This window comes from Sturnira hondurensis, unplaced genomic scaffold (assembly GCF_014824575.4).
Source record: "Sturnira hondurensis isolate 20B ecotype Veracruz unplaced genomic scaffold, ASM1482457v3 Scaffold0016433, whole genome shotgun sequence".
NCBI lineage: Eukaryota > Metazoa > Chordata > Mammalia > Chiroptera > Phyllostomidae > Sturnira > Sturnira hondurensis.
Genome location: NW_028089064.1, coordinates 1,952,736 through 2,096,914, shown reverse-complemented (window position 1 = coordinate 2,096,914; position 144,179 = coordinate 1,952,736). Strand labels below are relative to the sequence as shown.

Genomic DNA, 144,179 nt, shown 5'->3' with positions numbered 1-144,179 from the left:
AGTGATATGTCAGTAATAACTTAGTGTATAATGGTGTATAATAACTGGCATTTCCGGAAGTAAAAGCCAGATGTATAACATTTACCAATTTCCATGATATAAATAATCCCACAGCAACTGATTTCAAGGTACCAATATGATGTCACATAACATGCAGTTGGGAAGAAATGTACAAAATCAGCTCTCTCACTAGGTGGCCCAAGGCCGTGCAACTCTGCTGCAGAGCACAATTGTTTATACACATATTACAATAAGTATTTGTGTAGTTTCCACTTCCAAACTAGTGGGTTTTTAAAAATATTTTTTTATTTATTTTTAGAGAGAGGGGAAGGGAAGGAGAAAGAGTGGGGGGGGCATCAATGTGTGGTTGCCCCTCATGTATCCCCTACTGGGGACCGCAACCCAGGCATGTGCCCTGACTGGGAATCAAACTGGTGACCCTTTGCTTCACAGGCCCACGCGCAATCCACTGAGCTACACCAGCCAGGGTGAAACTAGTGTTTTTTTTAAACTTGAATTATAATTCAATATATTTTAAGGGCTAGTATTATGTAATAGCTTTAAAATGTCAATCAATAGGAGCCAGCAATTGCAGATAATAAGACTCCTGTATCCTGAATAGCAAAGATTAATATTTCTATGAGTATAATAAGCAAAAATAATGAAATGAAATTATGTAAGAACCCCATGGATGGGGTTATTCCTTAAAAGTCACCTCCAATTATTTTCCTTAAGACAATTTAAAATGGTCTAGATTAAAATTATATTTCTTAGAAGACAATTTAATATTCAACTCAGTTACCAGAGAGAAAATTTTAATTATGTTTACTAAAATCTTGGAAAGATCATAATTCATGAAATTTTGGTTTTGACTTTTGCGAAATATATTTATTTCAACTTTATTTTTAAGTTCAATTTTTCATATTTTTCTGTTAGAAGATCAAAAAAGCATGAGATAGAGCAGCAAAGTAGAAAATATTACTTTGTAGCCCAATCACACTCACTTCTTTCAATCAGTATGATAAAATATAATTGTTAAAGTATCTGTAAAAGACATGCTGATATGCCAAAATAATGTGATTCATAAATTTTGTGATAGGATCATAATCTCCCAGGCTTAGAAAGGATCTTTCATTTATTTCACCTATTTATTTCATTTTTAAAAAGATTTTATTTATTTGTCTTCAAAGAGGAAGGGAAGGAGAGAGGGAGAGAAATATCAATGCATGGTTTCCTCTCATGGGACCCCTGCCGGGAACTGGCCTGCAACCCAGGCATGTGCCCTGACTGGGAATCGAACTGCGATCCTCTTGTTCCCAGGGCCACACTCAATCCACTGAGCTATACCAGCCAGAGCTTATTTCATATTTTAAAAAATTTAACAAAAATATCTTTAATTTAAAACATATCATTTGACGACAACTTTTATTCTTTGCATAGTTCTGAACATCACAGCTCTCACTACACAAATGCAAAAACATAAACACACATACCACATAAAAATTTATATTTGCTTTTCTTATGTCTAGGACAGTACACACAGAATGCATTAAAATAGGTGTCCATATGTTGCCTTTGCTTTGTTCTTTAGTTTATCCAATGGGGCAACATAGAACAATGTTGTTCTTAATTTGAATCCTTCAAATACTGAAAACAGCTAAATGCTCGTATTTTCCCCTTACCTATCTAAACCCACTTTCTTCAGCTTTTAGTCACAAAAGATAGTTTTGTATTCTTTAATATCTTGATTACTGTCCTCTGAATGTTTTCAATGTTTGATATTATTTTTAATGATTTGTTTCCAGAACCGAAAATAATTCCCCAGAAGTTCTCTTGCCACAGGAGATTAGAAAAAGACTTAAACCTTATATATTATAGACAATTTCTAGCAATTGTGCTTAAGGCAACTAATGGTCTTCAATGTATATTTTAAGCTCTTATCACACAAGTACACACACAGATACACACAGCACATAAAAAGTTTATATTTGTATTTTTTATTTCTAGGTCAGTATGAACATCATACCCTTTTTCTTGTGGCGATTGTGACTTTTTAAAATAAAAATGCCCATAGAACATAACCAATGATAGTGAAGCTAGGTGCAACAAAATATTTTTAAAAAAACCCAAAACAAGAGTAGAATGTTTTTCCCCTAGATCCCTCTGTTTTTTTCAATAATGCTATCTCAAAAAGAGATCTTTCAGAAATGCTTCCCAAAGAAGGCCAGGAATATTTTAAACTACTGCAACTATACTCAGCATTTCCATTACGTAAGAAAGTAAACAAATTGATGGTTTCACTTCCTCTCTTTAAACTGGCAATTTTATCACTGACTGCTTACTTCCATACAGGAAGCTCTTTTTAAATGGCTGTCTGTAATTTGGAAGAGATTATAAAACAGTCCTACACAAAATACTGGTCATTGGTGTAACAGAATATAAATATACTTCAAAAGATCAGAATCACGTCTTCGTCCTCTTCTTTTTTCCCTTTTCCCCCTTTGGCTCTGCTGATGTGTGATCAAAGGACAAGGTCACTCTTTCCCACATTTCTCCCTTGAGATTATTAACTCTACTATTACACGCCTGCTCTACTCTGTGTTCTATTCATCTTTCTCTATTCTGTATTCTATTTGGTCATTAATATCAATCTTTTACCTATCTAACTTTGACACTATTGAAGTCATACAGGATACTGTAATAATTCCCTTGGGTGTGGGCATGGGTGTACATAAGAAAAAACAATTTAAGACTAACCTCTTAGTAAGGTTATATGGGAGATAATTCAAGTCAAAGAGCATGTATAAAGGACCCATGAACAAAAACGATGGCAGGGAGAGGACTGAGTGTGGGAGGTGGGGGATGGGTAGGGCAGGAGAGAGTAATGGGGCAAAAATGCTGACAACTCTAATTGAATAACAATAAACAATTAAAAAATAGTATACACTGAAGATATTAGAAAACATGAAAAAAAGAATCTTTGAAAATAATGTTTGGAAACTTCCTATATTCTTTTTTGTATGTGAGGTTTTCTGTTTAATATGTGAACAATATCAAGTGTGAGTTTTCCATTAGCTAAATCAATAATATGTATGCAAAATCAAAGTTATAAGATTTACAAATTATTGCTAAAAGAGTTTAAATTTGAAATAGAACTTTCAGTCATTTTGATTGCATTATTAATTTAGGATTTCCTGATTGAAAAAGTGACCGTTTGTCATTGACTATTACTTGTGCCTTAGAGAAAAAGTTCATTGAAAAAAACTTTGTCTTCCACATGTTCTGAAAATGTGTGCCTGCTCCTTCTGTCTGTACTCAGCCAGTATCTAATTCAAATACGTCTGTGTAAGTTATACTGTACATTAAATCATACAAGAGGTGATAGCAGCGTTATTTTGTTTACTACTGACACTCCATGTAAAGATGAGAGTGAAAATGTAGAGATTAGAATATATTTGGAATTGAGGAACAATAAAATAATTTAAATTTAAAAAGAATATATTTTGATAAGTATTTGGGACACAATTAAGTTATATTAGGTTTTAAAGTTCTTATTAGGAGTTTTTTCTTTATATTCTACTACTTACTGTGTGTAACCAGTTCTCTGCACGGACCCTGGATAGATATCCTTTGAAAACTATGAATTTCAAGAGGAAGATTAAAGACTTGAATTTTAAAAACACTCAGAGAAATGGTGTGCTGATAATTATTCTTGAATCCCATGCCTGTATTTCTCCTGCTGGTTTATTGTAGTTTTTATTCGTTGCCTGTCCATGCATTCTCTCTTCTATCTTCTCTACTGCCCTCTTCTCTGCTATCCTGACATATTGATTACAAGAGTAAGTTTTAGTCCCTTTCTTTTCCAAATCCCTAAGCTGACATTTCTCATTGTGATCCACGTTAAGCTACCTATTACCTATATCTTCTGCCACAAGACCCATCTCTCCCTTTTGTACATACACCAACAATCCGCTCTGATTTAAGATGAACCAAAAGGGAGTATTTGAGAATGACTACAGAAAGGAGCAGGAAAATTACCCTGCTTATCCTGCTTTGGGTTGCAATACATGGTCATAATACTTGCCATGCTAATGTTTTGACTTTTTTCCATGTCTCAACTTTTGTACAAAATGTCATGATTGATTAAAAGCAATACGGAAGAAATGAGACCGTTAGGAAAAATCATACATGAAAGTATTCTTACTACAGCCTTGAATTATTTCACAGGTAAATATTCAAGAAGTCATTAAAAGACTATCTAGAATGTAACTGAATGTTTTACCATATACAGGTTTGGGACAGAAAGTAGGTTTATAGTTATGAGTATGTGAAACACAGAGTTAATTCTTATATTATAATTTATTAATTATTTTATTATTCTCCGCATGAACAATTTTAAACCTATGTTGGCCCTACCCTCCACTGATGTTCTGGGATGTGATTCACTTTTTAAAATAGATCTGAGACTAAAACAGCCTTTGGCTAAATAAGAAAATAAATTAAGTATAAAAAATTGAATTTATAAACTGCAAAAAAGTCAGTGTTCTCCCTTCTTTATTTGCAGGGGAACACTGGTAAAAATACGTACTAGAGATTTACCCTCTGCCTTAATTTATTTCCAACATGATCTTTTAGCCTCAGTTGTGTAATGTGTTAATTTTTACTAAGGTAATTCAATTGTTAGAATGTGCAATCTGGAGGTTTATTTGTTTTTCTTTCAACAGACTAAACAACCCTATATAGGCAATAGAATTACCTTTACCATCTCTTCACTAGTTTTCAAACTTAGAAAAATGTTTTAAGCCATGATAGTAAAATGTGGTAAAGAAATCAATACAAAGAAGTCAAATTAGTTCTAAAATGTGCCAAAAATATCATATTTTTTGAACCAGCACAACTGAAGCAGACTACAATAACCTGTTGGGGTTAGAAAAGTTCATGCCAAAAATGAATGATTTCCCTAGAGCCAATCAAAATGATGGAAACATTGGTGCAAAACCACAGCTGAGCAGGTTTAGTCCTCTCTTCACTAGCTACAGATGGCATGTAATTTAGGAATGCCCATTTGGTGAAATTTACCAGTTCCTCTAGAGATCACACATATGGGTTTGCATTTAAAAAGCAATTGTACCACCAATAGCTTTTTAAACAACAGATGTAAGTATTGACAGTAAAAGGATGTCCAAAAAGCAAATATGTCCACATAAGAGAAAAGAGAGCATGTGTTATACTTTACAATATTTCAAGTGGCCTTTTAACTTTAAAAAAGGACAGAAAGTAATTATGAAATCAATGCATATAATGTTTGCCAACCCATAAATTAGATATGAGATTCTGTCTTCACACAATGTTACTTTCTGGTATTTTACTCTTTTTTCCCCCTTTATACGTTGCAAACACACTCTTCAATCCCCTAAGAATACAGAAATGCCTTAAGAGGAGTTTGAGATCAGTGAGTGAATCTGAGCTCTCTGCTTTCCATAGCACTTTTTGTTTTGTTTTGTTTTGTTTGTATTTTACAGGAAATGCACAATGGTTTTATGGAAACTCCATCATCATTTAAAAATTGAATGCACTTGCCTAAGCATACACAAAGGGGGTTATCTGTGTTTGCAGATGTGTGCACTAGTTAGTAAAGGATGTTAGTTATAAGTTGTGAGGCTTCCAATTGCCTGTCCTTTATTGCTTCCTTTAAAGAAGAAAATTAATTGTGTGGAATTGCCTTGCTAGTAAAGTGATTCCAGATTGAAATAGCAACATTGACCTAATCTAGCAGTAAACAGGCAATCACATTCTCAGTGAATACTCAGAAATATTTGATTTCAGGAGTGTGCTGGACCAAAGTTTCCCTGGAGAAACATACACATAATTTCTATTCTTGTATTCAAAGAGAGTAATTTTGTGGACTTCTTCTGTACAGTGCAGATTCTCTTTGTTTTTACTGAAGGATAAGCCTTTGTACCTCACAGTACAATCACATATGGAAGGAAGCTCTACCACCAAGGTTAGATTTGGACATCAGGCTCTTGACACTGATTGTTTCTTGATTGAATAAAATGTTACCTTTTCTCATTTTTTGATGCAGTAATGCACTGGAATACTAATAGCTATGCAAATGGTGACATTCACGGGAAGATTCCATTTTTCTGCCTTCTTACAACTAGCATCAGGTGAAAAATTGTGGGTGATTGGATTGCTTTTGTTGAAGATGCAAAGATGGGTGAGATGCTATCCCAGGAAGTGAAAGAGAAAGAAATTGCTTGTGTAAAGGGATGAACAGCAATAGAGAGAAAAAAAAAGGATGAAGAGATTCAGATTAGTACTCAACTATTTATGATACTATTAAATGAGGGTAGTAAGGATGCAGAATGTGGAATAACCATAAAGTAAATATTCAAATAAGAGAACTGTTGTTTTCATGCATCTTCTTCCATATTCAGCTTTATTTTGTACTGGATATTTACAAAGAAACTGCAACATTGCTCAAGCTGTATTAAATTTGTGTATTAAATTAATTCAAGCATTTTCTTATTTCACAGAGCAGACTACTTTAGCAGTATAAATGCTTGTATATATTACATACATAACCATAAATGCAATTGATTATTGTATTTTACAGTGTGCTAACTGCTACTGTGCAGTTAGATAAAGGGCTCTGATTTTAGAAGTTTACAATATGGGAAAACAAAGAAACTAAATAAGGATTTTGCTTTAGATGTAAAATTATCAATTGTTTTCACTAGGTATGGAATAATTTATGAGTAATATCTTACATACAAGAATGCACATTAAAGCCTGTTTTGGAAGAAGAAAACATCTACAGAGAGGCAGACAAATTGATTGTTCCAGGATACAAAAAAAATGCCAAAGGTGAAACACAGAGATTAATTGCATGAATAGTTGAGGAGGAAACTTGGTGGTGAGAGTAGCTGTAATACAGTTGTTCTATTGTGCTCAATACACTGCAAGGGGTTTGGTGGAGCATTTGAAGATCTGATTTTTCCTATACTTTGATTGTTCTGGGCTCTCTCCATTGCTCAGAGGCAGGCTGTCAAAAAATGCCCTAAAGTGAATATATCCACTTTTGTACTTTAACTTCAAAACTGGCATTTCAGGAACAGGCCGAACAAATATTTGCTACCAATCCCCTTTCTCTACCCTCCTCCCCCTACCACACACACACACACATTAGAAACACGGAGACTGCTTGGACATCATTTCAAACAGAGGGAATTGAAGGGGAAAGTAAAATAACATAGGTAGGTGCTGGTGTGTATCCATGAGAGATCATGTACCCACCTACCATGGGGAATGGGTGACCGTGCCTCAGGAGAGCAGAGTATAAGGGAAGAATGGTACAGGGTAGCCTAGAGGAATCTGTCTGCTCCTTGATGGGGCACAAAGAGAGTCCTCTCTTTTTTGTGTCTGAATATGGCCTTATTTTCTCATATCCTTTCAGCTGAGATAAGGAAATCATGAGGTATTCAGACATCCCCCTCCTCACATAAACACCTCAAAACCTAGCTAACTTTCTACAGGGAAGTTAGGAAGGTGCCATTAATCAAATTTAACCCCAAACAGCTAGGGAAATTCTCAGCCAATTGAATTTATGATATTAAGTATTTCATTACCACCTAAAATGGCTCATTAAAAGTTTTACTTAAGCCTTGACTGGTATAGCTCAGTGGATTGAGTGCGGGCCTGAGAACAAAAGGATCATGGTTTGATTCCCAGCCAGGGCACACAGAGGCAACCATACATTGATATTTCTCTCCCTCTCTCCTTCTCTTCTCCTCTAAATATAAATAAATAAACTATTTTTAAAAAGTCTTACTTAAGTTGGAGGAAGGAAACAAAGTTAGGTTTTTGTATATCTAAGTGCATGAATTGAGAATTTATAATCCCTATATAAATTAATCGACAAATAGTATTTTAGAAAATAGCCATGATTTCTGATTGAGATTTATTTGTAGAGATAAAATTGGTGTACATAAGGCAATTAGTGAACAAAATCTCAGTACACTATACTATGGTACACTATAATACAGTGTGAGATGTAGACCATTAGTACTGTGAACATTTGGAAAAGGTCACAGATGGAAGAGGTCACAGATGGCTTCTTGGAAGTTCTGGGAGAAAATGGCTATATCCTGATTTCGTTTTTAAAAATGTGTATTTGAAGATGGAAAGGGGACAGAAAAAGGATAGCAGAGGGAGTAAACAGTAATCAGCCCGAGGAAGTGTAGCATGCCTTCTATTGAACACTGTTTCATCAACACTCAGCCTGACATACAATAGACAATAAAGTTGAATTATTGACTGATATTAAAATATGGCCATTATACATTCAAGGTGCAATGGAGTAGCTCAAGGTTCCCCAACATCTTCACTACTAACATCTTGGACCAGATAATATTTGCATGTGGGAAGCTTCTTATGCATTATGGCAAACTTAGCATTATTTCTAGCCTCCATCCTCTAAATGCAAGTAGCAATTAAGTATCTCTTTGAAGTCAGGATAATGCAGAATGACATTGCCAAATGCCCCTTGGGAGGCCAAACTGCCACCTCATTGAGAACTATTAAACTGGCCTGAATACAATATAGACAGCAAATGAGGAAGTAAAGTATGATAGGTAGAGTAGCTGAATATATTTTATAGATACAGGTTTACATGTTTTACTTGATGAGTCATGTCTGTATTTTTCTAAATGTGGCTCCATTTATTGAATTCATAGTCTCTCAGGGCATTTCATTAAGTTCTTTATGCTACACAATTAATTAAACTTTGAGATAGGTATTACTATCTTTGTTTTGAAAACAGTGAGGTGCCAAAGTGGCACAGTTAAGATTTGAACCCAATCTCGTCTGAATAAAAAGCCACTTTCAACATTAGGCTATACTGTTCTTCTGTAGTACTATAGTTTATGGTATAATAAGATTCTTAAGTAATATTTTTACACAGATACTTCCTGGCTGGTGTGACTCAATGTATTGAACACCAGTTTGTGAACCAAAGGGTCACTGGTTTGATTTCTCGCCAAGACACACGTCTGGGTTGTGGGCCAGGTCCCCAGTAGAGGGTGTACGAAAGACAACCACACACTGATCTTTCTCTCCCTCACTTTTTTTCCTCCTATCCTCTAAAATTAAATAAATAAATATTTAAAATAATATATATACACACATATGTATGCCTATCTATGGAGAAATAGGTGATATATAGATGGATATATAGGCACATACATGCATCTGTAGATAAACATAGTTCTTCCATGTCTTATGACATAGAATACACTGATTACTTTGCAGATGAGTTTATCTGTAATGAGAGATGTATTTCAATTATTACGTGAGCCATATTAATCTTGCTTTATTCAATTTGAGTAGAGTGTTGACTAACACTTCAATTAGTTCCAGTTGGCTTGATTTCACACCCCATAAAAGTTAATGCTTGCTATGTCTACTCAGGCAAAATGGAGATGAAGTGATTATTGGAGTACCATAAGTAGCAAACACACATTCTGTTATTGAAAAAAGGTAGCCTGATAATCCTGAACTATTTAGATTGGCTTTCTACCTTCAGTTCATAATATTAAAAGACAGGAAAATGTTAATTGACCCTTTGACCCTTACTTCGTATTATATTTATTTCAGCAAAAGAAAGGAGGATAAAATTAAAGACTACTTTTGCCCCTACTTTACAACTAATCTTCAAGTAGCACAAGTCTAAAACTCCATTTAAAATGCAAAATAAAAAAGTTGTGAGAACTAAAAATGTTTGGAAATCTTTCAAATTGTATAACACTGTTCTACTCCCGCTGCTGCATTGAGCAAGATGGCTGCCAACTCCTTCAGTTGCTAGGAAGAAAATGCACTCAAGGTCCTCAGGCCTCCAAGGTCAGACAGTTTTAGTCTTTTGTTGCAGAGTAACCATAATACCTTTGTGTGTGTGTGTGTATGTGTATACATGACATGACACAGTTATTTTTCACATTAGAAAGTAACAAAACAGTACTGGGCATTGCAGCTACTCAACTTGAGTTCAGAGGGCTCAGTTATGCCCTTCTTAAATTCCTTTATTTAATTCCCTAGCTTTGTCCATTCAAGCAGGGAATCTGATCAGGATCTGTTTCAAACTCCCCAAATTGTCACCTTATTTATCATTCCTGATAATATTTGTCTATTAATCTAAACTGGCTATGATCATGGTAATATTTTATCACCTCTTCTTCCATAGTGGTAGTGATACGGAGGGTTAAGTGTATGACCTTCAATTCAATGGTGATTTTACCCTCATTATATCTTTCAGCACGCTATGGAAGCTCTGACCTTCAGCTTTACACATCGATATAAATAAAGTAACAGTAATAAAAAACTACACAGGAATATTGTGAAGAATAAATAGCTGAATAATGACAAAATACTTAAAACAGTGCCTGGTATATAGTAAGCCTTTAATATTTTATATTATAATATTAGAGAAATAGAAAATGTGATTGTCCAACCACTATGCTTTGTACGTGAAACTAGTACAAAATAATATTGAATGTGAATGGTAATTTAAAAAAATTTAATTTAAAACTTTAAAAATTAAAATAACTCAGAGTAAATCTAGGGCAGAGATATGTTAACTAAAGGGCTATGAGGGAAAACATTTTATAATATAAAATTACTAAGCTTCAAGCTATACAATATTGCCTTTTCTCTCTATTTCAACAAATGTGTGTAAACAAAATCATTTTATAAACTTTAAATGTTATTGAGACTCAAAAATGCCAATTATTTTTAATACCCTTTAAAGTGTTAACACCTAACATTCACTTTTTGAATAAACACTTTAGTGGCAGAAAAATACCTACCTTAAATTCTCCCAAATGCTTCAAATGATGTATTTTTAGGTAAAGGGAATACTATATGTATTTTGAAACAAACAATTGAGCAAAATAGAACCAGAGACATGGAAATAAAAAAACAAACTGACAGTGACCCAAGGGGAGGGAGGAGGGAGATAACAAGGAAGGAAGGGGAAGGGTCAAGTCAAGGACCCATGGGCAAGGACAACAGGGTTGGGGAGAAGATTGAGTGTGAGAAGTGGAGGTGGGTAGGTCAGGGGAGAGGAATGAGCAGAAAATGAGAACCATTGTAGTTGAACAACAATAACACAAATTAAAAAAATAAACTGTTTTTATTAACCAAGTTTCTTTTTTGTTCAACTCGTGGTTTTTTAAGATCCATTACAAAGCAGAAATTACAGTCTTTTTTATTTTTGTAGAAAGTTTACCATGGTCACTGACTTTTATTAAAAAGGGGGAAACTTTCTAATTTATGAAATAAATACAAGAGGAGATTTTGACCCAGCAATTCCACTGCTAGGATTGTATTCTAAGAACCCTAAAACACCAATCCAAAAGAACATATGCACCCCAATGTTCATAGCAGCACAATGTACAATAGCCAAGAGTTGGAAGCAAACTAGGCGCCCATCAGTAAATGAATGGATCAAAAACTATGGTACATATACACAATGGAATTCTATGCAACAGAAAGAAAGAAGGAGCTTCTACCTTTTGCAACAGCATGGATGGAACTGGAAAGCATTATGCTGAGTGAAATAAGCCAGGTGTTGAAGGACAAATACCATATGATCTCACCTTTAACAGGTAGCTAAACAACAAAACAAACAACAAAGCAAAATATAACCAAAGATACTGAAATAGAGAACAGATGGACAGTGACCAGAGGGAAGAGGGGAGGGAATTTCAGGGGATATAGGGAAGGGATTTAGAGGAACATATATAAAGGATACATGGACAACAACTGAGAAGGGTGGAAATGGGAGGAAAGGGGAGAGAGTGGGGGGTGGGATGGGATGGGAGTAATAGAATACTGTACTTAAAAATAATTAAATAAATATTAAAAAACAAAAATAAAAAGAGGAGATTTCATAGTGCATAAGAATTCAGGGACTGAGTAATTCCAATTCAATGCTTGATTATTGTTCAACCACCTTTTCTTCTGTTCCACAGCCTTTATAGTCTACTCTTTCATTCTACTTTAAATTTTAAAAAACTTGAAACAAAGAAAAAAATTTAAATAATAGTGAATTAAACACACAGGTTCTTAGATTCAGTACTTAATATGTTATCAATTTTTTTATTGTTGTTCAAGTACTGTTATCTCCATTTTCCCCCTACCACTCCACGTCGCCCCACCCACCTCCACCTCCCACCCTCAATCCTACCCTCCTTTGGCTTTGTCCATGTGTCCTTTATACATGTTACTGAAAACCTTTCCCCTCCCCTCCCATTATCCTCTCCCTCCTCTACTCTGGTTATTGTCAATTTGTTCTTAATTTCAATGTCTCTGGCTATATTTTGCTTTCTTGTTTGTTTTGTTGATTAGATTCCACTTAATTATGTTTCTTTAAACTTTTAAATATATAAACTCTAGATATCTTAACATTTAACCCTCAATACACATTATATTCAAAACATAATCAAATTTAATTTAATTACACTCTTTCTGACCTCCTTGTGACAGAACAGTTTCACTAATTTTTTGAAGACATATATTGAATTTTATTATTATTATTTAATTGTATTTTCCAGGACCATTTACTCCCCTTATACCCTGTTCAACATCCACCAGCCCTAAAAACCCTAAATCACCACATTCTTCTCCATGAGTCCTTTTTTTTTGTTCAATATCTCCTTCCCCTAATCCCCACCTGCCCCAGCTGCCAACTTTCTCTCCATCTACGAGTCTGTCTCTGTTTTGCTTGTTAGTTCATTAGGTTCCACATATGAGTGAAATCATATGGTATTTGTCCTACTCTGACTGGTTTATGTCACTTAGCATAACATACTTCAGGTTCATCTATGCTGTCAGAAAAGATAAAATTTTCCTATTTTTTATGGCTGAATAGTATTCCATGGTGTTAATATACCATAATGAATTCAGTAAACTAGGAAGATACAAAGCTAAATCAGTTGCATTTTTGTATGCTAATAATGAACTATTAGAAAGAGAAACTATTAAAATAACCCCACCCAAAATTGCTTCAAAAAGAATAAAATACCTAGGAAAAAATTTATCCAAAGATGTAAAAAAATTGTACTTGGAAAATTATAAGACACTGAGGAAATAATATGAAGAAGATACAAATAAATGGAAGCACATATCACACTCATGGATAGGAAGAATTAACATCATTAATATGCCCATACTACCAAAAGCAATCTATAGATTCAAAGAAAATCCTATCAAGGTAGCAATGACAGATTTCTCAGAACTAGAACAAATATTTCAAAAATTTATATGGGAATACAAAAGGTCCTGACTAACACCAACAATCTTCAGAAAAATCAAAATTAGAAGAATCATACTGCTTAAATTCAGACTGTACTATAAGACCATAGTAATCAAAGCAACATATATGGCATAAGAACAGACACATAGATCAATAGAACAAAATAGAAAGTTCAAAGATAAACCCACACCTTTACAGTCAATTAATATTTGACAGAGGAAGCAAACACATACAGTGTTTATTCAATAAATGTTTATTCAATATGTGATGTTGGGAAAATTGGACAGATAGGTGAAGTAAAATGAAACTAGACTAACTTCTCACACCACACAAGAATAAACTCAAAATTGATTAAAGACTGATAATTGATTAAATGCCAGACCCAAAGTCATAAAAATCCTGGAAGAATATATAGGCAGTAAAATTTCAGACACTGCTTATAGCAGTATTTTTTCTGATGTATCTCTTCAGGAAAGGGGAAAATAAACAAATAAAACTGCATCAAACTAAGAAGTGTGTGCACAGCAAAGGAAACCATCAAGAAAATAAAAAGACAACCCACTGAATGTGAGAACACATTCTCCAATACATCTGATAAGAGGTTAATATCCAAAATTTATAAAGAATTTATAAACTCAATACCAAAAAGACAAACAACACAGTTAAAAATGGGCAAAAGACCTGAATAGACACTCCTCAAAAGAAGACATAAAGATGACCAATAGACATATGAAAAGATGATCACCCCAAATAATCAGAGAAATGTAAATTAAAACCACAATGAGATATCACCTCATACCAGTCAGAATGGCCATCATCAACAATTCAACAAACAAGTACTGATGGGGATATGGAGAAAGGGGAACCCTTTTGCATTGCTGTAGGGAATGCAGATTTGTGCTGCCACTGTGAGAAGCACCATGGAGTGACCTCAAAAGTTTAAAAATGGAACCATCTTATGAACCAGTGATTTGATTTCTGGAAATGTTCTGAAGAAATTCAAAAGAATATAAGCACCCCTATAATTCATCGTAGTGTTATTTACAATAGTCAAGATTTGAAAGCAGCCCAAGTGTCTGTCAGTAGATGAGTGGTTAAGGAATATCATATAGTAGCCCCTATGTTGGGCTTCTCTGACTGTTTATTTGTGACTTTGTTGAATCTTCATTTTAGCTCTGGACTTTTTGATAAAGTTAATATTAGTCTTTATATCTTGATTTAAATGAATTTTTGGCAAGACTATCTTACACATACTTCTGGGTTCTTCTTATAGTATGTATTTGGGGGTCCATGATTAGTTGATGCTAAGTGTGATCACTCAGTTAAAGTTGTCACCATAAGATCTCTATTGAGAAGACTTCTTTTTTCTTTGCAAGTAACAAGTAACCTATGGGATGATATTTTTCATTGTATAAATATTATTTAAATATCTGTTTGAATAAATTATTTCACTGCATATTTTAAAAATATTTTCCACTTTTACCACTTCTTCTGTATTTGCTGATATTCTTTTATAAGTACATAAGTCTATATTTCCCTGATACTCTGTAGTAAATTTAATTTACTCATTGAAAAAAAAAGAATCGAATAAACATATAATTCTTTTAGTTTAAATACTAATTTTCAAAATTGATGAAAGGCTACAACTCCCATTGTCATTATTTTTATTTTTCCATTACATTTATGCTATATTTTATGCATATATATTATACATTATATTTCAAGTATTATAGTTTGTGTTATATTTATATTACATTAATATTTTATTTTTATATTTTGGTAACATTTTTAGCTTTCTCTGCATTAGAATTTTAAAGTATATTTTATTAATTATGTTATTGTAGTTGTCCAAATTTTTTTCTCCCCATTATCCCCTGCACCCTGTAGCCCCCCACCCTGCAGCATCCTCTCCCCCTTTAGTTCATGTCCAGGGGTTGCACATCTAAGGTCTTTGGCGTCTCCATTTCTTATACTCTTCTTAACATCTTCCTGTCTATTTTGTACCTACCAGTTATGTTTCTTATTCCCTGTGCCTTTTCCCCAAAATTTCCCCATTCCCTTTCCCACTAATAACCCTCCACAGGATCCCCATTTCTGTAATCCTATTCCTATTCTAGTTGTTTGTTAGTTTTAGTTTTTCCTTTTTAGGTTCAGTTGTTGTTGGCTGTGAGTTTGTTATTTTACTGTTCATAGTTTTTTATCTTCTTCTATTTCTTAGATAACTCACTTTAACATTTCATCTAATAAGGGCTCGGTAATGATGAACTCCTTTAACTTTACCTTATTTGGGAAGAATTTTATCTGCCCTTTCATTCTAAATGATAGCTTTGCTGGATAGGGTAATCTTGGATATAAGTTGTTTCCTTTCATCACTTCAAATATACTTCTCCAGGCCTTTCCTACCTGTAAGTTTTCTTTTGAGAAATCAGCTGACAGTTTTATGGGAACTCCTTTGTAGGTAACTGTCTCCTTTGCTCTTACAGTTTTTAAGATTCTCTCTTTATCTTTAATCTTGGGTAATGTAATTATGATGTGCCTTGGTGTGTGCTTCCTTGGGTCCAACTTCTTTGGGATTCTCTGAGTTTCCTAGAATTCCTGGAACTCTATTTCCTTTGCCAGATTAAGAAAGTTCTCCTTCATTATTTATTCAAGTAAGTTTTCAATTTTTTTCTCTTCCTCTTTTCCTTCTGGCACCCATATGATTAGGATGTTGAAATATTTACTGAAGCCTCTCATTTTTTTTACCTCTTTTTTTCTTTATTCTGTCCCATTTCAATGTTTAGTTCTTCCTTTTGTTCAAAATCATTGATTTGAGTACCATTTTCTTTCCCTTCACTGTTTATTCCCTGCTTATTTTCCTTATTTCACTTTTTATAGCCTTCATTTATTTCATTTTGAGACTGAACTAAATCATTTCTGTGAGCATTCTGATTACCAGTGTTTTGAACTCTACATCTGATAGGTTGTCTATCTTTTTGTCGCTTAATTCTTTTTCTGGAGTTTTGATCTGTTCTTTCATTTAGGTCATTCTTTTTTGTCTTGGTGGACTTGTTATATTATAAAGGATGGGGCCTTAGATATTCACCAGAGTGGAGCAACCCTCTTCCTCCTGTTGTGGTGCTGTCTTTGGGGGAGGGGCCAGAGAGGAAACAATGCCACTTGTTCAGCTCTTGCCCCACTTTCTGTTACTTCCCTTGCCTTCCACAAGCAGACTGTTCTCTTTCAGGTGCTGATTATCAGGTGGGTGCATTTGTATACTTTCTAGGACCCTGTGGTCCTCTCCAAAGGCCTGTGAGGTTGGGAGTTTCTCCCACCTTCACAACCCCTACAGATTTTACAGCCAAATGTTTTCGAGTCCTTAGTTTCCCCACACTGAAACTTTGCCTTCCATGGTGTGTCATATCCGAGTTGTTCCTTCTGGCATATCCACGTGAGAATGTGGGAGCACCCAATTCATCATCCCGCACCTCATCCCAGCAGTCCACTGTCTTGCTAAGCATCCTCTGTGTCTGGCTGCCCATCCCTACCCCTCCTACTAGTCTGGATGATTGTTTCTTTATCTCCTTGGTTGTTGGAGTTCCATGTAGTATGATTTTCCAGCACTTCTTAATGAGAAGTTGTTTTTTGTTTTTAAATTAGTTGTTATCCTTCTTTTGGCTGTACCAGGAAGCAAAGTGTTTCTACCTATGCTTCCATTAGCCAAAACTGTATCAGAATTTAGGATAACATCTATTCTGTAGTCTTACAGTTCTCCAGAAAATAAAATTTGTGACTTTTGCCTATCTAATATGTATCCTATCATCATGTCTCCAGTTTCTATGACCAAAGATGCCCATGATATGCCCCTTACCAAAATTTACTTGTTGCTTTGCTTTACTCTTGTATCTTGAGTTTATATAGAGCTAGTAAAGTAGAACACTGTATGCAAAAGTTGTTATCTTTTTCTACATCTTCAACTATTTCCTCCATACTGATGACTTTGTGAAACAGAAATCCCCTGAATCCCTATAATTTCTATATCATCTTCATAATCAGCTTCTTTTCCCACATTATTTAGTCGTTAAAGTTGTCACCATAACCTTTCTAGTTACTGCATATTTCTTAGGTTGTTTTAAAGGTTTAAGTTTACACAACAGATGTTTATAGAGGATCCATTTTGTTCAAGAGTCACTTTTCTAAGTACTTGGGATATAAGAGTGGAGAGAAGAAAGAGAAGAGAAGAAAATCCCTTGCCCTTTAAACAAGAAAATATTCTAGTAATGAGATTTGTCAATAAGCATAAGCATTTTGTTAAAATGGTACTGGGGATAGGCCTCAGTGACAAGGTGAGGATAAAGCCAAGACTTTAAATAACTGAAGGACTTAGGTTGATATTTAGAAGAAAAAATATAATGTGCCTGAAAGCATGGTAAGAGGATAGCAAAGTAGCATTTAAGACAACAAAAGTGAAAAGCAAATACATCTAGTAAGTTCTTACAGGGTCTTTGGCTTTTTTTTCTGAGTAACACTTGGAGTTATTTGCAAGTTATGATTTCAAAGGATTACTTGGGGTTGATTTGAGAATAACCACTTAAAGGGGAAACCTAGGAGCAGAAAGACATGTTAGGAAATTACAAAGTAACTTGGGCTAGTTACAAGGGTGTCCTGGTTAGTAGCAGTTTACCGGAAACCATGTGGAATGGAAGGTTCATGCATACTTTGAAAAGAATGGCAACAGGTTGCCTGACATATTGAATGAGTTTGAAATAAAAAAGGAAAATTCAAGGAGGCCTCTATTTAGAGCCTGAGCAACTGAAAGGACAGAGCTGGGCATGAAGTTGGAATCAATGAAGATGCAGGAAGTTGTAAATGGATCCTTTTGTTTGGTTTTGTTTCATTGTAGTCACAGAGAGCAAAGTTTGAATTTTGGATATGTTGAGTTTAAGATATCAATTGCATATTGCAAGTGGATATATCAAGAAATGAGCTGAATATGTGGAATTAAAGTTCAGGGAGAGAAATCTGGGCTATACATGTAAATTTAGGAATCATCGTGGATTTATTAAACCCATAATACCAGAAAAGACCACTAAAAATGCATATAAGTAGAGAATAGAAATGATCCAAAGACTGAATTCTTGGATTTTCCAAAATTAAGAATTTATGAAGAAAAGCAGAAATCAGCAATTAATGCTAAAGGATCAAATATAGTGAGAAAGAAAACCAAGAAAGTCCCAGAATACAAGTGAAGAAATACATGATGAGAAAGGAGTAATCAACTATCGGAAAGCTGCTCATGAGCATAATTGACCATTATCTTCAACAACCTGAAAGTCAGCCTTGGGATCAACAAAAGAAGCAGCGTCATGGGAATGACAGAAGGGAGAAGAAGCCTAATGTGAATGGTCTTTAGTCAACCAGAGATTTGAAAACAGATTATGGAACAGTTGTTCAAGAAATTTCCTTGCAAATGGGAAAAATAGAGCAATAGTTGGTGGGGAGAATGAAATCAAGCAAAATGTATTTGAGTATGCATGGGTGTATGTTTATATGTTTATAAATAACGACATAATTGTTTGCTAATTGCAATGCTCAACGAACAGCCAACCATTGGTGATTCAAAATAATGACAAAAATTGCCCGAAGTCCTCAGAAGATGGAAATTGGTGCAAAAATGAAAGAATTGTCTTCCATGGGAAAACAAAGGGATTATCTATGGTGACCTTGGAGTAGGCGGAATAGGTGGGTGCATGTTCTATTTTCTCTTTTGATTGTTCCAATTTTCTCATAAAATAGGAAGCAAGATTGTTAGATTTGCAAAAGTGCTTTGATATCTATAGAAATCCATTAGTCATTATAATTTCTTATAAGGATAATGACCTCACCAATTTATTTGTTATTTGAACATGTCACACATATGTTCCAGATAGGCATTTTCAAGAGCCTTTCATGATCATCTTTGGTATGAAGTACAAACTCAGAGCACTCAAGGTCATCCAGTATAACACTATTTGAATATCACATTCTAGTTCATGCTTCCACATTCCATAATCTGTTCACTGGGTATTCTTCCAATAACCAATTACTCTATTAAATATCAATCATATATAACTTTGCTCTTAGTGTCTCTTATTCTATAACTTTCTCATTTTTACTCATTTAATCTAGTGAATGTCTAGTTTGAATGGTATATCTTTCAAAACATGAAAGTGTTTCCCATCCCTTTGGGAAGAATTCTCTCAGGCAAAAGTAGCATATTAGTGAGAAGGCACATGTTTCAAAACTGGGCCTTGGATAGAATCCTATGTGAATGTCTAGGCTTCAGTTTTCTTATCCATTAAAAAAGAAATAGTGATAATAATATTTACCAAAGTACTTTTAAAATTAAATGGATTAAAATGTGTTCATTGGAACAATGTCTCTCTTTACCTTTCTTAGTACTTTTATGGTAACTTATTATACAGGGTGAGGCAAAAGTAGGCTTACTTTGCTCACATGAAAACTAATATAATAATAAATAAATAATATGATATTAAACTCCTTTGTCCACTCACAGTTGTAAACCTACTTTTGCCTCACCTTGTATTTTTAAGATTTTCTTTTACTAGTTGTATTTTTATTTTACACAGTATCTAGCATATTTCTTTACAACTCAATAATTGTTTTGCATTTTGTAGTAACTTGAATAGTAAAAGGGTGTCCCAACAATCAACACTACCCTTATAAAGAAGTTAATATGAGCCAGACACTGTGTTATATGCACATTGTATCCTGAACATTATCACTTTTAGTTTCACAGTAGCCTAATGAATTAGGCATGATAATACAAATGAAAAGTAACTCAGATAATTTAATAAATTGACTAAATTTACCCAGTTTGTGAGAGTTTGAAGTAGATTTCCACATATATCTTTCTAATTTCAAAGCCTTAATAAATTATCTCTAATTATATATTTTATATTTGAATTAGAGAAACTTTTGGGTGAGAAAAATAAGTGAGTATTTTGAGACATATTACATAACCAATTTCAAATACATTCATTATACTTGTTTGCTTCTAGCCCAAATGATTGGTGTAGTGAAATTAAAATACAAAAATAATGCAACCTCAATATTCGAAAGCTAATTCTATACAAGAAAAACAAAATTTTCAATGTGTAGGGCAAAGAAAGAACAAGGCAACATCTAAAACTTTAAATCATACATGAGATACAAAGGCACCAAGCCAATAATAGCAAAAATTATAATTTTTATAGCATATAAATATTTGTTAGAAACCCTCATTTGGTGCACTAGTTTGGTATAAATACTTTTTTCCCTAAAATGTTTCCTTAAGAACGACCAGATCTGTTTTTGAAACACTGCCACCCACATCCATACATATTGCCATTCCTGCCAATGTTTTCAGTTAGTTTTTGCTTTGTGCTGTTTTGCTTTTGGTCACCATGTAGACATTAAACAGATAATATATTTGACATACACCTATATATTACAAGCTACATATGACACATAAGACAAAACTCCAGAACAAGGATTTTAAATCAAAGAGTAACTGAGGAATGCTTGCCATATTCAGGACATTTGAATTTATTGCTAGTTACCACGTTTCTAAGCAAGATGAAGTAAGAGCCCACAAAATCCAGATAATTAATATAATTACCACACTTGGAAAGCATGCCAAACTATCACTTCTTTGGAAAGAAACCACTTATTTCATTGGAAAAATATTTGTCTTCTTGGAATAACTCTTTCACTCTAGTTTTAGCACATTGCTTTGGCAGTTTATTAAAACTTCAACTGGAATCATACAGATTAGCCTAAATATCTTATTTTGCTTTAACACTAGATTTTTGTTAAAACAGAACAGTTTATTATATTCATCCATCATCATTTGTGAGGCTGCTCTAAGCCAAAAAATAGTAAACACTTATGGAATATATGGTAATTAAGAGTAACAGAAAATTGCATTTTAAGGGCTCATCAAGGTGAGAATGAGACATTTCAATGGCATTCCTTCCTTTCTTGATAGAAACCTTGCCAAAATAGAGAAATGTAAAGATTTGTTAAGCATTGCCTCATCTCATTGACCTTTCTTCATTTGGAAGATTATCACTTCACCTAAACTCATTTTTCTCATTTTCTGAAGATTCCCTGGACAGCACTCATTTGCTTTTTTCAACTGAATTGTGGATAAAAGCATAAACTCTATGTTCATGAAGTCAAATATAATTGCTAAAAGTGGATCATGTGTTTCATTATGTTTCAATGGCACATTCCATTGCATCTCACAATTTAATGTTTATATTGTGCAGAAAGCAGTATGAGTAATAGGATGAAAAGAACAAAAATAATTTGAACTAAAATAATCTTAGAATAATAAAATTAGCAAAAAGTCCTCTTAAAACAGTTTCTTTTTTAAGACCCATATGAACGGTGACTGACAAAAAAGGGAATTTATGATTATAAATTATGTATTTATTTATACATGGTTAAATGTCACATGGTTGAAAGTACTTTCCATTTGATGCAATACACCAATTGAGACGTTTTTTTTTCCCCACTGCTCAAAACAAATTTTGAACTTGTCAATTTTGGTGCATTTGAGTGCTTCTGCCATTTTTTGTTTCACCTCTTCCACATTGGAAAGACGTTTCCCTTTGCAGACATTTTTTATCCAGGGAAACAAACAAACAAACAAAGTCACTTAGGGTAAGACCAGGTAAATATGGATGGTGGGGTGAGCAGGAATGTTGTTTTTGGTCAAAAACTGCTGAACACTCAGCCTGGGGTGAGCAGGTGCACTCATAAATCACCAATCAAGAAATGAGCAAATGTACTGAAAGAGTCTTCAGAAAAATTCACTGAAGCCAAACACAGCCTCTCACAACAACACCAGCTAGTACACTGATATAGAAGGGTTCCTAGAACACTCATCTAGAGAGGAAACCTTGAACTACCAAGAGTCCCACCCTCCAGAAAGTAACTCCAGTTTTACATGGTAATTCCATGTTCTCTGATACAGTTGTCCCCCATATCTGTGGTTTCACTTGCTGTGGTTTCAGTTACTCACATTAAACTGCAGTCTAAACATATTAAATAAACAACTTAGGTTTTAAATTTTGAGCCATTCTGACTGGCAGGATGATAATCTCATGCCAACCCCATTCAGTTCCACCCAGCACATGAATCATTTCTTTGTCTGGAATACCCATGCTATATATGCTACCAACCCATTAGTCACTTATTGGCTTAGCTCCTTTGGTTTTCAGATCCAGTGTTTGTGTTCAATTAACCTTTATTTTATTTAATAATATCTCATTCGCCTCACTTCCTTTTATCATGGAGGCATTTTATCATCTCACATCATCACAAGAAGGGTGAATTCAGTGTAATACAATACTTTGGAGAGTGAGAGCACATTTATATAACTGTTACTACACTACATCGTTATACATATTAGTTATTTCATTTTTAGTTGTTTATCTTATAATGTGCCTAATTTATAAATTATACTGTATTATAGGTACATATGCTTAGAAAAAACCATAGCATATATAGGGTTCAGAACTTTCTGCAGTTTTAGGCATCTACTGAGGGCCTTATCTCCACAGGTAAGAGCAGACTACTAAATATCTTTGAGTATCAGAATATTTTCTAATAGAACTTTTGAAATGTAGGTTTTCATTTTTAAAATCATAGCAAATATAGTTATTCAATTCAGTTGTATATAATGCTATACTTACTGCAGTGGGCTAGAGAGAAAATAATAGAGGCAGAATTAATATGTAAATAAAGTTTTCCTTCAAACAACATCAGGGTACGTGCTCCAGTGACTGTTTACAATAAGTCAGAAAGTGATGAGGCAAAGAGATTCGTGATATAAGATGCACAGTAGTTTAGCAATGCCAAACTTAAAACCACCTGCAGTCAGTCTCTAAACAGAGCATTGTACCATATTCATATTCACATTTCAGGTAGTCATTTATTTTCAATAAAACGTAATAATTCATCATCTTAAATGAACTATGATTAAATTGTTTTTATTGGATTTGTACCCTGTTGGTATATAAACTGCAATTTTTTAAAGAACTATCAGTGTATATAATTCACATCTTCTATTTATTCTCATACACAATTAACTAACATAATGAAACAAGGATTTTTTAAAAGCAGGAGTCTTTTAAATATATTTTCCTTTAAGGAAGTAGAGATGCTAAAGGAAACATAGAAAAATGTTTCATAACACCCTACTTGCCAAGAAACCGTACAATGGGCTGATCATTTTTTATAGCAAGTGACTACTTTAGTACAGAGTTTTCTATTAATATAATTTTTCTAAACAAGTCACAATCTTTCAGGTATCCAGGTTTATATGTACTGTTTCCATTTCCTAGAATTCTATTTTTTTCTACCAATTTTTCCATCCCTATAATTCACTACACAAAATTCTATATAACCTTTAAAGTGGGTAGGTATTTACTTCCTATGACAACTCTTTTGATGAAGATGATTGGAAGAATCAACTTATACATGCCTTATCTTATATACAAAAGTTAATTCTGGTTGCATTTCTCAACACGGCCTGTAACTGCCCTAAACAAAAATTACCATTAAACAAATTGACCCTAAACACTAATATTATTAGGGCACACTATTTACATTTATTAATGATCTCCAGAGAAACATAACCAATAGGAGATAGATAGATAGATAGGTGAAATTAAAACAAAATTAAACATCATAGTCCTTTATACATAACTCAAAATAAAAATATTACAAAAATAACCTACTTGTAGGGTGATAAATAATTATTTTCTTCTCCTCATGTTCAATTTGATCCTTTAAAGAATATCATGTGTGAAAATTACTTCAAAACATGTTTCTTTATTTTTATACCACTGTTTTGCTAGTGTTTCTAATGTGTAAATTCTACTTTACCAGAAGATGCAGCATTGAATGTACCATCTATACCCCAAACTGATATCCAAAATGTGGATTCATTAAGTTCTCAAGGACTTAATTTTAAGTTGTGAACTGCATGTGAGATTTAGCGCTTATTTCCTGATCTCTCTGAAATGAAACTAATGAGAATTGAACAGATATTCATGAAAGAGCCAAAGTAGAGGAACTGAACTGGGATAAAGAAAAACAGCAAAAGAATCTAAGCTTTAGTAAAAGACAGCATATGGATGGGCTTTGCAGTTAACGATTCATGTTGTCCAAGTATTCAGTAGAGTCTAGTGGTGAGTATTTGAAAGTGCAGTAACACTGAGGGTCTGTTTGTGTCAGAGGTAAGGTGGGAGTTGTGGTATTACTTTGTGACACAACCCTCACCCTCCCTCCTCTCAATAATCAAAAACGCCTAAATATTTTTTGGTTGGCAGAGATAAGAGAATATTTGGGAGAGTACCGGTTTTCTTGAAGGCTTTTTTTTTTTTTTAATTCTTGGGACTGGACTTAAAGGCACGTATACTTGGAGGCGTATTTTTATGGGTAATTTGGTCTTAAAAGAGTTAAAGAGAACTACTTATGGAGTAGAAGTATTCCTAAAATATATGTGTTCTTAAATCTAAATTATGTTTTAATATTCAGAAAGTTCTTTTTTTATATTTGATATACTTTAAAAATACTATTGAAATGATATCATTATATTACATTTTATGTTTGGGTTAAAGAATATTTAATTTAACTAACTTTTCAAGTTTATTTGCCCCAGTGTGGACTATTACTATGATTTCTTCTGTGGGGTCTTAAAAGTTCAAGTGTACTAAGAAATACAATAAATGTTATGGGAATTTTGTTCTTTCTAGATAAGATTATAAAGATATTTTACTTTTCTTTGAAAAACATAATGGAACAGATATTAGGTTTTAAGATTTGTGAAAAATCAGAAATCAAGTTGCTTTTTTTAGATTAGATGCTAATTTGAAAAAATAATGCTTACCTATGTAAATTTAACAACCCTATGCCATTATTTTATATAGGCATTTAAAGCTGTATTAATGAGTTTTGAGAGAAGAGGAAACTAAACGTTTGCATTTTTCCCCGAATTCCGCCCCTTAGCATTTTTTCTACCTATTTAAAACTACTTTTATTGACCTCCAGAAATACTTACTAAGCTTTTGCTTTATAGCTGTTTTTTTTTTAAGAATTTAAAATAAATAACCATTCTCTTTTTCTTTTATTAAATTGCCTCTTGCTTAATTATGCTCCTTTCTTCCTTTCACTTCTAAGCAAGCTTTTCAGGTTCTCCCATTTACCACCTCATTTGTTTACCATGCCCCTGAAATCTCCAGGTGCTGGGTTTCATTGGCCGCAGATGCTACAAAATAATTAAGTCACATACAACGAAATGCTTAATGTGATATTTTAAGTAGAACATATTTATAAGTGATTTTTAACATAATCAGAAAGAAGGCCAGTTCATTATTTTAAACCTACTGTAGTTGCACTGGTGATACATAGTTTTCTAAAATTCCATTAAAACAATATATTCTTTTCTGCCTGTTGATTTCACTTAAAAACAGCGATAGCTTTAACAACTACCTGAATTACATAATAAGACAATTACATCTTGTGGTAATGGCCGATGTATTTGATATTGGAAGAAAGTTGCCCACAGTGAAAAAAATGATTAGTTTTATATTAGGGCAAAAACGATACTTATTGCTTACAATGTGATAAGGACTGTCAAGTAAATTTATGGTATGCAAGATGTAGAAGCTTTCAAGTACTGCTTTGGTGTTGGGCAGCACAGGCAGCCTATAGTGTGCTCCCTGTTCGTGTAAGAAAGAAACAAAATGGAATAGAGGGTGAGCTGCCTAGGAAGCAGTCCACACGGCAATTGATTAATTAGAAATATTTCATGTTCTGTATGCATCTTTTATCTAGAATGTTCTTTGGAGAGTTCTATATTTCTCGTTCAATTTTTATGTTTACTTTCAAGTTTCTCTGGTCCCACATTTCAAAGAGAGTCTATTGAAGGGGAAATTAGAGGCTGTGATTCAGAATTCAGTGAGTCTAGTCCCTGCAGAAACTTGGCAGAGGAAAGAATCAGTCCTTGGGATGCCAAATTTAGTGGCCCTGGGCCAGACACTAATTTTGAATGCATGGCACACATCACTTTGTTTCTCGATTAAGCCATGTCTGCGAATCCCATGCAAGCTCGGAAACAGATTTTATGCAATGCATGTATTAGCTTTCAGTGCATCATGGATTTAATTTTGGCTTTAAACATGTGACAGAAATTACTTCTTTACATTATAAATTCCACTTCTAAAAAATGAATAAGAAATGCTAATTTGTGTGTTTCTGTTCATGATTCCTTATTTGAATTTTGATATAATTTCTGGTCGTTTCTGATTAAGGCATGTTCAAGAAGAAAAGTAATTTTACATAAATATAAAAATATAACAGAAATAGTACAGGATTATTTTCTCCCTTTACTTCTTGCTCCTCTAGTATATATTAGGTAGAAATGTATTCATGAAATTAGATTTGTTTATTAATCTAATTCAGAAGTCTTGGAAAAGACCACTAAAAAGTATGGAGTAAAATAAAACTAAAGGCGATGTATAAAACTGGATTAAAAAGTTTTAATTATCAATATATTCACGTTACTTGAATCATCCTGTTGTTTTATCACCTGGGAATCTTATGAGAATGTTTTTCACTTTGGAAAGCCGAACCTTTCAGTGTATTTGAGTCTGCAGAAACATGACCCGTTCCATTATTGTTATTGTAGTCATTTGTGTGTGTGTGTGTGTGTGTGTGTGTGTGCGTGTGCATATGTATATACACGTGTATGTATAAAGATATATAAAATATAATTTTTTAAAATGGGAGTTGGTACCATGAAGGTGTAGAGAGGATTAATGTGCTATCTGAATGTACTGAACTTGAACTGTGCCAACTTGCTTTGTTTCCAGCTCAGATTAAAAAGACCAGGGTGATTCACATAGTGCTGGCTGGTTGAATGATAATAAACACACTATTCTTCTAAATCTATTTTCTGCAAACTATATACAACAATTGTCTATTCATACTAATATTTTTTTAAAAACTCAACCAATGTATGCAAAACTCTGATCTTTTATTCAGAGAAAAAGTCTACTAGTTAAATGCTTTTGTGCTGAAGTTTTTTATCCACTGCATTTTATTTCCTCTCTGTATTCCTTTTTAGTGTTTTATGCAACTCTGTGTATTTATTCACCTTTGGATACTTAAAAGGGAAAGGAGAGAAAAAGGCAAAAACCAAATTAGAATCTCTTCAGATTGTTGGCTCTTGTTCTAGCCAATCTTCTTCTGAGTTAAAAATAACACTGCTTTTTTTGCAATTAAAAAGGAAAAAAGAGTTCTGTGTAAATTATATCATTATTTTACAACATGCTTGCATTTGGCCTAAAGGAAACACAAATTGAAACAGAAGAAAGTTTTGAAGCACAGTATGAAAAAAATCTTGTTTTCATCCAACACTAGTATGACTTTGAGTGAATCTGGTCTATATTGTGGGTATTGTGGTCGTATATAATGAAGATAAAATTGGGAGACCTGACATCTCTTGATTTATCTATTATACCAGTGTAATGCTAGCCACCTCCTGTTTTTATTATACCAATTTAATGCCAGCCATTTCCTGTTTTCATTAGACCATTGTCATGCTAGCCTCCTACTGTTCTCATTAGTGCAGGACTGTGTAATGGCAGCCACCTCATGTTTTCATTATTACAGAGCTGTGTGATGCCAGCTGCCACTTGTTTAACTTTATTGAGAAGCATTTGACCATGGACTACTTACTTCTACAAGCTAGTAGCAAAACAAGGCAAAAGGCATCCAGAGTTCCGGTGAAATAGTGGTTAAGTGTTTAAGTGACTTAGTAGCTATTAAACCTGCAAGGAATATAGTTGCTGGGTGATATCCGGAAAACTACAATAAACTGAATAAACTCTCGAACTGTTTTGTTATCATTGTTATTTTATTGTGTTTTGTTTTAGAATAATTTGTCTGACAAATGCCTTCAGTAGGATTTTGAAATTATCTATTGTGGTTTGTGTGGATAGATTCATATTACTGAGAAGAGTCCATTTCCAATAATGGATAACATGCATTGAGAGTTCACTGTGTCCAAAATACTTCTAAGCTTTTTATTTGTTATCTCATGTGTTCATTACAATTACCTTAGAAGTTAGTTACTCTTATTTACACATTACAGATGGAGAAACTGAAGTACACAGGAGCTGCATAATGCAGGGCTGGCAAATGTCCTTTGTAAAGGGCCAGATAGTAAATATTTTCTGCTCTGTGGGCCATACAATTTTGTCCTAACTACTCAACTCTCCTATTGTACTGGAAAACAGCCATCAACAGCATGTAAATGAATTAGCGTGGCTGGCTTCCAGTAAATCTTTACTTCCAAAAATAGGCTGGGGGTTGGATTTGGCTTGCAGGCTGTAGCTGGCCCACTCCTGACATAGTCACAGAGCTAGAGAGTAGCAGGTGGGGGTCGTTGCTGTAACTGAACTACTGTGCACCTGCACAGCCTCTGACTTTAACCACCATTCACAACTTCCTCTGTGTAACTCTGAAACTGGAAATATATCCAATTTCTTTTATTTGGAAACCTTTATTGTACCGAGATTAAAGCTTTCAAACAAACAAACAAAAAAACAACTTTGCTTAATTATGTGTTTTTGAAACTTTTTTGTTTTATTAGTTACATTTTTAGTTTGTCCATGATGCTTTCATTTATGAAGCATCAAAATATTTAGAATAACATAAACATGAATTTTATTATGGAAAATAAAAAACAAAAGAAGTCTTTTCTATGAAAAAATAAACTTTCAAATATATTGTAACCTCTATTTTTATGCAAAGTTGTTATCAAGTAAAAATTTTAAAACATCCAGCACTTTGTCACCCTCAGATTGCTGCATTATTAACTTTATCAAATAGGGTAATTAACAGATGTGTGTAAGTTTGTTGAAATGATTAAAATCTGTTGAGAATTGTAACCTGTCAGTGATCCCTAGCAAGTAAAGCCCTACCCATCTGTTAGGGACTCTCCAAATAACTGTAATAAGTCACCTTTAAAATGGCAGCTGCCACCCTAGGGTTTGAACCTTGAAGCAGGAAAAAAATGCATTATATGTAATGATGCATGTGCTTCAACAAAAAAGGGAAAATATATCCCCAAATTTCATGCTTTCAATCACAGAAGCAGTTTGGAAAGCAACACTTTGTTTTATTAGGTTGTGATCTACAGTTTGCACTCCTATCTGAGGCCAATAAAAGTCAGGCACTCAGGAGTAATGCTGAGTTTGGGAAGGCCTTCTACTTCTGCATGTAACTTCTCACTTGTCTTTAAGTCTTCATCCTTTCTCAGGATGAATGTACCTTCACAATGAACTCAGTATGGCTCAGCATCACCTGTGAAAATTACTTTCATTGAACACAACACTAAAGACTTAGAAAGAGGCAGAAGATTGAAACAGAAAACAAGTGCTAGTTGCGAGAGAATGAAGCATCAGAGATTTTCATACCCTCTCCAGGCCACACTGGGTTCCATGTGGCAAAGTGGTGATGGGTAGATGAAAAGTTTCTTATATTAATCCTCTCCTTTAACTGTTTCTATTTTCTTAGTTTTGGTGTTTTGTCTAAAGTAGGGCAGGTGGAGTCATAACATTTGCTGTAAAATAAAATGCAAATTCAACTATGCAAATAGACCATTAGAAAGTAAATTAGCTTGAACAGTAGTGGTATTTCAGAAATTATACTACTTTTTAATATAGAGAAATTCAGCATAAACAAAATGCAGTAAGTCTCTGTATGTGCTGGGGGGTGACTGAGTCTCCACTGCAAGGAGAGCCCCCCAAGGCTCTGTCTGCGGTTTTCTCTCTTGAAGGCTTCTCAAAGTGCCCCTGATCTGTTGCTACCACCAACGTCTATTCCAGTGTATAACAACAGCATTTCAGTTCATACTTAACCAAGGTATACCAAATAAAATCTCAAATGTGAATTGGCTATGGTAATTATTTATATTAATTAACTTGTCAATGTTCAGACTTTCAACTTTGCCACTGGAGTTCCTGTCACCCTTTTAACACATTACCATTATTATTTTTAACCCAGAGTCATTTCAAGTTCAAATTCATAAAATGTGCATTGGAACCACCCACTGTGCATTACAGATGGGTAAAACAGAATATGTGTCAAGAGAAATAAAACTTTCAAGAAACTGTTTGCACTCACCTTCCCCTCACCTCATTTAGAAAGTCAATGTGACATTTTTATTTTGGTATTCCACATATTACTTTGAAAGAATTAAAATCAGTGCGTATACTAGGAAGGAGCCTGAGAGATCAATAGAGACATTCATTCTATAGCATCCAGTCATATTTATAGTCACCTAGCTTCAGCTCAAATGTTGACATTTTTTGATCTGCCACCTCTGCACAATCCTCAGCTTTTCCAGTTGTGGCCCCTGTAGACCTCCAGTGTCGTGGAAGAGACAAATTCCACATACATATTAAGGACAGGTGATTTGAGGTGGGAGGATAAGTGAACTAGTCTCTTGAGATAGTCCCAGAGGCAGACTTTTTCCTTCTCTTTGCTGCGAGGGAATTCTGTTTCACCTGCCCTCCTTGGGGAATCAGCTTTTAAACAGCTTTGGTAGAAGTGTAGTAAACAGCCATTCCAAACAACACCTTTCTCTTTCATTCCATAGGGATTCTTTCAATATGTGTGCTATTGGAACTGATGTGAGTCTGAGATAATGCTCTCAGCAACAGGAAGACACTGGCTCTGTCAATTTCCGAGCAGACCTTATCCACAATAAGTTGGAGGTATGTCCTCAGGCTAAGTAATTTAGGAGTATTTTCTGGACTCCTCCCAACACTCTGGAAGAAAACATGTCAATTCATTCAACATTCATTTCCCATTATCTCTAGCCCAGTGTCATTCACTCCTCTTTTTTTTAAATTCATTGTTTCTAAGCAGATTTCTCAACCTCAGCATTGCTGACATTTTTAACAGGATAAATCTTCGGGTGGGGACGGTAGGGGACTGTGTATTGCAAGATGTTTGGTAGCTTCCAAATGCCAGTAGCAACATAACGACCCCACCTCTGGGGTCCTTACGGCAGCAGAAATTGTCTTTAGCCACTGCTAAATATCCCTGGGGGTCAAAATTGCCCCCAGCTGGGAACCACTAATCAAAGCTCATTAGTTCCTATTTCAGTGCCTAAATAATCGATTATTATAAGATCCTCTACTGATACACATAGAACACCAGAGAAGCATTGAGATAGGACACATGTATCATCAGGCTGGGGATTTCTAGGACAGTGAACATAGATGAAGGACTCACACAGCAGATACCAGGCGATGTTTGGAGAATCTGGGGATGTTTAAAATTAAAACAAAACAAAACAAATAAAAACACCTTTTCCAAGCATGAAAATCATCCATACTCTTGATCTTCACTTTTTTCTTCTGTCTCTCTTTGCCTCCCAAAGCTTCAAACACGATTACAGATTTCAAAGGAAGAATTATTTTGGGGAAGTTGAAAACATACACATAAATACTCTGCTGAGGGCTTGAAGCTGAGAACTGTGAGATTCAGCAGAGTTGGCATTGCCTCTAGGTACTTGGACCCAAACCAAGAACAAGGTGCTATTAGGCAGCATCTTATAAAGAATGGCTCACCAGGCAGCAGCAAGCTGTCTTAGTGTTATTTTCCTAAATTCACTTTCAGCTTGGCAAGCATCTAACAGAGCTCCCCCAGCTAGTGAGCCTAATTCAGGTGTCTTCGAGTGTTTTCTGCCTAGGAATAGGCATTTGTGTGACATCTCAGCTCAGCATTCGGTACCATTCCCACCTGGCCCAATCCCACCATTTCAACACTTCCTAACTTCCTCACCAGAAAATCTTCTGACTTATTTAACTTTTGTTGCACACACTGCTTCTCTCTTCTTCTCAGATGCATTTCCTGCACAACTCCACTGCCAAAATCCTGTCCCACCTTAAATGCCCAATTCAAATGCTGCCTTCTCTAAGAAGCTGTTGCTGATTCCCTCCACCACCTCTCATTTCCTCAGCTGAAGCAACTTGCTCTCTTTCTCTCCCCCCTCTCTCTCTGCCCCCTCCCCTAGCTACCTCTTCCCCACTGTAACTTGCACTTCTCTCACAATATCAACTACAAACTGTATTTGTGTGAATATCTTCATTTCCCAGAATACCTTAAATTCTACAGAGACTGTGTTTTGTTAATATTTGTGTGCACCATGAAAAGACACAATCCAAGCACCATAAATTAGTGTTGAATTGAATTGGGATGCACATTCTCAGGAAGGAAACCTGCCAAAGGAGCTACATGTAACCCATTCATTTATTTTCTTTCCTCCTTTGGATTATGAACAAAGAGTAAATTTTAGTAGTTATCCAAAATGAAAGAAATTATAAAATATGCATAATAGTTGAGATTTAGAGGTGGTTGGGGAAGAATTGCAGATTGAGAAATCATAAGCACATAATCTCAGAAGTAAGGGTCTTTTTTATCTTCAATCAAAGCCAAATATTTCACATGATAAAATATTAAAATGAGTATTTCTCAACAGATAGGAATTAATAATAAAGATGATTTACTTTCAACCTTTCCATGAAACAGCAAAACACTCTTGCATAAAGACGTTAGCTAAGATCTGGCATCCTTACCTATTTACAACTATGTGAGCATCTGTTATATTTTATTATGCATTTTGTCCATTTTAACCCTGTATGTAGGTTACAGCTAAAAGAGATTGTTAGTTTTTCTATAGGTTAATTAGAGCAGTTTGGACATTTTTCACTTGCTGTAATTATTGAGTGAGATGTCACTATGTCTGTAATTGATCTATAAACATGAAGACATTTGAAATTATATATAAACATGAATACAAGGCAGAAAAAATTAGATAAGAAAATACTATGCAATAGCTGATACTCAAAAAGCATTATGGAATGAAAATAAATAAGAGACTAGTCACATTCAAGAGACTAGATAAATATTATAAGATGTTTAATACTTTAAAAGAATGTAGACCAATATCTGATTTTAAAAATGAAAAGTAAAATTAAAAGTTCAAAAACCTTATCTTTGGCCAAACTATTATATTGAAGACATAGTCTTTCAGCTGCGAAAGAGAAAATAATATTGCAATATGATTTAATTTGCTAAAAATATAGTATTAAGATATTCCACAAATCAGTAGAACAAATGACTACAATATCTCACCTACTTGAATTTAGATTTCCAAAATATAAAATAGCTAATTATTGTGAAAAGAACATTAAAATTTATTTCTGGATCTCTTGAGAATAAAATTGGCTTTCTGTCAATTGTAAAAATAGATATTAAACAATGTGTTAATAAGTTCAATTAAGGCAGAATCAGAACAACCTCATTAAGCAGCCTGGAAATGACTTTAATGGCCATTGCAATCTTGCATTTTTATGCACTCATTGAGGAAGTGGATGACACAATATTTTACCTAGTGTGGCTGAGGCACAGGTAATACATTTTTTTAAATGTGTTTTTTATTTCTGAGTCATATTACTACTGCTTAAATTCCTTAAGTTTGTGATACTGGCTTTTGAAGTTATATGACTCTCATGCCTCTATGTGTGAATATTAATTCAGATGCATGGATGTAATAGTTCAAAGTCTCAAAAAATTTTGCTCAATATTGCCAGAATTTATGTAATTATTTTCTAAGAAGCCCATTGGTAATCCTATTACTTTAGTATATGCAAAACTTAGTGATATAAAGGAATTCAATAAATTCTATATGATTTCTTTTAGGTAATATATCAAGTTTATGTGAAAATAATGTTTCATAACATTCTTTTAGAATCATTTGGAGAATATTATGCCAGTGTTGTAAAACACTTATAGATGGCAATTTAAGAAGTTGAGGGCGATCTTTAAAAAAGCACGATTCTTATTTTTTTAATTTGTTTTAGAAACTGCAATCCCTATTCTCTGCTTTTCAAATTAGTTAATACTATTACAGACTATTAACAGAGACCATCTAAATTCTGTGATATGATTGTCAATTTAAAGATTTTATTTATTTATTTTTAGAGAGAGGGAAAGGGACTGAAAAAGAGAGATATATTAATAAGTTGCCTCTCACACAACCCACACGTGGGACCTGGCCCACAACCAAGGCATGTGCCCTGGCTGGGGACTGAACTAGCATACCTTCAGTTGGTTTGCAGGCTGACACTCAATCTTCTGAGACACACCAGCCACGGCTGATAGGACTATCAATTTAAAGGGGAAGGAATATAACTGGCATAAGAGAACTTTTCAGAAGATAAATTTAAGATACTAGGGAAGCAAGTTATTAGATAGGAAAAGATTGAAGAATTCACAAAATCTGAAATAGAAACTGGACTTTTAGTTCAAGTGTGGTCTTAAGGTTTCCTCACTTATCATCCTTGGATAAGTGCATTTGCCTGTTTGAGCTTCCAAATCTTCAACTCCTTCCTGTCTTATACATTTGTGAATACGTTCTGTAAATTAGAAAGATGTCTACGAACATAATGTATCAGTATTAATTTATGTTTGTGTAACTGGTCTTTTAGTTGGCTTGCCTGATGATGAAAATTCTTGTGGAATTAAGGACAATTTTTATGTAAGTCAAGCTAAACAACAATAGTTTCAACAACATATTAGAACCTGTATAAAATTTATAAAAAGAGGGTTCTAAGTTTAGTTCTGTTTGTTTTTTAACAATCTTGAGAAATATTATGAAATAATTTGACTGAGTAATATAACTTTAGGACACTAGACTTTTAAATAAAAATCATAATCAACATTTAGTTTATTAAAATGCTACAGGTAATTGAATGCACATAAAAAGAAATGGAACAAATAAGTTATTTTTCTCAAAGTATTTCATTTGTAAGACAAAAATAGAATAGCTATCTTGATCTAAAAGATGATGTAAACCAGTGTAATGCAAAGTTTATAAAAGTCCTCCTTAATTCGTGTTTATATAAGATACTCATTACCAGTTAAAAAGAGTTTGCAAAAATCGGAGTAATTTTGACCATTTTTCTAAACTACTAAAATGGCAGAATAGTAAAAGAACTGCTTTCTCTTTTAAGAATATTGAGAATTGACTCCCTAATGTACAATGGGTTGTCCAGTATTAGTGTCTAAAATGAGCAGAAAGTGGTACAGCTCCTTTGTGAACCATGCACATCCATCTCTGAAAGCACATGAGTTTAGGGAAGGTTGGTTAACTTGCTGATTTGTTTGTGGGTACCATACTGATGAACTTTAAAACTGGGTTCTCTTCATCTTTTACAAAGAATTGTCTATGATTGAATAATTGTACTTGTGATCATACCTACTTAAGAAAAAAACATAATGGAAGGGGTTTTAATAGTCAGTGACATGGAGTAAGCCTGTTAAACATGTTCCATTCATGACCGCCTCCTGATTTGTGGCCTGGTCAGGCAGGGTTCTTTACCTGAGCAACTCAGGCTCCCACAACCCTGGTCAGAGTGTGAATCAATGAATAGCTTGCACTTGCCTCACACTTGAAAGTAGTGAATGACATGGTAGGCATGTGGATTTGGCTCTTTTTAAGAATAACATTATTCACATTCTGAAAAAAGTAATAATGTTATGGCAACATGAGGTCAATTCCTATTTTAGTGTGTATCACCTAGGCACAAATACTAAGTTCTCTGAGGGTAAAATGTAATTTGGGTAGTTTTTTGTACTTCAGGGTCCTTGTGAAGCATGTGACACTTAAGTGCAGCCCAAAACAAATACACGAGGAGAAGACTGAGCAGATAAGCTATTTAGTCTATCCCAGCAACTCAAAAACATTTTACCCGATATGATTTATGCTTTCTGAAATACAGTAAAATTAAAGGGAATAACCTAAAAGAGCAAAATATTACATTGGTGCATAACTTACAAGATGCCACTATTGAGAGTGAGGTTTGTGGAGTAACAGGAAAATGCAAACAATGAAATCCAACTGATAAACAGTAACATTCATTAAAACTTCCCTATTTATCTCTTTCACCAGTGTGTTTTTCTCCTGGCATAGCAGTCCAGGGCAAGGCTTACTATTTTAACTCGCCATGATAAACGTGCATTTATTTTAAAATGCCACTTGTAAACATGTACTTGTATAAGTCATGTAAGATTATGAAAAGGCGTACAAAAACGACTTTTCTGAAGTCCTTTAGTATCTTTTTTTACCAAATTATCCTCTGTTGTAAATATTAAATGCCACAAATACCTTTAGGCTATGACTCTCCGGTAATTATTCGACTAGCCAACTTATCTGGACTCTCTGAGTGATTGTTGACCCATTTCTGTGAGAACCTAGTGACATTATATTTACATAAAACTTTTAAAAATCTTATTTAACTGACAAACACATAAATAGCAAAAACCATCATGACGCTACAGTTACTTTCCAAAACAATTATGACCGGAGTCTCTGTGGTAACACATTATGGGTAACACATTACTTGTGTGTTAATGAATTCAAGGGAATGCAATGCCACAATTAGTAATAGCTTTTTATTTGGAGTCCTCATTTTCCAGATAGGTCACATTAAACATAGCCATTAAACAATAGCATTGTGATAAATCCATACAATGTATGCTGCTTTTGTTGTTGTCCTTGTTCACCAATCACTTGGTGCAGCTAAGAACCTTATGGTGTGATGGAGCTGATGTATGGTAATAGCCAACCTGCAAAAACTGGGGCTGGGAAAGTCAGACATTAATCAGGTCTCATTCAGTTATGTTTCGAAACAATACATCGTGATAGCCAAACTCTCACTGAAATTAATGCTCTGATAAATGCTGTCTGTTGTCAAAATAATGTAATTAGATAATAATGAGTGGCATATATTATGCCAGACCTCAGTTTACCTGTTGACCTCAGCAACTTTTACTCCATTAGGCAACAGATTTTAACCTGGTTCTAATAAAGCATACTGCTCTATTACTACACGGCATTGTTTTTATGGTGTCCTTTTTCCAATTGAGCAATGCCTAGATCTGTTAAAGGAAGCCATGTTTTATAAGATCTCAGCTAACTTAGAAAAACAAAACAAGTCAATTTCCCAACCAGGAATTCAGTTAATTTATTAGAGTGATGAGCCAATCTTTGTATATTGCTTGCAATAAGGATAAGTATGTCAGGTTCAGAAATAATATGAAAGCATTGTTTGAAATTCATGAAATGTCTCTTCAATGTTTACTTTGGTATAGGTATAACTAACACTGATTCTTACTGCTTTTCACTATGATGCAAAGATCTTTCATCATTAACATGTAATGAAAAGATAGTTTTGTTACTGATTTATTTTTAGTTCATCAGTAAACATTTTTTAGAACTTTGACTTTCTTTACAAAAATTTCTACAAATTTTTATTCTGTGCTTGACTTCAGTTATTTAAAGACCTAAAAGAAAAAGTATCAAATTATTCATTTTGAATGTGTGGCAGCTTTTTTGAGGAGTTTGTAAATGAAGGTTGTGAAGTAAGACAATTTTTTCACATTCTGAATTATGCTTAAACCCTTTAGGAAAGGGTTTAAGAAACCCTTTAAGAAACATCTCTTTTGATCATTTATCACCCCTTAAGAGCAAGTTGCTTCCAAAAAGGGTGATTTTGGCATGTCATAAATTTCCATGGAAGCCAAGCAGCAGAGGTCTGTGATAAAGGCAGTTGCCAGCCAAATGAATAAAAACGAGGTTACCTCAACTCAACTATAAAAGCTTAGAGTCCTGACTGCTGAATTACCACCAACTTGTAAATAAATAATCACTACTAAATACAGATAATGTGTTAAACAGCTAACACTAGTAAATCACTGGTGACAGAGAGCCTAAAGGTAAATCCCTCACACATTGGCACAACCAATTCTTAAAATCTTATAATGTTTTAAAATCTTCAGACACATATACTAAATTGAACAACTGGTTACTCAAAGTTAAGAATGTTTTAAAAATAAACCCTACTCTCTTTGTTGATTTCACTTATTTACTGCCTTAGATTGTACTAAGTGGCTATATATCCAGTAAGAGAGAGGCAACACTTGGTAAAACTATACAGAAATTGGTCCCCCATCAAATTTCTGCTATCAAGCTAAATCAACCTATAGTCTCCTGGCAAAAAATAATGTCATATAACAGAGACAACACATTTCAGATACATAAATTGTCCAAAATATAGAGAGTCAATTATGTTTCACTGTACAAGACCCCTTCTTTTCTAATTTAAACATTTAAGAATAATTAAAAAAAAACAAGAGTAGAGCTTTGGAAAGGCTGTTACTAGGAACCAAATACAGTTCTTGAGAGAATAAGGCTGATGGGAGTTGTCCACTCTTCCTTTCAAAGCAGTTTTTCAAACGAGGTACAATCTAAAGTCTTGACAGCATTCGATGGAAATATTTTCAGTTGAATTTGTTGAGGTTTAAAATTGCAAAACTTAATTCAGTTCAATGCTTGTATTTGCTCTTGTTTTTGTTTTTAATATAAGGATTTTATGACATTTATGCTGTTTCTACACTGGCTGGGTGGCCAGAAAAGAAGGCACAGAATTCTCCACCAGTTTGCAAATAATGCATTTTCTGCTCCAGTGCACAAACAGCCTTTATTTAACTCAGCACCACATTTTCTAAGGTATGGGCTGGAAGCTGTTTATCACGAAGCTGTAAAATGCCAAAAATTTTTAACACTGAAGGAATATGTCAATCAAGGCATTTTCCCATCTGCTACTACTTCTGCAAGTGCTAATTCTATTTTTCCCAATTCCTGAAATTTTAGGTTTCCTAGCCTCATATGGAAGTAAGGTTGAAACTTGCTATATGACACAAGAAAAACGTGCAACAAAATGAAGGAATAGAAGGTGTATTGTTCTCAAAGGTCACCAATAAAAAGATGTAGCTTGGACTACTGCGAGGCCTTTTGGGGACTTTCAGTAGAAGCATTTGCTGACTGCTAGAAATCCACCACAGACAGATAGCAATAAGAGGAGCATTGAGAAAAATGAAAAACATCCTGTGAAGACCTAGACTTCTTGAAAAACACTACACAATGCAAGTAACTAGGGCTGGTAGCACACATGCATTAAAGCATTTTCATGGTTTTGAAATAAGTGGGAACACACATCTTAAACCACATAAGATACTTTTGAGAACCAATCAACAGCATGATATCTACATAGGCAGAAACTTTATGTTATTGAGAAAACATGAGAAGTTTCAGGTATTGGTACAAATGTAATTCTTGAGATTTAGCATGACTTTAATAAAAGCTTCTACAAGGACTTGCACATAACCATGACTGACGGATGTATTTTTTGACCTTTCAGATAGCTCCATCGGCTCACTCAAACACATTTTGAACAGATTATGTACTGTAGTACTTGGTAGACTATACATTAAACAAGAGACTTTGCTCTGAGGCACTGCTTCCCACACTCCATGTGGAAAAGGAAGCAGGAAAAAACAAAACTCATAGAGTTCGACAGCTACCGAGGCAACACTTGCCATTTACAATATAAGCCCAAATATTTTTGCAACACAACTATATATTAATTTAATAAAATACACAATATAGCTCTTAAACACTCAACAATTTGGCTCATATGCACTGAATCTGCAATAAATCAATAAAAATATGTCATTTGATGTAAACACATTGAATCTTCTTACATTTGCACATTTAAATGGTCATGTGATTTGTGTATGTCTAAGACATTTTCACTTTCCTGAGCTATTTTAGTGTCCACAAATGAGTAAAGCATATTAATTATATTAATTTTCTCTGAATGTTATTACTGAATGGTAATTATTTTTCAGAATCTTTCCAGGTCAAATTAAAAACATATCCACCATTATTTATATGTTTGTTGGACACTAAAATGCTGAAGAGGCATTTTTAAATCTTTAAATTTTCTCCTTTAATGAAGTGAATTAGCCTATGTGTGCGCAGGACAAAATGGACTATATTTTTTTACACTTAACTTTTTTACGACATGAAGTGTCTTACAAATGACCAAGTATTTTTTTTTAATTTTCAACTAATGTTATGGAATGCTCTTTGTGTTTATATGTGTGGCAGGTAACTTTATACAGAAATGTTTACCACAAATATGTGTTAATGTTTGGTGTAGCTTGGACTACTGCAAGGTCTTTTCAGGATTTTCAGTAGAAACCTGTGATAACTGCTAGAAATCCACCACAGATCACAATTTATGACCCTGCTTTGATTGGGGTTTATAGGTAAACAGTTAAGTCAGCATAAATCACAGAGGACAGTCTCAGAGTGATCAGAAATACATCAATTCTCACACTGTATACCTTCCTAACAGATTGTCAAAAGGTAACTTGCCTCCTCATCCTCCTTTTTCTTCTCTCTTTTTTTCTTCTCTGCTTCTCTTTCCTCTTTGAGAATCATTAATTCTGTCCTAATGTAAGTTTGGTCAAAACAAAACCATTGTTATCTCTGAAAAAGAAATAGCAGTGAAAAGAACATACTTGTGGGCACTTCAGATGTTCACTCAAAGCCTTAAAGCAGCATTGGTCTCTCTTCATCCCCATAAACCAGGTTGTCACCAGGAGGGACCATTTTTAAATCAAAGAAGAGACAAGAAAATGCCAATGCTCCCCACCCTCACTTTCTCACAGCCACAGGGTCATTTCCCCGGCAGTCCTGCAAAAGCTTGTCAATTTCTCTCACGACTTCCTCTGCATCCACTGACTCTCTGCCCAGATCCCGGCTGGGGTGGTCAAGCTGCTCAAGAACAGCACCCATCTCGCTGGAATCCCGGCTGGCTCTGGAATGCACATCTGCGAAGACCCTTGCCATTTGATCGGAAGCCATGAAGGGGGGGTCTCTTGGTTGCTTACTGGGCGACACATACTGACTGTCAGTGGGCAAGTACTGGCTGCTTGCTTCGGCCAGGGCTCCTGGTTTTGCTTCGCAACCATCCAGAGAGCCTTTTGTTGAGGCGCAAGGCTCCATGCATGCCTTGGTTGGACTGCTAGATGCTGAGGGGACCTCTTGGAGGAGAGGGCTCAGGGCACGTTTGGCTTTTAAATAAGGTTTAACATTGGCAATGAGAATAGTGTGCTCTCGCTTGTCTTTTCCAAATGTACAAAAAGTCTTTTTCCCAGTGGGATTCACAGTTTCATAAGTCTCAGTCTCAACATTAGCTTCAACTGTGGGTACAAAGAGATTTGTGCGGTAATCTGCATTTTCAGCCTGATTGGCTGCAGGGAACTGTGGCATCCAACACCTGTCAGAATGACCAAGCACTCGGCATTCCTCTGTGCAATTAACACACTCTTCTGGTTCTGCAAAACAAAGGAGAAAAGAGCAAATCCAATCATTAGGGTTGCTTTTACATTTCTACCAAGGCTGTGCTCAGCTCTCAGTGGACTTGCTTGACCTCTGGTCTCTTAATTAAAAAAGGAAAAGAAAACAATAATTAAAACATTTCAGGATGGTTGCGTAAACCTGCTGGTTGAGACAATGGTTTTATTTAAGTCTATTCTCTAGATATTAACGAATTCCCATAGCCTGAGAAGAAGTCAAAAGTGGCCATTGGAGAATCATTCTCAGTGGAATAGAAGATCACTGTAAACTAATTTTCTGGGGATATTCAGTTAGTCTTTGTTCTGTATAACCCTTTTTGGAAAGAGTACACTTCAAAAAGGATTAGCAAGATTAACTTTTAAGTCAAATAACAGGACAAAAACTGGACTGCAAACTTCTATAACAAGTCCTAAGCTCCCCTTAAAAATATTCTATCCCTATTTTCCTCATAATTGTTATTTCTGTGACAGTCATAAATAAAAGGTTTCCTTTAAAAGTCTGTTTTTCCTACTGAAAGTAGCAAATAGAATTTTCTATCAGAATGTGTTATGAAAAAGCTTGTCAAAAAGTGCACATTCCTGTTTTATTAGATATGGGTATGTGTCATGTCATCAGTTTTCTTTAGCATTTTGTTTGTGGTATAAGTAGGTGGAAATGGATTTAGTTAACATATATAGTTCAGAATGAATGACAAATCATGATCTCTATTTTAAATGATAATGCTTTTTGTGAGAATTTTTGCTTCTCTTTTTTGCCAATAGGCATTTAGTGACTCTAAATAAAGTATTCTTTAATGATCCCTATTTCAAAGATGCTGAACAAGAAAATATGAAAGAAAAAATCCTCATTATGACAACAGCTGCATATTCCCATGACCCCAATATTTTAAAATATAACTTTGAACTACATCTTTCTAGTTATCCTTTACATTTACAAATAGTTGTTCCTTTAATGTTTAATGTTCCTTTTTAAGTCAGGAACTTTTTTTTTCCAGGAGAGAATATTTACAATTTACCTGTGTGTGATGGGAATAGAGTTCCCTACACATTTAGGAACTCTTGGGATTGACATTTAATTGATGCAGGGAGACTGCAAATTTACAGTGTCATGTGTAAGGAAAAAAGTTCCTGTGAAATATATTTAAAATATGAAGCAGCAAATTTAGTAGCTTTGATAAATTTATACACTTACAAAGTCATAAATAAAATGTGTTCATATTTAAAACATATAAACAATTCCCCCTCCAACAAAGAAAAAATAAATCTGATTTATCTCATGAGATTTTAGGATAAAATAATTTCCTTTGGACTAATACATTTTAGAAAGTTATCAAAATGGTGTCTTAACAGAGCAAAAATATTATGGTATTTCATTTGCATGTATCACTCACACTTGTGAAAATTTAGAAAGTATTTAGGTAACTTGCTTATATTTCAGTTTTTTAGTGCTTTTAAAAGTATTCTGACCTGTGAGTAAATAGACTATATTAAAGTTTATTATGTAATATAGGCAAGAATGCTGAAATGTGTCCGACAGAACTTTCACCCCCAAATTCAAATGTTATCTAACTTGAAAATTTTTAAACAAATGGACACAAACAGAAGCACAAAAATTGAGGCACAGAAGATTTTCTAGGAAGCCTTCCTGTATAAACTTGGAGTAAATTTTTGAAAATCCATAAAAGTTTAATATCTGGTATCTATTTTATTTACCTATTCTGAATAGGAATCATAAAAATTACCCCTATATCTGTGTTAGTAGGTGTTAGAAAAATATATATCATTTCATTCATCCAATTTCATCCTTCAAAATTTGTCCTACATCAGAACACTTGAATATCTATTTCACTTGGTGATACTTGTGAATCTTTTAGAGCTGAAATTTTTTTAAAAAAATCATTTACAAATCATATACTGTTTTTGAAACACACTGACATAGTTTTATATTCTAATCCTGACTGGCCTTCAATTTCAGCCATTTGGATAGCTTAGCACTGAATACATTCAATATGAATTTAAGAAGAAAGTAAAAGTGATAGAATAATGCAGATACATGAAAGTTCAAATCGACCTTGAATTTGAAACCATCAATATAAAATGATTGTTTGCACTTTACTGCTGAAAATCTGCAGCTTTTTACTTGATTCCTTTATGTTACATCCTAGGGAGCAAATTCTGAGTATTGATTATGATACATTATAAGCTGTTCACCTTGCGATTAGACTGTAATTTTGATGGCGGCAGTTCACAGACAGTGAAGAAAATCGAATGGACACTTAGGTACATGCAGGTGAAACTATGAGCATAAACTGAACAATAACTGCCAAGCACCGAATGAGAATTTATGGGAATGAAGTTATTTCTGAAGTAGCATACGTAAATGACTAAGTAGGTAGGTATATAAAGGAAACAAAGGTAGTATTTAATGAATGACAAGTTAGACATAAAAAATGGAAGAAAAGGAGGGAAGTAGGAAAGGTAAGTGAAGGGAAAGAGGGAAGAGTAAGCAGGAGTGGTTTAATAAAGGGAGTTGTATTAAGAGGATTTCTGTCATGTGTATCTTTTATTATATATTTTCAAATCCCCTCAATAACCTGTGTGTATAATAAAATATAATAGTGTGGAATGTTTTCTGAAGCCCTAGAGCTATAAAGCCCTAGATAAACTTCTTCTGCACCTTAGAGAAAACAGATCCCAGAATAGATATGTTGAATTAAAAACTATACTGTTTTTTAAAAAGCAAATTATAGAGACTATCAAATTATGGAGAATCTGATAAATTAATGTATCAGAAAACAAATATCTCTATCAGAAAACAAATTCAGAGACCATGGACAGGAAAGTCAAAGTAAAAAATAGTTGATCCAAGATTTATTTTTGTCTTCTAGACCAATCTGGGATTATAAGAAAATTATTTATCTTTATTTTTACCCTTTCCTTAATATAACATGATAACACGTCAACAAAATGCACCCTCTGCCAGAAAGATGGCATAGTCCAAATAGTATGCAGATGAGAAACACTGAGAGATAAGCATGTTTAGATTGCAAAGCAAATATCATTCTGAAGTCCAACAGCTGGAAATTTGGACAGTTTTGCCCACAGAAAATGTTTACAGTGTTCAAATTTAAAAATGTATGATTCTGTGAAGGCTCATGCAACAATCAGATAAATTTAATACTTGTTTAGTGTTAAAAATCATTTTCTATACACCTATAGACCCACCCGACTACCACACCAGCTCCCACAAAGAGGGATCTAAAAACAGTCATCCTAATTGGTTCAATGTTGCATCTTAATTTATGATATTTTTTCAAGTAATATAAAATCACTCAAATGACTACAGTACTGCAGTTCAGTTGTATGATACACACACACACACACACACAGAGATTTTTATTTGTGTGTGTTTGATAAAATTGAGCTTTTTCCAGGATATAGTCTAGACAAAATTTAAAAACTCAAATACATAGCCAGTGCATTCCTGAAAATTTGCTCTCAGTAACTGCCATAAGTGAAGTACAGATGAATCAATAAAAAACACAGGGAAATTCTATATTCATAATATGAAAGAAAACATAAACATATATAAAATATGTAAAACTATATACATGTAGCTTTTTATTTAAAATATATGATTGGATCAATAACTATCTGTGATTTTAGAATTTTATACAATGCAAATTAATTTAGAGGTAAAGATATCTGAAAACTATTTATTCACATTGGATAACATATCTTAAAAGTTTCCCTTTTCTTTGAACATAGACGAAACAGTTTAATAAATTAATCTTAGAGATAGTAAGTAAGCAATTGCTCTGTGTCAAATATATATTCAAAAGAACTGTCATTGTGTATGTAATAAAAATATTTAACCCTGGCTGGTGTAGCTCAGTGGATTGATCGCGGGCCTGCGAACCAAAGGATCGCAGTTCGATTCCCAGTCAGGGCACATGCCTGGGTTGCAGGCCAGTTCCTGGCAGGAGACACATGATACATCGTGTGTCCCCGGCAGAGGCAACCATACATTGATATTTCCCTCCCTCTCTCCTTCCCTTCCCCTCTAAAGGTAAATAAATAAAATCTTAAAAAAAATATTTAAGCAACATATCAAATTATCCTCTCTTAAATTATTAGATTTTAGCAATCATCCATAAAGGTTACCATAGTTAACGTTTACAGTGTGATTTTAATATGGTAATGCAGCTGCATTGTTAGGAATGCATAGCCATTTCAGCAATGGTGATAGGTACTGTGGAGAGCAGTATGTGAAGCATGTGCAGTACAGCAATGACCCAGAGAAATAATACAGACCCTCAGCAAGCACAAGACAGTGTGGCAGGCAACATGTGCTTATCTGAAGGGTAACAGCACCCTCTCCGAGCATGCGCAGTGGAATGACATATACCACACGTGCTTAACGAAGTTGTGCAAAATAACATGTGCCTGTCAGAACAGACAGAGATGCATGCCTATCAAAGCTGCTGCATATAGCATGTGCCTAGTGAGACTGAAGGACACAGCATATGCTTATCTAAATTAAGAAAAATATATTTATGAGACATGGTGCAAAATCAACATGACTTTGCAACAAAAGAAGCATAAAAGCAAGAGACATCAGACCATGGACGATGGGGCCAGAGAGTGAGTCTGAGATATCTTGGTGTTCTGCCTGGGGAGCACCTCCATCCCTTTGATTGTGCCTTGCAAGACACTGCCATCCAGCCCTGTCACCTCCCAGACCTGGACTGGATCTGGACTCTTGTGACTCAGGTTCGTTATGCCCCAATTATCTTGTGTGATGTTGTTACTGATTGTTTCTGAGTGAGTATTATTGTTATTAGGTTAGCATTATTAGGTTAGGATAGATTTGGAGTGAATCTGCATTAATAAAAACTGAAAGAATCTGCATTAACAAAACCTGAGAGAATAGTTGTCACCTCTGTTGGTTCCCTGTTATTTCTTGCTGCCAGCAGCATCACCTGTAGGGCTGAGGGTCTTACAGGCAGGCAGCCAGCAATTTCAGTTCCTAAAGTCCTAGTCAGAAGACCTTAGCAGGGATTATTCCCTAAGAACCCCGAAACACGAATTCAAAAGAGCCTATGCACCCCACCATTCAGAGCAGCACAATTTACAATAGCCAAGAGATGGAAACAACCTAAATGCCCAGGAGTAAATGAGTGGATCAAAAAACTATGGTACATTTACACAGTGGAATACTAAGCAGCAGAAAGAAAGAAGGAGCTCCTACCCTTTGCAATAGCATAGATGGAACTGGAGAGCATTATGCTAAGTGGAATAAGCCAGGCAGTGAAAGACAAATACCATGTTAAGTGGAACCTAATCAACAAAGCAAAAAAGCAAACAACATATAACCAGATACACTGAAATAAGGAACAAACTGATAGTAACCACAAGGGAGAGGGATAATGGGGGAAAATAAAGGAAGGTCCATCAAGGAACATGTATAAAGGACACATGGACAAAGCCAAAGGGGGTAGATTGGAGGGTGGGAGGCAGGGATGAATGGGGTGGTGGGCTGTGGTGGAGTGAAAATGGAGACAACTATACTTAAACAACAGAAGAAGAAGAATGAGGAGGAGGAGGAGAGGAAAACAAAAGAAGACCTGAGCAGTAATCAAAGGCTGGCTTATAGAAAAGATTATATCGTGAAATACACGCTTGTGACAGGTGCCAAAAATCACTATCCACAAGATTAAAATGGGAAGCCAAAACAATTTAAACCAACAGGGCTTAACAAAGATTAAGGCAGTCTACACTGAATATAGTTATTTGGAGGAAAAGTCAGGGGGACAATTCTTGCGTGTTATGACTCATGTCGAGAAACCAGCCTGTCACATTTCTTAAGAGGAAATCTACCTTTTTTTCTAATGTCTCATTCTCTGGTCAGAATTTATCACAAATCAGAAGTTAAACTTATTCTCCCAGTCTAGGACATATTAAGCCACTCCAACTAAAGAGAGCTACATGGCAATTAATTTGTTATCACTTAGAGAAATATTAGAAAACATAAAAGGATTTCCTCCCCTCAGTTTCAAACTTGCTTGTCACCTCAGATTGTACTTGAAAATATGCATAATTTCTGGCCTTAGAGTTTCAGGTATGCATTTGATTTAATTTCTTTATAATTAGGAAATAACTGTGTCTTAGAAATGTGAAAACCAAAATCCTTAAGTCAGGGTATCAGTGAGCAAGTTCTAAAATTTTGTAGGCATGGGAGAAGAACATTTGAGAGTTTTCTCTTCTTACGTCGTAACAAAATGAGTTTTATGTCTGCTTTGTAAGTAGCTTTAAACAGGAATGGTGCTCTTCTACTAGTGTTGTGGTTGCTACTGTTTTTAACAGCATTTTAAAATTAGAGTTGTTTCCAAGTCGGCAACTCTATAAATGGTAGTTCATTTTTTATTTGTTCTTATTTTTCTTTTTTATTTCTAATTTACCCTTTTTTCACTAACATAAGCTTTCATAACACCTAATTAGCTGTCTAGAAAAGCAGGGAGCAGAAAAACATCCCTATTTATGGCTGGCACAAGTGTTCTGAAGCTTAACTCTACACTAGTCTGCAAACTAGGTACTCATCACCGATTGCCTGCAAACAATGACAAGCCAAGGCGTTAGCCCGGCAGCTCCTTTATACAACTTTTCTACTAAAAGGCTCTAATGACATAACAAGAGTTTGCTTTCACTATCCTTTTCTTCTTTGGCACCCACATATCTACACAATCTCTCACATGTACACGTACTTCCCTATGAGCACAACAAAGTATGATTTATTCAAATATATTCTAACATATCAGAGAAAATATCAGTGCTAAAATATAAATTCTATCAGGACACAGTCTAACGAAACTCTAACAAATGTTTCAGTAAATTGACAGAATTTGCAACATACTATAAAATTACACTTTTCTAACTTAAACAGTATTTTTGTGATGTTGACTATTATTAACATACTGCTGTTTACCATCCTTTAAATTCTGAAACTTGTTGTAATAGGGTGAGTCTTTTCATACAGATTATACCTTAACAGTTATATTCATTCAAATAATTTCCATGTCCCATTTACTAGCATATTAGTTAAAAATAAACCTGATTTCACCCCATCTGACTCTAAGAGGGGTAAAAGTTTTATTTTTAATATTATTTCTAGAGACAGTACTGAAAAGTTGTCTCAAAACTTTTTTCCAGGCCAGAATAAAAAGGAGTATTTTAATATTACAGTTTTATCACACATTTTTTCTGCTAGTGTTCACGTGACTGTCAACCTTAATTTTAGCACCATTTTTGATAAGCTTGGTGTATTCCTTATGCAGGGAAGAAAAGGGTGGGTAAGGAAAAAAAGTTGCATTTGAGAACCAATCACTTTTTTTAGCTAAGTGGTGTCCCATCTATATATAACATCATATTTTCTGTGAGTCTTACTCATGCACAGGATCTATGTTGTTTTTTACTAATCAAGAAACTGATACACAAATACACAGATGGGGGTGAGTTTTTGATTCTTTTATTTCTTAATGTGAGGGGGATCATGTATTTTGTTACCATATGCTCATTTTATGAAGATGCCACATTCACGTATTGGCACTGGGATACTGATGAAATGCTAGATATTAAGAATCCAGAAATTAAATTATTTCTTAATAATTGGTCACAAGGAATCAGAATTTAGAAACATACCAAACATAATAAATATATGATGAAGAAACATGTTTTCTGGTGGATGTACTGCAAATGCAGCTCTCAGATTTCACCTCAGTTGTGAAATGTCATTCTATCTGCTTTTAGTAAGTGGAGAGCACATTCTGAAGAAGAAGTTACAATGCTATCAACAGTCAAACCATGTAACTTTGAAGTGCCAGTCCTCTCGCGTGCACCGGCATCACACAATGCTTCTAAATGTATTGCTGTGCTGCATTCAGACACCAGAGACCACGGGCCTGCATCATATTCAAGTGAATCCAATTGCAGCTGGGTATTTGAGGGCTTGGCACATTTGCATTTAACTAGTCAGCACAGAAGCACAACACCTTCAGAGATAATTTTCAGTGTCCAGAACTCGTTAGAGCATAACAACCTGTCTACCTGAGTGAACTTTTTGGCATATACAGGTATTGACACCATATATAGGTAATGCTCTGAGATAAAGAAAACTTAAATGAAAATGTGTGTTAAGGAGTGAAAGCAAAATGCTAAGAGAGAATATGATGTGACAGCCCCAGAAATATTTAAAAAATGAGAATCTAAACCATAGACTGGGAATCTGTGGCACAAATATAATTATGTCCTATGGCACACTGCTCTGAGATTAACATTGAAAATTTAGCTGCCTGTCTCCCCCAGTCCCACATTGTAGTTGCTACCATTACTTGGGGCAGCAACAGGTGCTCAGAAGTGAAGGCCTAGATAAATGGGGCCATCTCTTCCTTTACAGTTACCCCAAGGAGAACTGGCTCTCAAGCTCAATACTGTCCTAATAAAACAAATTTTTGTTTTGTTTCATTTTTGAGAAAAGGACTGTGAAAGGACCTCTCAAGGAAAGAACGGTCTAGCTCAAATCTTCCACCAGAGTAAAGACAGCTCAGATTCAGTGGGAGTATTAGATGTGCATAGTTCAGCAGTTAGTTTAAAGAAGTTATATTCAGTCATTCATCAGGTAGTTTTCCAGGAAAGTCACCTTGAGCAAAATACAGTAGAATAGGTGCTGTGTCAAGTTTTATTCAAATGCCTCTTTTGTACATGTTCATGTTCAGTGTTTTCTTAGAATCAGCAACTCAACAAAGGTACTACGAGGATTTTTCTAACTGGAATAACTTGATTACATGTTACACAAATGTGATTTTTTTAAAACTCAGAGATGTCCTTCTAAATGTGCAGGGTAAAAAAAATTCATATTAAATTTTATTTATATAAAATAATTTTTAAAACTGGTCAGCTGTTGTTGGGACATTCTGATATTGGCGGGCTCATGGGCAAACTCAGGGGGCTGAGAGTGCATGGCAGAGGCAGCAGGGCCCTAGGGGCAGAAGCTGGGTAAAGGGGGGCACCCAGCATAGGAGGTGAAGCAGAGGAGGAGGAAGAGCAGGAAGAGCCAGCTGGGCACTGGATGAGGGGTGACACAGAGAGGTAGTGGGCAGTGAGGGGTGACTGTGGGACCCCTGCAGCTAGGGCTGTGTTATTCATGGTAAACGAACCTGTGTCCATTCACCTTCACATCCTCCAATCACTGAGGTTATGACTGTTCACCAAAGAGTTTACACTTAGATTGGAAACTAGAAAAAAAGTTTGCATCCAGCAGAGGGGGGATAACTAATGATACAATTATATCTCAACACAGATAAACCACAGAGAAAAGTATAGCCTGCAGTGTTATGAAAGGCTTTGTATAAGAGGTGGTGCTTGATTTGCATTTCAAAGATGGTCCCATTTCAACAGATAGTGGAGAACAGGAAGAGAGAGGGTGATCCAGGTGAATGGATGAGAAAAAGAAACCATTATCACGCAGGAGTGTGCATTTCACAAGGAACTAAAAAACCAGCATTGCACATCATATGTGCAATGACAAAAAAGAAAATGATAACATAGGGTATATTGGCCAGGATTTACAAGAGAATGCAATACCCCTAAATAAAGGACTGCATTTAATGTATCACACAATGGAGAACTAATGCAGGTATTTAAGCAGTTTATTGCATGTCTCAGAAAAATTTTGAAACACTTAGGTGCTTGATTGGAAAGGTAAGGGACAACATTTACGAACACGAACATATAAAATTGGGATGAGCCACAGGGCAAGTAGTATTTAAGTCAGTGCTACTACAAAGAGATATCTATATAGTTTTAGCTCTGAACAAGGATATCTCCAACAGAGCAAAATACACCCAGGCGTGATTCACTGGCTTAGTCGTTCTAATGCCACTCATCTGCTTGCATCTCTTCAGACTTCTCCTAAACTACGCAGTGTTTTCATGTATGTTTATTCGGCTGGTATTTTACAGCAACAGTATAAATCTTGCATTTTATATCTGCATTTGAAAAATGTATCTTCTTCCTATGTCTATTTTATCTTTCTTCTTCCTCTAATTTGCAATATTATTAATCAATCATAAGACTGCATATAGCCCTGGCTGGTGTAGCTCAGTGGATTGAGTGCGGGCCTGTGAACCGAACAACCACAGTTCGATTCCCAGTCAGGGCACATGCCTGGGTTGCAGGCCAGTTCCCAGCAGGGGATGCATGAGAGGCAACCACACATTGATATTTCTCTCCCTCTCTCCTTCCCTTCATCTCTAAAAATGAATAAATAAAATCTTAAAAAAGAATACCTTAAAAAAAAGAATGCATATAGTTACATATCTGAAAGATCAAAGAATTCCTCCAAAAAGCCAGAAGAGGAAAAATCTTAAAGAAAAAAAACCATCATCCTTTCAAAGTTGATTTTGGATATCAAGATGAATAAATAATTAAAGAAAATTCTTGAAAATCTTCAAAATAACATTTCTATTTTTGATGAAGATAATGCCACAATTTTCCCACTGAGTTATATTATAACACTGCTCCCTACCTCATTATTTTTTAGTCTATCTACCTCTCACTGAGATATTTATACCCTGTAAGGATCATGAAACTGATACAGCAGTGTGTCATTTCATGCTGCATTCCTTTAGGACACAGAATACACTTAATGTTCATTCTCCTGAACATGAACAAAATGCTGCAATTGATACAAAGAAACATTAAACTTAAAACGTATCAAATACTATTGGCAATCTATAATAGAATAGGCTACTCCTTACAAATCACTAATTTCAAAACCACTCATGAGGTTGTAATGTCCATTAAGATATGTACATGTATGAATACAAATATTTTACTATGAGATATACAGTATTTAAAGTACCATCAGATCTGTCTTTTAAATATCATGTTCATAAAAAAATCCAAAGTTCTTTACCTATTATTGAGGGTACTGTTTTAAATAAAATACATTCTGCCTAACACATATCCACCTGAACCATGGAGGTCAGAAGATTTCTCCCAGGGAATTTTTTAAACCAGAGACAATGACACTCTCATTAAAACTGAAGCATATATTTAAATAATCACCTCTTCATAATTTTAAATTATGAAAAACCATGAGTATCTTGAAAAACCACACCTCACCATCTACAGGTTTATTTCTTCTTTTGATTATTCCTTTTGTCCTGTTTTGATTCTACTGCATTTCTGGGTAAAATGTGTCTGTCTGCTTCTCTCACTTTAGTTAGCTGCCTCTGTATCTTAGACTTTATTTGGCACCTGTTATCAACATATGAATTAATTAATAAATCTTGGAACTTTAGAGTAGTGAAAGGGTTAACGTGCCTTCCAAAAGAGCCTGATTTATATGCAGTGAGAAACCTATGCTCTGGCGTGCAATAGTTAGTAAAAGCTGTTTGGTTTACAAGAACAAATTTAAAATTCTAGCAACTTCACACTGTGAATTTCAGACATAAGACTATTTAAATATGCTACTCTTTATCTTTAGAGAGGATGTTTTCCTTATGCTTTTATTGCCAGTGTACGCTAACCCCGTCTCTAATAACAACACCGTTTTTTGATGACATGGATGAATACATATAAAATTCAAGTCATCCTCCTAGCAAACTGATAATCCTGTAAGGAAAGGCAATGAAAACATGCTTATTAAGCCAAACTCTGTGTAAGACGCAAACAAGATAGTCTTATTAGTGTTTTTCTCTCATGCCTGCTATCTGATTTTTGGGGGGATGTATATCTATTTAGCAGTTTAAATACTCTTGTTTACCTTGTTTCTAACACTCTTTTTGTTTTCAATTGTTAGAGACAAGTAGACAGAATCAGGTACCATTCTTTATATTCTCGGAAGCAGAGTTAATCCAGATGCAACTAATCCTCTCCGGGTTATGTTTAGTACTCAACACTTGCCAATAAGATTTGGGAGTCTCAGAGAGTAGATTTTAAAATGATTTTTAACATTTTTATATTTTAATGACATTCTAATGTTCAAAACATACACATTAAATTGATAGAACTGTGCCCTAGAAAAACATCTAAAGTTTAAATTAAGTTACCTACATAGATGGTCATGGCTCCAAAAGGGCAGATGGGTTTGTTGCTCAGATTAGCATTAAGTGTGTATATTTACAGAAAAACATATTGATGTATATATATATATATATATATATATATATATAAAGAAAAAGATAATACAAAAGACATTTTCTTTTAAGAGTTAAATGATTCTGAAATATATATGGAACTACACCACTCCATAAGTAATTCCTACAAAAATTACTTACACTACAATAAAAAATAAACCAAAGCTAAGTGTCTTCAATGTGTATGCATACACAGACACACACACACACACACACACACACACACACACACGCATACATTTTGCCCCAAAATGGCTCTTGTAAAATGAAGTTTTTCTGATAGAACTATTAAAATTGATACTGTTCCAAAGATAACTTTAGAATAAAATACAGGCAGTTCAAACCTGAATGATTTGGCCCCGGTTTTACTAAAACAACGCCTACCACCAAGCTGTTAATACCACCCTTACTATTACTATTACTATTATTATTACAGATAGTTTTAAAACATATAAAAAGTAGGAAAGGAAAGATAATGGGCATTTTAAATAAAGCCTGTTCTGGAAATTACTTCTCTAAAACCATTATGCTATTGCCTTTGGTGTGCCATAAGTTTATTGAAGGCTGATATATCTTATCCTATATGATTGGGTCATCCCAAGAATGAAAATTTAAGCAAAATCAATACACTCAATATCCATGTTCTAGAATAAATACACAGAAGTGTTTCTTGTAATGGGTTTTACTGGCAATGCAAACCATTTTTCTAGTAACTGCTGTAATAATTTGTAATCATTAAAATGCACTGAAGCAATGAGGAAATTGGGAGAAGAGGTCAGGAAGAAGGAGACTGGCCCCCTGGATCACCCCGCCATGAACTCAAACCGAGGGTCAAAAAGCTATGGGCCAAGGCCATCACTCAGTCAGCGCAAACACAGAAATGTGTTTTTAAAGGGTATGAAAGCCTATCCATACATGATGTAGCATGAAGATAAAAAGGTGTCTATAGTGGTGCTTTAAATACTTTCTTACCTTCGAGAGTACTTCCTGTGATTTAATTGATGATCAACCACTCCCAGAACAATGAGCAAACAGTAAAAGTGAAGTGAGTAATAATAATAGAGAGATAATTATAAACATATAAAAATGTATTTCATCTTCAGATGTATAATCGAAATCTAATCTGGAGTAAATTCATTGTGATATCACAGGCAGAATTCACTGAGAGTTTTTTTTTGACTCAGGCATGGCATATTTGAGTAGTTCCATTTAAAAATCTGTATGCTCAGTCTCATCAGGAAGTGGTACTTCATGCTACCAAATTTATTTTTGAGTAGCTGCTTAACAATTTCCATGGTCATTACTAAAAATATGAAATCTGAACTATTCAGTTTGAAGTTTGAAGGCCTCTGTAACGGATCCAAATGAATTTTCAGGCCATTTTATCTTATAAGAAAAAAAACCTAAATTCTAACAAGTGAAATTCATCAATTTCTTTTACAACAAATCTCTTTGTAACCTTTAGGAAATGGCAGCAACTTTCTGATTGAACCCTGACATCCCTGTAGAATGTCACAGGACTCAAGTCAGTTGGACAATGTGTCACCTGTTACTGGAAACACAGTTGGGGTCAAAAAATCTGACCAAAGGAGAAAACAATTTAAGTTTGAGAAAGTGTCACTTTAACCTTAAATTCTGTGAATTATTTTAATTTTTCGGGTCCAGATGAGTGTATGCCTTGATCTAAAATTTTCTAGTATTAAAATCCAAGGTATACCTAGAAATAGAAGTTAAGTATTTGATTTGGCAAATTTCTAAGGAATATTTAATATTTTTCATTGAATGTATAAGTACATATGATCACAAAAGTATGTTAACTACCAAATTACCATTGTAAATATAGTCATTTTTATTAGCATTATTGCAAAATGAATACCATTTTTAATTTATAACTATTTAGAAATTGGAAACTTCCTATCTATTTGGTAGTTTTATTATTATAAACATTAAATTACCTGAATATAATGTTAATATAATATATAATGTTAATATAATATTTTAACATTATAAAATTTTATATAAAATTACATATATAAGTGATATATTTATAATCTTAAAATTAAGATTTATTTAAATTCACATTAAGCATTTATTTAAAAGGTACACACTCTAACATATTTAACTCGTTAACATAAATCTTACCATAAGCATAAAGACTGTATCTATATTAAGCACTTGCTTGGGAGATAATAATGATTTAAACAAAAAGATATTATTCTGACTATTTAGTAATATGTACATGAAATAATTATATTACATAATGAGTCCAGTACAATAATAATAAAAAATATGTGTGCAGAAATAGAAAACCATTACATTGAGTAAACACAGACAATTAAGTTCCAAAACCAAGAGTTTTATTATAACACATTAATAAAAATATTTCTAAGCTTCACTATCTTGCTAGTTTGAAGAAAATATAAGTTTTGAAGTGATAAATTCTGATGTCAGATAACTATCAACAAAGAAATACAACTAAACACCAAACATTCACAGCCTTATGCACGAACACTTTGTACACATGATAAAAACACACATTACTACACCAGATAGAAATGAATGGAAGGAGCCTTGCCTACGGGCAAAATTCTTCTAGAACAATTTAGTAGATACAAAAATAAAAGCCTAAACCACCACCAACAAATTCTGGTTTCCTGAAGCTCAGTCACAGCTCCCAGAAAGCTTTGTGTTTCAAGTTAGTAGAAAGTCATGGTCAAGCTCAGGTGTGTACATGCACAGACACATATATGCACCGGGAAGCAGACACATGTACATGAGAAGAAAATGGGCATCAGATCAACAGAGATTTCTGGAACACATAAAATAATGTAAAGAAATTTATACTCTAAAAGCTAAAGGACTTTATTGGTATAAATGTTATCTTTGAAATTAGTTTATATAGAATTATAAAATAACTCATTTCCCAACTGATTATAATTTAATGAAGGTGAACTCACAACTATTTAAAAGTAACAGGAATATTTTATATGGGTGTGTGTGTGTGTGCATGCATGCATGTTAAAATTTCTACTTCACCTCCCAAAATCTTTAACAGGTATAATTCTCTTAATTCTACCATTATTTAATGCTTTTGCTTGTATTTTCTCTTCAATTTCCATTCATTTCCATACAGAAAATCATTCAAACTCTTCTCTTTATTCTGGCATGAGTAAAGCAACACAAATGATCGTAACAGTAATTGTCAGATTGCTAAAACACATTATACATTCAATGATCAAGGCATTTTTTAAGCTCAAACTAGTACAACAATCCTATGTATTAGTTTTCTCCACAAGCACCTTTCTCTTATGTAGAAATTAAACTACTCAGAAACAAGCAGACAATAAAATCTCTCTACAGCATTCAAATGACCCAAATACTTGGATTATATTGTCTCCAGACACAGAAAAACATGTGGTTAGCTAAAATTTCACCTGGGATAGACACTCATTTCTATCTTTCATTAATCCATTCAGTTATTTCAAATTTCACTCTGTTTTCCCAGTATATCTGAGTCATATACAGAGCATACATAGAGATTGGATATTTTGGCAAAATTTACTGAATTTTGGGATTTTACTACTGAGATTCACTAGCTATTACAATTTATATGATTTTTTCTGTCCTGCTCTTAGGAATCATTATTAAATTGGGGTATAAAGATTTTATAAAGCCGCCTGGCTGGTGTAGCTCAGTAGACTGAGCGCGGACCTGTGAACCCCACGATCTCGGTTCAATTCCCAGTCAGGGTACATGCCTGGGTTGCAGGCCACTTCCCAGCAGGGGACTCATGAGAGGCAACCATACATTGATATCTCTCTCCTTCCCTTCCCCTCTAAAGATAAATAAATGAAGTCTTTAAAAAATAATTTATAAAGTAATGTGTAAAGAAGCTTTTATTAGAGTTCCACAAAAAAAATCTCTTATCTAATATGAAGGGTAATTGCCTGCACAAAAGAAAATAAGAATTTGGGGAACCGGTTTCTCAGGTGAAACATAGTTCTTCAGAATGAAGCAGGTTGCTTTACACCCACAACTGACATCCAAATAAATAGCCCCTCTTCCTTATACCAGCCCACTTTCCATTTCATCAATTTGTTTTTTTCCTTAACATTTCCTGCACTATTTCTGAAGGGATATTGCTATGAGTGGTATATTTTTATGTGAAATAGTTGAGATTTGGGCCACTTAAAACTCCTTTAAGAATAGTAAATCGAAAGGACCTGGTAAAAATGAATATTTAGATGATCTTTTCAACCCCTACCTCTACAGAGGTTTTCCTGAAATATTAACAGTACCAAAGCAGATATAACAGAATGAATTACGTATGTGATGTTTTCCTATATGAAACAAAGTCTGCAGGCTCTGAATGGCCACCTACAGAGAGAGCCACTTTGTGTACCCAGTCTCATGAGAGCCATCATCTAACAAGTCAAATTCAGATCACAGAGAAGAAAGCTAACACAGGAAGAAATTGCTCACCTGGAGGAAGCAGATCAACAGACTGAAGTCTACTTGTGATGGTGTGTAAGGTGAGGATAGCAAAGGAAAGCAAAGTCGGGAATGCTTGAAAAATAAAATATTTTTGGTTAACAAATAGAAAAACCAAGTGAGAAAAAAGGGCCAGTTGAATCATGAATCTTTTATTGTTTTCAATTTTTTTATTAAAATTATTTGGATTGACTGATTCCTAAAAGATAAGGCCATTTGGTATTTCCCCAGACATATAAAACTTAGTCTCATTGAAAGGAAATTACTGTTCTGGAGTATTTCAGCTTAGATGAGATAAAAACAGTACAAAGTAAGTACATCAATGCCTAGGTCGATGAAAAAAATACTGTCATGATGGTGATGGATTCATTCATCCTAAAAAAAAAAAAGAAAATTTCCTGCCATGGTGGGTAGATGTAAACAAACAGACCACCAAAATTAAAGTTGTAAACTGTCTATTCTTTAGTATCCCTGAAAAGCAAAGCTTTAATTTAAAAAAATACATACTACATCTTAATGTTAGTTACATAAATGCATATTGTCTGGAACCTGAAACAACAGACTATTTATAATTTAGTTCTTTATTCAGTCATCTAGAAACCTTCAATTTTCAAGAGCATATTGACTTTGGTAATGAGAAATATATATATTTCTGTAACAATATCTACTCTAGTTTTTCTCAACATAAAATATTTATGTAATATGAAATTAAGAAAAAATGTGTTTCACTTTTTATGAATGTCTCAGGTGTATTATAAATGTGTAAAACTGATTAATTTCTTAGACTTAAATACTACAAATTTTTGCGTTAATGTTATTGAGATGTGCAGTGAATACATGAAATCAATTGCTGCCTAAAAGTACTGCCAAAAAAAAACTGTCAGTGAGCAAAAGTAACTTTTATTTTAAATGGTCTCGCTTCCTTCCTTCCAACCTTTATCCACCATCTGTTGTTTGCCACTCCCACAGAGTGTACTTCTGCAGATTCCCATGTAAAACAGGTTGAGTAGTTAATAACAGGCAGGTGAAACATTTTTTGACATTATTGGCATACAGATGTTTCTTTCATCCCCCCACCACTTGCTGAATTTGTGTGTGCTTCTCTCTTATTTTTAAAGTATATTCTCCACAACAGATACAAACATCTGAAAAATAAGCCTGCCTCATGCACATGTTTAAATCGCCTATTGTGAAATTTAACAAAGTAAAGAGAGTAGAGACTATACTAAATATTGTTTAGGGGAAGGGAAATAACTAATAAGTAAGTTACTTTGTTAGTATGCTCAACCCAAAATTTGGAAGAGACAGTATAGTCTTTGCCACAGACATATGAAGAATAGTTTATTTTTCTAAAACCTACATTTGTTATTTCTAACCAGCTCCTTTGTTTCATTTGCATTTGTCACAATTTTCTTAAATGTTCAGTCCTACCAGAAATTGAAAATCTTCTATCTACTGATCATTTCACATGTAAAAGGCGCTTTACAGTCTTTTGATAATAATCCAAACTCAGTAATCAGTATCTAAATATTTTAAATATATTAAAATGTCATATATTTTAAATAATATAACTAGAGTCACATAAAGTATAGAACTTCTTTATTCAGAAAAACACATCCCGTCTGAATTGGAGAATGAAACAGCACAGGTTGTGGATCGGGTTGGATGTTACCTCCCCGGATACTCATGGCACCCTGTAATAAAATAACACGATCTTATTTGAAAATAGGGTCTTTGCAGATGTAATTACTTCAGGTGAGGTCATATTAGATTAGAGTGGGCCCTGATCCAAACTCTTGTGTGCTTCTAAAGAGAGTAAACAGAGACAGAGAGATAGTCACCTAGGGAGAACACCACTCGAAGACAGAAGTGGAGACTGGAATGCTGTGTCTCGGACTGCTGGATATAGACAGGAGAAAATCCTTGTCTGGAGCCATCACTGAGCATGGTCTTTCTGACACCTTGATTTTGTACTTCTATTCTTCAGAATGGGCAGGGAATAAATTACTCTTCTAGGCTGCCCAGTTAACGGTTTTTAGGTTGGGCAGTCCTAGGACAACAATACTGATTTTGGTACTGGGAAGTGAGATGCTGTGGCAACAGACACCTAAAAATGTGGCCGTGACATTGGAATTGGGCAATGGGAAGAAGCTAGGAAAGTTTTGAGATGCATGATTTTAAAAGGCCTAGATTGCCTTGAGGAGACTATCGAGAAAATACAGACATTAAAGGTGATTCAGATGAAATCTCAGAAAGAATAATAGCTGTAGAGAAAAGTGTCTGTCATCTTAGAGAACACATTCATGGCTATGTTAACATGGACAGAATGTAAATAGAAATATGAACATTAAAGGTGCTTCTTGTGAGGTCTCAGACAGAAATGTTAATGGGCACTGCAAGGCAATCCTTGTTATAAAGTGGCAGAAAACTTGGCCAAATTAGTGGGTGGCAAGAGAACTTATCAGCAATAAGTTATTGCATGATAACTTAATATTGAATATTTAACTGAAGCGATTTCCAAAGGGTAGTATGTGTGGCTGTGTTACTCTTTGTCGGTTAACAGTAAAATGTGAGAGGAAACAGATTGAGGAATGAGCTTTTTAAGGAAAAAGGCACCAGCACTTGATTTGGAAATTTTTCTGTCTATCCAGGAAGCATATTCTGGAAACAAAGACAAAGGTGTGGCTGGACAGTCATTTGCTACAATGAACAGGCACACAACCTAGGAGTCCAGTCAGCCATTTTAGGAGAAGTCAGGATTAGACATAAGGTTATCGAGAGACAGGATCTGTGGAGGATACTCTCATCTAATGGTGTGGATTCCCTCCAACTTACAGGGAATTTTTACTAGCAGGGACACTGCTAACATGGACTGAGAGGGCAGAGATGGAATAAAATGAAAGAAAGATGACTCCAAGAGTACTGATGCAGGAGCCAGGAAAGCCAAGTTAGTGTCCCTGAGAGTCAAGTCAGCTTAAAGACATAAAGGGCATTAAGACAAACAAGAAGTACTCTCGGACCTTGAAACCTAACAAAATTTGCCCTCCTGCATTTCCAGCTTCCTTAGACTAGCAAACACCGTATTCCTTTTGTTTTCCTTTCCTTTTCCTTTTGTTTCCTTTCCATTTTCCTCTCAAAATGAAAATTATCTATCCTACACCTGCCCCACTATTGTATTTTGGGAGCAGGTAATTTGCTTTCTACTTTGCTGTCTATGGAAGAAGCAGAATGTTGCCCCAGGAGAGATCCATATCCAGAGTCTCACCCACACTTTGCTTGGGCGGCACAATTTGGGACTTTTTGAGTTAATATTTAGATGAAGTTTGGGACTTATGAGTTCACGCTGAAAAGAGTTAAGACATTTGAATGATGTTGTGGGAGGTGAACGGATTTTGTGAAGGGGATGGATGTGAATTTGAGGGTCCAGAGAGTAGACTGAGTAGAATAATACTCCCTCAAAATTCGTGTGCTCCTAGAAAATCAGAATGTGATCCTATTTGAAAATAATGTCTCTGCAGATATAATTATATAAGGTGAAGTCACTTAAGTTAACATTGGTGTGTATCCTAACCCAATGACTGCTGTCCTTATAAGAGGGGAAACAAGAGACACAGAGACAGTCCTACGAGAAAACCATGTGACAACAGAGGTTGGAATGGGAGTGTATACAATTGCCAGCAGCCACCAGAACTTAGGAAGAGGCAAGGATCCACTCCCAGAGCTGTGGGAGGGTGGGGTCCTGCTGACACCGTAATTTTGGACATCTAGTTTCTGTAACTGTGAGGGAATACATTTCTGTTATTTTAAGCCACCCATTTGGTAGTGTTTTGTTATAGCAGCCCCAGGAATCTAATACAGATTGTCAAAAAAGAAATTTCAAAACATAAAATACCCAGATGGCAAACCATTACTGTTATGAATGAAAATGGGACAAACTGAAAAGCAGATTCCAGAAAAGTAAAATCAGGTTAATGAGACTAAATTAATAAGCTTTCTTCTATACTTTGATTTATAAATAAACTAAATTTGGCATTAAATTGATGCTACTGCTGCTAAGCATAAAACTAAACTTAAAATCACCCAGAAAAAGTGTGCATGTATTTGTAAGATTTTTCCAAATCTTATCAAATGCTTAGAAATAAACATTTTCCATAAAATCACTACAAATTAATAGCTCTTTGTGCCTCTTTGTTTAAGACAGTTGGCTTATCTTTTCAGTTTGTATTAGTTTTGATTTTTATGTCCATTGATCACATTTTAAATACCATTTTCATAGCAACCTTCCTTAAAATTTTCATAAATACCACTGGGCTATAAAACAAAATGTTTGGCTACAGGAATGTGCACATATGGAATGAACATATAAATTAACAATAGAATAGTCTCTTATAAGAAGAAAGCATATCACCATATTTAAAAACATGACTTCAAATGCATGCATGTTTTTAGCCAGAAACTTACTATGCATAGTATTGCTAGATGATTGAAATACATGTACTCAGCATCATATCAAGGCCTATGTTTAATGTTAATATATTTATCCATTTTGAGGGAAATAAATGTGCAAACAATAAAATATTCTATTTTATATATTTACTGTGAGATATTTAACTACACTTTTCATATAAATAAAAAATAAAGCTGAAACATATTTCCCTTAAGAAATGTGACACTCAATTTCACTAAAATATATTGTACATAGACAACAGTTACATGCATGATTACAAAAGGCAATTCTTTTTACATTAATTTAGAACACACATATACACACTTTGTATTTGTTTTGGGCTTTATGTGCCAATGTATTAATATTAAATCATATTTTTGAAGGACACTTTTCTCATTGGGCTGCTGTAACAAATTACTATAGACTGGGTGCTTATAAACAACAGGAATTTACTTCTCACCATTGTGAAGGCTGAGAAAATGCCCAGTATCAAGACACCTTCAGGTTCAGTGTCTAGAGAGGGTCCACTTCCTGGTTCAAGCAGGTTGTCTTTTCCCCGTGTCTGCACATGGTGAAAGGGAGCCACTTTCATATGGGCACTAATCCCCTTCAGTAGGTTTCTACTGCCATGATGTCGTCACTTCCCAAAGGCCCAGCTCCTAATACTATCACATTTAGAATTGCCTTTCATCATATGAAATTTAGGGGGATACATGCATTCTGTTAATAAAACACTAGCCTTAATACAAAGAGTTAATAAAAATATTTTACTTAATAAAATAAATGATGTGGGTGGGAAGAAGACAGAAGATCAAGTTGCTCTAAAAAGAAATTGAGTCAAATCTTACAACTGGCCTGTATATATATTTTTTTCCCCAAAAATCTCTATTTTAGAAAACAGAGTGGAGGAGAAAACGAGCTAGTTTCCTCCTTCCCGGACACAAATATATAAATAAATTAATTTATTGATTTAATTTATTGATGTTTTATGTGCCCTTTGAAAGTGCAAAGCCTAAGAAACAATCCACTAAGTTACATAATATCTGTCAAAGTCTTTGAATATAACAGTGTATAAAAACTAACAATATCTTACCCACAAATGCAAAAAAATATGTCATTGTTTTGTTATACTGTTCACAGTAGACTCTGTCATGTTATTTCATTTTCTTTAAGTGAAAATAAATCAGTGTATGCTGTATTGTAGCACAGCAAATAACCCTCTGTTACTTTGCTTCAAATAATATTTTCTAAGGATCATGCCTACATCTTAGGTTTCCATGGGTCCTATGTAGAGATTTGAATCACTGAGCCAAGTTTTACAACAGGAAATAGCTTTTAAATTAATTTATTCTTGATATTCAGCACTCAATCACTATGCTGATCCCCCCAAATAATGCAAAGTTAGATCCTAAAAATGGATTTATACTATCAGAACTATAATCAAAGGAAAAAATGCTCAATATGCTTGGCATTTTATACAGAATTTCTGCTGACTACTAGACTACTTTAATGAGCAGATTTTGTAATCTGTAATGCTTACCAAAAAGTCATGAAGACAAAATAAGCCATGCAATCATCATTATCCTTGACGATGGCCACAGAGAAGAGGAAAATCATTTAATCCATATTACTTTGATGTCAAAACTGGCAAAAGGACAGGCACAGGCTGGGTTATGATTAAATTTCTAGAGATTACAAACTTATACAGCTGAATTCTCACTCATTTTAGTCACCTATTTTCTAAGAATATTAAAACATCAACTAATTCAGAAATAAATCCTATTTGAAAAGACATTATGTGAATTTTCCCAACTCAACAACAGTAACAATAACAGTAAAAATAAAAAGATAAATCAACATCCTTATGACAGAGAACAAACATCACTAACAGTCTATAAAATAACTCAAATATATGTATTCCACAATAACAAATGAGTTATACTCTGTAAGGTGATTCATTATTCTGACCTTGAAATTCAAAACGTATTTCATTACATTAAAAACCATAGTAATTCTGGCCAAGATGGAGGTGTAGGTAGATACATTGTGTCTCCTTGCACAACCAAAAAAAAAGGACAACAACAAATTTAAAAACAAAAAAACAACCAGAACTGCTAGAAAATTGAACTATATAGAGGTCCAACAACCAAAGAGTTAGAGAAGAAACATTCATCTAGACCAGCAGAAGGGGTGGAGATGGGCAGCCAGGCAGAGAGGATGCATTAGGGCAGTGGCTGAAGGACTGGGGTGAGGGAGGTAGCGGCAAGAAGATGGGCAAGGTCATGGCTATTGGAGTGGGTGGTTCCACAATCACCTGCAGATAAACCAGGGAGGAACAACTGGGGAGAGAGGCGGACCGTGCAACCAAGGGTTCCAGCTCTGGAAAATAAAGCCTCAAAACCTCTGAGAGAAAAAAAAAAAAAAAACCTGTGGGGGTTGAGGCAGCAGGAGAAACTTCCAGATTCACAAGAGTTCTTTGGAAAGACCCCCCAGGGCTCTAGAACATACACATATCCATCCATATGAAAATCAGCACCAGAAGGGCCCAGTTTGCTTATAGGAAGTGGAAGAAGTGACCGACAGCTAAGCAAGCAGCATTGTTCCCTCTTGGATCCCTCCACAACAATGCAGCAATATGGTTTGCCGTTCCCTGGCAAATACTTTAGGCTCCAACTCTTACTATGTAACAGGCATGCCAAGACAAATAAAAATATGGCCCAAATGAAGGAACAGATGAAAACTCTAGAAAAATACAATTAAGTGATGAAGAGATAGCCAACCTATCAGATGCACAGTTCAAAATACTGGTAATCAATATGCTCAACAGAAATGGTTGAGTATGGTGGCAAAATAGAGGAAAAAGTGAAGGTTAGGAAGAGTGAAATAAAGAAATATGTACAGGTAACCAACAGTGAAAGGAAGGAAACTGGGACTCAAATCAATGGTTTGGACCAGAAGGAAGAAATAAGCACTGAACCAGAACAAAATGAAGAAACAAGAATTCAATAAAATGAGGAGAACACTAGGAAACTCTGGGACAACTTTAAATGTTCTAACAGCCGAGTCATAGGGGTGCCAAAAGGACAGAAAGAGCAAAAATTTGAAAGCTTATTTAAAAGAAGAATGAAGGAGAACTTCCTATGTCTGGCAAAGGAAGTAGACTTACAGGAAGTCCAGGAAGCTCAGAGAGTCCGAAAGAAGTTGAACCCAAGAAAGCACACACAGGGGCACATCAAAATTCCATTAACCAAGATGAAAGATAAGAAAAGAATCCTAAAAGCAGCGAGAGGAAAGGAGACAGTTGTCTACCAAGGAGTTCCCATAAGACTATCAGATGATTTCTCAAAAGAAACCTAGTAGGCAAGAAGGGGCTGGAAAGAAGTATTCAAAGTCATGAAAGGCAAGGACCTACATCCAAGATTGCTCTATCCAGCAAAGCTATCATTTAAAATGGAAAGGCAGATGAAGTCCTTCCCAGATAAGGTCACTTTAAAGGAGTTCATCATCACTAAGGCCTTATTATAACAAATGATAAAGGGACTTAAGTAAGAAAAAGAAGATGATCAAATGCATCAATAGTAAAATGACAACAAACTCACAACTTTCAATAACTGAAACTCACAACTTTCAATAATAAAAACAAAAAATGAGCTAATCAAGTAACTGAAATGGAACGGATTCACAGAAATGGAGATGATATGGGAGGTCATCAGCAGGGAGGGTGAAAGGGGACAATGGGGGAAAGGTACAGAGAAGAAGAAGCATAAAAGGTAGGTACAAAACAGACAGGGGAGGCTGAAAATTGTATGGGAAATGGAGAAGCCAAAAAATGTATATGTGAGACCCATAGACATGAACTAAGGTGGGAGAAGGCTGGTGGAAGAGAGGTACGGGGAACAAAGGACTAAAGGGGAGAAAAAAATGAGACAACTGTGATAGTATAATCAACAACATATATTTTAAAAACCATAATAAAATAGATTCTTAGTTTAATTTACAAAAAAACTGCTACATTTAAAGGGTCAATGACTATAGTATTAAAAATATTAACTCTGGCTTAAATTTGACGTCTTCCCAAAAGGGAAAAATAAAACAGTGGAAGTAGAGGAGGAACTAAGCTATTTTCCTCTGTCCCAGACAGAGAAATATTTTATGAGTATAAATGAAATAAGAGTTTGTTTTAATCCAATCTCCTTTGCTCTCCCACCTTTATATTTGCTGCACTTAAAAAAACACTTTCTCCCATCCCTCAATTTATTTGACTTCCTTTATTTTGGAAGTGATATTTCCAGTGGGAAATGTCATTTCCACTTATTCCCCCTACACAAGTTCACTATGCTCCCAAATAATGTAAAGACTTTTCCTCCCTTGAGAAAACTTCATTTTATTCCAAGTAGTTCTTAGATGGTGTATGTTATGCAAATGAGCATGAAGCAAGATGCTTAAATTATACCCAAATTTGTGTGACTTAATAAACATAATTTTCTCAAAATTTAGAGAAAAGCACAGCACCTTTTCTGAACTGCTCAATAAATAAACTTCTTGTCCAAAATGTCTTCACAAAATGGGAATATTTATAAAATGACTTAACTGTTTCATTTGTGAATTTCTAATAAAAGTAAGCTGGTGGTATAAATACACAAGGCGAAATAAACGAACACCATGTTCACCTGCACACACACATGCATAGACACTTCTGCAAAGAAGCAGAAATGCCAGTGTCACATGGAAGCCTGCCAGCATCCCTCAGCCCACCTGCTTCTGATAGCTCTTTCCTTCGCCTGCTCTGGAAGGCGCAATCCACAGTCAGGGTTCAAAATGTGTCAAAGACAATGAGGAAGGGAGACTCTTCCTCTATGCACGTGCATCATTTATAAGTCAGACACTGCTTGTCTCGCTATGTGCAGCTGCATATTACGCTTCCAGAGAGCACATCGGAGGCAATGAAAGAGCAGTCACACCATTTTTTTTTTTTACTTTAGCTCCCTGCTCTGTTTGGGCAGTCAAAAATTTCAATCTCTAAAACTGGATTCCTACAAATATCAATAATGTTGAGCAGTTAGAATAATCAAGATGTGCAGAGATTATTAATCGAGATTCAGCAAACCCAGTAGCTGAATCTAAACCTTCACTACATGTGTTCTGGGTCAAATTACTTAGCTTCTATATCTCATAACTCATTTTTGAAATGAGGTTATCCTAATGTGGTGACTGCTGGGGCGGGGGAGGTATGAGAGTACTAAATGGAATCAATGGAATAAATATAAAATATTAAAATTAAAAATAAATAAAATTAGGATATCCTAATAGAACTGTTGTGGGAATTAAATGAGCACATGAATGTAAAGCACTTAGAACAGTTCGTGAAAAGCACTCAGTAAATGCCACCATTAGGTCTAATGCTAGGGCAGAAATGGTAAGTCAAGGGAGTACAATACAGTTTGGATACAAACTCAGTTTGTATACATTGCTTCTTGCAACTGAAAGTCATTCATTTGGGGACTCTATGTTACCATCACACACCAAAACACAGTTATTTCTCTGGCTCTTTTTAATATGCTCAGTATAACATTTCTCACCCCGCACATAAGCGGAGTAATACTCATAATCTTTTGGGGGTGGTATTAATTTAGAGTTTAGGTTAAAAGATATATATATACACATACACACATATATACACACATATATATAAAAATATACACACAATCTTTGTGTAGTTTGATTCTCAAAAGAGATATAATTATGTGTGATAATTTACATCTTAGAAATGAGAGAAAAATTTAAAGATCATGCAATACAAAGTCTTTATTTTTCAGGTAAGATAACTGAGGTCAAGAATAGTTGCAAAGCAAAAACTATATCTGTCTGTGTACAGCATTTTTATAATGAATGAAATCAGAATTCCAGAGCTGTTTATAATGTATATCTAAGTTTCTCTTTCAGGAAAGTGTTTTCAAGATACACACACAAAAAAGAGACAAGACAAATTTTCCTAAAGAATAAAATTACTAAATAAAAATAATTAAAATCATAACTTCTATGTTAAAATAAATGTTATTATAGAAGAGAGGGAAATTATGAGTATTTCCAGCAGTTGTTAAAAGACTTATAAGTATGCATTTACTATCCTTTGCCAGTAGGGACCCTTTAGTAGAAAACCTGAGTAATACCAGAAAGGTGAGGGGATTTGACTTGAGCCACACACAAATCAGAAATAGATTAGGGTTAGAATGCATTACCATGACCCCATACAAGTTCCTTTGCCACCCTCCATTTCCACAAAGTATGTAACAAAAATGCTGGAAACAAAGAATATAGGTAACACGGTGATGAGGCATGTGATAAACTGAAAAGTGATGCTAGCCTTTGTCTTTCTTTGATTTTTTAAAATAAATCAAATTCAATTTTTAACATGTTCCCATCAGATTTTAATTCTACAAGAGAATAATGAAAAAAAATTTATTTTTTAGATTGGTTTTCTATTCATAATTTACATGCAGTTTAATAACATTCAAAGAAATGATGACACAAAAAAGTCAATCTTATTTAACTCTAAATTGAACATTGTGGAGAGAACCCTGTGTGCAGAATCCTTGGCCTGAAATTTTCTTAGAGGTCCAGGTTTCCATGTGTATGACTCACTACTCACACTGTAATGATACATTTATTTTATATTTTTGTAAAAGGATTTGGGCAATACCAACGTAGCACCAAGCAATGGAAAGCAAATATTCACACAGATTCTCAGTCCATCTCTTAAATCAAATACATCCATCTAAGCTTTTTTTACTTGCAACTATTATTTACATGTGTATACAATCTTTGTGCAGTTTAACTCACAAAGGACATATAATTATATGTAATAATTTATATTTTAGGGATGAGAAAAAATTTAAAGATGTTGCAATACAAAGTCTTTATTTTTCCAGTAAGATAGCTGAGGTCCAGCATAGTGCTAAAGCAAAAACTATTACCTTAACCAGGTAGAGTTCTTTTCCTGCACAATATGTATCTACATATTTTTCTTCTTAGGTTATTTTGGTTTTGCTATATTCACCCATGGCAGGATGACCACATAATGCATTGTCAAAACAACAGTATTACTGAAAATGATAGAGATCACTATTAATTATGCCTGGACAACATATATAGGAAGCTAGTAAAGAATGACACATGAAAATAAAAGGATGAAAGACATTATGTCCAAAATGAATACACAAGTAAGCAAAGAGACAATGTGAATTAATCATACAAAACAGAAAGGAGAAACACAATGTGTAAATTTAATGAAGGATTCTGGTGGCGCTCACTTGAGTAATCAAAGGATGACAGATCAATAATTAAAATTAGATAGCTAATAGAATAGTTTGTTTAATATTCAGAAAATTAGTAGAAAGGAACTTTCACCCTCTTTTTAATTTGGAGATGAAAAAACAGATATGAATTATTTCTCTCTCTCACACACATACATATTTTAAGAACACAAATCAATGAAACATAACTAAATATGTCTTCTAACACCTCTTTTGACACAATATAAATGCCTACAAGGGAATGCACACATTATAATATTGCAAGCCCAAACCATTCAGATTAGCATGGCTAGTAATTATCTAGGACACTAAATGATCCCAGCAAAAGTTAATCTAATAAATCTGCCATTATCTCTAATACTTCAAATCTGTGCCTTGAGCTAAACAGTTGTCAAAATGGAGCCCTGTTTACATAGAACTGAATGTGAGTGGGAGAAAAAAGATGTCAAGGCTTTTCTCATTTTGTTCCTTTAAATTGTTGATATAAATGATGAACTGATATGTTCTGATTTTCCACATGAAATGATTAACAGGTGTTTTCTGATTTTCCTTCAAGGAACTAAGATCACTTTTTTTTCCTCCTAAGTATATGCTACCTACCGTGAATGTGAAGGGGACTGCACACTCAAGTTCTCCAGCTCTGAAAGCCAGCTTTGGCTGTGGTAGAGGCCATTCTACAGAGCCACAGTCTGCATTGTTTCATCTCTGTGATCCGGGTAAAAGCTGACTCAGATTCAGAATAAGAGATAATATGTTGGGATGTTTTTGGAGGGGTCATATTATTCAATAATATCTGTGAAATACTAATAAGTAAATTTATTTTACTAGATAATAATCCAACTTAGTAATTTAAATTGTGAAAAACACAATATGCTATTTTTGGGCACTTTTAGTCCCGTGAGTAGAAAAAATTGCCCAAATTATGTTATTCACCTGTGTCTCTCAGAAAGATTAGAAAAATGCAGTATGATCTTTACAAACCATGGAAGACAACTGTATGAGCCCTCATTTTCCTTCAGAACTGTGACTCTATGCACGTATATGCTCTACACCCTCAATTTCTCTATCAGGTCAACAAGAGAAATTTATTCCCATTATTATCTCCCAGAAACATAACTTAAAACAGGCATTTAAATGAAGGACCTTATGTTATTAAAAAAACTAAATAAAACAAAGCACTTCCTCTTTCTATATTTATCCCTCTATATATTTTCCATACTTATAAATAGAAATGCAATCAATTTAATCAATTCAAAATATTTTACAGGCCTATGATACTGCAAAATACAGGGTCAAGGTAAATTCTTGAAATCTCTTTGTACTCTGGTACAATGAAACATTCATTTTACTACTTTATCAAGATTACAGATGCTCATTGTTATTTTCTTCAGACATTCCATTGCTATCACTCGGTTATCCATGGAAAACACTGAAGAGTGTCTGGAATGTTAAACTATATTTTAACATATTAGAAAGAACAGTGGGAATTTGAAGTAGAATTATGATCTATTTGATTTCATGTAGTAAAAGTTACCTAAATTCATTTAATATGAAGTGCATCACACTTGGAGTTTTTGTTCTGTTTTGTTTATGACCTCCTTCCAAACTTCCTCTGTGGCCTTAAAAAGAAATCATTTTTGTTTTGAGCTGTAGGACCAGGATGCTAAACATACAACCTCTGTGTTTTGCACCATTGATAGTATCTATGATCTTTTACAAAAAGGTTTAAGAATGTCTGATTTTGTATGCTACATACAGACAATGTAGTGACAGTCATTCTTATCCAAGCAGTACAATTTGGTAACAGGTGGTTCATAGACCACTGTCGGGAGAAACATGGCGCAATAAAACCTAATAGAAACCTAACAGCAGACAACATTAAAACAAAGGTATTCATGTTGGCTATGAGAAACTGTTGGCTTCTTAACATAATTTTCCCTATTTTGCTTACTTGGCAAGACCTCTGTGTTCTTTTTTTCTATGAGTTGTATATAGTAGATGTAAAACACATTAACATAAATCTAAAAAGATGGTTTGAAAACTAATATCTCTTCAGACAAAAAAGTCATAGATTTCTAGCATGAAATGCTCATGAGGAAATTTACTAAATCACTGTTATGCAACATGGCTAATGTGCATAGAAATCACTTTAATTTATGAATAAGTAAGAACTGCTCTGCATAGCCCTGAAGGGCTAAAAAAGAGTAAAAAGCTAGCCTGAATTCACGGAGTTTTCAGTTAATGGAAACAAGCACAAGCAGCTCAGTGGAGAGAGAGAAATCTGATAATTTAAGCAGGTGATAAAATGAAAAGATTATTTATATGAAAACCCCTACCATAAAAAGCAAGTGGTGTCTCTAAAAAAGTTAACTTTCAACAGTAAATAAATGCTTATGTAAATAAATAAAGAATAAAAGACAAAAAAGAAAAAGAAAACCCAACAAATGATTCCACTCGATGCAAGTATTTCTTAATGATTTCTTCAGGTCTACTTCAAAGATCTGAAAAATTTGAGAATTATTTAAAACAAATTAAGTGGGCAATTATCACCTTGTTGAGTGTCAATCAACAGTAGATGTGGAAGGAATTTAAAGATGAAATCACTGCCAACCTTCATATTTGACTTCTTTCTTCTATTCTCAACAAAGATAAAAACTTAAAGTTTCACTGCCATTTGGGAAGCAAAAATGATCTTTTTCCTCATTGTGAATTTTAATTTATAATTATTTTATAATCTTTAATGTTAATACTCAAAATCTGTAATTCTCATAATGAGTTCGAATAAAAGAACCACTAATTTCCCTTATCCAGTACATATGATAAAATAAATTTTAATCTATTAATGCCTTGATATAAGAAATATAATTTGTAAACATAGTTCAAGATAGATTGCAGAGAATTAATCTTAAAGCCTTTAAAAACAGTCCAATAGTTTTCTTCAATTATTTGTTTGAAAATCTGTAGATATCTTATTTTTCTTTGTTAAAATAATCTGTTTAAAGTACCATTGACATTTTCTACTGATATTACCTTTTAATAAATTTTTCTATTCATTTAATGTGGTTTTATTTCTTAAAATGTTAAAACTAAATATTGTTAGTTTACATAAAAGTAAATATACACATTTTGGAAATTTATAAGATAAGAAATATTTGGCTGTTTACCAGTAGAAATTTAAATAATTTTATATCACATTCAATATTATGTTTATATTATGCTCAAGGTAACATTTTTGTAAAATGTCATCTGTTGAAAGTTAAAAGTAACTGGTTTTCAAAATCAAAATAACAGTTAAAGTATAAAAAGATCAACCATATATTTCTACTTCTTGTTCAGAACAACTTCTATAATGATATCATATATAACTAGAATTATTATATCTTGAAAATATCATAGATGTATAGCATTACAGAATTAATACACTTTGTTCACATGTATCAATACACTTGAACTTCATCTCTAAAGAATATGAGATTTACATATAAATTGTTAGCACTCCCAGATTTCAAGAGGATCCTAAAGTCCAGGGTTAAAGTGAGAAGTGGTAAAAATAAATCAGAACCAAATTTTCTGCTTTATTGTCTCTTTCTACATGGAAAAAAGCACCATGGTCAGACTTAAAATGCAAGAATAATTGCTGAGCAGTAATCTATTTTTGCATAATGTGGAAATAATGTCTATATTACAGGGTTTTTGTTTGATCTTTGAGGACATTGATCATAAATGTCAAGAGTTGGACACAAGTAGAAACACGGTAAATAGCAGAGAGGTCTTCAACCACTTCAGCCCATGAGACTTAAATTTGGCCCAGTTTTTCTATTCAAAACTAACTTAACTTCAGCTTAGATTTGGGGGTTGGGGTCTGATGAGAATGAGAACACTACAATTAAAAAGTAAGTAAAATCTTTAAAACATAAAAGTAAATATGAGTTGGTATTCATTGAAATAAATGAGTGAATAAAAATTTCCCTGAAAACATAATTTACCTTTAGAAACCAAGTTCCGCTTCCTCTCCCTCCCTCCTTCCTTCTTCCTTCTATTAAAATTTGCAATCACAAATCTATGTGTATGTTTTTATGTGAAAGCCTTGTTTCTGGCAGCATCTCAAAACCAAGGCACTGAGACATTGCTGAATAAAAGACAATCACTTGTGAGCAAACTAAATGTTTGTGTCCCATCTTTTTGAGAAATAATTTTAACATGTAAATTTTCAACATACTTGGAGACATTGTTTTATGCCAGATACCCTATAATAAAGAGAAGGCAACTCAACTTTCTCCTCTTCTTCAAACACCTGATTTTAATTTATTTAATAAAGAAAAACAGTTGATCTCATTTCTGATGGGCTGTGGGATATTTTTTCTCAAAATTATATTAAACTGGACAATAAGACATTCACTTTCTGGAGCAAAAGTGTGTCCTACTTAGCAGGTAAACTGAGCAGCAATCAAGCGGTTAATAAAACACAAAACACTAAAATCTATATAGCACAAAAGGCCAATATCTTTCTACTCCTCACCAGGGAATTATAGAAACATCCTGACCCAGCTCCTTGGACACGCAGGAGTTGCCATCCCGATTCAGAAACTTGATTAATATACTCTGGACTGATGCATCTGGCAGTGGCCTACATAGGATCTCTCTGTGGACTGGGGAAAAGAGTAAGACTATGAAAATGGAACAAATATACCACTTTAGACTGCAATTTTTTTCAGCAAAACTAAACAAAACAAAAGGTTACAAATTTTAAAATAATCAAATGCTGGTCTCAAGGGAAGAGACTTCACTTCAGGATATAATTTATTTTAGAGAATGAAACTAGTATTAAGTATATTTATTAAATAATAAATCAGCTCAAACTTCATTTTGAAGGTAAGATTTTCTTCTCACTTCTGAATTAGCTAATCAAGGCTTCCTAACATTTTTTTCCTAATATTATATGCACACTTTTCACAGGAAAATCCCTGCATGTAAGAGGAAGACTAAACATTTTCACCAAATCATTTTCATATTTATTACTTACTGAATTTTAAAAATTGCTCTTCATGATAAGTATGCAAGGCATTGCTGACATAATTTTACAGATAAAATGACACAAATTATAATGTAGCTGCTGCATTGTGCCCCCAAAACTACTGCAGAGATAACCCCTCTTCATCGGACATTTTTAACAACAGTTTATCTGAGAAAACGGAGCATAAACACAGGTGGGTTTACCTACTTCTAGCTTTCACATCTTCATAACCAAGTCAAGAATCAATTTTTGCCATGTCAAATGAGGATGTATTTCATTTTGCCTCTAACTTGATCCAGAAAGAAAATATAAAACTTGGCTGTGAAATATATGAGGTGTTGCCATCAATTATCTGGACCTCCCTGCTCTGACACGCTGTATGTAGACTGCCTCAAAAAAAAAAAAAATACTTCTCTGAATGCTGTAGTATGGTCTCTAAAATTTATATTTCTACAGTTTATAAGTTGGAAGTATTTTTATAAATTATTTAGATTTTAATCAGTCTCTGAAGACATGGCTTAAATTGTTATGAAAGAATGTAAGATATAAAACTGTAAAAATTTAACAGTTTGTTAGATTTTTCTTCTTAAATTGAGGGTTTATAAAACTGTATTAGTTTTTTTTCCTGGCAATATGTGCACCCTCCAAAGACAATAAGATAATCAAATATGAGAAGATAATGTAAAAAAGGCTCACATAATTAAGAAAACTATTAGACTGGAGAGAAGTGCTGTATAATATTTTGTCTTCTTATAAAAGATACTTCTGTATAACTGAACATTAAAATATAAAGCAATGTTGAATTACTGTATCCCTCAACAAAGCACATAAAAATAAGATCCAAATAATTTTAAGTAATTCGATATCATTTACCATTTCCAAATAAAATATATAGGACACACCCTCTCTCACCTAACTATCTGCAATTCCTCTAATAAATATGCTGAAACTTAAAAAAATAAAATATTAGAGAATGATGCATAAATATTAGTAGATATGAATCTCAAACGTAAGTATTATTTGAGAAAATGTATTTTGTGTCCTAACTCCCTGATATACCTATAAAAGTAAGCAAACATATCAGTTTTTTTTTACTTCAAATACCCTTTCAACTCACAATGAACTATCACATTGAAATTAAAAAACTGTTGATCTGCATTCAAGTGTTCACCTTTACTACTTCAACTGTTCACCTTTACTACTTACCACTTCACTTTTAGTGCTGCTTCTTTGGTATTTGAAAATTGTGGGAAAATCTTAACGTGGCAACACCTACAACTGGCACATCACTTGAGAAGTCAGGAATTATTACCCCCAAGCCAAGCTCGGTCATGGATATCTTTTCAAATATGAAAAACTGATAAATTCTAATGTCTTTATTTCTTTAATTGAAGAAATACTTAAAGTTCTTAAAATTTGATTTATAAGGTAAATGGACATTTAAAAGTTTGATTGTAAAAGAGGTTCAAATAAACATAAAATAAAACATTGGGAGGGAGGAGGGAGCACGGTGGGTGAGATGGGATGGGAGTAATAGACAGAAAACTATACTTGAAAAATAATTAAATAAATTAAAAATAATAAAAATAAATTAAAAAATAAAAAAACATTGGGTCATATAGATACTACATTTATATATATTTATATGTTTCATTTTAATTAAATTGAAAATTTTAAATATTATATTTACTTTTATAAGCGGAGCTGGAAAATTAAATAAGCACTTTTATTCTTCCTTTGAAAAAGTCAGCATGGAAAGAAGACTAAAGAGTAAAGAGAGAGAGCCCTGGCTGGTGTTGCTCAGTGAATTGAGCACGGGCCTGAGAAGCAAAGGGTCATCGGTTCAATTCCTAGTCAAGGCACGTGCCTGGGTTGCAGGCCGGGTCCCCAGTAGTGGACACATGAGAGACGACCACACACTGATGTTTCTCTCCTACTCTTTCTCCCTCCATTCCCTCTCTCTAAAAATAAATAAATAAAATATTTTAAAAAAGAGTAAAGAGAAAGAAAGTAAACAATCTAGAATAAGCAAATGTTAAATACAATCTGTTTTTTCCCTTTTGTTCTGATTATGTAGTTCATCTAGCATTGTGTTATTTCAGTATAAGATTGCCAAATATCTGCTTTGTTAGCCTCATTACAAGAAGTAAAAATTAAAAGTAACTTAATTTAGATTAATTAACTGTTGATGAATCAAGAAACCAACTAGTTAAAGTAACATTTAATTAATATATAAAGATGAAAACTGTCAGTATGCTTCCTGGGCATGGATAAGAATTGAGGAATCATTTGTTATACACAAAATTGCAGTAATTTAGAAATAAACATAGAACTATTATTCAAAGCATGAAAATGCTAAATATCAATATCTGGATTCCAAAAAATAGAGAATGAAAAAATGGTAGGAGAAAATTTCATCAGTCTACACCATGAAACATTGTCAGATTGAAATTATCTTCCTGAAATTTATAAGTATTTTAACTTGTTCTCACTGGTATTTCTTAAATCATAAGTCACCTTAAATTGGTTTACTTCTACCAAAATTTAATAAGCTCTAGTATACATTCAAAATAGAAAGACACAGTCTGATGTCCATTCAAGTATAAGTTTTCCAGTAATTCAAAACAAATGACCTTTATTAATTGACATAGTATTAAGAAGTGCATTGTTATAGACAAACGAAAACATGTAAAAGAAATATACTTTCACTTTGGAAGCAGCTAAAATTCTTCTAGCTAGGCTGTTTTATGTATGAATTAAATTTTAAATAATTTTTTTTGTCATGTATTTCATTTCCAGCAACCCATTTCTACTTCTAAAGGCACAAGAGATGTTTAAAGCTATCTGTTAAGCAATTAAACCCTTAATTGATGTGTATACACACTATATAATTCAGAAAAATAGTTTCTGAATTTTTCAAAATTAAAACGTAAGTGTTTGAAGCTGCAACATTAAAAATTAATTCAGGAGGGGCCTAGGAGAACAATATTAATTTTATTTCTCACTTCTTATCTATCATACTTACATCCATATTTTGGTTTTCTTGAACAGACATCGTTCATTTGATTATTTAAGAAATTCCGATAGTAGGCTGACTGTAAGTTTAAATTTGCCCAGAAAATCCATCCCAGCAAAAGTATTGAAAGTATTTTCACCCTAAAAAATAAGTTGCTTTGGATAATAAATCATTTGCTGTAACTAAGTGCTATTAAAATGGTTATGAGTTAAAGAGTTAATGAGGCTCATTTCAAATTCTACAAACTTTATCTCATATTCTTTCTATATATATATTTTCATTTAATAGAATATTGGCTAAAATAATTAAATGTTTCTATATGATTTCTTTATAGTATTCAACTTTGGAAATACTTTTGATTAATTAATTGTCACCAAATAATTACTAATTTATTGTACATTCAATGAGCAAGAGCAAATAAAAATAAGAGTATGGAAGATATTTTTCAGAAAATGTAATTTTTAAGATAAATGCTTGTAACTTAAATGCCTGCAAAATGATTCTGCCAAAAGGTTGATGCTGCACTTAAAAATCATGAGGGATACCATTTTCAAAGGTTATATAGTTATACAGTCAAATGAAGGGCATACAATATAGCTAGAGTAATGTAGTTAGTGAACATGCTGTGTGGTTAGATTATTCTGAAACTGCACGTGGCACAGACACAGACTAAACAATTTGCACACTATATATCATCACATAAGTGATACTATGAAGGATTTGTATTATGGCTCAAATTTTCATTGATACTCAGACATATTTTTTATTATAGCTACATACTAAATAGACTATTTCACCGACTAAAAACTCGTGATTTTGCTCATTTTCACCTTTTTGATTCAGTTTCAGTTGCATAATTTGATAAAACATGGTATATTCCTTTGTGAATATTATGGTAATAATTTTAGGTTTTCTAAACTGCTGAATATAAAACTGAACTCCCTTACTTCATTAAATGATCTCTTTACTTTCTGATTTGATAAAGAACTCTAAACACAATTCCCTAAACTGTATTACATTAAACATAGTAATTCCTAAAACTAATTTGTGAGAGAGTTTTGCCCAAATAATGCCAACAATGTAATAAAAACCCAGCATGAATATGGTTTGGGTGCTGCTCTAAAGATAAAAATAATTTTTATGTATGATTTCTAAAACCTAATTAAATATAAAATATAAAAAACTAATTATATTTGATTCTTAACAATACTTCCTTTATACTATTCACTGATTTTGCATGCAAAAATTTGAGGAACCTACTATAAGCCTGTTAATTTTTTTTTAAATTCTTATGGGGTTTTAGTTCTTATCAAGAGCTTTAAAAAACATTTGTATTATGTTGAAATAATAATTTCACTCCAGAGATCACTTCTTAAATAAATAATAAGATATATTATTATAAAGCCATCTTTAATAGTACATTATTTTTAAGAGTAATTAGAATAGCCATTTATAAAAATAATTATAAAATGTGCCTACATGTATATTATATATATGTTTTCCAAAATAAAAACATGCTTCAATAAAGAATTGCTCAGAACTGCTTTGCTCAGAATTGCTCAGAATTGCTTTGAATTTTGAGTTGGATAAATAAATAGTTGGATAATAAAATAAGTGTTATAGAAATACACAAATTATTTATTTGGGATGAACACAATTATTTTATATATATATATATATCCACACACAAATACCTACAAGACAACAATCAAGAAAAATTCAAACATGTTTACAAAGGTTATCTCTGTGCCAGTGTGATTATAACCTTAATTTCCACAAGGTTTGGTGTTTTACTGGATGAGAATCCTAGATGATTTTTTCACAAGCATCTTTAGTAAGATAATTAACCAGGACTTGGTATATGGCCTTATAATATATACCACCTTCTCTCCTTTTGATCTGGCACCTTCTTCTGTCTCAAACTCACCTCCTCCACTCCAGCCATGCTGGATTTTGTGCTTTTATTTCATATGGCAGGCAAGCAAGGACTGCACTCTGAGAAAGAATCTACTCAGAACTCTGTCCCACAGATAGCTAGCTCCCTGGCTGTAGTTTCTCACTACCTTATGGTTACCTTGAATGCCATATTCTTCATGAAGATTCCTGTCTACACTTTCTGCACTGTAGCTGGCTTATTGTAAATACTTATTTAAAATGTTAAGTGAATGCACCATATTGCTCAGAAATAATTTTAAGTGTTAACATATCATCATCATTCTTACCAACAGTAACAGAAAGATTGCTGCAATTATAAAATAATATAAATGAATTTTCTCTCTAATGAATTCTTAGATTTTGGTATTACCTATAAAGAATTAATCAAAATTTTTACTGAAAAAACTGGTAGAATTTGAGTAGATGCCTCAAAATCAGTCTTACAATGGGAAAACTTCATTAGAAGTTTTCATTATATGTGTATACACACAGAGCGTGACTAAAGTGGTAAGGAATAATGGAGCTAATGTAGCTTGGTCCTTCTATTCATACATAAGGCATTTAAGACCCAGGAGGTTACATAACTGGTCCTACTATTGAGCCACTGCTGGAACCACGCCAAGGAACCTGTTCCACACAATGGGTATCAGTTTCAGCTCTCTCACTCTCAACTCATTACTGACATTTTGTGGGTCACTTTCAAATTTGATAATCTAACTATTTATCCTTCCTGAAGTTACAGAAGTAATATATTTTCACTTGAAAATACAGGACATAAAATTATTTTTAATAAAGTAGAAATATAAATTGAATAAAATAGAAGTTACCACCTAAATTTTCATTTTTAAATGAATTTGGGATTGCAGGAGTGTGCCATTTTTAGGTCTATTATCACCATTAAATAATATTCTGAATATATATTAGAGATTACTGATTAAGTGATAGTCTGGCAGCTGGAAATTTTCCTAATTTACTCCTATTTTAAAAGAATATGGCTCACAATGTGCTCCAAGAAAGGTTATATTTTAAATAAGAACATGGTAATCATAAGAAAAAGGATTGGGAAAGAAACCATAGTGACATTCTAGGCTCAAAAATCCCAAGCATTTCTTATTCACTGGTCAAGAGGTTTCAAATCATTTAACCATGGGACATTTCTGGAGGATAGGATTAAAGTTTCATTTCACCTTGGAAACACAAACATATCTTCTTTTACCCTAATTTAACACCACAAGAAGCTGTGGTTTCCTCCAGTATTACATTGTAAATCTCTTTTCTAAATCATCCAGACTTTGTTTCTCCAATAGACTTCATAACCAGCAAACTGCCAAAATTATTAATTATTTGTAGGATTAAACCATTAACTTTCCATTCACACTAACCACCGCTTGAACTCTGGTCTTTGTCACTTTATATGGAAGTTTATTGAATCAGACGGGTTTCCTTGATGCTACCTTTCTCTTCTTACAATTTATCTGTACAGTCACGGAAAAAGTTTCCCTACATGGCTGCATTAATTGTGTTAATACTCCTGTCCACACATTTTTAATGGTTTCCTACTAATCATTAAAAATGATGAAATTCTTAGGTTAACATCTAAGGTTGTGTACAATTCGGTTTCCTCAGTTTGTTTTCTGCTGAAGTTAACAATTTTTTAAACTGTTCTTCAAGTACAGTTGTCTCCATTTTCCCCCACCACTCCCAGGCACACCAGCCATCTCCAACTCCCACCATCAGCCCTACACCCCTTGGGCTTTGTCCATGTGTCCTTTATACATGTTCCTTGACATCCCTTCCTCTTTTCTCCCCATTACCACCTCCCCCCACCTCCCCTCTGGTTACTGTCAGTTTGTTCTTAATTTTACTGTCTCTGGTTATATTTTGCTTGCTTATTTGTTTTGTTGATTAGGTTCCAATTGTAGACGAGATCATATGGTATTTGTCTTTCACTGCCTGGCTTAGTTCACTTAGCATAATGCTCTGAAGATCCATCTAAGTTATTGCAAAGGGTAGTTAATAATTTTTAAATAAACATTAAAAATTTTTAAATAGTTTTGTATTTACAGAGAAACTGAGATGAAACTACAAAGCAGTCCACGTGTCTTACACCCAGTTGGCTCTGTTGTTAATATCTCACAATCATTCTCACAACCAGAGTATATTTGCTACAATTAATGGACCAATATTGATACATTATTATTAACTGAAGTCCAGGTCTTTTTTCAGATTTCCTTAGTTTGTATCTTGTGTTCTTTGTTCAGGATTTCATGTAGAATATCATTTATTCCTTAATATTTTTAACTAAATAGAGATAAAAATCCCATCCAATGACTTCAACAGCTGCAAACAAGGTAAAATTTTACCCGGTCCGATATTTTAAAGCCCATTCATGTACTCATTGATTTTCACATGGTAGATTTAAAGTCTGGTTTTCAGACTGGTAGGCTTCACTAACAAAAAGTCAAATTATATTTTTATAAATTTCTATGGCAATGGATCATAAATAGGCTTAATTGTGGCATCCACTTTGCAACACACACAAATATCAAATCATTAGGTTGTACATCTGAATGTGATACAGGGTTATACTTAATCATAATTCAATAAAAAAGTAAAGTTAGATATTGACCTAAGAGCTCTGAGCAACACAAATTTCAACTGGGGTAAACTTACAAGAGATCAGAACTTAGGTCTGTTTCATGCATAATTTCATCCCTTACTGCCTTATGCAGTCAGTGTCTGGCACAAATAAATGTTGAATCATTTAATGCAAACTATATTTGTATACCACTTTGAAACATCAATAATGCTTTCTACATCAGTATAATTATTACTGAATAGATATTTTACCTTGTCAATATGTTTAATTGATATTTCACATTAAAAGCATAAACATAGTTATAAAAGGATACTTATAGCATGAAGGAAACAAACAACTTTTAGCCTCCCTAAATAAATTATAAATAACATACTAATTACTATCTAACATATCTATCCATCTTTGAAGATTTTAATAAGGATGTATATGGAAACACACTATTGACTCTATTTGAATTTCATATGTCTTTGAATCAAAGCAAATTAGAAATCTGACTTCTTTTTAAAGCAATTAATGATTCAGAGAGGACCTCCCAGATAGAATTAATGACTGTGCCATATTATTAAAATGAATTTGAGTATTGCACTGGCATCACAGGAAAATTGGTGCATCTAAAGAAAATAACATACCACTGAGGTGTTGATGGTATCAGCAAATACATTCAGAGTGTTCAAATAAACTGATAATATTAAATAATAAATATATTGAAATGAATGTGCATATTTCTATTCATAACACCATAGTTCTTAAAACTAGGCAATACATAACTTCTACCAATAAAATCACATTATTCATAACCTAAGAAAGAAAAATAATAACTTCCTTTATGGCTTTTTAAAAATCTGTTTCTACCCTGGCTGGTGTGGCTCAGTGGACTCAGTGATAGCCTGCATACCAAAGGGTCACGAGTTCAATTCCCAGTCAGGACTCATGCCTGCATTACTGGTCAGGTCCTCAGTTGAGGGCATGCAAGAGGCAGCCACATGTTGATGTTTCTTTACCTCTCTTTCTCCATCCTTTCCCCTCTCTAAAAATAAATACATAAAATCTTTTAAAAATAAATAAGTAATAAAAATGAGTTTATTTCATTCTTTTCAATATTCAAAAAATTTAAAATGATGGTTAATAAAATACTGATATTCAGAGAAAGAAATACTTAGTTGCTAATGTGTTTTGAATACTCATGCTAATAAATCTATGTGAAATGCATTATTTAATGCATTTAATGTAATATTAAATTTATTAATTTAATGCATTTAATGTAATAATACATTCACATAATATACATTTCATAATATATATTATTTATACATTCTGTAATTTTAAGAACAGGTCTCTAGTAAAGTGGTATAATTTTCAGGCACAATCACAATACATTTGAGAAGTTATGACATCTTCTTATCATATCCTGGTGCCTATAAGTTAACTGTAATTTAAAAATAAAAGAGCTTTTAGTAAAAAACAGAAAACTACTTGAACAACAATTAAAAAATAATAAAAACTCTTTTCATTTAACATTTGAAGATAAATATAGGTTTATAAAAACTCATGTATGTTTTCATGCATATATGTGTGAATATAAAGTAGAAAATAAGCTTAGTAATAAAAATATAAAAATCAGTTAGAGCTCATAAAAACAAGTCTCATAAATGTATTTCATAACTTCCAGAGTTTTATGTAGCTTAGTTTCTTTTTTATCTCAATATTTTATAGAAGAGAAGAGGGACCCCAAACAGCAATTGCATCCTCAGCAAAATGCAAGAAAATAAACTGGAAAATTTTACCTTCTAGGGAGTTATTTCTTTAAACTTTATTATTTTAAACGTACATTCTTCTGAAATTATCAACTTAAAGGGTCTCACATCATAGGTAAACTTATCTTTATTTTTAGAAACTTAGAGACTATTTAATATATGAGTACTTTCCTGCTATTATTTTAGTTAATGTTATATATTATCTATTTTGACAAAATTTCATTTTCACCAAACCTCTACCAGCTTAGATGAACTTACTTAATTTGATGGTTTTTAGAATAAGTATATATGTGGCAAAGCATATCGGTAGTTCACAAATAAGCAAAAACTACTTTCTGAGTATTAAAATCCAATTATTTTTTGTGCCCATGGCTTCTGAATCCAGTGATACCAAAGGCCACTTCTGAGCCCTGTGGGATTTCTACCTGTCATATCTAAGGTTCTATATTTCACTTAACTGCAAGATGGTTTCATTTTATTCCTTTGTCTTGTGTTTCATAATAGCAACTTGCTTTACTATCTTCCTGATCATCTCAGTTTATCCACTTGCCCTAAATTCTATATATATTTTATTGTCCAGTATTTGTAATAGACACTCAAAAGGTAGCACAAATTTATTCATCTTTCCCTCAATAATATAGTATATTTTGAATGTCTGCAGTCACATATTTCAAGTGCAGATATTACATAATTCAAATAGATTGTACCCACTTTTTGCATTGTCCCTTCTCCTTTCACCCACACCTATTGCACCAGGTGTTTACTCTGCACTTTACTTTAACTAGCCAATATTATTCAAGACCCCTGCAATATCGTTGAGACTTGATAGAAGTTTTTTTTCCAGTTTAATTTAATTATTTATTTTTTAAATTTAATTATTTTTCAAGTACAGTTTTCTATTACTCCCATCCCATCCCACCCCTGTGCTCCCCACTCCCTCCCATTTCCACCCTCCTCAGTTGTTGTCCATGTATCCTTTATATATGTTCCTTTAAATCCCTCCCCTATTTCCCCTGAAATTCCCTCCCCTCTCCCTTCTGGTCACTGTCAGCCTGTTCTCTATTTCAGTGTCTTTGGTTATATTTTGCTTGCTTGTTTGTTTTGTTGTTTAGCTTCCTGTTAAAGGTGAGATCATATGGTATTTGTCCTTCAACACCTGGCTTATTTCACTCAGCATAAGGCTTTCCAGTTCCATCCATGATGTTGCAAAAGGTAGGAGCTCCTTCTTTCTTTCTGCAGCATAAAATTCCATTGTGTATATGTACCATAGTTTTTTGATCCATTATTTACTGACGGGAACCGAGGTTGCTTCCAACTCTTGGCTATTGTAAATTGTGCTACTATGAACATTGGGGTGCATATGTACTTTGGGATTGGTGTTTTAAGATTCTTAGGATAGCAGTTTTTATTATTAAAAAAATCGGTGACTCTTTATCAAGATGTTAAGGCCTTCATTCTCCAAATATAGTCACCAAATATATTACTGTCAGAATGCTTGTTTCTCATGTAACTGTTGCCACTGTGAAACAATGAAAGCATCCATGAAATTAGCATTAGCTACCCCAGGTCAAAATTTTGAATCGGCTACATAGAAGTTCAAAGACCTCACTCAGATTGCTAATTTCCTCTATTCCAAATGACAATAGCAATGTTTATCTTGTAAAATTATTCAACATTATGTACGTAAATGAGATAATTTAAGTAAATGTGCAAACTTCAGCACTCTGAAGTTATTAAATGTTTGTTGGATCTGTTTTTAACTGTAACAGAGCTGGTTTCCCTATAGGTTAATGTAATGCCATGATCAAGATACTTTACCAGATCAAGATACTTCAACATTTACTCAGTAACTTCATGTTCTCTGGTATCTTCTCTTTAATCTGTGGTTTTAATCTATAATAACTAATTTTTCAACTAAACATTGAGGATACATTGGAAAATAAAATTAGTATCTCCTTTGCATGTGCAGTGTGTGGACCACTGAGAGGCAAGTTAGTACAAAACAGGTCTCAGCACTAGAAACTCCTTCTTGAGAAAGAAAAGAACAAACTTAAAGAAGACTTTCCACAGCTGGTCTGTAGTGAGCTAACAGGAGGGGGACGCAAGAGGATGGTGTATAGGCAGGCCATAATTAGCCGCCCAGATATTTTTTCAAGTACTCTGTGGTTTTAAATGGAGAAAAATTATTCAACTTTTATTGCAAACAAGACAACAAAAGAAGCAGGTGACCACCTACGTGGGAGAGTGTTGTTAGGAGAAAGACAGGAAGCATCTAGGGTTGGTGTATACACTGGAGGTAAGTGTACTAAAGAAGTATCAAGTAGAATTGGTTAACAGTAACAAGTGGTTTTACTGACACATGCTTGAATGAAGAGGAAAAAGAAAAAGAGAGGTTCCTATGTTTATAACTGGAGGGACTAGGTAGATGTCTACACCATTTACTGAAAGGAGCAGGGTGGGGAGGGCTTGGGAGAGTGGAGAGAAAATGCTGACAGGTTTGAGATGGAGAAATAAAATAAGTGGAATTTACTGACATTTTTCACCATTTTTATTGTGCAAACAATTTGATCAATACCTAAGAATTGGGAAATACATTACAGACAACAGTGTCTTGCAAATTAAATTAAAATGGTGTATCTGACTTAAATATTTCTGAGTGATCGGTCTGCCATGGTTCTAAAAGTGGGCTAGGTGGAGGTGGGCAAAGGGGGAGAGATGGGTACATACGTAATAGTGTCAGTGATAAAGTAAAAAATAAAAATAAATAAAAGTAATGCTAATGCCAGAGCTTAATACATACAGTATTTTAAAAAACAAAATTAATTAATGTATTGTTTAAGACACAAAAGTATTATTTGTCAAACTTAAGAGGTAATGATTGGGGGGATAGAAAATATAACTAAAATTGTCTTGCTATAACCTATTTTTATTAATAAGCTAGATAGAGTGACTTTTCAAGTATATGAAAATTAAATATTTTCCATTTGGTATCAGTGTGTTAACATGGGAAGTTTTGTGTTTTATGTTCATTTTTAATAAGACAGGTTAAGATTAACTGAAGACTCTGTAGGAAGGAAGATGAGCTATTCCATGTAAAGGCAACTAGTCTATATAAAGACCAAGAAACAATAGTCTTGGTACTATCTGCTGCTTCAGAGCGAGTCAAAATAATAATAATAACTAATCAGATGACTATACATGGTTCCGAAAAACCCTTCATAACTCTATACACTTAAGCATAAAGAATCAGATTCAACTCTACTTTAAACAGTGAGATATCCTATTTTTAAACTTAGAAATCCTAGTATAACTGTCTTGCAGACTCCCTATTTAAGACTCTAAATAAGCAAAAGTCACTAGAGTGAAAAGAGCACAGACATAGCATCATACAGAACATTGCTGCACTAAGGGCATCACCCGCGGGCAAGTCACTTCAGTTCTCTGATGTGCAGGTTTTTCATCTATTAATGGAAGGAACAGTCATCTCATCAGCTCGATATGAGGACAAATTTGTTTAAAAGTGCCTGGTGCAGTGATTGACATAATAGATGTTTACTAAATGCTATTTTCCTTTTTAATTCCCTATTACAACTACTTGATCTTTTGTAATCTGATTGAATAAGTACACGGTTTGTTACATATTTGTAATCTTTCAAGAATTTCATTAGGATTTATATTTAAGGTGGAGTTGACAGCTCTGCTATAAAATAAAAATGAAAGAAAAATCAACAGCAATCGTTATTGACAAATATAAGTAGAAAGCACTTTGAATAGAGTAATCATTCTTTTGAATTAGTTTATTATTCAGAATAATTTTACTAAAAACTATTAGGCAAAGCAATTAAATTACATAATATTATGATACATAAAAATTAGGAAGAATTAAACATGCCTCTGCACTTTTGAAACTTAATGAATGATCCATTTGGTCATTGGACTCCTCTGATCTATTATTAATTGGTCATTTTAGAACAAAACTCTGATGAAGTAGCTCCAATTACAATAACATTTTATTTTTTAAGGACTGTATTTATTTATTTTTAGACAGAGGGGAATAGAGAGAGAAAGAGAGGGGGAAAACAGCAATGCATGGTTGCCTCTTGCATGTCCCCTTCTGGGGACCTGATCCACAACCCAGGCATGTGCCCTGACTTGGAATCAAACCGGCAACTTTTTGGTTCACGGGCTGGTGATCAACCCACTGAGCCACAACAGCTAGGCCATAAAATAACATTTTTAATTGCCAATCAGATCATATCCAAACTCCTTAGTAAGTCATTAAAGGTCTTTCTAATCTGACCCATTCATTTGGTCCACTTTCTCTCTACTTTAAATCTACACCAATATTCCAACAAAAATATTTCTATTTACTTGCCTTTCTTGGATTATGCTATGACTTGCCTCATCTCTAACACTTTGATCATGCTACTTATCCCAGCTTCACATACTCAGTTCACACTATCATATAACGCTAGTCTACTTTCAAGACCCTATAAAAAAAGCACATTTAATTTGTGAAGTAATATCTTATGTATCTCTTCAACAGAATTAATTTTACTTATACATCTAGTATTTAACTAACATAATTACAGCTAGATGGATAGAGAAGTGATACCCTGGAAGATAAATACCTTTAGGCAGAGTGTCACATACATGAGTTCTGAAGCAATACTTATTGAATGAACTTATTTATATGTTAATTAATGGTAATGAGATCTGCCCCTGAACAAGAGTCCCAATATAACTCCATGAGTTAAAAAAATTATCAGATATATTTACTTAAGTTGCACTCTATTGTCTATTGTTTCCTTATAGTGTAGAGTAATAGTCATTCCGCATGTCTTAAATTTTTCTAAAGTTTCATTGCCATCTTCTCTTAAATACTCTAAAAAATGTTAGTTAGTTTTTAGGAGTCAAGGATCAGATATCTACATTAATGGTCTTATATAGTAAACAGTAATTATAATTAGGCAGGAAATGACTCGAGACAAAAAATAATACAATTTCATCCCTCAATATGAATTCCCAAAACCTCAAAAAAATAAAATCCAGGTCAGGCAAATCAATTTTCATGAAATATGTATTTTGTTTCAAAAATATAACTAATATCAGATGCAGCAGTGCATTTGTTATCAGTCTGAAAATCCTCAAAGTACTGTCCAAAATTATCTTATGAACTGATTAAAATGTTTAAATATTCTCAAATTAATCTGGCTTTCCACAGTAAATAGTTATCATATTAAAATTATTAAAAGGATAATAAACAATTTTTTATATGTTGTCTGAGGCAGTAGGCCAACCGCACATTTCTAGTCTTACAGGAAACTATAAAATCACTTCTCTTTGTGGTAGATATTTTTTTCATTGTATTGCCAGTTGAATCATCATCAGTACAACTGATTGTTAGGAATTTAAACGAGCAAAACCCAGAAGTGCAAATTAAGTACAAATCTATAATTGTCCATATTTTGAAATCCCAAACAATTCAGTTCTGGCAATTATTTTGTTACCAAACTGACGTGGGATCTTCATGCTTTCCTTTATTCCATTTAGTATGAATATTTAGTTTTTCACCACAAAAGCATTAATATGTTTGATTGTGAGTACTGCCACAAACCTCAGTACTAATATTACAAAATATATGGCATAGGCATCACATCACTTTTGTATGATTTGAAAAATTCTTAACTCTGGAAAACTTCTGGTTCTAAGAATTATAGGCCTACACATCAAAATATAAGTTTACATTAGTTATGAAACTGAAATGTAAATGAAGAGTTAATTTGAATGTGTTAAATGTTTGGATTGATATATTACAAGTTATCATTACTTGCGTTTTAACAATTATAAGAATGAAATAATAGCTATGTATGTTTACAACAAATATTCATCTTCTACATCCTGACTCTTTCTTCAACTGCTAAAGCATAATTTCCAGCTGTCTCTTATGATACTCATTTAAACTCTCTTTTTTTTCTTCCCAAACATTCCCTTGGTGAACTTACCCTGTCTTTACCCCTTTTATAAACCAAACTCAGTTACCCAAGACATGATTCTAAGATCCACTATCACACAATTTTAAACTACTTCACTGCGTTCTGGAAGTTCTCTCAAAGATCTGGTCAACTAAATTTTGTTTTGTTTTGTTTTTCATTTCTCTTAGTATATTTGGATGGTAGTTTTTTTTTTTAATTTAGTAAGCCAATCCAGTATGCAAATAAGCATTAGTCATTTTTAGAAAACACCGAAAGTTCAAACATACATATTAATTTAATATGTGTGGTATATATATACATATATACTATATAAAAACTGAAAGGCATTAAATAGTTCAAGTGATGATTCATTCACTTGGGTATCACATGATTTCCTTTAGAAACCCTTACCCCCAAAATCAATTTTATTTTTTATTTTATTTTTTATTTAATTATTGTTCAAGTACAGTTTTCTGTCTTTTACTTCCATCCCAGTCCACCCCCCAGTGATCCCCACCTCCCTCCCAAATTCAATTTTAAATGACTACCAAGCAACATATTAAAGTAATAAAAATAACAACATATAGTAAAAGGAATTTGTAATCTTTCACTTGGTTCCATTCTTGATTCTTCTTTACTACTCTGGGTTTCATTTTGTCTTGTCCTGGGTTACTTCTTTAGCTTCCTAATTGTATCCCTATCTCCAAAGGGATTAGCATAAAAGTCATCTCTTTAAAATGAAACTTTGAACTGTTACTTCTTGAACATACAGTGGCTCCCTCTCAGTAAGTCCATCACTGGGCTTCTCATACCCTTGTCAGCCTCATACCCACCAATCCCAACTTCACACACTCCTATTCATCTGTACCTAATAGTAACTTACCATATGGTGCTTATTGCATCTCTGTTTCTGAGAGTGCTCTGTCATCCTCCCTTTCCGAACTTCACTCTGCCAAATGATCTAATCATTTTCTAAAGAGTCAGCTCAAGTGTCCCCTTTATAGGAATTTTCTTCAATTTCTCCAATTCTGGCCTAGGTGTTCATTCTCATGACACCATTAATATTTGAGGCATATCTCTCACTGCAACAACTTCATCGCTTATATGTCCAATTCTCTGAATACAGTGTGAGCTCCTTGAGGACCCAGTCAGCACCTTGTCTCATCTTTTTATCCCAGGAATAGTTGTTTATTTAAGAAAATCAGTGATTGAATAAAGGAACTCATGAAAAGCTCTCATAGCACTACCATGCCTTAATGCACTCAGAAATAATCAGGGATCTGCAGCTAGAAGAATTGTAGGTATTGTGCGCAGATTGAAGAAAAAATGTATACATACATATATATATATATATATACACCCTTGTGCTTGGTGACAAACAATACTGCAGTGTCAATGTCTGCACTTGAAATGATACATTTTACTGACCTAAGGGAGCTTTTATCCAATATATAATGCATGACCATATTAAATGTTTATTTAAAATATATGAAAGAGTCAAGTTGTCCAGCATTATTGCTGATATCCTCAGACTAGTAAGAAAGTAAAATGTGATGAAAACCCGAAGTGCCTGTACTACCTCAACTGCCAATTTAAAGACTCTAGTGAAGTCACTTAATCTGTTTGTTTTGTTACCTATAGTCTAGGGGATATATAATTCAAATTTCTTTTTACCCTAATGTTTTATAATATGGTTTCCAAAAACACAGAGAGCCTGTAATATTAGAATGTACTATTAAACTAAAATAATGGAAAACTTCTGGAAGAAATAATTTTCTTTGAGTTCTTAATGGACAGATGAGCTAACAATCACTCTAGATTTCCACAGTTGGCAAACATGCTCCTAGTTTCATAAAAGTACACAATATTAACATAGTAGCATTTAATTTATAACATGAAATATATAGAGATATAGATATACACATATATATGTTCATTATAAAATGCACAAAAAGGAGAATCCTTTGATTTTGTGAAGTATTTGAGAGATTATGATAATGCTAAGTGTAGAGAAGGTGTCCCTGTCCCCAAGAATGAGTCAAAATGGGTTTCAAAAGTTTGGGGAAAACTGTCCCATCATTTCCTAATTGGAATATTTTAGCAAAAATTATTGCTGTGCTTACTAAAAGCAAGAGAAATCTCAAAATTACATGAGTCTATAGTAAATCATGCAACACTTGTTAGGAAGGTTTTACGATGAGCAACAAATGTGAGGGTGATAAAATCGCTATTTTCATGATACCAGCTGCTGGCTTCTAGAAGCAGATGTTTGCACAGGAGAAAAAGAGATATCATTGAAACTTTTAAAGTTAGTTGAACTATGGGACAGTTGCAATGTTTGGTAAGCGAAAATTAACTGAAGCTGCTCACAGTTTGTGGACCATTTTATGCAGTAAAATGGAAAATCAGATGAATTCTGAAAGCCCTAAAAGATAGAACAGTAGGTAAAAAAATTGACATTAAAGTGCTTGTAGATAAATTCAGCCCAACAAAACTTACAAGACTTGAAAATAATAGAAAATCTTGGCAAATAATACAGTCTTGTAAATGCCACATATGTGAATCATAAAGCATTAATGCCTTTTAAAATTCATAAGTGATCTTTCTGAAATTAAATATTGAACAGTTCCTTCCTACCCCCATATATATGGCAATGATTTTCCATTTCCTTCCTGACATATTTAGTATTAAGAAACTTATAGCAACATTTATTTTAAAATTATTTTCAGATGTTGCCAGATGGCTGCTGCTGAGAAGATGGACATCGTCATTACCTTCATGTTCTTCCTTATGTAGAGGTGAATTTGCTGTTGCCTGTTATAAGAAGTTCTAGAAAAAGACACTGCTTGATCGAAAGGGTCAGAAATACTGTAACCATGGTGGAGAGAGTAGAAGTCAGAGCCAAAGCTTTAGAGTAGAAAACTACTATCCTAAGTCACTTCTAGGGGGAATTGAAAAATAGGTCAAATTTGTGTTCAGTATCTTAATCCTCTGTCCAAACAGTTTCTCCCCAACTCTCAATATGTGGTTATCCTCTTACTGCAGTGGAAAAGAGCCTCAGGGAAATTTAAAGGAGTGGAACTCAGAACCTCGTGGAACTCTGAAATCATATAATAAATGCTGCAGTCATTTAAACTAACCTAATCATCTTTTGAAGGTAAAATGCATAAACAAAATTTTTTTTAATATTTTATTTATTTATCCTTAGAGGGGAAGGGAAGGAGAGAGGGAGAGAAACATCAATGTATGGTTGCCTTTCATGTGTCCCCTGCTGGGAGTTGGCCTGCAGGGACCTGGCCTGCAACCCAGGCATGTGCCCTGACTGGGAATCGAACCGCAATCGTCTGGTTTGCAGGTCCGCGCTCAATCCACTGAGCTACACCAGCCAGGCGTGTAAACAAAATTTAAACACTGACTTAAAAGAAAAAAAATTCCATTAGCTTTTGTTTTTATAGTTTTCTAGATTGTCCTCTGGGAAAACAGAAGGCAACCCTTAAGAATGTAATTTAGTTTTAAAATTGAAATTCATTGGAGCAAACCTGGCTCATTTGGAATTTCTATTATTCTCAAATTTCTATTTATTTTATTTTTATTAGATTTTAATCATGGATTCCATTGTGAAAATTTGGAATCTGGAATGAAATTTAAGAAATAAAATTTTCTATCATTAAAGAGAGAATATTAAAGGGGCACAGAATTAAATAGCGGGGGGAGGAAATTGAATGGAGCAACACCTGAGGATCAGTAAAGTCCTGGAAACCCGCCACAGGAGAAGGGACTGGCAGCTGCCTACTGAACAGAGCAGTTAGAAAACGATGGTGACTTTTCCCTGGCGTGGGTTGTTAACAGTTATAATGTACGATGATATTCCACTCAACTCAAATTGAAGAACTTGGTTTCATTCAATTGTAAAGATATCAAGAAGATTGATTATCCCTGGATAATTGATAACTACCACTCGGTACCAATAAGATTTCTTAGAGAAATCACCAGTCATCATTTACATAAATGGAACACTTTTTACTTGAGAATCAATAGGAACTACTGAATTTTAGGGAAAGCTCATTAAATTTTTTGAAAGAAAAAAAAAAAACAGTTGTTGCTAGTAATCAAAACAATTTAAAAGCTTTTGGTGGCTAGAAAAATCAAAGACCAGAAGTGGCCAGAAGTCAAACATTAAAAAATGTCCTGAGGCATAAGAAGTAAATTAACTTAAAAATGTTGGTTTTATCCTTTATAACACTGTATGTTGTATTTATAACACTAGTATAAAATAATAGTGTTATATATAACACTATTTTTTTAGTCCTTGGTATAAATTGGTTTTTCTTATTCTAAAAAACAAATTTAGAAAAATAAAATTATATATATATATATGTGTGTGTGTGTGTGTGTGTGTGTGTGTGTGAATTCTCTGTGTCATTTTCTGACAAACAATGATTATTAGATGGAAATATAAATATTTGTATTCCTAACTGTGTAATATCCTACAATGGTAGCATACAAATTTCAAAACATTTGGATTGTTTTATCCACCTACCTACCTAGAATATTCAGTGAAAGAAGTGTAGAAAAAAATCTAATTGAGATTAAAGGCACAAAAATGCAATAAAATAGAAAGAAAATAAGTACATTCTTTGAGAGTTTTTCTTAATCACACTAAGAAAAACTAAAATAACCTCTTTTTATTAAAGCATTTGTTAACATATAATCCTTAAAGCTATGTTCAGCTGATGTGCAATACATCACACCTTCAATTAACTACTGAACCCTTGTAACTATTTTTATTAAAATAATGGGCAACACATTATTGTGCTGTATATTCAAGAAGATTAAACTGATGATAGCAAAAATAAATATCAAGAACAGAACAAATAAAAAATTAACTGCACAAAAGACAAAAAACCTAATATTTGAGCTAATAAAATAAAAGCTCAAAAAGGCTTAGTTATAGGCACAGGTAAAACATCATTAGCATAAAAAGTTCCACTGAAAATGTGAAGATTTTTTAATTTATTTTAATTTCGAAGTTCAATAAATATTTTAACTTAGAAATAGAACATTATTTATCTTGAGATTATTTAAATAGAAGTACAAGCCAACTAAACTCATATGAAAATGTAAGATACAATATGCTGATTTATTGAAAGCTGTTAAAACACTGATACAATTTTGGGGGCCTTTTTTAAATTGTTCTTCAAGCACAGTTGTCTCCATATCCCAACACCACTTTCTCCTGCACCACCCACCCCTCCTACCACCCTCAATCCTTCTCCCTTTTGGCTTTAAGAAAAAAAATTGATAAATGAGTTTCTTTTTGTTTAGGTTCTAGTTACTTTTCCTAATATGAAATATACTTTTATTCTTTTATATATTGAAAGCATTTAATAGATACTTATCAAATAAGTGCACTAGTGAATCAAATTAATTTTTCTATGAACTAATATGTTAGCTAATCCTCCAAATTTATGTTTTAAAGAGTCAGATTTCTATTCATAGATTATCTAAGTGTGGCTTTCCAATTCATAATAATTGTCCCATGTTTATTAATAAGCATATGTGGAAAATGTGTTATAGGAGACCTTTCTACTGTCATTCTTACACTAGCAATATGTACGTATAATATTAAATAAAATATACACCAAATATATATTTTTAAGAACGGTAGCAACCTTTTTAAAATATTACTCTTTGATTTAAAAACATTTTATCAGATTTCAGTATAAATTATATTTTCAAACATAAATAAGACAACTTTCTTTTTCTATAGGAGTCTTTTTCATGTCCATTAAATACACTGTTGAGTTAATGAATGAAAAGGAATTAAAGTATTGATGTGAGCAGCAGTGTACTCATTTTTTATTTTGATTAATAAAGTTTCTCAATAAAGATATGCAAACTCTATTTTATCCAGCTTTACAAATAGGATCAAAATGAATTGTTTAATTCCTTCATTATACACATAGATAGATCTATCTTATGCTGTGAATTCACAGGCTAAGATTTAACAAATAACTACTTAATCGTATCTAAAAGACTCACATAATACTGCAGAGTCATAATCCATCAAGACCAGTGAAGTTATTTAACTAACCATTACATATGCAGAAACTGTAAGTGTTAGGGAATACTTACAGTTTAAATATTTAAATATTTAAATATTTTTTGTTAAAAATAATTTAAAAACCAATACTACATTATTACAAACAAAATTGCGGCGGTAAAAAGTCAGAAAAAAGTTATCTATCTGGGACGTACTACTTAGAAAAGAAGGCTTTGGGGAGGTCAAGTTTAAGGTAAATCCAACATAATTATATTCAGTGCACAAATATTTTTATATGGATATATATATATATATATATTTATTTATTTATTTATTTCCATATTGAATATATGTTTGTGTATTAAAATTTCAACACGATTAGAAAAGTTAATAAGGATTATATCCACTATCTGCTAAGGCAATGGTCCCTAACCTTTTTGACACCAGTGGGTGGGGGCAGGAGGCAGAGCACAGGCTCTGGCTAATGCCCGTGACCTTGCCCACTGCTCTCCTCTTGCTGTGTAGCCCAGTTCCTGACAGGCCATAGACCAGTACCAGTCTTCTGTCAGCCCAGGGCCCTGGGACCCCTGTGCTAGGTATATGTAATAAGACAGAATGCACTACAGACAGAAATTTACTTTCTATCAATTATCAATTAGTAGATGAATTAGCAGCTCTACGCACATAGTAGAAATCTAGTTTCTCATTAGAAAACTGAAATTATGAATATTAAGTATTTAAATACTGTGACTATTTTGAAAACTAATATTAATACATTTGTAATTCTGAAACAGTTTATATAACAATTATTTTTATTTATTATAACTGGAGATAAAAAAGAACTACTGATAGTTTAATTCCTATACATAAAGTAGTTTAATTCTCTTTGTGTAAATCATTAGCAAATATTCCATTGTGTTTGAAACAATACAAACATCAAAATTAATAAAAAGGCATATCAAATGAATAAATTGAAGGGAGACTTTTAGAATATATATACTTATAAAGAAGTATTTCTTTTTATCTCTATCTGAATAAAAAGTTTGTGCATATTTGATATCCTTGAAGACTTTGATGTAAATCAAAAATTAAAATGTCAAAACTCTGGTTTAGCTGTTATTTTACTATTAAAAACTACTTAAAAAGTAAAATATACACTAAAAAATACCAGCACACTAAGAGCTAGAGCATTCTAATCAAGTTTTCATTTCACTTAAAAGTGTTGAATGTACAGTATTAATCCTATAAACTAATATATTAAAATGTGCAAATCTAGCTAATATGTGCCATATTTTTCTTGTTAGTAAAATGCAAAATAGAAAAAGTTAGGGAGCATTTACAAAGGTAACAAACCTAGTCAATTTAATCAAATTCTCATTTAAGAGGAAAGAATATTATCCATGGTCTTCCTTATTCTGTTGTTACTGAGGTACTTGAATAGTTGTTTTTTGTCTGGGACAGACTTGGGATTTGCTGTTTATTTTGATACAATATTAATGGTCCATTCCACCTTAATATATCGTAACTCTAGTACTAACAGGTTTATAATGACTGCTTAAGCTTTACACTTGCTAAGCATTGGAAAGCTTCACTCACCTTGTTCAAGTGGTTGGCTTTTAGTTGAAGTAGTTTTCATCTTGAGTGCCTCCCTAACAGACATGTCACAGCAGGAGCCTTTGTTAGTGTCTTGGTCACTGTCAGCCTGATCACTGTCCCCGTGCCCACTGTCTCTCAGGCTGGCTCTTTCTGGGTCCTTAAACGTGGAGCTACTGAAATACATACAAAGAAAAAGAAGAGAAAGTGTTGTCTCTACAAGTTGGAATCTGAAGTGTTGTCTCTTGCAAAGCAATTTTGACATGAATGCAAATGGGGAAGCTGAGAAAGTTATTTAATAGGCCTTACCTTTGAACAAACTGCTGCCTGCTGCCCATGTAATTGGGCTCTGCGGGAAAATTGTCTGTCTGTGAAAGAGAAGGAAAAAAATACGTATAGTTGTACACTGGACAAATCTCCTGCAGAGCAACAAGATTTCCTAGTGGAAAAATGATTAATAATTCAAAAATTCCCTTTAATCTTCAGATTTGTACATTTTAATTAAATTGGAAATTGCTGACATGTAATTATGTACTCAGAACAATTAAATGATTCCGGTCCACAAATTACCTGTTAAAGTAAACAATGAGCCTGTCATAACTGGCATTCTCAGTTAGCACCAGAATGGATAGCACTGTGTTGTTTCATTATTCAGATATTAAGATTGAATATTTGTGGGAGGAGTAGAAAAATGACCTAATTTCTCCATATTAAAAGTATGAATTATTTAATAATACCCATTTTTAACATAATTACATAATCTTCTGGGAATCTATGCCTCCCTTGATATAATATCATTTTAAAGTCATCCACTCCTCAATGGAGAGATTCAGGCCTTTTCTTTCAAATTACTAGAGAGGAAGTAGAACAGTATATGGGTGGGATACATACAATACCATATACATATGATATATTAGAGAATTGTACATCTGAAACCTATATAATTTTATTAACCAATGTCCCCCCCAAAAAAATTCAATAAAATTAAAAAATACATAAGCATGGCACATATAATTAATTCTCATCTACATCCTTACTATAGAAATTGAATGCAAACAAGACAAGGAAAAATATGTTACTTCCTGGTTATTAAAACAAAGTAAAAAAAAACTAGAAATAAAAATGTTACTTAAAACATGGAGAGTAAAGACATTGAGAAACCAGGCTTGTTTTCGTGGTTGTTTTTACTGCTTCCAAACTGACATGGAGATCTGCCAAAAAGAACTGAATTCTCCTTGTATCATGGAACAGAGTCTTTTGGGAGAAAGAGACTAGATCTTTCATAAATCTCCCTATACTGTACATTCATATGCATTACTTCTTCTTGCAGCTGACTCCAGGACAAAGGTTCTCCTGTTTTCTGCATCACTTCGTATCACACCATTATGCTCTGAAGCAGCTATGGGTTCCTACAAGATCATGCAGCATGCAAGTATCAGTAGCACAGGAGCACGCAATTCATGAAGCAGAGGGCCCAAGGTAAGGCTTAATATAGCGCAATATGTGTTTTCCGTATAAATAAGGTTAATTTAAACTAACAGTACTCTTTTTTCTTCCCATATAATAATTTAAATCATAAGGCTTTTTAAACTGTTACTGGAAAAAAAGAAGAAAAATGTTAAGAACAACAGCTTAAAGCATTAAGTTTCAATGTCTATTAAAAGTTTGGAGACTGAAAAAACACTAACGAATATTTTCATTCATTATCTTTTGTTGTTTTTCAAATGAATTTTATCAAAATAAGTGTAAAGGTAAGGGTAAAGAAGGTAATTTTGTTTCTCACACCTAATCTGCTTTCACCAGTAGTTGGTAGCAGACATTTTTCATTAACATGCTTTACTTTTGTCTACATTCTGTGAAGCAACTTATTTTTTTTAATGACAAACTATCAGTTTTAAGGATAACTTGAAGATCTAATAAGAATAATAAAAACCACCACCATGGGCAAAAATGTTTGCAAAACTGTTTTTTCAATATTTAAAACTATAATTACTTAGAAACTCCACATTTTAATTTAACAAAATTTACTTCATCTTTTCAATTGGTCAAACATATGTATCCAACCTAATGCCGATGTCAGTTAAAAGCTAAGGATGAATGTCTTACATTTCAGAAAAAGAGAATCCTGGGTATTTAGGAGAGAGTAAAATGTAACCTGAAAGTGGAAACTCTAGTTATAATAGATAAGTGCTGTTATAATAAGTAATCTTGTGATTTTAATGGATTTAATTAGGTAAAGCCTCTTAAGAAGTAGATGTGTACTCAGTCTGACACAGAGAGACACATTTGGGAAACTTTTCTTTCCCTGTGCTAATCAGAATAGTATCTAAAAATGTTTTCAATTTATTAAAGTTCTAAGGAGTTTTAATAAAATAAGAGACTTAAACTAAAAAATAAAGTGTGTCTTCTCATTGAGCAAAGAGCTGTTTTTAAATATTTGCACGTGAAAAAGCATGCATGTATGTATGTTTTCATGTATGTATCTGTGTCTCATGAACACTGGGAAATGGTATTGCTACCAAATAACCTTTTGATGGAAACACAAAAACAGAGCAAGTTAGAAAAGAAGTGACTTTGAAGGGAAAGAAAGAGAAGAAAAATAACAGCAGTGAAAAGGCAAGAAAAATAGAGGAAGAGCAAAAAGGGAAAAACAATACTATATATAAATGAGAAAGAATGAGGAGAGGGAGTTAAAACAAAAAATGGGTTTATTATTGTAGAATTTCACAAAGTACAATTTTAAAAGTTTATAACTTGATCAGTAGTAAAGTATCAGAAGTTTACTAATAATGCCAGTATCCATGCATTAAAATAGCTAGAAACATAGAGCACATGTACATACAGCACACCTGCATATCTCAGAGGACAAGGGAATGAGAAGGACTGGAAGAGATTATTAGCCTTTGGGACTGTATATGCATATATGCATAGCCCATGGACTCACACAACTATCTGGTAAAGGCCAATAGGGGTGAGGAGCGGGGAGCATCTGTGACAGTATCAACAATAAAAATAAATAAATAGGTAGAATGTGAGAGATTGTGTGTGTATTTATAATTATCATAAGGAAATAGCCATGTGGCCTTAACAAACAACTAATTCACTCTCAAAAAATCATACTGGCTTTATTAGAGAAAATAACATTTTCATTATTCAGGCTTCAAGGGTGTCAGAAAACTCATTTAAAATAATCTGAATATAAAATAACAATATTTGCATAGAAAATGGAAAATAGAGAAAAATAGACATGTGTATCAATATACAGCATTATTTAGAAGTAAAATGGCTTTCAGATATTTTTCAACATTGTACTCTAAAAACTGTGTTCTACCTAGTACATTTATAAATTAATTTTTAAGTCTAGGAAAAAAATAAATTTAAGGTCACCCACTTGTAGTTTTTTAGTGTCAGCAGAGTAACTAAATGTGAATATTTATAACTCCTGAAAACTTCATCTTCTTCCACCCAAAATAATCTCTAAAATATTTCTTCTTCATATTCAACTTGAACAGTCTCAACTATTATTTTTAAAAACATGTAGTTCACTATAAAATATGGACCTTGAATTGGGTAATTACAGAATAGATCTGAAGTAGACATTTTAGATACATGTTTATCCTATTTCAAAGTCAGGACAAAATTAAAAGGACAGAAGTTTGGGGGTTTTTGTAAGTTATTATTTGCTCGCAGTAGAAAAGATTTGAACTTATAAAACAGAGTATGCTCTCCTATTTTGACTTTGCCTGTTGCTTATTTTCTTTGATAAAAATAATAACAATTTAGATGTTTTTACTCTTTTTATACAGAAAACACAAAGAAATAAAAATGTTTCCAAGTAAACCCACAAAGTAGATATGAGTGGTTTCTTTAATTATTTATTTAATTATTTATTTAAAAGCAAAAAGCCTTTATGCTTTTCCCTAATAGTACTCAGTAAATTGATAAATTATATTCCAAATGAGAATTTTTATCAACAGTAGTTCATAGTCAAGTGTCATCTATAATTTGCTCATCCTTTTAGAAATATAAAAACACATCATTATTTTTAAAATGTGTGTCTCTGAGAAAGTGGAAAGGGAGCGACTACTGAAACTGAGTCCAGCTGGCTAACATTGGGAAGGCTCTCCATTTGTGGAAGTGGATTAACCAGATATAGTCACTTACATGCACTTAAAGAAGTTGTGAAAATGGATGGTAAAGGCAGTCAAAATAGTGTTTTTAAACTATTAATATATTACAATTAGAAATTTTAAATATGTATCTAACATTTGACAAATTCATCATTTATTAATGATAAAATTTCATCAAGTTAAAATAAAACTTTTTTAATTGTATAAAGGGCATCTACCAAAATAAAAGGTATAACTAATGTAATACTAATGAAAGATTGAAGAATTTTACAACTTCTATTAATCATTGTACTAAAAGTCTTGTATTAAAAGTACAAAAGTCTTTGTACTAAAAATACTAAAAAAAGAGAGGACACACACATTAGAAATGAAGAAAAAAAATACACACAATGTTATTGTATCCACAAATAATAGTATGTAGATAGAAATAGGAAGGAATCAAAACAAAGAAAATGTCTTAGAAGTAATAACTAAGTTAAACAAAGTTGCCATATTCAAAGTCTCAAACAAAAATCAATTATATTTCTGTATCCTAGCTATAAACTGGTCAAGATCAAAATTTCAAAAGTTTCAAAAATTTCAAAATTTTGAAATTTATTGCAATAAATTTATAATAGTTTCACGAAGATCAAATATTTAGCAAATAAGTACTTACAAAAAAACAAGTATAGAATCTGTATGCTGAACATTACAAAATTTGATTAAATAAATAAAAAGTCAACATAACGGAGAGATATATTGTGTTTATCATCAAAGACACAGCACAGTAAAGAGGTCAGGGCTCCTCAAGTAATCTATACATGTAGCATAACTCCACTCAAATACCCAGCACAATTTTCTGTAGATACCAAGGATTCAAAGTGTGTATGAAAAAGCAAAAGAATTGTAATAGCCAAAATAATTTTTAAAAAGTGAAATAAAGTTGAAAGAGTTACACTAACATATTTTAAGGGGAAACTTAAAATATGTTTTATTAAAAAAATAAAAAGACCCAAATTAACCTAGCAATTTTCTATTTACCTTGATGAAATGGAAATTATGTTCAAGCAAAAATTTGCGCATGGATATTTACAGAAAATCTCTTTGCCAAAACTCAAATCAGCCCAGATATCTTCTAACAGGTGAATAGACTGTGGTACATGCATACAATGGAGAACTATTTAGCAATTAAAAATAAATTATTGAAAAACTTAGATGAATCTCAAAACAATAATGTTCAGTGAAAAAAGCCAGTCTCAAAAATTTATGCTGTAAAATTCTACTTATAAGACTACTCAAAAAAATATGGGAAAACATATTTGCCAATGATACCTCAGAAAAAGTTTTAGTCTCAAGAATATATAAAGAACTCACACCACTTCACTCTAAGAAGGCAACTAACCCAATTAAAAAGTGGGAAAAGGACTTGGACACTTCAAGGAGGACATACAGAGGATCCAGAGATACATGAAAAGATGCTAAATATCACTAGCTATCAGAGAGATGCAAATTAAAGCCACTTCACACTGGTCAGAATGAGCATCATAAACAAAGCAACAAACAACAATTACTGGAGAGGTTGTGGGGAAAAGGGGATCCAAGTTCACTGCTGGTGGGATTACAGACTAGTACAACCATTATTGAAAACACTATGGAATTTTTCTCAGAAAACTAAAAATGGACCTGCCTTTTGACCCAGCAATTCCACTGCTAGGATTAATCCTAAAAACCCTAAAACACCAATCCAAAAGAACCTATGTACCCCAATGTTCATAGCAGCACAATTTACAATAGCCAAGATCTGGAAGCAACCTAGGTGCCCATCAGTAAATGAACGGATCAAAAAAACTATGGTACATATACACAATGGAATTCTATGCAGCAGAAAGAAAGAAGGAGCTTCTACCTTTTGCAACAGCATGGATGGAACTGGAAAGCATTATGCTGAGTGAAATAAGTCAGGTGGTGAAAGACAAATACCATATGATCTCACCTTTAACAGGAAGCTAAACAACAAACAAACAAGCAAGCAAAATAAAAACAATGACACTGAAACAGAGAACAGGGGGACAGCAACCAGAGGGGACAAGGGAGGGAATTTCAGGGGGAAAAAATGAGGGATTTACAGAACTAGTATAAAAGACACATGGACAACAAATAAGGGGAGTGGATGGGGGAGGGAGGAGGGGAACATGGGGGGTGGGCTGGGATGGGAGTAAAAGACAGAAAACTGTACTTGAAAAATAATTAAATAAAAAATTTAAAACATTAAAAAAAGGAAAACAAACTACTAAAACAGAACAGATTAGTGGTTTCAAGGGGTTAAAGTTGACTTACAAAGGGAGTTTTTGGATGAAAGAACTGTTTAGCAATCTGGTTGTGATGGTAGTTCCATGGTGCCATACATGAATAAAAATACATAGAACTCTGTACTCAAAAAAGTCTCATTTTACTGAATTCATTAAATATTCTCAATAAGAAGTGTTTCTGAACAGTATCTTTTAAAATTATAGTAAGCCAACTTTTGAAACCCATCTAGAAATTCCATTTTCATTTGGGTAGACTACAAATGGCTTAAAAATATAAAGATCTATTTAGCCACAGTAGCAAAGTCAAGTAAGAGCCCTGCAAGACAGGCACCTTAAATATGAATTATTTAGGTCAATTTTCATTTATTTCAAGGATGTTTTCTTATGTGCAGTTCCTATTTACCCAACCACAAAGTAAATATTTTAAATAAAGATTTCAGAATGCATTTTTTGCAAAGGAGTAACTTTTTATTTCGGTGCAAGAAACAAATGTGGCTGTATCATGAAGAACTGGGAGCCATCCTGAAAAATGGTGTTTTTAAATTGTGAAGTACCTTGTAAAACTGAGTCTGCATCTACAAGTGAATAGCATATCTTTATAAAGCCTCTAAAGATACTTAATATGAAATGATTATTATAAGATTTGCCAAAGTGTGTACAACATATTGTCAAAATAATTTTACAATTTAGAGGTAAAATTAGGATAATACTATCTAAGAATGTAGGTTTATATTTTATATGAGATAATATAGGACAGCTTTTTAGTTGTGTAATGCCATCCCTGGTATAAGTTTATAATGTTCTTAAAAACCTATATGCAGCACGCTAATGATGGTGAAATCATAATAACTGAATGAAAAGTCCAGCAAATTTTAAAACAAAACTTGTTTTTTCTTGAAAATATGACAATTGTGAGATGAGAAATATAAAGATGACATAATTTTTAATACTTTCAAATGAATTTCTATGAAAAACTATCAGAACACTAATCTCCAAGTACATTCCTGCAAAAGGAAGAGAGAATAATGTAAGAATGAGGAAACTAGATTTTATGGTTAGTTTCCACCATCATAAATATTATATAAGTAAATGTTGCTGGATTCAAACTTTGATCTGTGCCATTCCTGTGTGATAAATATATACACAACACCTTAGTGTTATTTTGCCAGTATTATCTTATATCTCCCATAATAGAGTTATGGGATAGTCAGGAAATTTCACATGGAGAGAAAAATTTTGGCATTTCCATAATTATTGGTATGAAAACCCAGGAGGCAGTAGCTGATAAACTGCTGACATTCTTGACATCCATTTGCCTTTCTGTGTCATTTTCTTCACATAAGAGGACATCTTTGGGACAGAAGCCATATGAATACATTCATTTCACAACATACATTTAGTTTGGATCATAAGCAATATTTTAAAATCCAGCATTTAATAATGTAAAATTCAAAGTATCTGAGATATTATATAACCAGGAATTACAAGGCATATAATAAACCAGGAAAAATAACCCTCACCTAAGAGAATACCCATCAATAAAAACAGACTTGGGGATGGAAAAGGTGATGGAAATAACCAATAAGCATCTCAGAAAATCTATTAGAAATATTTAAAATATGACCAGGAATGTAAAACTATGTTCCTGAGAACAAATGCCTCCTTAAATTTTGAGCCCTAAGTACCTTTCTTACATCTTCCTAAGTCAGGCCTGAAGGAGAAAAGTAGGAAATATAAAATGACCCAAATGAAACTTATAATATAAAAAAAACAATAGACTTGACAGCAGATTAGACACTGAGAAAGAAAAGATGCAGCATTTGTCACAAGGTTTTAGACCTTTTCCTCAATATTATATATAACATTAAATCTATTTTATGTGTTTATATGTATAAGATTTATATAGTATTTGTCTTAATATTAACTTTATGAATTTTCAGTACACTACTAGAGAGTAAAAATGGGCATGCAAAATACAAAATTATCTTCCAAAGGTTGAAAAAGAAAGTTTTAATTCTAGACATATTGATCTAAAATAAGAATTATTAAGAAAAAAATTAAGTATCCATTTGACTCTGACATCATCATTAAGAGACCAACTTACCTCTCACAAACTAATTTGGGGTTAAATGTGCAGTTATGGCTTTAAATCATATGATTTTAGGTTCAGTTATACTTAGATAATCAATGTTTTCCTAATCTGGAAGTAGAGGGGAATTACATTTTGAAAATTCCTCAGAATTAGAAAAGCCAAGATGATTGCATATATCATTGCTTTTGGGTTGAAAATGAAACAAAAGTCAAACTTTTCCCTTAATTCAGAGGCACTGCTCTTCACATTGATAACAAGTGTTCTTTTTGTAGCAGACTAAACACAAGGGAGTATTAAGAGGTGAATAATTCACTGTAAGCCTTTTCATACTGACATTGCTTCTGATAGCTTTGCCTTCAATGGAATATATGGTGTGGTTCTTTCTACATTGCTGAAGTAGGCAACAGTATTTTAAGCCACCACTTATAAAGTTATCTGACAGCACCTATGGACTTGGAATTTTAAAAGTGCATGAGGTATGGCAATAACTGCATTTATCACTGATTTTCAAAATAATACATTTCATAGAAGTATAGTGTGGTTGACGTTCATGTTGTGTTACTAAAGACACAATAAAAAGCATGAAAAATTCATACCACATTTATCAAAAACAAGAATCATTTTAAATGTAAAATGGAAGGACAACGATGCCATATTTTTAAGCAAGAATTTTGTCAACTGCTCAGTTAGAATGACTCAAATATTTCTTTCTTTTCTATTTATAAACAATGTTGTTATTTTATTTTTAATCATTACCTGAGGATAAGTTTTTGATGAGAGAGAGAGACAGACAGACAAACATCAATGTGAGAGAGAAACATTGATCAGTTGCCTCCAGAACTTGCCCCCACTAGGTATCTTGCATCCAGGCAATGTGCCCTGACCCAGAATTGAACCTGCAACTTTTTGGCCTACCAGATGACACTCCAACAAACTGAGCCACTCAACCAGGGCTCTTGTTTTCCATTTATTTTTTATTGTATTTATTGGAGTGACAATGGTTTATAAAAACATACAGGTTTCCAGTGTACAACTCTGTAACACATCATCTGCATATTGCTTTGTGTGCTCACCACACAAATTCAAGTCTGTTATCATCACCATTTATTCTCCCTTTGAACTCTCCCCTTCCCTATTTCCCTCTGGCAATCACAATACTGTTTTGTGTCTTTTTTTTTTGCTTAATCCCTTCACTTTTTCCACCCAGTCCCCAAACTCCCTCCCCTCTGACAGCTGCCAATCTGTTCTCTGTATCTTTGAGTGTCTTTCTATTTTGTTTGTTAGTTTATTTTGTTCATTAGATTTCACATGTAGATGAAACATGGTATTGGTCTTTCTCTGACTTCCTTATTTCACTAAGCATAATGCACCTAAGGTCCATCCACGCTTTCAAAAAAGGTAAATTTTTCTTCTTTTTACTGCAGAGTAGTATTCCATTGTGTAAATATACCACAGTTTTTTATCCACTCACCTACTGATGGACACTTGAGCCGCTTCCAAATCTTGGGTATTGTAAATAACATTGCAATGAACACAGGGCTGTATATATTATTTTAAATTAATGTTTTGGTTTTCTTTGGATATATTCCCAAAAGTGGAATCACTGGGTCACCAGGCACCTTTACTTTTAATTTTTTGAGGAAACTCCATAATATTTTCCTTAGTGGCTACACCAATATATTCCCCAAAACAGTGCAATAGGATTCCCTTTTCTCCACATCCTCACCAACAGTTGTTGTTTGTTGGTTTACAGGTTGATAGCCATTGGTTGGTTTACTTGTTGATAGCCATTCTGACAGGTGTGAGGTGATATCTCATTATGGCTTTATTTTCATTTCTCTAATGATTGCATTTCTCTATTGAGCCTGTCTCCACACACACACACACATATATATATATATATATATATATGCATATATATGAATACATACACGTATATATGAATACATGCATGTATACATGCATGTATATACATATACATGTATACACACATATACATACACATGTTGACCACTTGCATGATCTAGATGTCTATTAAAATCTCTTATGAATATGAACTTTTTAAATTTTTATTTATTTATTTATTTATCTTTAGAATGGAAGGGAAGGAGAGAGGGAGAGAAATGTCAATGTATGGTTGCTTCTCATGCGTTCCCTGCTGGGAACTGGCCTGCAATCCGGGCATGTGCCCTGACTGGGAATTGAACCGCGATCTTTTGGTTCGCAGGCCTGTGCTCAATCCACTTAGCTACACCAGCCAGGGCAATATGAACTTTTTAATAAATGTCACTAACTTAAATAATAATTTCTGTACCAAAATTAGATTCTGTAATTGATTCTGTAAAGAAAATCATTTTTGAGAACAAGAAAATTAACATAAAAGGTAAGATGGATGCTATTTCTTATCTATAAATCACACAAAATAGAGAATGCTGCATCTTCTACATATTTTTGCTGAAGCTTGGAGTGCAGAAGCCACAGCGGTGACACTAAATGCTAAATGTGCTTTCTCATTGGCAATGACAGAGCATTATACCACAAGCTGATGTCTTCTGATAAATATTCAAATATATATCCTGGTTGGTAATTTCAAATTCTCTGATTAATTCTTTCTCTTCAGTGAGGTCAACCTCTCCATCTTAACCCTGTCCAATAATTGGTCTTCTCTTTTTCTTCCAGTGGTGGGAGTGTGGTGGAGAAGTCTGGAGCTCTTTCATAAGCTGGGTTTTTACTTTCTCTCAGCCTTAGCAGACCTTTCCTCCTACTGTGTTCTTTATATCTCCATGAAGAATACTAAAGGATTTTTCAACTGGAGGAAATGCCTAAAACTCAATTCTCTGTAATTGGGCTTCCAAGACTAAAAAATTAAAAATTATAAGTAGACAATAAAAATCCACTACAGGCCTGAACTTCTAGAATTCTTGACATATGAAAAGCAAGAGAGAAAATGGAGGGAGACAACTTGGTGACAAATTATTTTACTTATTCTCATGATGAATGTTGAATTTTCTGTAAGATATATTTTTAAGTATTTTTTTTTAATTTTTGAAACTTGTTAAATAGAAAATTTTTTACAAATTAAATATTTAAATTACAACTAATTTTAGTCTAATTTATTTAGCTAACACAGACACCCTTTGAAACTATACTGCACTGAATCTAAACGTATACAAATTGTGTTATTTTGTCCCTTCTGTGCAAGGAAATTTGGAAAATGCTGTCCTATGTTAGGATCTTCAAAATAGTACTATTAAAATTTATTATTCATTCTTCTCATAGCTTTAGTAGACACAGTAGTATTGCTGTCTACATTTTTTAAACAAACTCCAGCTAACAGACTCTTATGGAGTTGCCCATGATATGCCTGATTCACTGTAGAACAATAATACTTGCCAAATACTGACAGGCCCATTAGTTGCTATATAGCTTCTCTGAGAAATAGAAAAAATAATGATCCATCCCCACAAAGTATCCAGCAATGTAATATGAAAACAGACATTTATTGAAGAAGATGCAAGATACAAGAAATGTTGTACGTAAAACATTGATGCCGCAGTCCTCTTCAAAGTAGGCATTTTGAAGTTCTCCCAATTGCCATCAGCTCTCGCATCATATTTTCCTGAATCTCATCAATAGTCTGAAATCTCTTCTCTTTCAAATGTGATTTTGGTTTTGGGAAAAGCCAGAAGTTTCCGGGTGCCAAAATTGAGATGTAGGAAGACCGAGTCACCTGGGTGATTTGATATTTTACAAAAAAACTCTGCACAAGAACGTAATGCGTAAGCAGGTGTGTTGTAGTGATGGAACTGCCAATGCCCAGTTGTCCATAGCTGTGGTCTTCTGAATCATCCAAATAGTTTCCATCAAAGAATGCTCAAGCTTAACATAAAATTTGATGCAGATCCATTGCTCTACTTGCTCAGTCATTTTGAAGGCAACACACAGTAAACTTGTTCACTCAACATCTATTGCCCCCACCGACTAGTACAGCTGAAGTCATCACTTTCATCCAGGCACATTCTAGTCCACTCTCTTGGGCTGCCAGGTTACATCAATGTCACACAAACAGTTCTCGTTATATTAACAATGGATGGAATATTCTGGACAGATCAAAATGTCATATATGACTCTGATAACTAGATATTTCCTTTGGTCAATAACATAAAAAGGTAATAAAGTTCACTTATCATGAAATATCCTAATGCATGAAGTAAGCCTAACTGTATGATCACTTACCATCATTATTGTCAAATAAATTGTCAAAAGTGGCACTTCAGAACAAACACTTACCTCTCAAAGTGCAAAAAATTATTAGGTTATATTAATTATTATGTAACATTCTTAAATAATTAATTTAAAAGGTGAACCAACCTGTATGTCTGTTATCCATTTTATCAGCTTTTTACAATACACTAAAAGTAAAAACTTAATGAATACAATGATTTCTTAAACACAATTCACCAGTCTTCTCTTCAAAATATTAAATTGTTAATTGAAATATAAAGTCTATTATTACATAATGGATACATTTTACAAATGATACTAAAACTGATCAATAAGGTCAGTTTCTTGTCTGATTGTGCACCAGTCTCTCAAGCCATTACCTGTATAATAGGTGCACACCAATTCCTTATAGCAGAAACAAAACAGAAGGAATTCAATGTGAAATTAAATGATGCTATACCTAATTGTTTTCTTCCTCTAACTCTAGTGAGGCACAGACAATTTTTAAGTCTTTATAATTATAAGCAACCAGCTAAACAACCAATATAGTTTACAAGAATTAGCAAATACTTTGGGGAATTTTGAAGTCCCCAATGTTTTGCATGGGTTTTAAGACAATTTACTATTCCTTTTTAAAAAATTATGTAAAATGTTTAATGTCCAATATAATTCAGCCTTTGAATTTGAATTTCTGATTTGAAAACAAAACAGTACTTTGAGAGTACAATTATGAAAAATTAGGAGATAATGTACAAGGAATTTGGGAGATATTCTCAGAAATGACTAATACAAAGGAAAAGTATTCCTACATTTAAGGGCAGAAATTAATTATTAATCAAATCTATGAGTATTAGATTACCAGAATATTTATCATTTTCTCTCTAAAATATAAGTATCACATATAAAATGTATGATTCAATGAAAATGGCCTATTTTAGGTTGGTGTTCATACCTGAAATTAAGATAAAGCTAAAGTGTCTTTACTAATGTTAACATATTTTAAATTAAACATTAGCACAAAATGAAATAAAATATATTTTAAGTCATTATCACACTGTCACTTAATACCTAATTTCAGCATCCCCGGCTCTTCCTTTGCTTGAAGTGTTTAATTCTAAGAATTTTTCTCTTCTTATAAAAGAATCAGTTTTACATAGACAATCACTTCACAAGGCAATAGGCCTGTTTTCTTTCCTCCCTTGTTTTGACACTTTGATTTTGTTAGAAAATGTTTACAATTTACATGGTACAGTTTTACAATAACACAAACAGAAAAAATAGAGATATTGTTAAGATTTAGTAATGCATTACAAAAGTGGTTGCAGAACTCTGGCCTGTTACCCACTGTCTGTTTTTGAAAATAAAGTTTTATTGCAACTCAGCCATGTGCTTTTATTTACATGTTGTTTATGGTTGCTTTCATGCTTCAGTGGCATTATGAGTAGTTGTAACAAAGAGGATATGAGCCACAAACCCTAATACATAATAGTTACTATCTGCACCTTGCTAGAAAAAGTACAAGCTGCTGGCTTAGGTAGATGATGTCTCAGTTCCTAACTATATATTTAATAAAATTTGTACTGTATTCACTGCTGTAGATAAAATACTAATGAATTATTTTAATATATGTTATGCTTAATTAAGTCATCATTTATGGAAAAACATGTGTCATTTTCATCCTCTGTAGGGAACAAACTTCCTTCACAGAATATGCATTTGAAAGGTGCCTAACTGAAAAACTGTTCATATTTTTTTCAGTGGATTTCAGTGTTCGGTGATTTGTAGTATGTTTTTATTTAATTCCAAACTACTTAAAATTGTGGAAATAGTACCATCATGGGAACACATGAAAACAAAATGCATTTAGACATATGAAAATTCCTGAAGTGCATTACAAATTCCTTAAGACTATATTTAGAATGAAAATAATCCAGTTTTTTACAGAGAAAAAATACTTCATTTCTTGGTACTTTGTCTCCTGATCTTCCTTAGATATTTCATATGGTGACCTTGTCATTATATTTCAGCTCTTCCAAAAATATTATTTCCTTTCACCTCAGCAGTTGGGACCATCATAATTATTTCTATTTTATGGATAGAAAAACTAAGGCCAGTGGAATTCATAAAAGACTAGCTGAAGGTCACAGTATGAGTAAATAATATGAACAAGTTCTTTTTGACTCAAAATCTTGTACTCTTTCAAATAAAAAACCTACAAGTACTATGTGATTCAATTTGCTTTCATGTGCGTTGCAATTTTCTTTCTACTCTATTCTATTTATCACTGTTTGATGTATTTTACAGATTTATTTATTTTTCATTGTAATTGCTAATCAGTGCTCCCTAAAGAGTTCTAATATCAGGTCATAACACCTTGAATGGCTTTGTTCCTTTAACTGTTCCTTTCTTAATTAGATTAAACACAAACAGAAGAAATGAGGTCTACTGGATAATTTTGGTTCGAGTAAAAGAATCAAATCTAGTTTTATGATCAAATCTGAGAATCTTGGTTGCTTCTGCAAACCTTTGAAATTTAGAAATATTTTTACTATATAGAATCAAGCTATAGAACCTCTTCAAAGTACTACTGGTTTCCCATTTGAAAGACCTTGTAGAAATGTGTTGTACATGGGTCCCCACAGAGTTTTTGATGCTTAGTGTACAGAGGCCTTAAAGAATTCTCTTCCGAATGAATCTACAGTCTAGGAACCATTACATTGTGGTACTTCATAGCAGCAATTATTTATGCAATGAGGTATTCTCATACTCCATAGATACCACAATAGAAATGCATGTCAAACAAGATCTCCCAACTGATGTAGAAGCAAAATGCCTAAACTAGAGTTAGATGATATTAGTTCCCTATTCCTATTCCTAAATAGCTATAAATACCCAGATAATATTCTGTGATGCAAACTTATTACATAAAAAAGCATAAATGAATAAGATGCTATCATATGTCTGTAACTTCTAGTATTCATTGTCCTACAACAGTTATTTTGTAGAAAATTCTCAAGGTCTCCTTGCTTGAAAAGAATGGTTCTTAAGGAATATTTCTTAACTTCTTTCCACTTTAGAGTTTACTTTGGTAATTTAAAAAGTTTACAATATCTGGCAACCACTGTTTCCAGATCAAAAATTAATGTCTTTAAAAAATGTCTAACATTACGGGCCTGCGAACCAGATGATCGCGGTTCGATTCCCAGTCAGGGCACATGCCTGGGTTGCAGGCCGGTTCCCTGCAGGCCAACTCCCAGCAGGGGACGTAGGAAAGGCAACCATACATTGATGTTTCTCTCCCTCTCTCCTTCTCCTCTAAAGATAAATAAATAAATAAAATCTTAAAAAAAATGTCTAACATTAAAACAAAAATGACCAATACTGGTTCAAAGAGGTCAAAACAAAAATTTCCAATAATATAAATTAGCATTCCAATAAAATTACTGTTTTGTAATCATAAGCCTGGAATAGCATTGTATTCTTATATAATTACTAATATTTATGCCAAATGAAATATTGTTTTTACAGAGAATATGTTTGCATATCTGTACCCTAAAGTTTAACTGCTCCAGAGTGTTTTATGCATTTTGCTGTTAACAAAATAATAATATGTGTTAATATTTATTCAGCATATAATATTCATCCTACTCTCTGCATGCATAATTATATACCAACTTTAGTTCTTATGACAGGGTTATGAGTAGCAAATATATACCTGATAAGAAAACAGAAAAAAAAAGAGTAAAGCGACTTCTTTGGACTAAAAGGCTAGTTTTTTAAAAAACAAGGATTGTGGGTATAGAATCTCAGGGTAAAGAATTTTTCAATCAGAGAGTAATTGATTAAATGGATTATAATATATCTATTAATTGACCTAGAATTCCACCATTGTTAATGCAATATGAAATTACAGCATTGGCATGAGAAAATGATCATGACATAGTCATATAACTTTAAGCATAAAGCAGCTTAATATGTTTAGCACATACTACCCTTTGCAAACAAAAATACCTAGTTTGTGTATGTGAGAGTGCACATATACACACAAGGGGATGGAAAATATATGAGCTCATAATTCTTTGTTCACATCCCTTGCATCCAGACCTGTTCTGCATAACTTGTATTTGAGAATGACTTTTTTGTTGTATATGTTAAGTACTACCAATTCCAGCAGGGACAGGTTGGAACAGCATCTCAAATTAAACACATATTTCTTCAGTAAAAAATGTTAATATTAACAATAAGTAGAATGGATCAAGATTTAAAATAGCCAAAAATCAGTTCAGGTCTGAAATCTTTGGATTTTGTAATTCGAGAAGCTATGGATCTAAACAATAGAAAAGGTTAGCAATAGCTACCTCAGACTATTAAATTATAAGCAATTACCAACTTCAAGTGCAAAATTTTCTATTTTAAATTTACAAGTATGTAATGAGTTCATACTATATACCAGGTACTGTTTTTGATATGGGTTTTTGGTATCATTTTTGCACTTTAAGAATTCTTCTTTAAAATAGGGAAAATACCTGATTATTTAATTTTTTAAAAAGAAAGAATCTTATAGACATATATAATAAAAGAAATTGAAATTCCTTTAATGCAGAAACTTGGATTTTTGAGTATCAGGGTTTTATACTAGTTGTTATTTTTCCCAAGAGTGAAGTCTCTTCTAGGCAAACTATTGACTTGTTAAAAATCAAACAGGAAAGAAGTATCTGGTTCTGCAGTAAAATGTAGCCAATCCATCCCTAGAGGCTGACTACAAATTCTCAGTTCATTGCTGGAGTGGTTGAAATCCAAAAGGCACTAGACTAGCAGTGCCTGAATCTCAACAACACGGGTCTAGAGGCACAGTCTCAGTGGAATGATTTCATCTTTAGAATATCTATCATGGAACAAAAGATTCAAGGTTTAAAAATCTCATATATTCATAACTCAATTGTTCTTGAAGAAATTTTCTTTATCAATTACTGAATTCTATATTTTTATAAAAAATGCTATGTCTTTTTATCGTAGCATTAGACCCATTTCTGTATGAATGCAAAACTCAAAATAGATAAATTTCCTCCCAGATAAATTTCCTCCCAAAGAAATGAAAAGCAGAATTGTTCTGTTCACTGATAGCCTGCTTTCTCCTTCCTTCTTTTTGAAACAGGGAACCAAGCTGTCATACATAGTTGGGAAAATAGTTTTTTTTCTCTCTGTGAAAAGACATGAGTTTATTCAAGCAGAGTCAGGTAGTTTATAAAAACTACACATTTAATATAAAAATGACAAAGTATAAAACTGTCCCTTATGTCTAATTCGGATTGAAGGATTCCGATACCCTTTTTCTTGAGAAGACAAAACATCACAAATATGAAATGGTGCATCTAGTAGCACAGCATATAAACAGCTCAGGCTGAAAACATAACAATAAGCTCTCCGTCTATTATTGCAGAACCAATAAATAAGGAAAATGAAAATCATGACACATTATTACATTATTCTGCATTGCCTCTATTCATTAAAAAGGAGATGAGTGAATTTAAAATAATTTTACATGTCAAATGATCGTAAGCCTTGAAATTGAGATGATAGTGAAGGGACTATCTGTAAAGTGTAGATACATGGGCTGATGTGGATTATATCAAGATTATGTAAAAGTATGAAGAATCTGATAAATAAGTACTTCATACCAAAATAGCAGTAGTACTGTATCCAAACATTTACATCATTCACCTGTGCTATGTGGTTTTGCTATTGTGAAGTCAATAAAAAACACATTAAAAGGCTTTAGAAAAAACCCTTCTTGTCAATCAGGCCTTAGATGGATTCTACCTTTTCACTTTCCCTGTTGATTTAATATACTAGATTACATTAACAGCACTGGCTTGTAAATAAGGAAGCTCTGAATCCTATTAATGAAGATATGCTGCCAAAATAATCAGCTTCATACTTAACAAGTTTCCAAGTATTTGGAAAAGCTGTGAAATAGGATTATAAGGTTAAGCTGTGTACATCTGGCTTGTCACTACATAAATATTTCAGAAACTTGATCTCACAGGCTGAAGAAACACCTGTCTAATCATGACTCTTTTCCAAGTTACATGAACTTCAGTGAGCAGAACAAAGCACAATGCTGACAAGAAATCATGTCAATTTACATAACATATTTCCTTTTAGGTATGTAATTTTATCATATATCACCTTTCTGAAGATATAAGAAATGTTTTCAAAAGATTCTGTGGTATCATACTGGAGGGAATTAAAAATTTTGAAACTAGGATAAACACCTGAAATATTCAATACTGCTTTTCTGCTGTGTCATGGTATGTAATTTTAGTGCCTTGGGTGTTGTAACTATAAGGTAGTGTAATATGGACCCAGAAAATAATTAATGCGAAGAAGGAGTCAGAGCATAAAATAACAGCAAAAAGTTAAACAGTCCTTCTACTTAATGGAAACCTTAATGAAGTTGAACATTAGTTACTTTAACCACATCTAGGATTAAATAACTGCATGGATTCTTTGTCGAATACACAACAGCCCATTAAGCCTGACTTCATTTTTTCAAATTTTGTTCCAAAGGTAATCAGGTTAAAAGTGTACTGAATATGTCTCTTCTTACATTCAACTGTGTAACTTGAAAACATACATTTTGAAACTGTGGTCCAAAATGGCAGCTAAAGGTCAATGAATCAAAGTATAATTTCCAATTATACTTCCTGGGAGAAAAGATGGGTGCAATGAAATCTGATTATTGAATTTTAAATGCTCTCATACACCTTTTATCTATTTCCCAACATGTTTATCCTACCTTAATGCTCTAAAGACATACGTTTATTACAATTAACCAACCAAAATGATATCTCCATTTTGCAATTATCTATATCATGTTACCAGGGAATATTGAACCAGAGCTCCTTTCCTTCTCCCATCCCTAGTGCCTTTCCATCACCATTGCACATATCCCCCAAACAAAACACAAATGACAACATCATTAAATAGAATATGTGCCATTCAAGATTTGATTATTCCAGTAAAATAATGAGGGAAAAAACAGGGCTCACATTCCCTGAGGCTCAATGGGAAATTGTAAATAAAAATAATTTTAAGGAATTTGTTGACTAAGTTTATAAATTTCTTTACATTATGTTATGAACTGATAGTTTATTTATCTGTCCTATATAGGCATAAAATATAAAGAAGATTTATCAAGAAGAAAAAAACGGTCTATTTTTAGGAGTGGTAGATGGAGAGTGTTATTTCTACTGTATCTCAATAGAGCACACTCTTGCCCAAAAAACAAAAAGAGGACATCACATGGAGAGATTTATTTTAAAATTGTTTACAAAATAAAAATAACATTTACACCTATTAAAATATATATTTTAGATATACATTTTTATTCAATTCAATTTTATATATATTCAACTTCAGATAAAAGGAAATCCAAGCAGTTTTTATTTTAGCTAATAAACAAAATTGTTTCTTGCATTTAAATATTGCTTAACATAACACTATTCAATTCAACCCATCTCAAAACTAACCCATCCCTAAGTAGCTCCACTGTGTATTATCGATATAAGAATATTGGGCCTGAATGTACATATAGGTTAATTTTAAGTCTGGGGGTAACACCACCATGCATCAACATATATATCTAATTTTTAATTGTTTGCTTTTGATGTAAATATGCAAGGCTCTTAAGGAAAGTATCCCTGTAAAAATATTTTCTAAATAGATATTACAGAAAAGAGAGCAGATGGCAAGGATAAAAGGAGAGAGTTAGAATCGGTCAGTATACAACACAGTAATTCCTTTCCATTTGCTTCATTCAAATTATGTGTTTTATGATTCTTTTCAAATATTTTAATAACTTTTTTAAAATTTTATTTATTTATCTTTAGAGGGGAAGGGAAGGTGAGAGAAAGAGAGAAAGAGAGAGAAAGAGAGAAATCAATGTATGGTTGCTTCTCGTGAGTCCCCTGCTGGGAACTGGCCTGAAACCCAGGCATGTGCCCTGACTTGGAATTGAACCGCAATCATGTAGTTCGCAGGCCCGCGCTCAATCCACTGAGCTACACCAGCCAGGGCTCAAATATTTTAATAACTTTTTGAAGGTCTTAAACAAATGTTGCATATTTTAGATTATATGATTTTGTGTGAAGACTAAGATACATTCATGAAAAACTGGTATATTTGCAATTATTAATATTTTTAGCAACACTGTTAGGAAGTCACATTTTCAATAGATGTCTAAGCTGTTTTCTTCAAACCAGTGATTTTCAATTGTTGTGCCACAAGAATTTTTAAAACATGCAATACCTGACTATTTAGTCAAGAGCACTGACCTCTTTCCCTTTAGATTGTTTAATAAAAACATGACAACTGCCAACATGACAATAGCCTGTCCTGAAACATAAATATATACTAGGTCATATAATAGATTTGCATCTTACTGGTCATGTCCCATCATAAGGTTGCATCTGATTGTTTAATTCCTAGTACCAGAAATCCTTATGTACAAGTATAGGACCTGATTTTTTAAAAAGTCACTTTGGGAAAAAAAAGAGTTAGTAATTACTACTATTATTTCTTTATAAAACAATCAAAATTTTACTTATTTTTTGTCAGATGGGCAAAAAAATGTTTTTAGGGTGTGCCACAGAATTTTAGCAATTTGATTGTCATGACATAAAAAGACTGAAAATTGCTGCTTCAAGAGAAAACATGTACGACAGTTCAAAAAAACCACATTTAGAGAAATAAGTAAAATTCAGAGAGATTATGGCTTTCTGAAGAGAATATCTACTCCCGGTCTGCAGGCCTTCAGCAGGGACAGGAGACCAAGCCCTGGCCAGGCATTCCACCTGGAGGGAGGGGCACCCAGTGCTGATGGGCCTTCTTTCCCAAAATGGCAAATATTCCAGGGTGAATTCACAGATGGGCTTACACCACAATGTTCAGATAATTGTGGATATAAATTCCCCCACTAACAACTTATTATTTATGGGCTAATCTTATAAAATAATTAACACTATTACTTTAATCTTTTAGAAAGTCTCTTGTTTTTAACGTTAATTTACAATGAACCCTAAATTCTTAAATTTATATTTATATGTTCCTTAATATTATATTTTCCTTCATTTTGTATCCCAGCTACTCTGGCAGGTGGGGGAAATTAAATTTTAATATAATTTGAAAGCTTATTCAGCTTGAAGCCTTTATTCTATCAACCCCTTTTATTATTTGTCATAAATTTTGGAATTAAACTTAAAAATTCAGATATATAGTAATTAAGTCCTAGAATCACTTAAAAGTAGTAAATTATTTTAATTAAGGGCTTTTACAATTATTTCACTTTTATTAATTGAATTAATGATTATGGGTTGAACAATTCTGCAGGTAGTAGATGTATTTTAAATAACAAAACTAAAATGGGCAATGTACTGTTTATATGAATGCTTAGCTTCCATTTCCTCAGTATGTGCCTGACAATTTCATACCACCTACACAAGATGCATTCTAAGCTTTAGAGAAGTTTGTAAGTTGGATTATTATTATTACATACATGTGATAATTATCTATGGTGATTTTCTTCTCCCATTACCAGATGGCAAATGATCATATCATAAAACCACATGTTAACAAATATAAATGAATATAATCCCAAAGTGATAATTTATGATTTATATATATTTCATTCCACTAGAGTTTATATACGAAATAAGCACATAACTTATGGAAAGTCTTCATAAGAATCTTAAACAAATATTTAAAGAGTATCACACTAGTTTTCTTAATAACTAATTAGAGCTAGGTGATCCTTAAAACCTTAATAGCCATAAAATTTGAACTACACAGCTTCAATAATTTATAAAACATACCAAGGAATAGGACAAAAGACAAAAGATATGCCCTTCCCAATGCTATGTTATCTTGATATACTCTACATACATTTATATATTTATACATATACATATATATGTATGTGTATATATTTCACAAATTCTGTGAAAGTTGATTCTCATAATTATGAACCTTTATCACATGTTTTTTTTCATGAACTTGTAATATGATCAATAGAATTCTATGGGAACTTTCCTTATAGTTATTTATATGGTAACAACTATGAATAACAATTCTCTTTAACAAATATGTCACCTTCAAATAAATGATTTACCAGCATAAATTATTTTAGCATTTTTATGTTTATAATACCCGAGACTTTTGATTTAGCAATCTCTAAGTTTGAAGTCTAAGTTCTGGCACATATTCGATCAGTAGCCATAGGAAATTATAGAGAATTCATATTTTTAAAGAACCTACTATGTGTTAGAAGGCATGACATGTTTTCTCAACTATAGTGACAAGATGAATATGACCCCTGTCCTCAAGTGTTCTACTACCTAAACTGCTATGTGACAAATTAACTTTACCAATAGTTAAAACACTGAACCAGAAATTTAAAATTGTTTAAACTTAATTACATTAATTATTTTGTGTGTAGATCAATTAGACCTTTATTAAAAATAAAGGTCATTCACCACAACCCACAGAAGGAATAAATGGAAGTTGGTAGCACATTAAATCTCCTGTTATCCAGTCACAATATATTTATTATGGCTCTTTAAAATTCTTATCTATTAGATAGCTTTAGAATCTAGCATAGAATGAAAATACATTCATTGATTTCTGCTGTTAGTTACTACTTTTAAGTTCAAATAACTGTGCTTTTCTGTTTGCCTGACAGTTTGAGTCCTCCTTTCTCAACACTGCCAAATGGTCTTGCTACAATTTACTCTCAACCAGATAATAGAGGAGCGTGGTGGAAAACGTCATCCACTCCTTTTCTAAGACTTTATGTGTCAACTTTTTGCCTAAGGCAAATTATAATAGCTGACATGTGGATCTTTATTTCTAGAGATTTACTATGGAAACACTGACATAACCTTTACCCACAGCAAACAGAGTCACTCTAATAAGCAGGTACCCCCAAATATAAAAATGCAGAAAGAACAGAAAGATCCTAGCAAGAATTAATCTGCCATTTTCACACATCTGCCCAAGGGAGGTATTGTAATTGCAAAAATTTTCTCTAAGACTGCTGAGACTCATAGTAATTATGTTTCTTTTTTTTTAATAGAAATAGCCACAGGTGGTAACAAATTGGGTTTTGAGATGGGGAACTGGGCATGCATTCTAACCTAAATTACTATGTAATTGTCTTGATTATAAAAAAAATTGTAGAACATCTATTGCTCAAACTGAGAAAAAAGAAAGTTTCCTTAAATGTATTTCTTGTCTTTTAGTTTCTTTCCAATTAAGCATATTGATTCATTCATGGCATTGGCACATCTTATATTATGGCCACACTGTAGAATAGGCTTTCTTGTTTTATTGCCAATAACTCTTACAAATTCCTGTGAATGTGATTTGCTTAATATGATAGTTCTCCTATTTCTTGCCTTATTAAAATCTAAGGATAAATAACCTTTCCTAGAAGGTCAGAACCTGGAAATTTAGCTAAAAATTACTACTATCCATGTATTTAGTATTCAATACTAAACCTGCTAAGTTATTGACTTTCTTTTTTCCAGTCTATTTGTTTTATTAAAATGTCGGTTATTTTATAAATTTATACACATATACATGCATGTATACATGCTCTTAATAATTCTCTTTCATATTACAATTAGTCTCATGCATTAACACCAACATGTTTTTATTGTTTTTAAAATTAAAAACCATGCCAAGTAAGAGTTAATGTGTATCACCACACCTTTTTAAATCAAGAATTCTGTTTAGTGAACCAAAATTAAAAATAAGATCCTAGGCATTGGTATAAAACAAAAAGAAAAAATCCAATTCATTAATGTAACACAAAGTGGTGCAAAAATTAAAATAATAATAATGATAAAGCAATCAAGTGTCTTACTTTGATGTGAAGGCAAGTTTTATGCAGTCTTTAATTTTATCTTAGTTATAATGATAATGAAAATAGATAATTAATTTCTCTTTTATTATGCATGATTTACAAATCCTTTTATTCATTCTTAATTCAATAAGTTGATTTTGGATAAATTATTTTTAAATAAATGCAAAACTGAAAAAGCAAAATTAAAAGAAAGAATTTTGTGCCCAGTGAAATGCCAATTAGAATTCAGAAATATTTGGACAATGTTCTGGGAAGTTATTTGCTGACAAAACTATAAAATCAAACCAAATTATTTTTAAGATTGTTCAGAGGCTATGACAATATTTATATAAGTACGTGTCATTAAACAATTATCAGGTTTGAGCTAGAAAATAATCCTTTTCAAAGGTAATTCCTTTTCCAAAAATATTAAATAACATTTTTTCTTAGAAAATTTTCCAAGATCTTAAGCATATTATTTTTCAAACATTCTAATTTCTTACTGTCATCTCATCTACTGAAATGGAGACATCAGTAAAAGCATACATAAGGTACTTTACACTGTGCTTAAATGATCTTTCATGGTAATCATAGGTGAACTGTTACTATAAATACCTGCTCTGCATATGCAATTGCTCTGGTAAAATAACAAAAATATCTATCGACGACTCAGTCATAAAGTAATCTCAGTATACTCTGATAAAACATGCTGTGTAAAAAATAAAATGAACAGCTTTCGGCAATGATATCAATACTGGAGTATGTCAGTTCAAAAGATTACATCTTAAAGATAAAAACTATAGTTCCAGCTTTTAAAAGAGTTGCATGTGTTCAGAGTGCAAATAAAGATTTTAGAATTTATCCAAGACATCAATAGTTTAAAACTAGGTTATGAAAATAAGAAAGATATTTGGAAGCCCTGACAGTTTCTGCCTACAGTAAAATACCTGTTGCATTTCTACTTCCTAAAAGTGAGCATTTGGAATTTAGGATATATATGGAAATTTTCATTTGAGTTTTATTGACTTTGAGGACATGAAAATTCCAGGTAAAATTATAATCCTTTCATTCATTATTTGACAGTGATTATTAAGGAGTCAGGTAGACACACTGTAAAGAATTATATCAATTGATGACCAATGCTAAATTACATTTTTAAAACATTATCACTAAAAGAACATTAAGAAAATATATCTAAAGCACCAAGTTGTTGGAAAGAAATTATTTAGTCACATTGTAAATTAAATCTGTCATTTAAAAATATGTATGATATTAAATAGTATTAGAACCTTTCTGCCTATGAAGTCATTATCGACATTATGTTTTAATATAATTTACAAACATGAACCCAGTTCTCTTAAAAGTAGTATATGTCTACAAAACAATTATGAATGTATAGCTTTAAAAACTTGAAATAGAGTTTTAATGCTCTTGCTTTCAAATTCCACAAAGGCTGCTTTGGCTGATAAAGAGAGTAAACAAGAAATTGTCCTTTAAATGGTCTCTTTAATGTGTTCCACTAATTAAAAATCATTCAAAAACATTACAGGTTTAAAAAATAATAAATATTGCTCAATTAGAGTATATTCCAGAACCAAATAGAAGCTTACAAAGTCACACTTATCTTCAACTTGTTCACTTTGCATCCAATGTAAATATGGTTCAAGACTATATTATTAAATAGATACACAAAGAAAATAATTCAGGTGTTTAAGTGTTTCAAAATGACTGATATAAAATGCATATCTAATGCCATTAAATTATTTTAATATATTCCATTTATCTAATCAGAACAGTCTAGTTATGTAGATTAGTTACATCGAAAGTCTCATTTATTCAACCTGTATTTATCCTTTGATCACAAAGCTTGTTAACTTAAATTGTCTTTTATTGTTATGATTCATTTTCCCATAATTATCTTGTTTAAATGCCTTATTTTTTAATAAATATATGCAAACATGCCAATCACATTCAGCACAGTTATGCTAGATGCTCAGTGAACTGTGAGAGCCATTTCACTACAGTAAAACCGCCTGGAATAGATCCAGGGCACAGCCTACAAACACCAGTCATCGGAATGTCTCCAGGACCAGAACAAACAGAAGTATGTCACATGTGTATCAATGGATTCTCTCAAACACTGTCTGAAAGCAATTTTACATTCCATCATTCTATCATTCGAAGAACCTGGTGCATGAAAGTGAAAGATGCCACCCACACAGCCACAATTTGCATGTGTATTCTGTTCTCTTTTTTCCCCCCGCCTATCTTACAAATATTGAAATTATACTCTCAGTGGCAACGGTGCACTAGCAAGTTTTTTCTTAGTCACTGCAGAAAATGTTGATATCATTAAGGACTTCTCTATTATAGATAATTTATTTCACGAGTCCAAAGGATAGCAATATATCACTGTCAAAGCTAGTGATGAAAGCTATGACTAACTGTAAAATACTGTGTGGCCATTGAAGGAAATGCTTGTCAGCGTCTCCTTTACTAAAATAGGTTGACAACAGATTAGTGTTGGTATGATGAATTTCAAAAGTATTTTGTGATAGGTGGAAGAAGTCACACTATCTTCAAATTGATAGGCAAAATGAACTTTATGCTATTTTTAAACAAATACACAGTCACTGGTTGAAGGAATTCAAAACGAAAAAATAATCCTCCCTTAATGACTTGACTAAAATATGACTTTAAGATAATGCACTGTGGGATTTATTAAACAGAGGTACTACTGAGGTGAATACGTTCTGGAGCAATGACTAATATCATAATTAGAAGGTGCATTTGTAAGAATTTACCCACTATTGAGTGTATTGCAAGACTACTCAGCAATAGGGAGTTAAGTTTCACTTCCTAGCTGGCATGAGACCAATTCTAGTGGCTTCATCTTTCTCCTGTTGTTTCATCATCAGATCATCAGGCTTACAGCATATATTCTCACAGTGCCTCCAGCCATCCTACCATCCTCCAAAAGAATCTTGCATAAGGTTTTGTTTCACTCAATCTGCACAAGTTTCACTGAAGGCTAGCTGTTCCTTAATTTCTTCTCTTCTCTAAAATGACCAACTCTACCCTAAGGAACTTCAAACTGTATGAAGCTTTAAACCACCAAAATCAACAAGTTTTAACATATTTTCAAGATAAAATCAAGGTTTGTATTCACCCTTAGAAAGAGAACTGCCTTTTAAGTAATAAAGAATAAAATGGGCTAATATTTGTGCTTATGTATTTTCATATATTACACTGAAAATATGTACATATATGTGTATGTACATATTTTAAGTTTACCAATAAGTTTTATTGTTTGCATTTTCATAATTATAGGCAAAGTCAACCTTCACTGTAATAAATGCATGTAAGCATTTATTAAACTTAAAAACAAAATATTTTCTTAATTTACAATTTTGATAGATATATTTCTATTGCATAATATTACACAAGCAAGACTAACAGTTAAAATCTGACAATGGTAGTGAAACATGATAAAGTATTAATGTTACATTTTAAAATTTTATTTAACAAATATCTGGAGATTTTTTAGAGTTTTGTGAGTTTTAGATTTTTTAGAGTATTTCTTAGCCCTTTAATAGAGATGATATTTGAAATTATTTTGAGAGTAATTAGTTTTAACCTCATAATTTATTTAATTTATTGAAACCTGTGTCTATGCATTGTAAAACAAGGAATAATGTATATTATAACATCAACTTTGTAAAGAAAATTTTTTTGAAAATGTGACTTTTTTGCATGGCTTGGTCAATGTAGTCACAGGCAATAGGAAATACATAAAACATATAAATTTTTTCCCTGACTAAAAAAATATATTCAAGTGGTCAAGTAGGAATTGCAGGGCATGCATTTTCATGGCCATGATTTTTTTTATGATTACACAAAGCCTTAAATAACATGAAGATACCTAGAGTAATATTCCAAAATCCTCCATGTAGACTTATAAAAAATAGTTAATGAAATCGAGAATATAAGTAAAATTATGAAATTCACTCATAGAACTCAAGTAATATAGAACTCACAGAACCCGAGTTAAATTTAAATTTATTTTACTTTTACATTTATAAATGAGTAATAAATTATCATCTCAGTGTAAGATTGGTAAGTATTAACTGGCTGGTATTTTGACAATTTTATTAAAAACTAGAAACTAATGTATGAGGACATAATTACCTTATGAGTAGCTATATTAACTAATATTAAAATTAAGATTTTCTGGTTTCTAGTTCATATAATTAAAAAGTAAAGTTTTGTGTTTTCATTTATTGTATAATTGAGAAATGAACAGAAATGTGAAATGTGAAGCTCACATGTTCATGGACAAACACAAAACTAAGAGTAAAAGTAATAATGTATTAAGAATGATGATAATAATAATTTGCATTTTAAGTTCTTCTATAAAGAGAGTCAAAACACCTTAATGGCTGATCATCTCTTCAAGTAACTACATTTGTATTTTATTTGTACTACTTCTAATATACAGTAAGAAAAAAAGTTCTACTATTATGTACCACATTAATTTAAAGTGAGAATTAATCTGATCTTTATTTTTTAAGGACAAGCATACAAGGAACTCTTTTAGGTGTGTAGTAAGAAACATTTCCTTTTTACTCAGTGAAACATAACCCCTGAAAATAGAGATGTATATGAAGTTTATGGAAATGTTGCGTGTAACTAATCAAATGGTGCTATTTTAGAGTAACATTGCAGAAAAATATCCTCAAAATTATAAATGAAGAAAAAATGTTCACACACTTTGTGTTTGTTGCTGAAATTGCTAACATACTAGAAGGGAAGTTTTGAAAATCATGATCTAAGTAATTTATTTAAGTTCCTATTTTTAAGATTCTCTTAGAGATTAGACGTGTGGGAATAAAGGCATCCAAAGAATATGTTCCTAATAAAGGTACAATTTTCTTTCACCTTTTCACTCTAAAACACTGAGCTTACTGTCTATATTATAATACTTTAGCCTTCTCTGTCTCAATTTTATTTCATACATTTACCATGTATTTAATTATCTTTTATTGAGAACACTATGCATGTATATCAAAAAAATTTCTAACGTAAAGAATCTAAAGTCAAGCCTAATGTGAATCTTTCAAAATTATACTGTAAAAACCGTGTAAGAATGTAATCCTTTTAACAGTTTATTTTAGTAGATCTTATTCTGCTTCGTCAATACATTTACTTCTCTGAAAGCATATTAAAATGACTTGTGGTAGTACTACCAAAAAACCTGAAAACACAGATGTTCAAACAAAACTAGAAATACTCCTACTAGTAATAAGCCTCCAGTCTTCCACCTCTTCTCAGTGAAGCCCTGGTTGAAAACACCTGTTGAGAACTTTCTCTGAAACTTAAATAATTCTTGATAAGCCAGGACTAGCAGTGAGTTACTTGTGACAATTAGTGATGATTTTTCCTTGATTTTAGATTCTCATATTAACATATGAAATAATGCATATGGAAATTGCTCCTATGAATAATGCTTTTATAAATTTGTATAACAATCTATTTGTCTTACCTACCACAAAATCTGTAGACTTATTTTTTCAAAATATTATGTCTTTAAAATGCATAAAATATTTAATTGCAATGATCTTTATTCTGAGTCACAGCACTGAGGATGTTTTAATCATTAGTCCAGTATTCAAGGACTTCATAAACTGTCATTACTTCAGCTGAGAAACTCGAAATAAATTTTTTTTTAAATCTGAAATAAAATCTCTTTTCACAAACCACTCTTTCTACATTAGCTTACATAATTGTTCTGCATCCATAGTCAATAAAAATACCATTATGTCCAAGAACCTACAGATCATAACCTTAAAATTTGGGGCCCTGCCACTCCCCCAAAATCTTTTGATGCTTAGACAAATCTTAATTTGAACTGTAACAGGAGTCTTACACATCCTGAAGCTTCTAAGTTTCATGTCACTGCTCTCTAACAGTGTATCTCAAGCAATTATGACACTTTTAATTTGATCAATAGAAATACATGGTTACATGTTGAAACAGTGCACAAGATGCTGGAAAATAAATTAAAGCAGATATAGTACTGCTAGTCCTCAAGTGCACTCTCATGGATTAAAATTCTTCCTTCAAAAATACACATAAGGCAAATACTGTGTTTCCTCAGCAGGCTGTGTTAAATACACCCACTAATAAATGCACTAGAAACAAGATTGGGGAAACCTGAACACTTTAATTTAAACACATGATTTCAGCACAAATTATTTGTAGCACACTAGTTTAAAAAAGAAAAAAGTCACTGTAGCCAACTTACTCTGTTCTCTATAACAGGTATTGAGAAAATATGATACATTTAAAAGAAAATTAAATTATTAGCAATTTACACAGTACCCCTTCTGGGACTGCAAAAGCTCAATAGAAAAAAGAAATAGGTCATGTTTTAACAATTTATATTAAGGATATTTCCAGGCCAGAGCAAGAGCAATATGGGAAATAGAGCCCATTTGGAAAAAATGGAAGAAGTTAAAACAATTTTGTCTGTGTTTTTATGGTAAAAATTGAGATTCTAAAAGGAAAAGCATGACAAGGAAGCTTGTCCTTTTGTTTTCTGTTTAAACTATCTCTCTCCCTCTCTTCTTGTGTATATAGTTGTGTGTATGTACGTGCGTGTTTTGCTTTAGCTCAAGTTTTACTGCTAATAAGAGCAATTGCCACTATCATCATCATCATCATCATCATCATTATCAACAACTATCCATCCATCAAGCAATGACCAGCTGCAAGAACAGTATGATACAAATACATTACGGGCACTCCATCTCTCAGAACCTTCTGGATAGTTCCATCCAAGACTGTTCCTCAATAATATGACCAAGGAACCAGGATTGCTGAGAATTTGACAGCACCAACTTCATTTTTACATGGACTCTAATAATTCAACTGATAGAATTTGAAGTAGAAGATTAAGTAGTAACCCTCTGTGGTGTCACTGGAATCGCCAATAGTAAAAATAAAAAAAGGTGTGTAACATATGTGTATTTGTAAAATACCTGTAAAGATCTATACATGTATATTTTAACATAGCTCCCTGTAAAAGAGATTATCATAAATACCGGTTTTATACAATCACAGAAAAACTTTCACAGAAACAAATTTTTTAAGAGAGGAATTTCTTGTTCAGTATTATATAAATGTCAAAAAAAAGCATGATTACTGGTATACAGTAAACACTGTAAAAAATAGAATTTAATGTTACTACAACTTATATTTTAGTATTCAGTAGCAGCAAGTACAAGAGTCTGTTTTACAAGGATATTATACTATTGTAAGAAAATATGTTTTGCTAAGTGTTAGTAATTGTTACACTTATCTCGGAAAGTTTAAGATTGTAAAATTTTAAAGCTCTATTTTAGTAATAAACACTCTTTAGTCAAATGTCATTAAAAGGTATTTGCCTTTCAAAGCATAAAATAATGAACAAATTATTTTCATTTGTCCCAAATTAATCTTTCTCTCAAAGTGTCACTTCTAGTAAAACTCAATTTTGAATTTCAAGTACTGTGCTTTCAGAGTAATTTGCAGTAACACGCATTTATAATAAGCAAGAATTGAGTTTATCTGTGACACAACTCAATAGTGAATAGAAGAAAATTGGCAGTAACTAGAAAAAGCACAGTCACCTGCTGTTGTTAGAATCTATGTCCCTGCTGGGTCAGTTTTTTTTTCCATATGTCAATAACTATGAATGATGCTATCTAATACATATCAAATACCACTGAGATACACAGAAAATACAGAGTATGCAAACTAAATGCATCCTGATTTTTTTTGGCACACGCGCCTTTAGTGCAACTTTCCCTTCTGTGTTAAACAGCCCAAAGTGAGTCTGTGACTCTCTTGTGAACTTTCTTCATTCCCCAAGGACACCCAGAAAACGGATCAGGAAAACCACAAGACAAAATCAGTGTTAAGTTTTCACTGATAATTACTCATCATTACCCAGAGTCTTCATGTATTCACACTTTTTAAAGAGCTTCAAAGCATATTTCACATTTCCAAAGCATAAACAACTCAATGCATTATGTGGCAGTTTCAGCTAAAGAATAAATAAGATTCATGTCCTTTAAAACATTTTTTAAAATATGAGACTGACGGGGGTGGGGGGGTGAAAACTTAGCTGAAATTGATTCAGACTCTGGAATTCTGGCCAGATGAGATGCTGTACTTCAAGTAGCTTCTTAATATTGGGGTACACATTTCTTTCATTTGTCATCATATTTTTTAAAGGAATTAAATTCACCTTAAAAGTGTATTAAGTTCTCTGGGAATCCTTTTATATAGAAAAATGTAGACCATCAAACAAAAATAAAGTAAAATAAGCTACGAATACTGAACACTGCTAACATTTTTAAACCTATAAAAATAAACTTTAAAAACACAACAAATGTCAGATATTTACATCTTGTAGATTTTAGACTTTACACGAGAGAGGTTAAGTATGATGTACATGCAGTAGCAAAATTGTAAACCATTTTCATTTAAAAAAAATCCCCTCTCACTGCTGCTGGCAATGTGGCTTGTCCTGTACCAAAGGTTTCAGGACAGCTCCCAAACCAGCAATAAAGTGAAGTCCCGGTTATGCTAAAAGTCTCCTACCTGAATTATGGACATCCGAGTGGCAGGGGTCTCGCTCGCATTAGTCCCTTGTCCAGTGAAGCTGGTGTGGCAGCCCGCGTGCCCCTGAGGAACAGTCAGGTTGTTGGAGGCTGGTTTAAGATACATCACCTCCGACCGGGGTGAGCTGAGGGGCAGACGGGTCTGGTAGTCAAAGTACATGGGGGAGGTGGCCAGGGAGGGGCTGCTCACCACGTTCATGACGTTCATGGCGTTCCTCTCCTCCACCTCGCTCTGCACCAGCATGATATCGTTTTTGTTGATCTTCTTCTTCTTGCCCTTGCCCCCGCCCAGCTGCGGGTGGCTGTACTCGGCAATGCGGCAGTTATAAGTGCGGATCTCCTTGTTCTCTCGCTTGCACTTGACGGCGATGGTGATCATGGCCGCTAGGAGGATGATAGAGATAGTGCTCAGAGTCACGATGAGCGGCAGTGACATGTCCCAGTGGTGCTGCTCCCCATTCACCCGGGGAACCCCCTCGGGCAAGGAGCCGCTCACCGAGCGGATGATGAGTTTGGCCACTGCGGACAGGGTAGGTTTGCCGTGGTCAGTCACCTTCACTACCAGCTCGACCACAGGAGTCACGTCCTCCCAGAAGGGATGCAGCGTGCGGATCTCGCCGCTGGACGGGTCGATTTCAAACAGGTGGTCGTCGTTACCGTCTACGATTTCGTAGGTGAGGCGCCCGCTCTCCCCGAAGTCGCTATCCAGGGCGCGCACAGTGCTCACCAGGTAGCCCAGGCCGGCGTTTCTAGGTACCTGCAGCTCAGCGGTGTCGTTCTGCAGCGTGGGCAGCACGATCACCGGTGCGTTGTCGTTCACATCTAGTACTGTCACCCTCACAGTGGCGTTGCTCTCCAAGTGCGCGGGCGCCCCTGAGTCCTTAGCAAGCACCTTGAACTCAAAAGCCTTGGTCTGCTCGTAGTTAAAGGAACGCAGGGCGTAGATGGCCCCGTTGGTGGGGTTCACAGACACATAGGTGTAGATGGACACGTCGCCGATGTGCGAGGGCAGGATGGAGTAGGACACTGTGCCATTTTGGCCCAGGTCTGGGTCCTGGGCGAGCACCGAGCCCAGGTACTCTCCTGGGATGTTATTCTCGTGCACCTGCAGCACGTAGAGTCCCTTGGTGAAACGAGGCGGGTTGTCGTTTTCGTCCAGAATCTTGACGGAAAACGACTTAGTGGAGTTGAGTGGAGGGGATCCCCCGTCCCGCGCCACAATTGTCACGTTGTACTCGTCTTGTGTCTCCCTGTCCAGAGGGCGGTCAGTCACCACCGTGTAGAAGTTGTCATAGTTCTCCTCAAGCTTGAAGGGCACAGGACCTCCCGACCCGCCCAGGGCGCCGGCGCCGGCCGTCCCACCTCCTCCCAGGACCCGACACTGCAGTTGTCCGTTCTTGCCCGAGTCTCGGTCAGTGACCCGCACCAGGGCGATGACGGTGCCTGGCGGGGCGGCCTCGCTCAGCGCCCCCTGGCGCACAGAGACGAACCCGATGGACGGCGCATTGTCGTTGCGGTCGATGAGTTTGACAGTGACTTTGCAGTGGGCTGGGATGGGATTGGGCCCCAGATCTCGGGCCTGCACGTCGATCTCCAGCATCCCATTTTCCTCGTAGTCCAGGTTGCCTTTGACTCGGATCAGGCCAGTCTTGGGGTCGATGGAGAACAGTTCCCGCACCCGGTCGGGCACGTAGCTGCTGAAGGAGTACAGCACTTCGCCATTGGGACCCTCGTCGGCGTCAGTGGCATTCAGATCAATGACCACGGTGCCCAGCGGGGAGTTCTCGGGCACCTCCACCAGGTAGGAGGGAGCTTCGAAGACTGGGCTATTGTCATTGGAGTCAATCACCTTCACGTTGATTTGCACAGTGGCGGAGCGCGGCGGCTCGCCGCCATCCAGGGCGGTCAGCACGAGTGTGTGGTGGTTCTGCTGCTCGCGGTCCAGTGCTTTCTGGATAACCAGTTCTGGGAACTTGGTACCGTCGCCGCGGGACTTGACGTCCAGCGCGAAAAGACCGTGGTCGTCGCGCGTGAGCAGATAGGTGCGGAGCCCGTTCTCACCCGCGTCTGGGTCGTGAGCACTGGTGAGGGGGAATCGGGTGCCAGGGGCCGCGTTCTCTGAGATGTCCATCTCAATCTGGTCCGAAGGGAAGGAGGGCGAATTGTCGTTGATGTCCTGGATCTCCACTTTGATCATGCAGATCTCCTTGTCATTGGCGAATACCTCGAGGGACAGCTGGCACTTGGCGGTGTGGCGGCACAGGGACTCACGGTCGATGCGCTGCTTGGTGTACAGGAGCCCGCTGTCGGCGTCCACGTCCAGCAGGTGCGGCGCAGAGTTCTCCAGCACCCGGTAGCTACCGGACTTGCTTCGCCCGCCGCCGCCGCGCTCTGAGGGCGGAAGCCCTGGCTGCAATCGAGCATCCTTGCCGATGTTGCCGATCACCGTGCCGGCCCCCTGCTCCTCCGGCACGGAGTAGTTGAGGTTTTTTAGCGTCAGGGCAGGGGCCCAGAGTAGGAAACAGCAACAGATGGAAAGGTACATCCCAGACCGGTGGGATGGGAGCAGGAGCAGCTGGACTGGAGGGGCGAGCGAATGGGTACGCGCCAGCCTGGAGCCCCCGCGCACCTTGCGAGGGCGACGCTAGCCACAAGTCGGTGGGTCCTTCCTCCTTCCGCTACCCGGCTGCGGCACCCGGAGGTCTCTCCTTATTCGCTAAGTTCCCGAACCTGTTGATCTACAGCATCCGCACTGGGCGAGAAGCAGCAGCGCAGCGGAGCTGCAGGGGCGCAGAGCAAGGCGGAGGCTCCCTGCGGCTGGGGGCAAGCCCGGGGCTTTGTCTCTGCCGCCCGAACTTGGGGCGACTCAAACTTGAGTGAGGACGCAGTTGATAAGAAGTAAATCTAGACTGGTGATAATGAGGATAGAATCCGTAGGATCCCCTCGCTCCCGCTAGGGCGCTGCAAATCCACTCCCTCCTGTAGCCTCCAGAATACACTTCCCAGTGGGTGGGGGAGGGAGCAGGGAGGTGTGTCTTCAGGCAGATCGGAAAGTGAAATCCTTACTTGTTTCTGGCCGCCTCCAGTGATGAAATTGATGGGGATGGGGAGCAGCGAAGAGAGTCAGATGTATTCTGAAGCTTCCCCGGAGCTCTGTGAAATGTGCGTTTGCTTGCTTCTCGGGCTGGTCTGTTTTCGGGCAGTGTTTTGCTGCATTTAGAGATCTAATCTTGCATTTCTGGCTGAGGCGGCGGCGGTGGTGGACTAAATCTCCCAGTCAAAGCGGTCTCTCTCTCGCTCTCGCTCTCTCTCTGCGTTCCGAGCAGCCACTGGGAGGGGAGGAAATGCAGCTCAAAGAACTGGTGTCCCGATTTGTAGTTTCCTTCCTCCACCAAGCTCCTCCCTCTCGTTTTCCGAAAAGGCTCTCCCCTGAAGTCAAGAAAGCCACAGTCGGATCAGCGTTTGCGGTATGAGTCTATGGGGGGGGGGGGGGGGGGGGAGCATGTACCGAGGTGTCTCAGCCTCTGTTGGGAGAACACACACTGATTTCTCTGCGAGAAGCCAGTAGCCGCCGCTACCATCCCATTCTCTCCCCGCGAGCAAGGACTTCTCTCGCCGCAGTTTAATTCCAGCTTGCTTTGCTTCTCAGGCGAAAGGAAATCAACAGGCAACTCATGGTTGAATGTGCAGATTTGAAGGGGGTGGGGGAGGCGGAATAAAAAGGAAGGGGGAGCCACCTCCCAGTCCTCGCACACACACTCTCCCTGTCTCTCGCTAGAGGGGAAACAGTCTCTGCATTCACAGGGCTGGGCTGTCAAGTGCCTCTCTTTTCTTCCCATTCAGCATCTCCTTCCAATGGCCCTGTCTCCCAGTCCTCTTCATCTAGAAAGGAAAACCTTGGCCAGGAATAAAAGTGGTGAATATTTGAAGAGAATAAAGTGCGTTTTTTCCCCTTCAATGTTTTTTTAATAGTAGGAGGGGGTTTTTAATAAAAAAAAAACCCTCAAGGTTTGGCGTGATGCATTCTGCAGTCTCGCTCTCACAGTCTCTGGACGACTCGGGAGGGCAGGGGGCGAGGGGCTGCGGCCGCGCGGCTCCAGCCTGGGGCGCCCACGCCGGGGAGCCACCTCCGAGGGGATGTTAGGCTCAGGTTTGTCTACACATATGTCGGGTGCTCGAGGCGCCTAGACCTACGGGAATGACACATCCAGAAATGCAGGTGTTCCGATCTGCCGGATGAGTCAGAGGCAGCGGAACGAATCGTTTTCACTCTCTCCTCATGGTCCTCCCTCCACAGACGTTAGTTGCGGCTTCTTCCTAACGCTTTCTCTGACTCACTTCGTAGAAAGGAAAGCCAGATTCTTGTTTTGGAGAAAAAGGAAAAAAGCGAGAGAAAGGGAGGGAGGGAAAGGAGAAAGGTGAAGCTGAATCCAGCAGCACTTTTACTCTACCTCTCTCTGCCGGGGTCCAAGGCTCGGAAAAAATAAGGCGTCTGTTTTGCTAGGTGTATTTATTTATTTATTTTTGAAAAAATAAAATAAACCCTTTCCTTTTGGTTAAGCGTGAGGAACCCCAAAATCTTTCAGAGTCTTTGGGGAGGCGGGAAATCAGGATTCCAGTGAGTGTTCACAGCTTAGCCCCGCACCACGGTCACGATTTTCCTCCCAACGTTCTTTATTCACAAAGTCCAGCCCCGGTGTGCATAGTAAATTGTGCAGTCCGGTGTGGAGGGTGTTTTTCTTTCCTCCTTTTCTGTCACGGCGGTCCCTTTCAGCCTGGCGTCTGCCAGAATCAGCTCACAGCCTGGGAAAGACGTGAGGATTTCAAAGCAAATACATCCATCTCCGCAAGCAAAGCATCGAAGGGAAAGAAAGGCGAAAATTCAACAGTTGGAGTAGCTTCCCCGCAGCCGCCCTCCGCCGCTGCCGCTGCCGCAGCCGCCGAGCTCGCGGTCCCTGCTTTCTCCTCAGCGCTTCTTGCTGACTGACTCTATTCAGCTCACGCCGCGGCTTAAACATTGATACTGATTCCCCGTCAGCCAATCAGCACGAGGAGCAAAGCCCTGCCTCCTCCGTCCGTGCCCAATCGAAGGTAGACTGGGGACTGGTGGAGGCGGAGCCAGGAGCCCCGGCCCTTCAGAGTCATTGATTAGATCAGTTAGATGGGAGACCGGCGCGGCGGACTGAGCCCCCGAGCTCAGCTGCTGTTGCTGTGCCCAGGGCCTCGCTGACGGGTCTCCGGAGTATTAGACTATGGGGGAGGGAGGTCTTAACCGTTATCCTCTGGAAATAAGAGAATTAAAGGGAAAAAAAAGTTCGACAGAGATTTAATTTTGTCCGATGTACACAGGAACCGGAATCGCAGCTTGTTTGCAGAATAAGGTAGCTGTGATCTTCCTGGTGGGTTTTTGGTCACACACACACACACACACACACACACACACCATATACATACACCATATACACACCCATACACACCAAGGGAAGCTTGGATCTCTGCTGCGGGTTTTCCAATCCCAATGAGGTGCAGAGGGATGTGTATGTGTGCATGTGTGTGTGTGTGAGGGTGTGCTGGGGCGGGGTGAGGCAGTGTGATGTGTATTTCAGTGAGTGTGTGACTGCGAGGGCACTCGTGCGCGCCAGCTTCTGCCCGCACTGGTGCAAACACAATACGAACAACAGCAATGAATATGTAACTTTCTTTCTCCTCAGAGAAAAAGCAGCAGTCCCGAGGCACCCATGCAAGGAAAGTCACTTGATTATGAAAGTGTTTCAGAAGAAAAGTAGAAGCCCAGTGAAAGAGAAGCCCAGAGGCCGTGTCTCCCCAGAGGAGAAGTGCCTCTCCTTTAAGGAGATATGTTCCCTGTCAATTCAAGCTTTGTAGCTTGTTAAAACTCAAATGTGGCTAGTAATATTTAGGGCTCTTAGTCCATCCACCCACACGCAGTAGGTTTGGTATTTTGTTCACCTCAAGCTTGTTATTAAAGTTCCATGGGGCAATCTGAATTTTATCTCCTTCAGACCAAGTATGTGATGATAACGATATTTGCCAAAGCCTTATGCATAGAAGCTGAACCATGAATATGAAGGCAGATCAATGGGAGATCTGTTAAGATTCATCTTTTGTAAATAACATCACTACGGCCACTACCACACACACACACACCATACACGCACTCGAGGTTGGGGGGAAGTAGGGGGAGATGTTGTGGGTAAGGGTATGTGTGGAGAGAGAGAGAGAGAGAGGAACTCCTGATTCCTTGACTTCTTCAATTTCAGTACCTAACTTCAGAGATTCTTTCTTCCCAAACTATTGTAACAAACATGCACAAGTGAGGACTGCCTTTGCTGGTGATCCAGCTGTTCTTGGAAAGAGTTAAGAATGAAAAAAGAAACCGACGCATTGAAAAATAAAAGGTGAGTGTTTTGATTGTTAGAATATTGATCTCAATTCATAAATACTAAAGTTAAGTTGCCATTTATGAATTGTGAATGACTAACGTACACGTCTGTAACATGAATCATTCAGGATTCAAAGAAAATCAAATCCAGACCGATTACAAGAAAGTTCTGATGATTATTGTTGGAATAACTGCTTAAACATTCAGGTTTTTAAAAATTATTTATTTCCCAGGGATTCAATGATATAATCTATGGTCTGAATTTGCAGTCAGATCTGGATGCAAAATCCACCACTCCCTTAAGAGAATATCTTTAACAGTTGAAAAATTTAAGGAGGGACTCTTAACAGCCAGACCTTCAAATCCTAAAATGGCTTTGCAGTTTCTCTAATAAGTAGTTTGGCATGCATATACCTTTGCTAAGCAAGGGAGCTAGAGCTTTTTAGAAATCTGGATCGGGATTGTTTTGTGCTCAGTGGGGGTGTCACCACACAGCCCTCATGAAATCTGATCTTTTCACCTCTTTGGAGTTGGTACTTTTGTCCCAGCATCTATACTTTGGAAGGTAAGGCTTCAAGGTTTTAAAAATCACAGCTAAGTTAAATAAAGACTTGTGATTGTATACTCATTTATCAATCATTACTATTTTAATAGGATAGATCTATGGCTTTTTTTCTTTGCATACTAATTTAAGGAAAATCATAAATTAGGCTCGCTTGAAGTTTATGATAAGGCAAAAGCAAGAGAATAAAATAATTCTAAGGAGAAGGTAGTATGGTTTATTGGTTAACCCTAATTAGATGTGCTTTTATGCAAATAAGGGGAGAGACAAGGTGTCTATGGCCAGTGATAGAAAATGTATCCTCCTAGACACCAATTTGCCCAACCCCTCCGAAGTGATTATGTCACACTTCCCTCTAGTGTATGGAAAGAAAACTACCATGCCTATGGTGCATACCACAGGCTTCTGCCAAAGGGAGCCAAATAGAACTATATTAAATAACATTTATATTTTACATAATTTGTAGAATTGAGTTATGTTGTTAAATACTAAAATGTACCTCAAATTTTATATTTTTGTCATTATGTCTCATCCTGATTGTATTTTTAGAAGAAAAACTGTCAACTGGTATTTCTAATTGTTTCCCTTTTAACCACACACAATAAAAAAAAATCACTCCTAATTTTTAACCATCTCATAAGTTCTATCTTTGTTCAAGAGATATATATTTTTTCTATTTACAGTGCAGTTATTAAGAGTTTTTTAAAACTATGCTTAAAATATTGAACTCATTTTTTTCAAAACAGAAATGATATAAATATGGTCAAACAGTTCAAAAATCCTATTGACTTTTGTACTGTAGTAGGTAAGATATGAACATATGAGATCTAGTGAAGGAATGTAGAGGAATGTAGTATTATTTATAACTAACAATATATACAATCTCATATTTTTCAAGAAGATACAGGTTTATAATCATGATTTATAATTATAAATGATAGTTTCAAACTTAAATGAAAATTACATTATTTCTTTTTATTTATACATAATATTAAATAAACAAAGATCTTGTGTGATTTAACAAATATATATAAGTATACATAATCATTGAGGAACTTTACGTGGAAAGACACAAACAACAATATTTAATTAATAACATATTATACAGTCTAAGTGAGTTTTAATATAAATTAATATACTTGAATAGTTTCAGACAGAATTATTACCATCTATTTTTATAGACTGATAAAGACTGATTAATGCCACTACATTAAGTCAATAATTGAATTAATGCTATGAAAGAATAATCTTAAAGATGACTTTTATATAAAATTGTATGTTATTGAAGTTATTTTTGTTTCTGTCAGATTATTCCAACTTCATATTTAGTAGTCAGAGTCATAGTTCGGAGAGTTTGTGTTCAGAACTACAATGGCAGCAGCTATAATATTCTTCTAGAGCTTGCCCTGCTTGCCATTCTCTTGAGTTCAATACAATACAGTTCTTAAGAGATTTTGATGCTATTTTCAAAGCAGCTGCTGTTTATATGAATGGAATATTCTTTATTATTTTCTTCTCCATCATTTTTACCATTTTTTCACTACCTGGTCTCATTTTCTTTGTTAACACAGAATTTTAAAAGATAAACTTAGTAGCTAACTGTTTTGATATAATAATTATCCATATAATTTAAGTCCTCAAGCAAATGGTAGTATTTCATTCACAGCTAGTTTTCCTAGTTTCTACCGCCTTTTAGAGATATTTGTGACTCACCTCCAACACACAGCTACTGGCTACTACTTGCTGATTTTAAGCAGAACTCTTCCTTTTAACAAATGGTAAATTCACATTATTAATAAGACAATTACTAAAACATATTGTTCTCCTTGGTGATGAACATGAATTCTACTGAGCCAACACAAACTATCATTTTAAACTCCAGGGAAAATGTTTATAACTTTAAAATTTGGATAATTCAATCCTCCTACATAACAACAAAAGAGAAAGTATATTCTATCAAAAGTACAATAAAAGTATATTCTACATTCAAAAGTATAAAATATCTCCAAAATAAACATTATTTTAGTTGTATATTATCTTACTAATTTTATTAATTCTTGTGATTGGAGAAATATTTGTCTAGGAATGATATATTTTAATTTTCTTCTATATTTATGCATGTTATGTTACAATATGACAATATATACATATATATGTGCTCTCCCTTCATGAATGGTGTGTATTCCCAGTGAACACTCAAAAACAAAATAACAAGATTAACCCAACAAAAACAGGCAAGCTCTTTTATTCTGAAATTCACATAATAATGAACTAAATTATTTAACTGGTGTGTATGTATTTTACATATATTTCTAAGTATGTAAGTCAAAAAGAAATATTTAAACACTAGTTGCCAATGATCAACTTTAGAACACTGACATATATTTAAGACATTTAAAGCATTGAGACAAATTTAAAAGTTAATTTAAGATTTGTACATTTAAGTTTTACAGTTGGAGGTTATTTGGTGTGATTTAAATAAATTGTGCATACTTATGCCCTGGCTGGTATAGCTCAGTGGATTGAGTGCGGGCCTGCGAACCACACGATCAAGGTTCGATTCCCAGTCAGGGCACATGCCTGGGTTGCAGGCCAGTTCCCAACAGGGGACTCACAAGAGGCAACCATACATTGATGTTTCTCTCCTCTCCTTCCCTTCCTCTCTAAAGATAAATAAATAAAATAAATTAAAAGTAAATTAATTAATTAATTAATTAATTGTGTATACTTATGTGTAGAATACTTGAGAGAGAGAACATATAGAAACAGAAATTTACAGAGCAAAATATGAATGTTACATTATATCAAATGATAAATATATCAGCATATATTACATATGAATTGGATTATTACTCAAAATGAGAAAAACAATTTTAAGCTTCATAAGTTCCAAATGACACATTTATATCTTTTCCCGACTTAGCTAGAAATAAAAGGTTTCAATTAATTATGAAACCTCAACCTTCCTGCCCCATAAGATGTTACACGCTAGCTCCCCCTTGTGGTTATGTTGATAATAAACAGAGGCATTTGGGGATTTGTTTTGGAAATTTCTTTCATAAGAAAATTGTTTAATCTTGTATACTACTTTTTAAAACAAATGAAAGTTTGGGCATGAAATGGTTAATTTACAGATGTGACTACTGGATTGTTAAAGTAAAGTGGCTAAAGCTGGAGACAAATATAATAACTATTTCATGCATGGTGCAGCAATCCTATTATTTCTTATAGTAAACCTGTTAGGGCAATTCTAAAGCTGAGAGACCAGCCCTTGCAGAGAACCCAGAAAGTTACTTCAGTAGGTGGCACTCTTTCCTCAGAGTCAGTTTTGCTATGTTGACCTGAAATGATATTTCAAAAAGCTATGTCACTGGAGGTCTTGTCTTTCAGGTGAGGCAAACCCAAAAGCTTATAATTACTTATGGTTGTAACAGGTCACACATTTCTTTCCATTATTCTGAGTCATTTAAACATCCTGTTACCACACAGAGATCAATGAAAAGAATATAGAGAAGTACACTGAGCTATTCAGAAAGCAAATAAGTGCTGTGTGAATCCTCTGCATCTTAATTATCGTCATGATCATTAACCCTCCCAAGCCTCAGCAACAGGGACAATGTCTGACTTGGATAATTACATTCTACTTATGTAAACCCTTTTTTTCAGTGAGTGAGGCATATTATTTCCTCTTATCTTTAAAAATTAGGAGCAGTTTCTACTGAAAATCAAGCACTGTTAAACAGCTTGATTTACCACCTGGAAATATCACACTTTTGTTTTAAGTAAAGCAACTTTGTTTAGTTTTTCCATTCTATACATACCTAAACAAGTGCACATCAAATAAAATTATTTCTATTTTTACTCAAGTGAAGTTTTTTGAAATCACATAAAATGTTAAATAAAGGGAGTCACTGGAATGAATCATCTTTAAAATTACCTTGGCCAGAAATATCTGTGGAGCTATGGAAACCTAATTTCTAACCTCAGATTCTTAGAGAGTTTCTGTAGTTTTCTGAGTCAGTGCTACTGTTTCCAGAAAAGATGAGAGCACAATATACAAAAAAAGGGCCATAGTCACTTACAAATTACCAAGTCTAAAATAGGGATGTAGTGATTTATAATATTTTAATAAAACATTGAAGAACTTTGAAGAAATACATCTCTAGTAATAATTGAATATTTTTGTTTCTCAACAAAAGTAGATGTTATGGTATTGATACAGGGTGCAGCCAAGGAGGGGCCCAGAAAAGATTTGGAATGGTGTCCAGAACTCAAAATGTACAGGAATATTGGAAGAAATATTAAGATGTCCCCCCCCCCCCAAGGTGTCAGTTGGGGGAAGGGATGAATGGAGCAGGGCCATTGAGAGCTGTTTTGCATAGCAACAGTTTTGCAGCTAACCTCTGGAATGGTTATTTAACATATCTATAACCTTTAACTGGTTTCATAGATATGTTAAATAGCTGTGGCCAAGTTTTGGGCCAGGGAGAAGTGAGTAGCTACCCAGGCTGGAATTGGGGGCTGCTGCTCTGAGAGAGTGCCTGCGAGATAGGCTGTGGCTTTAGCAGAGTGAAGACCCCCTCTTGGCCAGGTGAGGGGGAGAGCCACACTGTTTTGGAAAGATGTAGACTCCTGTAGCCATTAGGAGGGAGAGCCGAGCGGTTTCAGCAGAGTGTAGACCTCCTCTTGGCCAGGTGAAAAGGAAGACCACGCAGCTTTGCCAGAATGGAGATCCCTGCGGCCGGGTGAAGAAGAAAGACGCGCTTTTGGTGGAGTGCGGCTTTGGTAGAAGAGGCCCACGCAGCTTTGGTGTGCTCCCTTTGGCTGAGTGGCCTGGAAACCAGGAGAGACTTTGACTGGAACTTGGTACAAAGAACTCTTGCCAGTGAAAGGTGCCGCATGACTTTGGATTAGTTGGAGATCCTGCCTAGGCTGACGACACAGCTCACAGTGCCAGCAACCTGAAAAAAACGGATGTGTGCTCTTTTCCTGATTTATGGTACCCGGAGTTGGGACAGTGGGAGAAGGGAGTGTTGTGTGTGTGTGTGCGTGTGTGTGTGTGTGTGTGTGTGTAGGTGTATACCCTTAAAGACTTTAATATTTTAAGGAATGCATTAGGCCTGAATAGCATTAAATAAACATTTTGTTTCCTTTTCACAAATCTCTGGCATTGAGAGATGTCTTTCCAACTGGTGGCGGACAGAAGAGCCCAGTAGATATTAGTATACTGTCCTTGGGAGGGACCCCTGTTTTCTGAAGCAGTTTTTGGTATCCCTTGGTGGGCCAAGTATTGCCCCCCCCCTCGGACCCTTTGTTCGGTAACAGTACGTTTGATATGTGATAATCATAAATGTAATGTTAAACACAAATTAGAAGCTTGGTAATTATTTAAATATTAGCCAACTCATCTTAGAAAATCACAGCTTGAATTCTAAAACATATTGACTATTATAATTAAATAACTTGGGATGATTTATTTTTCCTTATTAAATTATTTACTTAGGACATAGGAATCAGAGAAAAGCATAAAAGTATTGAACATTTATTGCACTATTAATTTGTTTATATAAATATAAATTAACAATATTTTTAATAAAGATTTTATTTATTTATTTATTTTTAGAGGGGAAGGAAAGAGGGAGTGAAGCATCAATGTATGGTTGCCTTTTTGTGCATCCCCTGCTGGTAGTTAGCCTGCAAGGAACCGGTTTGCAACCCGGGCATGTGCCCTGACTGGGAATCAAACCGCGATCGTCTGGTTCGAAGGCGATCCACTGAGCTCAATCCACTGAGCTACCCCAGCCAGGGCCATAAATTAACAATATTTTTAAAGCATGTTAAAA

General features: G+C 34.2%; 1 protein-coding gene across 3 annotated transcripts; it reads right to left on the bottom strand.

The window, feature by feature from the left end:
• Positions 1-40,750: 40,750 nt before the first annotated feature.
• On the bottom strand, positions 40,751-136,339 carry PCDH17 (protocadherin 17). Of its 3 annotated transcripts, XM_037066038.1 has the most exons (5): positions 131,565-136,339; positions 131,355-131,438; positions 98,382-98,440; positions 98,076-98,248; positions 40,751-41,674 (listed from the first exon to the last, which is right to left on the bottom strand). In XM_037066038.1, exons 1-5 carry the CDS (start codon positions 133,917-133,919, stop codon positions 40,992-40,994), a joined length of 3,354 nt encoding a protein of 1,117 aa, XP_036921933.1. In that variant the 5' UTR covers positions 133,920-136,339; the 3' UTR covers positions 40,751-40,991. The 3 variants fall into 3 exon arrangements, with proteins under 3 accessions (XP_036921933.1, XP_036921931.1, XP_036921932.1); XM_037066036.1 differs by having other exon boundaries at positions 131,355-136,339; XM_037066037.1 differs by having other exon boundaries at positions 98,076-98,245; positions 131,355-136,339.
• Between the last annotated feature and the right edge of the window lie 7,840 nt (positions 136,340-144,179).

What these genes read in the sequence shown, in the direction of transcription:
- PCDH17 (XM_037066036.1), bottom strand. Translation starts at nt 133,919, where the DNA reads ATGTACCTTTCCATCTGTTGCTGTTTCCTACTCTGGGCCCCTGCCCTG. An exon ending in CTCGGATGTCCATAATTCAG is followed by an intron (nt 98,441 to 131,354) that starts GTAGGAGACTTT and finishes TCTCTTTCACAG; the next exon opens with ACAGACAATTTTCCCGCAGA. An exon ending in AGGCAGCAGTTTGTTCAAAG is followed by an intron (nt 98,249 to 98,381) that starts GTAAGGCCTATT and finishes TATGTATTTCAG; the next exon opens with TAGCTCCACGTTTAAGGACC.